This window comes from Lepisma saccharinum, chromosome 6 (genome assembly GCF_977018435.1).
Source record: "Lepisma saccharinum chromosome 6, izLepSacc3.1, whole genome shotgun sequence".
Classification (NCBI taxonomy): domain Eukaryota; kingdom Metazoa; phylum Arthropoda; class Insecta; order Zygentoma; family Lepismatidae; genus Lepisma; species Lepisma saccharinum.
The window spans coordinates 47,281,951-47,426,129 of record NC_139234.1 but is presented as its reverse complement, the minus strand read 5'-3'; the positions used below and the strand labels follow the sequence as shown (position 1 = coordinate 47,426,129).

The window sequence follows — 144,179 nt, the reverse complement described above, 5'->3', positions numbered from 1 at the left end:
AAGGAGACGCCAAGTGTGAAGATCGGCAACAACCACTGCAGTCTTCGGGGCCATGCGGTTCGGAGACCAACATCCGTGCACCTGGTACGTCGTTACGGCACATGATGGCATTTTCAAAACCCTTGTCATCATCTCCGACACCACCGAAAGATTATCGTTGACCAACGGATGTTCGGCGAACATCACGAGACAAGAAGCGTCGTCTTTGATCTAGAAGCCCGCGCTCAGCTTGTCACATGCCGAAAGACAAAACACGCAAGATCCTGCGCAGATACCCTCACACAAGCCTTCAACGTCGTCTACAATTACCTGACCTGTGCATCGCGCCAGCTTTTGCAAGCGAGTCGGCTCCGTTATCGGCGCATTCAGCGCTCAATAAATCTTCGGTGTCTTTTGCGTTCTTTCCCTGAAGATCGACCCTCCATTGCCCAATGGGTCTCGTGTGGTGGGTTTCACGTGCAAGGTCGCAAAGCCTTGAACTTTTATTTCAACAACGCCGCTTCAGTGAGTGCATATCCTGTTTACTGTCTGTATCCACTCCACTGTGGTATTGGATTTCAACACTGCGCACTGCTACCATGGAGAATTTCCGAGAATCGCAGGGAATGCAATCCCGGAAACCTCACCCTAGTTCAGTCACAATTAAAGATTCAGTTTTATGTGACGTCCAGAAGCGTATAGAGCGACCACAAGGAAAATAACTTTCGGGGAAAAGTCTCGGCGCACCTTTCACTTCCTCCGTTCAGCTCGGGCCATAAGAAAGCATGCTCCACTCTGCCCCTCCCGTCCACGCGGGAGTGCGGTGCACAGGAGTCGCGGGTCTGCGCAGGTTATTTTGCTTGTGGTTCCACTATAGGACCACCATGTGACTGGATCCAGTGTATTCGTTGTAGTATGTGGATGCATGAAATATGTATCAAATTCACGTCCATGTGTCCAAAGTCCAATGCAATTTCTCACAAATGTAAACAGTAAAAGAGGCTTTGGTAAATTCAAAATAAATGTTGTTAGAAACGCTATGCTTGTCTGTACAAATGATGTTCTGTTTACGAAATAAACGTTAATAATCTTCCAGTTAATGATGTGCATTATTTTCTTTTATTACAGCAATGTTCTTGTATTGGGCATTTTACCCTGAACACGGGGTGATTTGCCCAAATTGACGTTCATCTGTTTATTTCTCTCTGGTTCTTTTGCTATAAGACTTACAGTAATAAAACTTATAGGTAACAATAACAAAACATGTAGCTCTCATTTGACATCCTTTTCATTACGACACTCCTTCATTTAGCGAAGCTATAAACCGCCAAAAAAAGTGAGCGTATTCCCCCGAGTGACTCTAAATGTGTCGGCCTACATGGAGGTTCAACTTTGTACCCCCTTCCCCCCAAAAATCAAGAGCATTCCTGCGCCACTGATGATGTATTATAGGTTCAGTACAACAATGCTAATAACAACTCCTATTGTAATGCAGTGCAAACTTTCTAACAATATTCTCTCCTTCTTTTCACTTGAAACGGACAATTTTGATGAAAATTTCATTTCCCCGAGGGAGAGCTCCTCAAAGACATCCATGGATGTCTATAATTTAATATTCGGTCGACAATGCTTAGAATACACAAAGTTCCGTCCTCGGTATTGTTGGTATTTCCACTCTTTATATTTTTTCCCTTTCAAATTCCTAAAGGAAGAAGAAAGGGTGTATTAGCGTAAGGAAAGTTTCTATCTTTTTCTTTGTGCGTTTTTTTTTTTTGGATCATAGATGGCACTCGTACAAAGCTTCGTTCTGGGTAACTTTTCTGCCGCGTTCAAATAGAGATAAAGTTTCAAAAGACTCTCTGATGAAGCAATATGAGTCCTTATACTTCTTGCTTGAGTGTTGTGAAAGGAAATTGGAAGGAACAGTCATAATTGAAAAGTTTTGCGGGAACTTGCGTGATAGATAATATTTCTTGTGGGAAGATGAATATTTCGATGAAGATGGTTTAATATGTATATGCTAATGTTGGCAAGTTAACTAATGTACAGTATCAATAAATGATTGTTTACTAGTACAAAATTCTTCTCGTAATTGTTCACCTTCTTTTTATTATTGTTCACCGAAAACCAATTTCTTTTTTACCAATGTTTACCAGTACGAAATTCTTTTTAGTAACTTTTCACCGTACCAGATCCTCTTCAGAAATTGTTCACCAGGACCAAATCCTCTTTACAGTAATGTTCTTACCCTCAGCATCAAATTCCTTTGCACTATTTGTTCGCCAGAACCAAATCATTTTTAGTCATACTAGATTATTTTCAGAAATTGTTCACCAAAACCAAATCCGCTTTATTGTTTACCAGAACCAAATTCTTAATTTACTAAATGTTCACCAGAACCAAATTCTTTGAATAATTGTTCACCAGTACCAAATACCCTTTTAGCATTTGCTACCAAATTCGTTTAGTAATTGTTCGCCAGTACCAAATTATTTTAGTAATGAATAATTGTTGTTTAGAGTCAGCAAAGAATGTCACAATTACCAAATTTAGTAAATGTTACTGATTTTTTACACTAACGGTGTAGAATTTTGTGGTTCACGTTGGAAACAGATGGGAGACTAACAGTCTATTTTTTTCTATTTTCTCTCTTTTTTTTCTTCCAGTGATATGTCTTGCTTAAAAGACAGAGGAGGGTATGAATTTGAAGGTATTGAAAGGAAAATCAATATAGCAGCTCTTTAAAAAGAAAGTAGAAGGAAAAGGAGGGGAAAAAAGTTCTGTTTCCTGCAGAACTTGCTTGATGGTTTGACAAAGAACACTGTCAAGAACCCTACGGACACGCAGAAGAGCACGCGAATTGGAAACAGGAAGGAGAGTCCAACATGAGCAGTGTTGCCATGTAGGTAAAAATATCACCGAAGGAGGGAAAAATCCCTCGACAAATTCCCTGAAAGGGAAATATGGGAAACTACAATAACAGGAAAATTTGAAAATATTTGCTTCAAATATGCAATTGACGGCGTCTTACTAAATATATTATTGCCTGATTGATTTGGTTTATTTTACTTTGCTTTTCTGCCACTTTTGGTTAATCGTGAAGATAAAGATGAGTGATGATATGATGGAATTGATGAAGGGACCCTCACAAGGAACACCAACGCCCAGGCAGGGATTCGAACCGGGACCTCTGGCGTCGTAGCCGGTTATTACAGACAGTTATTATTTTATGCTCATTGCGTGCATAAATTGGCAGTAAAAATGTTAAAACTAGGGAAAACCGATGTAAAGCATCACGATATGAACCCGGTACCAGTTGATTACCACCCGGTAAAAAAATATTTGCAGTTGCATGTTTCAGTGGCGCCAAGATTTGAAGTTTTCGTGGTGAATGGGTAAAAAGGGATTTTTTTTTAGATTCCGAAGGGAAATTTTGCACACCGAGGATGGTTACACTGGGATAGAAAAAGGGAGAAATCTGGGTTCGCAAAGTCGCCCCACAGCCTTCACTACGGATTGCCGTTGCAGCAAATCATCCTTCCCTTCCCCCATCCCTCTTTTCGTCCAAGTTGAAGTCTATTTGAGGTTGACCAGAGAAAATAATGGGGACCGCAGATTTGAGTGTCAGGCGACTCTCTACCGTGCAAAAGCTTCCCCGCACATTTCCAACTGAACTTCCGTTTCGAACTTTCAAACTCCGTTTGGACATGACAGACCATCGTCAACTCAACGCTCTTTCCCTCTCTCTCTCTCTCTCCCACCCTCTCTCTCTCTCTCTCTCTCTCTCTCTCTCTCTCTCTCTCTTGCTCACTCTTTCCTCTTTGCCCATGTTTCTTGTCGATCCGAGTTCAGGAAGCGCAAGAGTCCCTGCTTGGTAATTAATATGCTCAGTTGGCAACGTTTTGTAAATAGGCTTTCTTCCTTTTACCGTTATTTGGAGTCACTCTTAGCTTTCGCTTATTATTTACCTTCTTTATTTCCCCCCGAGTGTCTTTCTTCTTTTCGCCGTTGTTGTTTCGTTCGTTCTTAATCATCTCATTTTCTTCCGTACCTAATAATTTGTTATTCGTCTCGCGCAGTTGTTAATATCACTTTCAGATCTTTTTTTGCTAATTCTTTCCCGCGTTTATTTCTTTGGCGTTTAATATTTCATGTGTTCTTTTCTTTGGCGTTTTAAACATTTGGGTGTTTTTCGATAGATGTTTACAATTTCTCATTGTTATTTCTTTCGCCTTTAAGATTTCTCGCGGTTATCATTTAGCATATAATAATCTTCGCGTCTATTTAATTCGCGGTTTTCCTTTGGGGTTTCGAATTTAATACTATTGAAAGTTCTTTCTCTATTTGAAGTGAAACCTTTTCCTTAGTGCCGGCCTCTGTGATGGAGTGGTTAGCACATCGCCCGCTACGACGCCAGGGGTCCCGGGTTCGAATCCTGGCCTGGGCATGGATGTTTGTGAGTGTCCATCCATCAATTTCATCATATCATCACTCATCCCCATGTTCGCAAATTAGCCAAAAGTGGCAAAAAAGGCGAAGTAAGACAAATCAAATCAATCAATCACAGTAACCAAAAACCTTTACCTTAGTAGTACGTGGATACCCAATGCCAAAAGATGAGAGAGTGTGATAGAAAGAGCAGAAAGATAGATTGAGATAGGGAAATACAAGGGGAGGGAGAATGAGTGAGTGAGAGAACTAGTGTGGGGATAGTGGGAGAGAAAGAATGAGAGAGTGTGAGAAAATAGAGAGTATGAGAATGATAGAGAAAGAATGAAAGAGTGAGAGAGAAAGAAAAGAGAGAGAGAGTGAATTAGGGAGTGTAAGAGAAAGAATAGAGCGAATGAGAATGAGTGAGAAAGAAAAGAAAGATAGAGTGAGAAAGAGAAAGAAAAGAGAGAGAGAAAGATTGAAAGTGTCAGAGAGACAAAAATGGAGAATGAAAGAGCAAGAGAATGAGCAAGTGTAAGAGAAAGAATAGAGAGAATGAGAGTGAGTGAGAAAGAAAAGAAAGATAGAGTGAGAATGAGAAAGAGAGAGAAAGATTGAAAGTGTCAGGGAAACAAAAATGGAGAATGAAAGAGCAAGAGAATGAGCAAGTGTAAGAGAAAGAATAGAGAGAATGAGAGTGAGTGAGAAAGAAAAGAAAGATAGAGTGAGAAGGAGAATGAAAAGAGAGAGAGAGAGAGAAAGATTGAAAGTGTCAGTGAAACAAAAATGGAGAATGAAAGAGCAAGAGAATGAGCAAGTGTAAGAGAAAGAATAGAGAGAATGAGAGTGAGTGAGAAAGAAAAGAAAGATAGAGTGAGAATGAGAAAGAGAGAGAAAGATTGAAAGTGTCAGGGAAACAAAAATGGAGAATGAAAGAGCAAGAGAATGAGCAAGTGTAAGAGAAAGAATAGAGAGAATGAGAGTGAGTGAGAAAGAAAAGAAAGATAGAGTGAGAAGGAGAATGAAAAGAGAGAGAGAGAGAAAGATTGAAAGTGTCAGTGAAACAAAAATGGAGAATGAAGGAGCAAGAGAATGAGCAAGTGTAAGAGAAAGAATAGAGAGAATGAGAGTGAGTGAGAAAGAAAATAAAGATAGAGTGAGAAGGAGAATGAAAAGAGAGAGAGAGAGAAAGATTGAAAGTGTCAGAGAGACAAAAATGAAGAATGAAAGAGCAAGAGAATGAGCAAGTGTAAGAGAAAGAATAGAAAGAATGAGAGTGAGTGAGAAAGAAAATAAAGATAGAGTGAGAAGGAGAATGAAAAGAGAGAGAGAGACAGAAAGATTGAAAGTGTCAGAGATACAAAAATGGAGAATGAAAGAGCAAGAGAATGAGCAAGTGTAAGAGAAAGAATAGAAAGAATGAGAGTGAGTGAGAAAGAAAATAAAGATAGAGTGAGAAGGAGAATGAAAAGAGAGAGAGAGAGAAAGATTGAAAGTGTCAGAGAGACAAAAATGAAGAATGAGAGAGCTAGAGAATGAGCAAGTGAGAGCAAGAAAAAGAGAAAGAATAGGGAGATAAGGAGAGAGAAAGAGAGCAGATAGAGGAAATGTGGGAAAGAGAGAGTGAGCGAAATGGAAATAAAAGTTACCTACGTTTGGGCATCATCATCTTAACCGCTGGAAGATGATAATTAAGGTGACCGCGACTGTAGAGGCACGTCCGGAGACTGTATTCCTAATTAGGCGCACGCTCACCTTTCAACAGGGGGCGCTAACTACCCCTCAAAAAGGAAACATTGTTTTCAGACCTCCACTCGTTAAAAAGCTCATGGGGGCGAAATGGGAAGACTAATTCATCTTTTGTTCTCAGATAAGCGAGAAAAGAAGTTGACTAGGAGGGACGCGAGCTTATTTACATTATCTATAGCTTCGGTAATTGGCTGTCAAATCGTCTTATAAATAGTAGCTTGAATCTTCGCTGGGGTAGCATAAGGAGGACCTTGTCATTAATAAAGGCGTTGGATTATTCAGTCTTGTGGACCAGCAACATTCGTCCGCGGTGGAGAACCTGTTTTGCAGTCGACAATGTCCACACGCATTTATGCTTCATTTGTCCAGTGGCGTGCATTAAACGGTTTGTTTGGGGTAGGGTCGGGTGTAGCCGAACTGGTTGGCTATGTTCAAAACTGTCTCTCTCTCTCTCTCTCTCTCTCTCTCTCTCTCTCTCTCTCTCTCTCTCTCTCTCTCTCTCTCTCTCTCCTTCTCTCTCTATATCTATTTCTTTCCTTCTTCCCTTCTCTCGTTCTTTGTATTTCTATTTATTTATTTCTTTCCTTCCCTCTCTCTTTCTATTTCTATTTATTTATTTATTTCCTTCCCTCTCTCTTTCTATTTCTTTCTTTCTCTCCTTCTCCTTCTCTCTCTCTCTCTCTCGCTCTTTCCCTTTTTCTACCTCTCTTCATCTACATCTTCTATTTCTCTTTTCTTTCTTCCTATTTTTCTTTCTCCCTCTCTTTGCATTTCTTTCTTCCTCTCCTCTGAAGAGACAGAGAGACAGAAAGAAGTGGACGAAGGAGAGAGAAAAATAGAGAGAAAGAGGGAGAAGTGGAAGAAAGAGAGTGAGAGAGAGAAGTGGAATAAAGAGAGTGAAACAATGAGATGTGGAAAATAATGAGAGAGAGAGAGAGAGAGAAAAGTGGAAGAAAAAGAGAGAGACACATCCTTCTCTGTCTCTTTCTCTCTCTTTCTTTTCTCTTCCTTTCTTTTTGCCTCCCTCTCTCTTTTCTCCAATTTTGGTATCGACCCCTTTCTTTTCTGACTGTAGACAGATTTGGTATGATGTAAGGCTGACCTATTTGGCGGAGAGTGGCCAGCATCAGGCTCTACGAAACCAGAGGTTCCATGTTCGAACCGTAGTTAAGGCATGCATATTCTTTCTGCACTTTAATGCATCAATTGATCCACATTCATGAATTTTTCTCAATGATGCACTTAAGCATTTGATACGAGCTGCAGATTTTATGTACTTTTCTATGCATTAACACACGGCTTGTATCATGCATGTTTGTGCGCTGACGCGGCACATGTCACATTATGAGCAAATAATGCAATTGTTAATCAACATCTTCCTGTGAACTGCAAACGTTCCCTCTGCTTGCCTGCTTACACATGTGGCCCAACAGCGAGACTTAATCCTCCACACGTATACAGCAGCAGTCTTCCCCACATGTTCAGCACGGCCATGAATCTAATGAGAAGATCCAACCTGCATTCACGGCAGTGTATCATTTACTCACGATTAACCCTTCGCCAAATAAGCACGAAAGGACACGAAGGGTCTTCCGTTACGGTGACGGGTTGTAAATAACTCAGGGGATGTTTCTAGTGATTTTTTGGTCCATGGATTTTCAGCATGGAAGGGCGGCTTCGGGTTTATCAATGGCACCTCTTCTATTTTGCGAACTATTTGGACTGTAGCAGTCTTCATGGATAAGAGCATTGAGTCGTTCAAGTATCTTCTCGTCAATGAAGATTCTGGGTTCGAGTCTTGGCCTGGCTACAATTGTTCCCTCATGTGTGTGCCTTCATCGATACCATCTGAACTTAATTTATCCTCGTTGTCCTTCTGTCGTGAAACGTAAAAGAACAAATCATTTGGGCCATAGATAATAGGTACAAGAAAAGGAATAAAAAACATTAGCGATAATTGTAGGGAAATAAAATTCAAGTAATTTTTACAAAGTTTTAGTAATTAATTTGGTTAGGGATATTAAAGAGAAAAATTGAAAGAAGTAATATGAAAAATCGATTCCAGGACTCGAGATTCGGGAACTTGGTTCAGTATTCGATATTCAAGGAATCGGTTCGATGGATCGAGATTCAGGAACCTGATCCACAATTCGATATTTGGGAGATTGTTCCAGAGGACACGAGTATCTAATCTAGGATTCGAAATTCTGGAATAGGGTCCAAGATTAGAGATTCGGGAGACGGTTTTAGGATTCGAGATTCGGGAATCAGTTTCAGGATTAGAGACTTTGGAATCGGTTCTATGATTCGATATTCTGGAATCGGTTCTACGATTCGTTATTCGACAACCTGACCCTAGGATTCCAGATTGTGGAATCCGTTCCACGATTCGAGATTCTGGAATCGGTTCCAGGATTAGAGATCCTGGAATCTTTTCCAGTATAGCTACATAATCAAAGATTAAGGAATCGGTTTCAGTATTCGTTTTTCGGCAATCTGATCCAGGATTCGAGATTCTGGAATCGGCTCGAGGATTCGATATTCTGTTCCAGAATTCGAGATTTGGGAAGCGTATTTGAACGTCAATCGTCAATTTTAAAGCCTTTCATACGCGTCGTCACTTTGTAACAAAGGTGTCCCGGGTTCGATACCCAGTGGAGGCACATTGGTTCGTATCCCATTCTTAAACTATAAGTCCAGTCGCGATTATCCTATCTGTGCATAAAGTGGACTTAAAACAACAAGCCTCAAGCTTTGCATCACTATCCAAAAGTGTGGAACGATTCGACACATCCCACTTTTGCCTTATACTGTACATTGACTCTTCTCTTAACCCTTTCGCCGGCTGGCACGTGGGAGCCGCTTTGAACAGCCATCCTCATTTCGCGAGAGATCCTGAGCCATCCGATGAATGACAGGAGTCAATGGGGGTTAATCGGCTGCGAGGGATACGGCGATTCATGTCCCAATAGATAGCAACGGGATTCCGCGAAGGCAACAGAAATGTGTCAACATAATATGGCCAATCCGGGATCTTCTTGTTTACACGGCCCATCCGACGGTTATCATCTGCAGCCCGCTCCCGTTTGACCCTCTAATTGCAGGGTGTCACGTGATCGACGCGTCCCCTATGCCGGAGCATGGGATGTTTAATGGAAGACTTGGTGAAGATAGGGTTAACAGTTTACTGTCGGTTCATTACCATGTATTTGCGAATCTGTTGCCTTCAGCAGCTTTCAGATAGAAGCGACAAGCGACGCTGGCACCTCTAGTCTGTCTCCACTGTGTATGCGCGATAAATAGACCGAGGCGACACTTGTTAACCGGAACTGGTATTATACGGTTTGAAGTGCGATCCGAACCACTGTACACTGTAAAAACCGGGCATCGAACCCGGGACCCCTTGATTGAAACGGGAAGATATTTCTCCTGCACCATTGGGTCGTTGTCAGTAATTTGAAAAAAAAAATCGCATCCAAAGAGGCATTTCTTAGTCATATCAATATTATCACTAGGGTTAGGATTTTTATGACAGCATATTTTTTTTTGGTAAGGGTGATATGTTTTCTAATTATAGAAGCATATAGAAATTCATATTGTGAAGAAACTAATTGAGTTGAGGTGCTTTTTAAGGGCATGTTTTGGCATATTTGGCCATTTCTATGTGATAAAGCATATTTTGATGGATTTTCGGTCATATTCAGCATATTTTCGCTTTTTCAAGAAATATGCAGTCATTTTCCAAGTGGATTCGTTCATAGAGTCCGTGTCGCTTGCGCCGAGTCATTTGGGCCGAGGCTTCTTATCGGTTTATTTCCGCCTCGACATATGTCAAGACCTTCCTTGGTGGGTTTTCCCACAATCCGGAGTGTCATTACCGCCGCGCGCACGTGTGTTTATGACGTTGCACAGCTATATCTGTGTTTATCTTCGATTGAAAAGGAAGGTGATTGGTAAATGAATGTAAGATGACAGTATATATGAGGGATCTACATTGGGAAATTAGTATTTATGTAAAACTGAGACTTGTAAGAGAAGACAAGATGGCTGAGAATATGAAAATATCAATACATCGAAATGGACAAATGTGTTAAGTGTGTTCTTTCGAAGTACAGAAGCTCAGCAGATCTTCGAGGATGCCTTCGAACTTTTGCATACCTACAAGAATTCAAATAACGTTTGTACTGTTATTGTGCAAGTGTATCGAAATATTGTGTCTATATATACGTAGCTATTACTTATATAATGTTTGCCAAAAATAACATATAAAGTGTACATTTACGTAGAACTTGTAGAATGCTTGCAAAATTTTAACAATACTGTATTTACAATGCTTTTTTGACGATTACAGATAAATTATTAATAGTTAATAGGCTGATGCTGATTTATGTATTTTGTGTTGTGGAATAAAATTGATACAAGTAATCCTCTGTAACTTCTTTTGAAATAAGTAAATAGAAGTCATATTTGACTCTGTGGATAGGTTTAACATTTCAGTGTAAACACAGCTGTGCAACGTCATAAACATACGTTTGATTTTATGTTTTAAGTCCACTTTATGCACTATGCACCATGTGGCCATAAACACACGTGTGCGCGGCGGTGATGACACTCTGGATTGTGGGAAAACCAGCCAAGGATGGTTTTGACATATGTCACGCGGAAATGAACCGATAAAAAATCTCGGCGCAAATTACTCGGCGCAAACGACACGACACCTCGTTCATACTCCCATGTTCACTCCAGTTTTTTTTTTTTTTTTGGGACTGCAGCATATTATTTTTCATTTTTAATTGAAAATTTACAGAAACTATTCATTGTGCATTTAAACTCATCAGGGCCCATAAAGTGGACTAAAAATAGTATGTATATGAAAATATTTCAGCATAAGTTAGATATTGGTGTTTGAAACAGTCTAGCTATAAGGGCATATTTTTCAAATTATAGTGCATATTTTGTGAAATTTTAGGTCATAAGAGGATATTTTATTTGGCATATTTTGGTGTTAAAAATCGTAGCCCTAATTATCACATTATATTATTTGTTTTGGGTAATAGCGGATTCATCATATGCTAGTATATATTTTAGCTGTTGAATTGAGAAATAACAATCTTTTATGTAATATTTTTGCATGATAATAGTAAATAATAGCATGATCCCATTGTAATACTGTAGTTGGGCTCATACAGCAAAGCATATCCTACATTTTCTTCCTAATACTTGTAGTTGCCGAACTTCATGCCCGGGATTCGTATCCTAGTCTGGGTGTTCGTTGTGAGTCTTCTTTCATCAATTTGATTCATTCACCACTCCAAAGTGACAGAAGAGCGAATTAAAACAAACGAACTAAATCAATCACAGTTTCACAATGTCGTAGTAGTTTTTAGATAGCAACAGCATTATGAGCGGAAGTTGATGACCTAAAAATATAGGTATGTGACCTATAGAATGTCCTAAAAAATGGGAAAAAATGACGTAAAAAATGACCATTAAATTTGTTAGTTTCAGGTCAATCTTGCCTTCAAAAATAAAAAGGCAAAAAATAATACCACATGCACATTCAATTAAAATATGCGACCAGGATTTCCAATAGAAACGACCGAATAATTTTAAAATAATTTAATGAAAAAGTTGTCTCCCCCGAGACAACAAAGACTGTCACCACTTCAGCATTTCTTTTGCAATCCTACGAGATATATATAGGCCTATGTTTACCTTGGTGAAAAGACTCAAGAATATTACCAAAATGAAAGAAGTGACAACATATGACGAAACAATACACCGAATGTTGCCAAAAATGACCGAAAAATGCCGAAAATAGGCGAAAATGACCTAAAACCTGAAAATTGGCAAAAAATGCACTTTAAAATTACTTTTTTTTGGGTTCTAGACGAAGTGTAATATTGTGTATATATAATGGACATCGTGGCCGAAATGTCAGAATATAGATGACATTTCATCAACTTCCGCTCTCTAATGTAAATATTGGTAGCAAGCAGTAGCAACAGGGACACAATCTAGCAACAGAATAAGTGTATTTGTATTGTTGTTCCTTTAAAACGCTTTTCTGACCCTTTTGGCAAATTGCTACGATAAATGATTGATTGACTCATTGTTATTAAAGAGCGACTTGTACAAGCTTTGGTCTTCTCACATCTTGACTACTGCGATATTGTATGCTGATTGTAATGAAATGCTGGCAATGAGAATTCAAAAAATTCAGAACTCACGCATAAGATATATATTTAACCTTAAGAAGTATGACCACGTAACTGAATATTATAATAAATTAGGCTGGATTAAATTAAAGAAAGACGCAGGTACAGGAAACTAGTTTCGCTATATAAGTTACTTCACACAGGAAGTCCTTTGTATCTCACCGACAGATGGCTTCCTTTGGAAACCCAGAGTTATCATGGACAAAATCCCAAAGTTCTAATCTTTTAAGAATTAAAACTCACAAAACTGAATTTCTTAGTAACTCTTTTACTGTATCAGTGGTAAGGGACTGGAATGCACTCTCACATGAAATGAAAAAGCGAAGATTAAGATAATGTTTTATGGACCTACTCTTATTCCTGGTTCGATATTTTCTGTTTTTGGCAAGTAATTAATGCATGTTTAATAAATATTTGTTGTGGCTTGTTATGTATATAGACCTATGTATGAGTGTGTGTGTACGTGTATATATATGTTTTATGTATTTCTTAGAATTACATATTTTTACTGCGGTTGGTTTGATGTGAAAGGTATGATCGTTATTTTCAATGTTTATATATGAATCAGATTATGAATATGTATTACCGGGTGATCCGTTTGAGATGTCAGAAAAGTAAACCGTTGTGTACAATAGGTTAATGTACGTATCTCTGAGCAGTTTGTTGTAATATATGCAGAAAGGATGTAAGTTTTGTGTGAGTGCAAGTTTACAGACTTCAGCCATGTGGCTGGCTGTACTAGTGTTGCATATAACACTCGAAAATTTCACGTACCATACGATACATTGTGCGCTGTTGTCGCGTGACCACTATCTTTATCTACGTAGCATGAACGCTAGCGCCACGCGGATGAAGTCTGTAAACCTGCACTCACTCAAAACTTACATCCTTTCTGCATATATTACAACAAACTGCTCAGAGATACGTACATTAACCTATTGTACATAATGGTTTACTTTTCTGATATCTCAAACGGATCACCCGATATACAGTATTATGAACTTTTGTATGTGGTTGAGTGTAAGAAAAGGCATGAGCTTTAATCTCCGCCACAAAAATAAGAGATAAATAAAGTTACTTCGCTTTCATGTAACTTTTGGCTAATCGCGAAGATGGGGATGAATGATGATATGATGAAGTTTATGAAGGGACACTCACAAAGAGTACCTATGCCCAGGCAGGTATTCAAAAGCGGGATCCCTGACGTCGTAGCGTAATGCGCTAACCACTCCGACTCGGAGGCCGGCTACGATAAGTGATGAAATTGATGGACACTCACAAACAGAGTTCGACCTCCTAGCGGGCGTGATAATTGATTTGGTTAACAGCATCCTTACGTGCTATGCAATGCGCTAGCTCGTTGTGCGATGCGTGTTGCCTGGCAATAAGGAAAAGCCATAACTAAAGCCTCAACTCAATTCTGCTCCTTACTGTACACAAAAAAACGACTCACTTCCTTGCATTTGGCTATCTGGTGGTACATTGAACCCCATGGACTTATACATCATCAGTTCTTCACGCCCAGTAAATTTGCAAACAATCTATCAAGGGGATTAGCTTTGATATAGGGCCAGATAATACGGATATAAATAGACACTGAGAACACTGGTAAAGTGACTGTCGTGCAGGGTCGCCACATTCTAGTAGCCATTGATCGTTGCTAACTAAGCGTGACTTTTCATGTCGTGATCTTATTGGTGTTTCCCCGAGGCTCGAATGTGAAATTGGGCAACAATCCCAGACTGGTTCCACCTTCATTGGCTCCCTGTTGGCTTTGTTGGAAGCACGGAATGGTGGGGGGAGAGGGTTTGTTATATAAATAGACTCGGGAGGCGAATGCTCGCACAAAATGGCGGTGGTGAGTAATTTTGTCATAATTGCTGTTCGCTTTCCACCAGCGCTCTCTAGAACGCGTCGTTTCGTGCTTTTGGGTTGTCTGTTACAGATGCTTGTCGAGATTGTATCGTATTGCCAACGCAATTAACTGTTGAACAGTGAACTAATTTTTTTCCTTTTTTTTACCCCTTTGCAGAGGATGGGAGAGGATGCCTACCAACACTTCGTCATGTTGTAAGCAGTAGCGTTCCAGGATATTTGCAAGAGGGTGACATTATCTTTTAGTAGCCGCTTCTGTACTTTACCACCTTAGGCCACCTGTGCCAAAATTTACCTTTGAAATGGGCAAAATTTTAAAATGTTATTTGCAAGTGACGAAATTTACCTTTGCGAGGAACAAATTATCCCATTGAAAAGGGTGGACAGAATTTCATGTTGCAGGAAGGGGCAAAATTTCGCTTTGCACGGAACAAAATTTCACCTTGGAACGGACAAAATTCCCCTTCGATAGGAACATAATTTCGCTTTGGAAAGGACAAAAATTTCCCTTTGCAAGGGACAAAATATCCCTTTGAAAGTGACAAAATTTTCCTTTAGAGGGACAAAATATATTCTTGGAAGGAACAAAATTTCCCTTTCCAAGAGACAAAATCTCCCTTTGAAAGGGACAAAACTTTCCTTTACAAAGGACAATATTTCGCTTTGCAAGGAACAAAATTTCCCTTTTCGCCAATTTGTGCCATCACTCATGTAGTAATAAAAATAATAAATAGTTGTATTTTCGTTGGCCCATGTTCGTATACATGAAAAATGCTATATTAATCACGTACGTACATGCTTGTAACCATCCTTGTCGCTACCGGGTCAGATGTCCCAGGTTCGAATCCTCGGCAGGCATGACTGTACATTTGTATTTGTTTCATCAAATATTTCATAAGATCATCATAATTCTTCCTCATCGTCGCTATTAACAAAAGGTGTAGAAAAGCGACGTAAAACAAAATGTGAATATGAATAAAATATATAGGTTTCTTCTTATAAGAATGGAAATTTGAAGTAGCAGCAAAAAATTATGACCATGAAACTGGGATCTAATACAATTGCTAACACAGTTTGTACTGATAGTGTAGTGATATTTAATCTGGTATCGTCAAATTTCGTTTCTATAATCTGCTTTCTGTAAAATTGAAGTCAGTGTAAACAAAAGCACATCCGATCGTAGATGTGTAATTTATTAAATAAGTCACCCCAAGTAGACAATAGCAGCTTAGATTAGTGATGTGTGTGTGCGCGCACTATCCCAAACGCCAGAGTCCTGCACAACACATGCTCTGGCAATTAGCCAATGGGATGTCTCACATGTCATATGTTTTTTTTTTTATTTCTAACAATGGACAGATAATATTTTATGGGCGCTGTCGGGGCTTCAACCAGGTACCTATTGATTAGAGGTTGGGTGAACTCCAGCGCCGCTTTATTCATGGACATTGTCCGTAACTTTTCATCTGAGATCATCCATTCGGGAATCGAAACTAGGTCTCTCGGTTGTTGTTGTTTTTTTTTTGTGCAGAAAGTTTGTTTGACACTTCCACTTTATTATGGCATGGTTATTCGTCGCAACTGTGACTCAGTTGTTAGCATATACAGATGATGTAGACTTATTAGGGGATGATATAAATACAATTAAGAATAATGCTAAAATATTTTTCAAAACTGCTAAAGAGATAGGTTTGGAAGTTAGCAAAGAGAAAACTAAATATATGCTTACAGGCCGAAGCCAAGTGTTAGGTAATAATCAAAATCTAATTATTGATAACAACTCGTTTGAACCAGTTTCCAAATTTAAATAATTCGGAGTAATATTAACAAATGAAAATTATATTAAAGAGGAAATAAAAAGTAGGCTTAATTCAGGGAATGCACGTTACTTCTCTCTTCATAAACTTTTGTCTTCTCGTTTAATATCTAAGAAACTAAAAGTTAAAATATACAAAACAGTAATTTTGCCTGTAGTATTATATGGGTGTGAAACATGGTCCCTTACATTGAAAGAAGAACATAAATTGAGAGTATTTGAAAATATTTGGACGTAAAAGGGATGAGGAGACAGGTGAGTGGAGAAGGTTACATAATTTAGAACTACATAATTTGTATTCATGTCAAGATATTATTGGAATAATTAAATCAAGAAGACTTAGGTGGGCAGACCATGTGGCACGAATGGGAGAGGAAAGAGGAGTTTACAGGATTCTTGTTGGGAAACCTGATGGTAAGATACCTGTAGGAAGGCCAAGACGAAGATGGAGGGACAAAGTTGAGATGGACCTAAAGGAAATCGGTAGGGATGGAAAAGAGTATATAGATCTTGCTCAGGATAGGGACAGATGGAAGGCCTGTGTTGTTGCAGCCATGAACCTTCGGGTTTAAGAAGGCTAGAGAGTTAGTTATTCGTTGGGCATTTAAGCTTTAATTTCTGCAACTATGGTGCTGCAACCGTTACGTTTATCCCATTAGAGCTAGGAAACTACTGTTCGACCGCGGAAAACGCGCCCAGCTCGAGTGGACGAGTCCAAATTTGAAGCGGGCGAAGCTGGTAGAAATACACACGAAATTACTCTGTATGTCTCACATCAGGATTCCGGTTGTGCTGTATGCGTTCAGGTTTTTGTTGTAGGTGGGAGTCGCTGCTATTACCGTTAACTTTAAACCGATGACAATTTATTCTTAGTTTTCACTGTCTAGATCTGGCGCCATCAGGGTCGCTGCTATTATCCTTAACTTTAAAGCGATGACAATTTATTCTTAGTTTTCACTGTCTAGATCTGGCGGCATCAGGGTCGCTGCTATTATCCTTAACTTTAAAGCGATGACAATTTATTCTTAGTTTTCACTGTCTAGATCTGGCGGCATCAGGGTCGCTGCTATTATCCTTAACTTTAAAGCGATGACAATTTATTCTTAGTTTTCACTGTCTAGATCTGGCGGCATCAGGGTCGCTGCTATTATCCTTAACTTTAAAGCGATGACAATTTATTCTTAGTTTTCACTGTCTAGATCTGGCGGCATCAGGGTCGCTGCTATTATCCTTAACTTTAAAGCGATGACAATTTATTTTTATTTTTCACTGTCTAGATCTGGCGGCATCAGGGTCGCTGCTATTATCCTTAACTTTAAAGCGATGACAATTTATTCTTAGTTTTCACCGTCTAGATCTGGCGGCACCAGGGCAGGCCCGTAGCCAGGCAGGGGCCAGGGGGGGGCTCAGCCCCCCTGACAGGGTCGCCAGCCCCCCCTGGCACTGCCGCTAGCCCCCTTGACATTAGGTAAAACTATTTTGTATTCTAATTTATTTGAGGTGAAGAGTGAAAATGTAGACAGCATATATTATTTTGTTCCCAACTTCGTTCGTTCATCCTGTTTATGAGCAGAAGTCTAAGCAGCGGCAAGTGTTTAGAAGATTCTCTAGACTTTAGAAAGTTCTTTCATAGGTAGCCTTCTTTATCTGTACCTTTCCTTCCCTGCCCCTGTTGCAGGCTCTCGTTTGACAGAAATCTGTGACTTTGATGTCATTATCCACATTTCTTCCGCATCTGTCAATTGTCAACAGATCCCAAGTTTTATTGCTTTGGCCGGGGGTGGAATGTACGGTAGGCACTATGATTGAAGTTAATATTGTAACAGGTGGCGCAAAAGTCATCATCCTATTTGAACTTACCTTTATCTTGATGGATTGATTGAATTGCTTTATTTTACTTCGCTTCTTGTGCCACTTTTGGCTAATTTGCGAAGATGGGGATGAGTGATGATATGATGAATGGACAATTCGAACCCGGGACCCCTGGAGTCGTAGCGCGATGTGATAACCACTCTGCCACGGGGGTCAGCACCTTTATTTTGATATCTTGTTGTTTATATCAGTAGTGTATTGTCAGTTAAATAGAAGATACTCACGAAATTTATTGTGTGCGAAAATGAATAAGTATACCTCACAAGAACGTGGAAAAATTGTGACAATTTTGAGTGACACTTTTCTGGGCAGAGTAATATCACGTTTTGGTGATTTGCCATGGCCGGCCAGGTCCCCCGATTAGACCGCTCCAGATTTTTCCTTTGGGGATATTTGAAGTCTTTGGTTTATGTGAATAAGCCAGAGACGTTACAGCAACTAAAGGACAATATTCAGCATGAAATTGAAAACATTTCCCCTCAGATTCTTTCCAACACCATGGAAACGCAATAAAAAGAGCCGAAATTTGCATCAATTCGAATGGTGGTCATTTATTGGATGTTATCTTTAAAAATTGCGGACATGAAACTTACAAGTATCAATAAAAGTTTAACACAAAAAAAACTACTTTGTTTAATTTAAAACCCAAGCTATAGCATGAGAAAATCAGGTGATGACTTTTGCGTCACCTTGTACATTTTAACATGTATGATATAAATATCTGTATCATAAAGAATAGTATGGAGTGTGTATTAAGGGATGCATTAGCACTTCAAGAGATGTTTTAGAAGATGTAGAAAAAAAACTGTAGTATGTATGATATTCCTAAATTTTATATTTTAAATTAACTTAATGACCCCCAACCCACATAATTTACCTTCATTTAATACTTATAACTTTTCAAAAATGGACTTGGTTTACAAAGCCCCCCCCCCCTGATAACCCGTGAGCCTCCCCTGGAGGTCAGTTCTAGCTACGGGCCTGCATCAGGGTCGCTGCTATTATCCTTAACTTTAAACCGATGACAATTTATTCTTAGTTTTCACTGTCTAGATCTGGCGGTATCACCCATCTCGATAATCCACCAATGGTCGATGAAATCGAAAATAAAGGATTCCCGGATAACGTCAGCCACGGAGCTAGAAGAAAGTATCTGGGGAAGTAAGAGGGGTTGGAGCGACACAGCCAATAGAACAACATCACATGCAAAATGTATATTCCTGGCAAAAGTTGGCATATGTGAGCCGATGCCAGTAATGGCAGGGCAGGGAAACGGGCGCCCCAGTTCGCAGACAAACGAGCGCACGAAAGAGCCATATGGCTCCAAAAGAGTTAAGTTGGCAACAGTGTTCCGCAGTTTCCGCTGTGGGGATAACCTCGCAAGAACCCTCCCTCATGCCGTGTGGTATTGAGAATGCTCCACGTTTTCACCTAGCGCGAGATCATTTGTAAACAAGATCTGGGCATCAACTCAGCAATGCGTCTCCAGGGATCGAAGTGGGACCTCCCTCAAAGCACTCGTAGGCTTTGAACCTCTCCGGTCACCCAGAATCTTTTAACATATTAAGCCCAGTAGAACGACCTGGCCTCACCAGGGCCCGTGAATACGTTAATGTTTAAACACCTAATCACATGCGTAAGTAAATTAAAGCGTGCGCCACATCCAGGTCATCGTGGGCGCACGTGGTATTCAAATGAAAATTCACGAAACAAACAGAACCCGTTTTAAAAGTGCACCGATGGGGGGGAAGGGGACGAATCCGAAAGATACATGTCCCCTCTTCGAAGCTATCGCCATCTTCTCTTGCTGTTGCATCCACATGTAGAGCAATTACGTAAAAATCACCGTATGCAAATAGCCAATAGGCCTACATATTGAGTTTTTGGAACTCCATCGACGAAATGGGAAATGGTGAAAACTCAAGTGGAGATTCATGTTTTCTTGGGAAATTGATATCGCCTCGGTTGGCTATTTACAGGACTGAGACGAGACGATAGTCGTGTCTCGTGCCTATATAGTTCTCGATATCGTCTCATATTTGAACTCGTCTTGTCTCATATTTATAGTCCTGTCTTATTGTCAGATGCGTCCATGTCGTCAAAAACTCTTGTAGGGGGAGTCATGTGATTGATAAAATTTGATATTAAACATAATAACAATACTAATTATTATTATGCTTATGATTATAATTATAAAATATAAACAACTATTAAGTCATTAAAATAAACTAATTCAATTAAAAATTATTATTATTATATCCTTAAGGGAACTTTTCTACTCGATCCACCTGACTGAATATCCAGCACAAGTATTGTTATTATTTTTTTAATATTTCATAAGTTTAGTGTACTGAAATGTATAGTTATTCTCAGTGACGGCGATTGGGTTCAAAAAACGGGAGGGCAATGTGCCAAAACTGGTGGGGGGGGCAAAGACAGTATATTTCCATTTATAGATAAGATTTATCATAGTGCGGGGGCAAAAATGGCCAACAGTTGGGGGGCAACTGCCTCCCCCTCGCCCCCCGCATAATCGCCGCCACTCTCTATTTTGTTATTAACTTTTACACACCTCGTTCAAGAAAAATCTTTATAAGTTAGGGAGAAATTTCAGTTTTATATATTTTTCATTCATTTTTTTTTTCGATTTATCGTATTTTTTGCTTCGTCATTCTGTTCGAATAATAACCAACTGAATTTTATTTACATTATTAATAAAAAGAATGAGCATTCTGATATTCTTTTAAACTTGCATTCACGATGACCATTTCCACACGGAAATGTCTCTGCCGTGGCAGAGTTGTTAGCACATAGCACTACGACGCCAGGGGTCCCGTGTTCGAATCTCGGTCCTAGGCATGGATGTTTGTGAGTGTCCGTTCATCAATTTCATCATTCATCCTCATATTCGCGATTAGCCAAAAGTGGCAGAAAAGCGACGTAAAATAAAGCAAATCAGTCAATTAATTATAAACTTATATTGTTGTTAAATGTTTTAGTGCATATAGGTCATACAAACCGTAGTCTTATAATAATTACCGAACGTTGATTCTAATGACCCACTATACTCTTCCATTTACTAGTAACTTTTCCTCAAAATTCCTTCAGGGCCCTTTGGGACAGACTGGCTCCCACGTCGACCTCGTTTTCCTGTTAGAATAACACGCCAATTGCAATATGGCGCCTACGATTGTCGAAGCAAGCATTTGCTCAGCATGGCATCGACACCGAGCATTGTCTGTATTCAAATGCGGGTAGAGGAGAGGAGGCGGCTTAGTACATACCTCCAGGGGTACATACCAGCGTGTGGTTATCTGTAGCTTTCCATCAAAAAGGGGAATGCACTTTGGGGTTTCTATTCTTTGTAAACGAAAGCCGTTCATTTCCGAGAAGAAGTCTCCTGTCAGGAGATTGAAGGAGCGTCAACGCCAGTGTTGTTAAATGGTCCAAGAACCAGTGGCGTACGCAAGGGGGGGGTTACGGGGTTTAACCCCCCCTTGAGCTTGTGAAATATTATGAAAAATGCTGTGGAAAAAATTTAAATGGCCAATTTTTCACAGTCAAAGATCTGGGACAATAATATTACTATTACTACTTCTACTACTACTACTAATAATAATAATAATAATATAATAATAATAATAATTTGAATTATTATTTCCATGCAGCATGGAGGAAACCACAGCATTCCAAACACACGCGTCTTTCAGTGATGCCTTGAAAATAACCACGAGTTTATGAGGTTAGGTTAGGGTAACTATGATTTAAAAGAGAAAACAGTTGTTTTGTACCTCAGTTGCAACAATGTTCAATACACTGGCGTACGCATGATTTTTTTTTTCGGGAGGGGCTGGAATAGTAAATGTGGATAGCAAATGGCTTCGATTTGGAGGGCAGGATGCATAATAAAATATTTGGTATTTTTGGAGCTTTTCAGTCTATTAAAATTGTATTCAAAGACAAAAATGGTAATCGGGATTCACTTTAAAAGAGGTTTCGCATTTACATATTTTGATTTTTTAAAGTTCTTAACGGATTTTTGTTTGAAAATTCTGATTTTATCAAAATTTCGGTAGGGGCTGGAACACCATCGGCCATCCCTCTACGTTCGCCAGTGTTCAACGAACATGTATTTTTTTTTGTGTGTGTGAACAATGAGAATTAACTAAATAAAGTTATTGGTACGTTGTAAGAGGCTAATGTATAGACAAAGGCTAGGCGGACAAGAATACAGTCACCAGTCCGCCTTCCCATTGTATTGTTTACCGCAGCACGTTTGAATGTCTCTCTTTAATGTCTCACCTTGTTGACTAGACAATTATTCAAACGACAATAAGCTTAACTATTGGAAAATGTTTTGTTGGTAAGAACAGCGAGATAATCCAGATGTGAATTATCGGGGACATTTATGCGGGGAAAAAGCCGGAAAAATTCCAACCAATTTCGGGAATCGAATCCGAATCTCCCGCGTGAGTGTCACTTGTCAGACGCTCTATCGACCAGATCACCGCAGCTCCTTGGATGAGTTTCATACTTTGATTATTTCAATTTATTTTAATATATTTTCTTGTATTTATGGATCTTCTTCACCCTTGAAATGTCTCACTAGACAATTATTTCGTAACAAAGAAACAAAACAATGCTCCCAGGATTCGATAAAAATCGAATGACTAGAAAGTAATGTCGTTCTATTGTTTTCATAAATACTATATTTATGTAGATCTCTACTACTTAATAGTAGTAGTAGTAGTATTTGTAGTATTATTAGTATTAATTCGGCTAATTAATTAATTATAAGTATTATTAATTAATTGTGATTATTATTATTTAATTAAAGTATAATAAAACAATGATAATGTGAATTTGGAAAAAAGTTTTAGAAATAACACCCCCCTTGATGAAATCCTGCGTACGCTACTGCCAAGAACCCATAAATTGTAAGGGATTCAATTGGGTTCCGCTGCAGGACCGGAAACCGTACTTTCAAATGAGCTAAAAATAAAATTGGTTTTTCATAAAAAAACTAAGTTTGTGTTGAAAATCGTACTTCCTTAAGTAGTTTAACGTGTTGTGTCCACTAATTTCATGATCCCCTCTCATACAAATATATCCGCGAAAGCAGTTTTTCAATATTCATTGTTGTTCATGAAATATTTCCGGTGATACTTTTAGGTGCCCCACGCGGCATGCATGAGTGTACTATACGGTACAAATTTTCAACGTGCATCATCAAATAAAAAGTTCTTTTCTGGTATAATATTTCCCCTTAAAATACAACTACAGTGCTCTTAGGTATGTACTATGCAAGCAGGTTTTCTTTAAAACACTTATCTAATAAAACGAACCCGAATTGAAATGATATTTTACAGTAAAAAAAGGCGTTTAATTTCAGAATTTTCACAGCGTAATTTGTTGGTAATATTGTAATTATCGATAGCAACAAACTTGTTAGCAGCCTGATAGATTTTCGAGGATGTATTCCTTGTAACATTCAAATCTTCCAGCTTGAACGAAATGCAAGTTCCTCGTTTGTAGATAATCTGAGAAGGAAGTTGTAATTTTAAAACCTGTAGAGACATCATCGCATCAATGATCGTCTCGAAAGTGGTGAACTTATTCAAAAGAGCTGTGGCATCATTTCGCACTTTTGTGAATTAATAAGAATGGGTTGTAACAAGCTGACAGTTCGTGTATCCTTCCTTGATTTCCGTGATCTTCAGTTCAGTAATGCAGACGACCAAATATCTTTACCGTGGCATCACTTCTGCTTTTCCATCATGTGATTCCTATTGCTGCGAAACTAACGCCGAGATTCTGTCGCAAATAAACTTCCAGGCGTTTGTGAGAATTTTAGAAATATTTGAGTTTCTTGCAACAAGCTAAAAATTGAAATGCAAATATTCAGACACCGTGCTGTCTGTAAACACGAAATTGAGATAGGAGCATGTGTGGATGTGTTCTGGAATAACTTCAGTAAGTTTTCTGATTCATGAAATAGAAAAAAAAATATGATTTTCCGTGACTTATAAGCAGGATGGGGTTTGTATCTCTAGACCTTGGGAATGTTATAGATCTATTATATATTGAATAACATTTATGTAACACGTCAATGCTTCAAAAGAAGTAATTGGAAATTTTCCTACACTGCATTTTTTTTCAAATACTGCTTCTAAGAAGTTCTTGTGCCGTTGTTGACATTAAAACAAGTAGTGAAATATAGTAAAATAAAAAATAACCCACACCAAAACAATTCCACATATAAAACGGATTTTACGTTCCGTGTACAGCACTATTCGTGATTAAAATTACCACCTGAGCGCTAGTGTCGCTTCCAATATGGCCGCTCTATGTATGATAAATATTTGTTTACATTCAGTAGCAGTACACAATAGCAGCGTGTTGTCATGGCTGGTATGGAAGAAACGTTTAAATTACGCGATATTTTTAAATATTGCGAATGCGATGTGAATTCCAGGAGCAATAACGAAGGTGAAGCTGTGCTGAGAGCGAAGCATTTAATTATGATAGGCAAAAATAACACGGAAAAGCAGACGAAACTAATGTATACACACTGGTTTTTCAAAGCAGTGCTCTTTCATACGTACCTCAGGCCTCGAGTTGTAACTGGGGCTCTCGGATTGATTTGAAAATAAAACAATTCACCTGTATTTACAAAGCTTGGGCAGGAGAGAAATGTAAACATACTATTGCAGTTCATTCCGCAAAGAGACAGGCTGGTTTAGTAACAACACATGATAATAATAATATAATTGATAATTTCATCTTCACTGTAAAACGACTTACTGAATGAAAACAGCAATATTAGCAAGTCGATTTTCTTCTTCTGGTTACTTTTATGATTACAGACTAATTAATTCTCAAATTATTTTCATCTGCGCACTTAATCGACTTGCACCTGTTTCAAATTTCATACATAATACCACAGACAATGTCTGTGATAATACATTGTTTTCGAAAAAAATGTTTTATTCATAAAGAACAATTTAAAACTTTACTTTCATGGTAACAGAATCCTCTTTCGGAAAATAAGGTGAACAGATTCGTGCATTCCTTGTAATTTCCGTGCTGCATTTCAATGCTGTCCCTCATGCCAATCTTCTGTCAATCAATTCTGTTTTTCTTGAGTTATTTACAAATTTCATATTGTTGATTCCACGGGATGGAACACATGTAAACCTTTCACTTGTCCTGACCCTCAAAACTATTTAGAGAAAAAAAACTGAACAGAAGACGTTACTCTTTCGAACATTTCCCATGCTTTGAACGACTTCAGTATCCTACATAGAGTAGTTCCGGAAAATCCAACCAGATGTCATATCGGATAATTTTAATAGCGAATACTCGACCTTCGCTTATTTCGGCCTGCGAGGGCCATAAACCAATGCCGGTGCCAGAAGCCGAGGATGAGCAAGGGGGGGGGGGGGGGGAGCGGACGTCCCTGGCTGAATATCGGAAATTTTCTCGCTCTACAATCGGCACGAGCTACTTTTGTGTTTTTTTCCCCGATTATTACTAATCTTTTGAAGTAATTGCTTCTACTTAGTATGCGCCAGGCCGCTCAGGGCGAAATGGATTTTTGGACTTAAAAATAAACGCAAACAAACACACTTATGTAATCAGAATTAAGATTTCGGCGCTAATCAGAGGGGGACGTCCGCTATGGCAGTCCACCGCCGAGGGCGCCGCCCCGGTCAGTTGCTGGGGTCGTTCGGCCCGTAAGCCATCCCAGTTAGTGTTGCCCACGAGACGAGACTTTGGCCTGTCTCGTCTCGTGGAAATGCTGTGAAATGCTGTCTCGTCTCGAAAATATTCCTTTGTCAAAGGGACACATAATCAATCTCGTCTCGTCTCGAATTTTTAAAAGCCTGTCCCGTCTCGTCCCGTGGGCAACACTAATCCCTGTGTAAGTCCACGAGGGAACAGAAAAGATTTATTCACCCCTCCGAAGTCTGTTACCGATTGTGAGCAGTAGAAAAAGAGGCACCGAATTTGTGTTCTCGGAAGGGTGCCGAGACGAGAGGGCGCACCGCACCGGCCCTGTTTACACACTATTCTCTATATCCAACGTGAAGAAATAATATTTACCAATAAGAAACAATAATACATTATACCGCGTTTGTTACAACCTGTCCCGGTTCCCGCGTTAGGTGATCGCCGGCTTTTCTCAGTGCTGGAGAAAGTCAAAGCCAGGCAGCCAATTAAAATACGCAACGTCGCAACAGCGTCTACGTAAGCGCCTCTCTTCCGGCTTCCATTCGCTCCTCGCTGTCCAGCAGACGATTTTTTCCTCGTTTCTCATTGGCACAGAAACTGTCGAGCGATCCCTTGCGCGGGAAACGGGACAGGTTCTAACAAACGCGGTATAGTTACCGTTTTTATATGATTTGGAGATTTTTTTTTATTTATATACCTATAGTGTGTTATGTGCAAACTATGTTTTAACTCTATTTATATAATTATTATTATTATTATGAAGTTTCTAACTTTTGTACACATGTTCATCTTAAGTTGGAATTTGGCCAAGTGCTTCATTAATAAATGAAATTAATTCTACATATTACAACTGAGCTTTGGCTGATGGTTTAGTTGCGTGCGAGTGCAGTATATAGTACTGGCGTATCAAACTATTGCAACAATGATGTTAAAGGTACAGGAACCCATACATTCTTATGGCTTCCGCAACAGGATAGAAACCTTTTTTCTCGCACAATTTAAACTAGGTCCAAGTTGCGTATTATTTAATTGAGAAAAAAAAAAATTCCTGGACCGTATTTAAATTCATTCGGAAAAAAAGCTTCCTGAATTCATCCGGAAAAATGGTTCCTGGACCGAATTGAAATAACGACCCAAAACTCATTTACGCTTGCTGATTTTCTCTCCTGGACCGGAATTGAATTTACTTTAAGTAACGCTGTGTCTAGGCGTCCGAAATTGGGGCTCCAAATTTCATTCTAATATTTATGTTCAGGTTAATATAGCAAAAGAAAACTGTTCAGATTTCGGAAAATTCTCGTCTGTTTTCATCTGGGCCTAATGCTGCAGCATCAATAGCACCCACCTTAATCCGGCCCCGACTACGGTTACGGGAATGTATAATCTGTTTCTTCAAAAGGAGCCAAAGAAGAGGAATGATGGCTTCGGGAGAACTGAAACCCGACTCTTTTTCACGTGTTACCTGATACGCGAGCATTTATTTCTCTTCGCTGAATGGCTTGAAACACCTAATATTTGCTGTTCCAAAACTGCTCGGAGTGATCGACTCACGTTTCTTTTGGAATACTCAAGATCGTGAATTTTCTTTCTATTGTGCGGAAATTGGAGTCGATTTACCTTCGATTGCACTGACGAATTCTTCGATTCAAGATTACATTATCGATTCCTATTTAAATGTGAACTTTGCACTGAAAAATAAAAGTGTGGTGAAAAATAACTCGAAGTTACAGACTTGATGTAACGGAACACATCGAGTTGTTCAGCTCCAGCTTTTGTGTTTTATTACAAAAGTTTGTTGCGGTAACGTCGTTGACTTGTAATCAAGGGTTCCCGGGTTCGATACCCTGTGGAGGCACATATACTGTATGTGCTGCAGATGCTGCTTTAAACTGTAGGTGCACTCCCGATTAGAATATCTATGAATAAAGTGGACTTAAAAGAAAAACTCAATCAGACAAGCAATGCAAAGGTTTCATTTCAGTCCACTTTAGGGTCAAGTAGGCTAATCGGAACTGGGCCTACAGTTTAAAGTGGAACCTCAGCCACTATGCAACGTGCCTCAAGAGGGGTCGAATCCGGGATCCCTTGATTACAAGGCGATAACGTTGACACTATGTCATCGTGCAGGCCCTACCGTTGGAAAACAACACCAAGTACTATAGAGGTTTTAGGTTAGGTAACACCTGGACTAACTAACTACGCCACCTCGTCCTAGACTATGGAGGAAGGGAGAAGACTAATAGGCTGGTTCTTGACGTCCTCAAGGAAGCCACGTTGCCATCCCAACGGTAGTCAGGTTGCAAGCTTATAAAAATTCAGGTTGCCAACTTCTAAGAATTCAGATTGCCAACTTCAAAGAATTCAGGTTGCCAACTCCAAAGAATTCAGGTTGCCAACTCCAATGAATTCAGATTGTCAACTTCAGAATCGCCATTATCTTCAGTATTATACTTTCTAGGCTTCAGCCTAGCTAGCCTGGAATACACGCTCCTGGGGCTCGTCTGCAATAACGGCGGCAATGTACACTATTTCCTAGATTGTGAGCACAGCATTGTAAATAGTGAGATTTTGATCTGAAATATTTATAAAAGTATAGATTTCAACATAAATTTGAGCAAAATAGATGCATATATACATGGCGCACTCTACAACTTACCATAAGCAAACTTTGGAATATACATAACGTGGTTGATGCGCGGAAGAGTTATTTAAACATGAAAAAGTGTCCTTGTTTTAATGAGACAAAATTAGGGCAGAACAGGATGTGAGTTACAGCTCCCAGACACAAGTCTGAAAGCAATTCCTTGTTGTTCCAAAGAGTTTTCGAATATTTCAATTACGACATATTCAAGGTCACAGCAAAAATACTTCCCATCACGGAGAATATTACAACGCAAAATGCTTTATTAGTATTAGTTCTATGTAATTAAAGATTAGAGCTGACATTTCCTGTCTGACAAGAATGCGATAAAATCTGTTGGGTTATTTATTTACAGCCCTTTTTTCCAACTATAATTCTACTGTTTCCTTGGGGAATTTTTTAAAAAATGTCCCTCGTTTCCAAAAAAAAAAAAAAGATGAAAAAATCATACATTCTTAGATCAGTTCGGAATTCTTCCTATGGCATCCAAGACAATCTTACAGTTGGAGGAGGCATTTAGTATTGTCCAGATCAGGATCGTACGAACTATTGCCCATCAGGAATTTATTTCTATGTGAGCCACCTTAGTAAAATCTTAAATTGATTTTGAAGTATCATCTTTAGTAAAGAAAAATGTCCGCGATTAATTAATTATTCTGTATCATGAAAAGACTAAAACTATCTAGACAGTAGTCCACGTGAAGATTCTGCTCAGTGCTATAGGGAGAAATCCAAAAGATCTAATTTTTAAGAATTTGAAATAACACTGCCATTTTTGGAAACGAAGGACATTTTTGAAAAAGTAATCTCTGAGACCGAATAATATTTTTATTGTCAATACTCTTTCAATATGTAGAATGTAATCATAATAAGCAAGGTCTTATTCCAAGGTGCAATATAAAGGAGAGCCCTACAGTGTATGTAGGGAATGTTTGTGTGACGTATGTTAGAGGCTGTAACAAATTTGCACAAAACGGCAGCTTGGTTCGCCCCTTCTTTATTCACTAAGTGTTTCAAGGATACTTGAATGTAAAGGCGTATTTGTATAGTGATAATAGCAAATAATAGCAACAAACTATTAAAAATATAATACTGTTATTCTACCCAATTGCGCATCTTGTTTGCGCATATCACGGGAGTGAAGCGGTGTTGGCGATATGCGCATACAGCCTCAACAGAAAGCTGGTGGCTCGGTGGCCTGAGCATTAAGTGCTCGACTTTCCCGTGTTCGAGTCCCAGGAACTGTGTCCCTTCATCAATTTAATCTAATCAACACATATCTTTAATCTCGAGATTAGCCGAAAGTGGTAGAAAAGCAACAAAAAAATTGGGAAAAAGCCTTTTCTGGCAGTGATTACAAGCACACTCGGTGACCAATGGCCATACTACGTATCTGTGTTCGAATATTATGTTTATGGTGTTTACAATTTGTGGTTTGGAAGACTGTTACCAAATAGGATTTATTTTATATATTATATGAATCCAAGATAGGTATAAACATTGTATTTGATCAAATAACCTATACCTTGAGTTTGCTTACAAAACTAACAATTGTAAAAGGTTGAATTTATTATGAACTCTATAATTAAGAAAATGTGTTTAAATCGAATATATTCTATTTGTGTTAAATGTGTCAAAAGCGTGTGATTAAAGAAATTGATTTGCTGAATTTCCAATAAAAAAACTTTCAAGTGTGAAATAATTTATAAGTGTAATTTTTAGAAATCCTGTTTTGTGTTAGAGTTACGGGAATTTAGGCAAGAAAATAGGTGTACGCTTGCTTTTTGCTTTTTGGTAGTGATGGGAAATGAATATATTTCACGCAATTGAAAATATCAAATTTAGCACGTAAAAATAATTTTGATTTTTAATCTGCCTTAAACTGTAAATCCTTATTTAGAATTTAAACATTTTTGATAATGTAAGTAAACATTCTACGATTCACACAAATTAAAATGATGATTAGTTTAGAAGAGGGACGATCATTAAAACATTTATTTTCCAAATATTGAAAAAAATACCTAAAACTCCCTCTTGCAACTTTAAAATGTAAAACTATTTATGCTATCGTATACCTGTGTAAGTAATCATAGATTTTTTAATTATATATCGTCGATATATAAGCCAAAGGTGTAAATTTAATATTAAATATACGGCATACATTAGCCCTTTGTCCCTATATTTCGCAAAAAATTATTTCAAAATTAATTTGAGGAGATCCATGAATTCTATGAATCACTGCTTACATTAATTTATTTTAAATATTCTAAACATCGGCTTCTTGAGAAAGGGGAGACAAATAAAGAGAAAAAAACTGTATAAGTTATTTACAGTCTTATTTTTCAATAAATTATCGCGACAAAGGTACAAAATACAAGCAGTCAATAAGAGCAAATTAAATTGATGACTAGTTTACAAGAGAGAAGATCATTAAAACATTTGTTTTTTCCAAATATTGAAAAAATGACCTAAACTTCCTACATATTAATTCACAAGAGAAATTTCAATATACCATTTTGAAATACAAGGAGAGAGAGAGAGAGATATTCCAATTTGATATAACATATCACATATCAGTAATGAACGTAATTGAGAAACAGCATGTAATTTGAAGTACGATAAATAATAGTGTACTTACTATATCTTAATAGCAGTATTAAAAATACAAACTGAGGTAACTTGTAGTTACCACATCGAAACACAACACTGCGTGCAATATTTTTGAAAGTGCTTCTTCAATGTAAAAAAAATCTTCATAAGCAAAGACTGTAGCTTTGTGTCAATGTGACTATTTCAACTATTTTGTTGTGAACGTGTTACAGTTTTCAACAACTTGATAAAAATGATAGTTGCCATTATTATGCGTAATTGCTTTTTTTTTGGGTTTATACGTCGCACTCACAACTTCAATACACTCGCTCACATGTACACATACTGCTGCACAAAACGTAATGCTCATGTTTTAAGTATTTCCTCTTCTCTCTTCGTGAAAAAAACACACTTCGGTGTTAAAATTCCGTTTATTTTGGTACTCGTGTTCAAGTACGTTCCTCTTCTTTTAAGTGTAAGTACCCAGCTTCTTTGCAGACCTTCCATCAACCTCATTCTTGTTTGGAGAACTGGATCGCATCATCTGGAAAAAACAGAAATATGAAATTAAATATTTGTTATCAACAAATTTTAATACATTATTAATGCTAAATAATTTGTATAACATTGAAAAATGAACACAATTCACGTATAAAATATGAAACACAATTAATGTATTAAAAAATATGATCAGTTACATATTTCGAGTACTGTTTCAGTCTCTGTACAAATCTTAATGGTGGTATATTCAGTACAGATATACTTGTGATATGACTCTTAACAATATTTTGTCATATTTAAAGGCCTTATGTTGTATTACAATCATATGTACAAGGCACTGTAAACAAAAAGAGTAGGAAAATATATAAGTATTATCGCAATGAACAATTAAAAATTCGAAAAACTTGTAGGCCTAAACCAATTTATACTACAGATTTCAAAACCTGCATTTGAAATGAATATAACTAGGTCAGGTCTCATACATAGCTTCAGATCATATCGATACATTCGTGAGTTCCATGGAATTTAAATACAAATCAGTCATAAAATATTTACTCTAATCCTACTTTAATAAGTGGCATGTTATTGACACTTCATTTTTCTTAAGTGATTGATTGATTTGGTTTATTTTACTTCGCTTTTCTGCCACTTTCGGCTTATCGCGAAGATGCGGATGAGTGATGGTATGAAATTGATGAAGGGGCACTTGGAAAGAACACCCAGCCCAGGCCAGAATTCGAACCCGGGACCCTTGGTTTCCTAGCGGGCTGTGCTAACTTTCACGGAGGTCGGCGGTTCCGAGTTCGGAACTCGGTCTGGGCATGGGTTTTCTGTGAGTGTCCCTTCATCAATTTCATATCATCACTCATCCTCATCTTCGCGATAAGCCAAAAGCGAAGTAAAATAAAACAAATCAATCAAACGAACTCGGGGCCTTTTTTAAAAGTGAGAATTACATATCAACCGACGAGCAGATAAAAAGTTCGACATAAATAGGAAAAAAATAACCACTGCTTCTAAAGATTTGTACCTAATTTTGTCATGTTCTAATAGAAGGAAAATGTTGTTGGTAAAGTAAAGTTAGTAGTGAATGTTACTTTACTAACACGTTGGTAGATAAAAGTAAAGTATTAATCCAGAATAAACATTCTGACGTTTTCTTGATGACGAAACATGTGCCGTTCAATACTGAATTAAGTTTGTATACACGACCTTGGTGAACATTTAGGACGCAACGCACTAACGCATTGTTCTTTTTCTCCTCGCTTCGCGATATCGATTCTAAGGACAACATACACTGAATGCAGCTATCACTTGTTGAGTGAGATTTCACGAAAGCATTTGAAGGCAAAAGATAATCCGTTGCCCATTTGGACGTATGTGCCTGACAATGAACCATAAAGTAAAACAGCATTCAACTTCCAGACACTACAGAGCCATAATTTCATTAGGTAGCCAAGGATCACGCACATTTACCTCCCTTTCCAACTCTGTATGACGTTACGCACACTTCACCACATACGCTAATGTCTGGAATGCACGCAACACTCAAATAACAAATTAATGTTTGAGCTTATCTGAAGTACGATAACAAATCCGTACTGGAATTGGCGAAACCTTTATGTTGTTTCTAGATGATTAACGAGAGTTTCTACTGCAGTATGAAAGGTAGGGAAAATAAATATTAAAGACAGAGGAAACATACGAAAAATTGGACAAATATGCACTATTACATAGTGTAGAACTATCTCTAAATATACTGTGCCAGCTCTATACTTGCTGTCTTACACTGTAGTTTAAATTTTACTGAAAATATATTAAAAAATTATGATTAAAAAATCTGAATCCCATCGTTTGAAAATTATAACGTTTACATATTTAACCTTGAATATAAACAACTTCATTTGTTAAGCCTACTATTTACAATTATGGACAGTTTACAATTACTCTGTTTTTTCACACATATTATAGATAATATTTTTGATTTCTAAATTATTCGTCTTGTTTTTTCAATTTGTATCATATAAAACTACAGTTATTGGTGCTCTAGGATTTCTAAATATGTTTTGAATGTGAAAAGCATAATTAGTTTAAAATATGTCCTAACAAGCATATTTTTTCTTCGATAAAAGATATTTTTCAAACATAGATTTATTCTAATTAAATCTCACTTTGTTAATGTGAGAACGGTTTACGAAAGCAGGCATGCAATGTTTTGAAGGGTAACATGCATTTCCCATTAACACTATCTCATACCGAAATTTAAAGTTCCGTTTAAATATATTCAATGAGTTTCAATTATATACTTAAGACTCGCGTATTTTCGACATGCGTGACCTTCGGCTACAATATAATAATTTTAAAATGCGTAATACTTTGTGGAAAATACGAAATAAAACTTCGGATATATGAAGTATATGAAATATCGTATTACTGTAAAACATTAAATAAGGTAATGTATAAAGCGTGTTATATTATTACATTATTTTTAAATAAATTATACATATATAATATCAAAATTTGGTTATGTGCTATAATTAGATACATATTTGATTAATGTTGTTTATTTATGCATTACTTCTAAAATTAAATAACATTTGTAGAAATATTTAAGATAGAAAATGGATATTATTTTAAAATTAATAGAGGTGTGGATTTTAAAGAATCTTGAAAATTTTCGGATTATACAATAAAATGTTTCTTTGTTTTTACACGTAAATTATTATTTAGGACCTCCCCGATGGCGCAGTGCTAGCGACGTTGCCTCGTAATCAAGGGGTCCCGGGTTCGATACCCGGTGGAGGCACATAATGGTTCGGATCCCACTTTAAGTTGTAGGTCCAGTCCCGATTAGCCTCACTGTGCATAAAGTGGACTTAAAACACCAAATCAACCAACCAACAAATCAACATAATTATTGTTATTATTAAAATTAAATAAGACTAAATTTGGTGGATCACAATTTGCGAGTATGCGAAAAAAACTTGGAAGTTTTGCGAGCCTGAAAAATATTCGAGGCATTCCTTCCCCAGAACAAAACTGCTCCAAAGAGCCGAGGGCACACGGCACAGACCCACCGAGCCCGCAAGGTATGCTGACCGCTGGGAACAATTTACTCGAGTTATCAGCCCGTCTTGCGTCGTCGTCCCCAATTCGGATTGCTCTTTGTGTTCGTGTGAGTGTGTGTGTGTGTGTGTGTGTGTGTGTTGGAAGGGGAAATCCTGAGGGAAGCTCCATAACAGACGTCCTAATCCTATTCTTGGAAGCTTCAGGAACAGGAGGCATCAGGAAGGGGGAGGATAGGCCCAAATAGCAGGACACGGCGGTACATCCAGAAGTCTAAAACCCCATAAGCTCAACTGCCGTTCGCATGTAAACTGGAAAAGACATGAACAACAGCTGTAGGGAGGGGAAATGGCCCCCCACCTTCTTTGTCCCCACGGAGGCAATCCTTCCTCAGAACAAACAGGGACGGACAAAAGGATCAGGGTATTATTCAGCTGCCGATGCTTCCATGTCCCACAGTTTCAACTTATTCCTTAGCATTCATCTGTAACTTTCTGTTGAGTAAAACCTTCTAACAACAACGTTCAATTCTGTATCGGTAAACTCGCTTTTGTCCGCATTATAATCGAAATAAAGTTTTCTAGCGTGCGACAGCTCTGTTAATTTAATCGCGCCCATGTCAGCGAGGCTAGGTGTTAAGCTGATGTGCAGGAACGTGCGCAATAGCCATCAACGCCTGCGCATAACGAAAAAATAGTGCTTGTGGGAGGAGCCGTCTGTGTAACGTCACATGCTACTCTCGCATCATTGCCTCTAACGCGATATTACGAAGGAAACTAGAAAAGCCGTGAAAATGCCTTTGCGTGCATTTTGGTGGTATTACGGGTTCGAAACAGACGCGAAAAATAATTCTACGTCATTGGGGAACAGGCAAAATGGGGAATAAAGCACAGCACCTTTGATTGAGAGCACATGCCGCAAATTAAGTAGTCTATTGCAATATTTCCTCCAAAGAACAATGCATATGTCAAATGCAAACAGCAAAGGGCTATATTGACAAAACGATTTGTTGCTGTGAGGAGGACAAATGCATTAATCACTCTCAAATATTGTGATGTCATTTGTGTGCAGTAAAACGTAAGTTGTCCACGCACGCATTAATGTTGTTTTTATTTGTAATATCGCAATCGTAATCTAAATTGACCACGATTTCACGTCATACTTATTTGCGCTTGTTTACTGTCACGTAAGGCCATTAATTACAAAACTAATTCCTTAATTAGTACATATTTTTTGTACTATACTATTTCATATTTGTGCTAAGTACCCAGTGTTTTCTCCCCAGGTTTTTTAGTGTTTTCAGTAGGACAAACTCTTTTATTATGACACTACAACAAAGTCGCCGACCTTTTCTGGTTTTAGATGTATTTTAAGAAATAAAGAGACTATTAATGTTGGTATTTGCTAACAAATTCAGGTGTATAGGGGGGTGCGGGTATACTTTGTGAGCGTCACTTTATCAGTTTCATCTAATCGTCATGATTAGTCGAAAGTGACAGAAAATGACGTAAAATAACGGAAATACAATACCTGCTCAGCCTTTTCAGGTCATTACGACACCGTGATGACTCCAGCACCCAAGAAGTCACACTTCTACGTTCGATTTTGGTGTTGATGCATCATCGCGAGGACAACTGAGAAGCTACTTGGGACGAAGCATTACTACGAGCAAAGAATGCCAGATCACAACGATGCAGCGACCATGGGCCAAGCCTCTTTGCAGGCCTTGGACCTCAAAGGGATATCCCGCTATGGAGTTTTGTTGAGGGCTATGAGATTGCCGCAATGCACTAAAGCAAACAATGAACTGAACAGTATTTTGTAGAATAATAGTGTGAAATCACTAGGCTCGGTGGAGGAGCCATGTGAGCTCTCTGGCTTTTTAAGAAGCTTCAAATATGCCATAAATGACATTCGAACCCATAGTTTGTCCTTTGGCAACCAGCTAAGCTAACCTCGATATCCAAGAGACCGGCTTATCTCTAGTGCCTTTATTTTCAACGGCACATCACCCATCAAAGGGGGGTGCCAACCAGGGTAGGAAAATCATTATATATTCACAAATCTGGCAAGCGGCAACTGAAAGATAACACAGGGAAATTAGCACGCAAATTCAACGTTGCTACAGGAGACGCTATCTGAAAGCCATGATGTTCGTCGGAAGCTGTTTTTTTGGGGGGGAGGTCAGAATGAATCCTTTGCATAATGAATACAAGGATTCCAGGCGGGATATGGCGACGCATCGTCGCGGGAGCAAAGTCCTCTTTGTTCTGGGACCATGATACGAGATATCGAAAACAGAAAAAAATCCAAAAGGGAGGCAGATGAAAGAAGTGCGATCGGAGGAGGGTTGGGGGGGGGTAAAAAGAACGGCGATAGAAGAGGAGTTGTTGCGAAGAGATTTTCTAATTACCAAACTTTCAATGCACGTACCGGGGTGGATATCTTGTGAGTTAGGGTGGTGATAATGGGGTTGTAACGGAAGTAATACGATATTATCTTCAAGACTTGGGGGGGGGATCCTTTTAGCTCAAGATAGCTTCTCCATACCTCCTCCTTTTACGCAAGAACCAAGACGAGAGGCTATTGAGTATCATAATTACAACCAAGATCCGGATTTTCATGAAATTACATACTTTCTTGCTTTGTATGTAGCCAAGCAAATATGACAACTGTAGTTGAACGTTATACATACATTTGATGTCACACACTTTGAAGGAGATTACACTGAAGTTTTCTTTTAAGTCCATTTTAAGCACAGGTAGGCTAATCGGGACTGGGCCTACAGTTTAAAGTGAAATCCGAACTACCTCGCGCCTCCATCGGAGATCGAACGTGGGACCAGTTAATGACAAGGCGAAGACCACTACGCCATCGGGGGAGGCCCGAAATATATTACATATTTTCCGTTTCGAGTATTTTCTAACTGAATACACACTTCAGTTCTGAAGAAAGCATTACTGTGTAGATTTTCAAGAAAGAGACGTAAGTGCAACTGGTGTATTGACTGCGAAGTTAGAATAATCCATGAATTCTTATCCTGTTTATAATATCAATTTATTATCGAACATCATCGTTACAATTAAATTGGAGTGACAAATAGGATGCATTTTTTTAGTAGTTTAAACAAAATATAGAATACATTAAGTACGGAATAATTTGTGACTTTCACTTTCAACAGAGCATTGGATTTTTGCGGTGCTCAAAAATGAACTGATTTGTTCCAATAAACCAAACACGTTTGGTTAAGATTTTTGTTAATTCTATACAAAAAAAATGGGTAACACTTACCAAATTTGATAATTTTGACGAACTTATTTGGTAACTAAAAGAATTTGAAAAAATATTCGGTTACCGTAGAAACAATATTTTGGTTATTTCAAACAAACGTTTTCTCTTGAAATAAAAACGTAACAGCTTGTATAATAAAAAACGTTTCTCGTGCATGTGATGAAAAAGAGAGAAAAAATCGGACAATCGACTGAATTAAAAAAAGAAACAGGAATAAAAAGATAAGGAATGGGAAAATCTGTTGAAGGAAGGAAGCAGCTACTTAGCAACAACGAAAAAAATACACAAAAAAGTAAAAAATCAGAAAAGAGATAACTAATTTTATGGAAACGAGGTGCAGAAAGATGTAATCACACAGGAGCCAACAAGGAAAGTCAATTAAATTAAGAGAAAAGTAAAAAGAAAAGGCAAGAGTCACGCAACTAGCAGGAATTCACGATCATCTTTGAGAGAAGAAAGTGACTCACTGAATCATGTGTAGAATGCTGGTGTATAAAGTGTCTGAAGTCATCAGAAATTTGAAAAGTTTGCAACTACTTTTAGAACATCAATAGACACTTTACACACTTCTTGAAAAAAATACATTTTTTGAGAGCGAGTTTGCAATAGTAACCACAAGCAAAGGATGGGTTTCTCTTTATACTAAAGACTCTTTGAATATTTTATCGTACAAAAGATAGATAATGATTATGAATCCCACATGTGTGACCCACAAATATATTTTTAAAAACCGAATGATTACAACTACAGTAATTATGGTTAACTCTGTATTAAAACTTAGTAATTATGGTTAACTCTGTATTAAAACTACAGCAAGTATGGTTAACTCTGTATTAAAACTACAGTAATTATGGTTAACTCTGTAACAGCCGTTAATACTTTAAAAACTGTCACGATTATTGTTGTAGAGTAGTTGGATGACAGCGAAAATTGACGGTTTCAGACCGTTATTTCTCTAGTAAACGTTTTACAGTGTGGGATGGCTGAGAAAAATGAGTGAATAGAACTTGTGATTTATCAGGAATAAGAAAAGATAAAAACTATATCCTGGTGCAGACATTCCTTGAAGCAAAGGAGAAACAAATTATTATTGTTCATCTCAGCATTTTTCTTTAATAATTTTGACCACATATGACTAATTTATTGAGAATTACTAAATAATTAGTCAAAATTATTAATTTAGTAAATGTACCATGAGTTTTTGTTGGTGGTTACCAAACACATCGGCTAAAACAATTTTTCGTGCATGCATACCACATAATTGTACATTATAAAAGCTCCCATCGAGTTATGGAAATTTAACGTACACTTAAAAATCACAATAATGCAGATAATTTGATTACTCAAGGACATCAATGGTTCTTATGCAAGACATCAGGGCAAAATGCCAAATAAGAAACATGTGTTCTTCGTCATAAAAACCCATAGCTACTGCCATTCAAGAATATTCAGTTCTGTAGATACATTTGGAAATAACATAAGAGTTGTCATCTGTGCTGCGACATCTTGTCATGAAACTGCTGCTGATTCGAAAATATACAGGGTGTCATTTTAATGGCGCCCACGGACCACGGAAACGTATAGAGGACATCAAAACAAACAACTTTTCTCAGTAACATTTTTCTCGTTGGTGCGTCGTTTCGGCGCTACAGTCGTTCAAAAAAGCCCGTTTTGCCGCCTGAATGCTGGCAAACACACACAACATTTTATTGCATTTGTGACGTCATATCCCGTCGTGAAGCGATGCGTTCCAGGGTTGCCAGGAACACACATAATCTGTGAAAAATGACATAGCTACAATCAGCCACATTATGTACCGTAACACAAAACGAGAAAACACGTTCTGTAACCTAACAGGAAGTAAACAAACGATACGAAAAATAGTAGAAAGAAAATAGAATTCAAGTGGAAGTGGTCATATCGAATTTTGTCTCAGCTTACATGTCAAATATTTGCAAATCTAGTTACCAAGTTGGCATCTACAATTTAGTGTATCCACTTCGTTCATCTGATACTAGTTGTCTGTGACACACTAAACAGATGACAAAATAGAAATGAAAGAACTCAAAATTCCAAAGGTAAGCAACAGATAATATAATGTATATAAAAAAAGTGTTCCCCTGTGCATAGCACCACGCCATGAAGGCGTATAGGGGGTGTGGGGGTAACGCCCCACACTTTCTTGATCCGGTCGTGAGTGGGGGTGATGTGATCAGCATCACGCCCCTGACCGCCTTTACCCCCCAGGGTTTCCCCCAGGTACCCATGTTATTCGACGCTGGGTGGGCGCCGGGGCCGCTTTCACCGTTAGAAAAGTTCCCGGATTTGAACCGGCCGGGGATCGAACCCGGGACCTTGAGCATGGTAGTCAGACGCGTTACCGACTGAGCCACAGCAACGATGATACTCTCATATATATATAATGTATATTCAGAGCATTATGAGGTAAGTGTCAAAAATGATTGAAAATACAGGGATATAAGTAGTAGTAATACAAGCTCTAAGACGACTATGTGTTTATCTATACACCGAATACACATGTAATAGTTTGCAAATGTGAACAGGGCAGTATATACGGTACTGATTCATCATTAGATTGTTACTGTGGTTGTACTTGTTTTAGCCGTAATGTAACAACGTGAACCTCGGATACTTTCGTTATCAGCACAAAAGTACCGCATGGCATCTGGACACAAACCTGTAGATATCAACCTTGCAACGAGATTTGCAAATATTTGACATGTAGTTGGGCGTAAACAGACACGTGTAAGCTGTAAGTCCAATAAAATGTATTGTTGTTGATGTAGGCTGAGACAAAATCCGACATTGACATTTCATTTTGAATACGTTTTTAGCATTTCTCATATCGTTGGTTCACTTCCCCCTTCCCCTGAGATGACTGCTGATCTTTTGGCTGGTAGGCTATGGTGTTCGGTCTGCTGGATGCGTTTCTCGCTTCGTTTTACAGCTAATAATGTGGCTGGTAGTTAGTCATTTTTCACAAAATTTTTGTGTTCCTTGCAACCCTGCCGTGCGCTGTTTCGCCGCAGGATATGAGGTCACAGGTACGATCAAATGTTGTGTTGGGTTGCCAGCATCCAGGCGGCAAAACGGTCTTTTTTGAACGACTGTAGCGTCGAATCGACGCAACAACGAGAAAAATGTTACTGGGAAATGTTGTTTGTTTTGATGTCCTCTATACGAATCTGTGGCCCGTGGGCGCCATTAAAATGACACCCTGTATATTCTTGACATGGCAATATAGCCATAGCGGACATATTGTTGTTCCGCTTGGAGCAAAGAATTATGGGAAATGGCTCTAAATCTACGAGATGACAGTGTTGCAGGTCAGGTACAGTAATTCTGACTGAAAAGTAGAGCTACATTAACAGATTAAGCTCGAATTTGATCTGGATGAGACGGATAGAAACAAAATCCGTAACTTTACCATGGTATTACTGTAATTTGATATCGAGTAGTTTTACCGACTGCAGTTCCGTTGAATCTTGGGTCTGTCTCAACATAGACTTTCCTGAAAATATCTTCATGCTCAGCAACGATGATACTCTCATCTATTAACTAGGAAGATTTCCTTCTAGAGCATTCTGAAGAATAGAAACTTCATATACTTAGATTTCTTGTGGTCTAGATATTAAATTCCAATAGCATTATGGTACCGGAAACCCCTTTCTCTAAACAGAAAAATCTTGTGAATGACCTAGGAGAAATTCAAAATATCACCGTGGGCCGGCATTGACAGAGCTGTAGAATACGTAGATATTACGTATCAGTAAAATTCCTATTTTCGGGGTATTTTTAGCTACGTATGTGTTAAAAGTCGCAAAATTCGCGAAAAATCTAAATATCGCCTAATTCGCATTATTGTCCCACTACTATGCACAAAAAATAGGTTTAACTTTTTTTTTTCACTTATAACCACTTTCCGCCAACAATCAACATTTCCCGGTGTTACCTCTTGTTTCTCAAATTGTGAACATTTTTATTCAAAAATTGAAAGATCAATTACCTTGTTCCCTGGGGTGTTCTCAATTTTTCTGTATTCCTTTAATTAAAACAATCATAAAAGCAACGTACGTAGGAGGCAAAATTCACGTGGTGGGCCTATCAACCCCTCCCCCTTTGTCTTCTGATATGACACTCATGGCAGTGACAGTGTACAGTTGGTTGGTAATGATAGTACTTTTTGTAATTATTGTAGTTACTATGCACCTATATAAACAAAAGAAGGAAGCATTGATGTTTCTTGGGGGACTTAGTGAACGATAAAATATGTGGGCGACACTCGTGCAATAATTGGTTCCTGTTACTAATGGTGGTAATTTTTGTAATTATTATATAACTGCACCTACATAAACATCAAACAACAAAGGAACCAGTGCCAATGAACGCAAAATTTTCACACATTTTTCACTTTCAAAACCACATAAAACTTATCGAGAATTTTGGTGTTTTCACACAGAACTAAGCCATTAAAACTCATATGACCTGTGATTCACTAACAAAATTGTTTCTTGAATTTTATTAGTACTCATGCAAGTACGTTTCTCGTCGGCAGGAGCAAGCAGGCTTAATAACGCAATATATTGCTTTGAACTACGTATATTTCTTCCCCCAATTTATCACAAACACGTAGGACAGTGCTGCTAAAATCACAAACACGCGGTCGGTTGAATTGTGTGCATTGCCAGGGGGAATATCACTTCGTTTACAGTTTACGATAAAGCAAACTTCACCATTATTATTCTTTGGAAGAGAAACAGGTAAACAGAAAAATGTTTTTGTTTTTTCTTGCAAAGGCATGTCTGCTGAAAATTTTGCCAGGAAATGTTTGCTCCATGTGGTCAAAGAATCTCTACTCAAACATGAACTGAGAGCACACGACAATGCCTGCAAGAACGACAATAATGGTCACAATTAATTGTTGAAAGATAGTTAATCACTGGTGAGTGAATACCAGTTGTGTACATCGTGCATTATCAGACGCTGTGTACTTTGCCAACAAGCAATGGCTTTGCATTGGCACTTCAGTGATCGATATGCACAACACAATATACAGTTCCAGTAATTTACTACGTATTCCGAAAAGAAGTAATGCTAAACAAGAAACATCACTACATTTATTCCTCCAAAATTAATTACCACTGAACGAGATTTTCTTGCCGAAAAGTACCGATATAAATTTCATTCACATATCCACAACCGATCCAACACAAAACCGTCAATATTTCATGAAGCCCGTCCGTACTTCATACACGTCATAGTTTATGAGTGTAACAGACTGTTGTTGTTGTTGTTATGTTATTATTATTAGATCATTACGGAGACATTTCTGCTAGATCCATCAGATCAATGTATATCCACCGCAACTGTTGTCCATTTTCTTTAACGTTTCATACAGTTAGTGTTCTAAAATGCATACTTGTTATTAACTTTTCCACACCGTTAAAAAAAAAGAAAACTTTAAAAGTTAGAGAAAATGTTAGTCATAATTCTATGTTGCGCGTTGCGCATGATAAAAATCTCATTTCTTTGAAACTTTGAAAATTGTGAAACAATTTATTCTTTGGATTAAACAGTAGAATATTCAAAACCATAGCCTGGTACCTGTATTTTTTATGCTCAATTTTTTCGATATAACGCACTTCTTATTTTGTTTCTGTGCAAGCCTTACAATCTTTCTGTTTATTATTTTGTAACTTGAAATGAACGATACAAATTTCACCGGACCTGTCCCCCCCCCCCCCCGTGTGGTAACAAATTATAGCAATAATTTTGGGAATAGAAAAATGATAGATTGATTGAATTGGTGTTTTAAATCCACTTTATGCACAGTAAGGCTAATTGGGACTGGACCTACAGTATTAAAGTGGGATCTATGTACCTCCACTGGGTATCGAACCCGGGATCCCTTGATTACAAGGCGACGGCGCTACCACTGCGCCATCGGGAAAGCCCAGGCCCTAGAAACAAAAAAAAACTACCATGCATTTAGACATCTACTGCAGAAAACCAGCATAGCCACATACGTATATGAATTATAGGGTTACTGTTATATTCCTTAACAATGTGTAACAAAACGGCAGAATTGTGCACAAAATTACAGGTTATTATCAAATTTTAGTTGTTTATTTTAGTTTGAATATTGTGGAGATTAGAAATATAGAATTGTAAAACTATACGAAATTTACCCATATGCCTATGTTGGAATTCAGTTAGGAACATGACATCCGCTGAGAGAAAGCGATTATCGTGTGTCTTGAGGTTGGATACCCTGGGTATGGCATGGAAGAAAGTGTCATTTTGTTTGTCCCTTCATCTATTCATAACTTCATCATTCATTGCAGCGAATTATCTAATGAGGTATAGTCGAAAAATGATATGAAATAACCAAAAAAAAAAAAGAGTACTAATTGTTAATATGCCAAAATGAATTGATAGTTCATCATGGTCAGCTAATACATTTAAATAGATGGCATTGTTCTTTTACATTCCAGGTAAATTCTAATGATGTTATTTAAATGCAAGTAATATTGGGGAAAGGTAGATAGGGGCCACATGGATAGCTTCGTAAGTTCTACCACGACGCACCTGGCTGGCACTTTGCTCAGACATAATTAGCTAAACATGTTACGGCGATTTGTGGATACTTTAAAAACGGAAACGTGGCAGTCAGTCTAGTAAATGTACAAAGGACACCCCCCTCCCACCTCCGCAGGCCCTAAAAAAAAATTGCACTTCCTTCCAGAAAATCAATTCGCTAAACTTAGACTTGTGAAGACTGTACGAGTTTGCATTTGCAAAGAAACAACGGAAAAACAAACATACACACTCTGAAAGAACAAAAGACTTCAAACTCACAAGAACTGGAGGGGATGGAGGAGGAGGGGGCATGTGTTGTACCTAAACCTCTTCATTTGACCTTTGAGAAGCGAAGTTAGCCAACCACCATCTTCCATTTGTTCCAACCGGAAGTACGATGAACACACCTATTACACATACACGTCACTTCCTCCCGTGTGTCCTTCCCACGTCCTACCCCCTCTCCTCTATTGCCCTTACTTATATGGACCGACATTCATATGCATGCGTCATGCATAAGTCACTTGCTTAGCGGACATGTGAGACATATGTTCTTCGGATTCACGGGAGGGAATGTGGTGTATAATGGTGTATTTTAAAGTTGAAAATGACAACAAAATAAAAATTTACACTAATTTTCATTCAAATACTCTAATGGCATGTTAATACCACTCATTTTTAGCATGCAAAAATAAGGAACATAAGCACAAATAGGTGAAATTGAATTAATTTGTATTAAACAGCAATGGAATAAGAGTTTGCACTTTTTAAAAAAAACTATTTTAACTGTCAAATGACAGTAAGGTTATTGTTTGTGCAGAAACCATAATTATTTGGTCATGTACTGACGACAGATCATCGGCCAAGTATGGTTAAAATAAACATATCATTAAATATAATATGTTCGTTTCTAAATGTTTTAAAAGTACATTGTACTATTGTGAATACCTACTAAAGAGCTACCTTTTCTTTTAAAATAAGCATGAGATAAACATTGAAGTCCAATCTAACAAAAAAAAATATTTGAACAAAGAGAAATGCTACATTGGATATTTGCTTTTAAATCTTTTGCTCGCTATAATTTCACCAAACAAAGTTTCATTTTCATACTGCCATACAATTGTGCAGTCAAAAAAGTAATGAAGTGGTCATGAAACATTTGAATATAGTGTCGTATTTGAATGTGTTTGCTAGATTCATCATACCAAAGACGTGCATTTATACCACAGTGATTGATCCTGTGCTCCAGTTAATATAATTCGCCCATTACCATATCAGATCCACCTAAAAACATTCAACATAAATAAAAACGCCACGAGCAAAAAAGGTTGTTCGCAGAAATTCCCATTAGAATTGCACTTTGCATCAGCGACGATTGAGGCACTTAGTTACAGCTCACTTTTTTTTTTTCGTTGTGTGCGATTTCAGGGGGGGTGAGTTTGAGGGAGGGAGACAAAATCGATCTTCGGTTATTTTCAAGGATTAGGACCGAGGAAAAGGAAAACGATTTGGAAGAAAAACTACCCATGCGTGACCTTGAAGATTGTCCGAAATAATCTCCTCCTCCTCCCTCCACTTCACATCCTCCTTCGTGCGGAGGGCTCGACCATGGAAATGCCCTCCAGTCTTCTGGCTGAATTCCTGATCAACATTTTTGCCTGACTTCTGAATCACATAAAAAGCGACGTTATGGATTTGTGTGTGGCTTGTGTTTCGTTCCATGATCATATTGTATGCGATTGACCAGCTACATTTGAAATGAAAATTATACATAGCAAAATTCGAAACTCGGTCTTTGTGTCGCTGGTCATACGCATATCAACACAATTCAAAGCAATTTAATGATGATCATGATGATGACAATAATAATAATATTAATGTAATGCCGGCCTCCCCGATGGCTCAGTGGTAGCGTCGTCATCTTGTAATCAAGGGGTCCTGGGTTCGATACCCGATGAAGGCACATAGTGGTTCCGATCCCACTTTAAACTGTAGGTCCAGTCCCGGTTAGCCTTACTGTGCATAAAGTGGAATTGAAACACCAAATCAATCAATAATAATGTAAAAGTATTTCTGCTGCTTTATTTTAAAAATATATAGCTTCTTCCTATCCCTCTTTTTTGGGGGCTAGAACAAGCCCTAAACATGAATCACTTACTCAGTATCAAATCTTGACAAAGAGAAAGTTGACTTGAAGCCATTTTTTTGCTGATAGGCTAGTCGGGACTGGGCCTACAGTTTGAACTGGGATCCGAACCACCTGTAATGTGGCTGCGTCGATAAATCGAACGTCGAACACTTTAATTACAAGGCGTCAATATTAAACCAATTTTATATTTGTGGAACTTTGCTTTATCAACTCTTAGTTGCATTATTAAACGTATTTCAACGTCTCGTGGCCGACCTCCAAGGCGGAATGGTTAGCATAGGGCGCTACGACACCTGGGTTCCCGGTTCAAATCCCGGTATGGGTGTCCTTTGTAAGTATTCCTTTATTAATATCATCACATAATCGATCATCCTCATCTTCGTTATTAGCCAAAAGTGGCAGAAAAGCGTAAAATAAGCCAAATCAAAATCAGGCACGCCTCGTATCAAGTTTTCAATCATATAAGTCGAATTAACGATTTGATTCTACACGTACTTTTAGATTTTTGAAATCGATATCTTTCTTTCTATACAACTAAACTTTCATATTTGTCATTAAAGTTAATGAAATTTAAATCCTCCCTCTCTCTCCCTCCGTGATAATCTGCGTATCCAAACGAAAGCTGTTACACAGAAATCTAATAAAAACTTTTTAAATTTCGAATTTGAAATTAGGCAACTATTAAATTTAATAATGCACTTATTTAATAAATACATGTAATGCATATCAATTGAGAAGTCCCATGTGATTAACTTGTATAGATTTTACCAAAAATGCATATTCACTTGTAAGATAGGACAAAATTAGCAAATATGTCCTCGTTATCGAAATGTACACCTTTCGAGAGATTGACTAGCAAATTTGGAAGAGGGAATAAAACAATACTAAGTACTTTGTTCAGATATGCACAAAAGTTGTAATCAAAATTCCGTGAGAATTGACCCATCTCATTTACGATGTTCACTATAATAGCAATTTGAAAAGACAAAAAGGGTTCCGAGCAATTACAAGAAAGAATGCAATACAAATTGAAACAATTCTGACGTCACGTCAGATGGGAATCTCTCTCAAATGTACCTAAAGTTAAAAGACTCTTACATGAATAAACAATGAGTAATAAGTTAGAAATCATACACAATGGAATGCTTTCGTGTAATGGGTCAGTGTTTCTCAAAGAGGCAACAATTAAAGACAATGGTCTGTGGTTGCAATATGTAAATTTCACTTCAATTAAAAGTCGTAACGCATATGGCACCCGGAGAATATTGTAAGTGATTCTTCTGTAATTTAACCCTATACTGTAAAACTTGCACATATTATTATTACATGCAGATATTGTTGCAGATGAAGGAACCTCCTGAGGGGTTTATAAGCATCTCTTTGGACGACACAGAAAAAAAATATCCTAATGAGCCAATTTTTCGAAAGCATAAGTCTTTGAACAAAAATCCCTTCCATGTATATTATGATATTAATGCACAACAACAATGCATTCTTACTTATTTTTTTCAATCTGTCATTTACTGATTTCAATAAGCAATCCACCACGAATAACGATAATCACGATAACAAATATAATAATAATAACAAGACGATGAATTTCTTGGTGGACTCGGGCGCCACTGTGTATTTCAATTAACCAAACACGTTTGTTTAAGGTTCTTGTTAATCATACACAAAAATTATGATCACCTTTACTAAATTTGATAATTTTGACTAAACCATTTGGTAACTCTAAACAAATTATTTAGTAACCATAATGGAAAAATGGTAGCTTTTACTAAATTTGAAAATTTTGACTAAATTATTTGGTAACTCTAAACAAATTATTTAGTAGCCATAAAAAATGGTAGCCTTTACTAAATTTGTTAATTTTGATTCAATTATTTGGTAACTCTAAACAAATCATTTAGTAACCATACACAAAAATGGTAGCATTTACAAAATTTTGTAATTTTAGCTAAAACATTTAGTATCTAAACAAATGAGAGCATTACTAAAAAAAATGGTGATGGTGACCACTGATTCTTGCCTGTTGCCTGTTTAAACAAAGATTTGGATACCAGAAACTATTTTTTGGTTATTCCAATCAAACATTTTATTGTGTGTTTCTCTAGAACAAAATAGTGTCAGCAGGTGCTGCAATGAGCGTTTTTCGGTCGGGCCGCAAATAGTGCGCACGCGCAACGCTAGATGGCACGCAGAATTGATAGTTCTTTCGCTCGAGCGAAAAACGACCGAACGAGCGAAATACACTCGAACTCTCGAACCCTAACGTATTTCCGTAATTTGTCTATGGTAGTTGGCCCTCAAATATGGATGGTGAAGTAAAAGACGAAGCGAAGTTGAAAAATAAGTGAACATAGTCATCATCTCCATGTTAGAATGCAGTTTTGTATATCTTACAGAGATATGTGAAAATGAAATAGATGATTATGGGCTGAAACTACGTACCTAGACTGATATTTTATGTTTCTACGATTATTTTCACATTGAAATTATGTTCGATTGAATGTTATAACTGCATTTTCTTATATCGCAGAATCAGTGGCGTAGCGTGATTCTATGAAAGGTGTAAGGCTTCCTTAGATAAACCTGATCTGAATATTGGATAAAGAAAACCCAAAGATATCTTAACTAAATAGAAACTATTTGAATGTAAGTGATGCATGGGCATACTCAATTTCAAACATAAAATGTTAACAATAATAGCATATGTATGTATTATTTAATGAAAATTCTCATTTATACTGTAACTCGATCCGACGATCCTTTAGTCTGACCACCTCCATCACGTCGTCGTAGAATCGGGAGTTTCTGGTCAATGTCTTTAGCAGCTCCTTTTCAATGGATATCAGTCCCAAGTCAGATTTCCTTGCCTGAGTCTGTGTGCTGCGTTGAAATGTGTGAATCCTCTTCAGTGCAGAAAACTACTTTTCCACCGACGAGCTTGAGGCAGGAACAGGGAGGAAGAATTCTGTTAGTTTGTACACTTGTTCAACAGCTTCATTCAAATGGGTAGTACGCAAGTACTCATGAAGTTCAAACACACTCTTTACTCGATATTCGGCTTCAGAATAAATTACCTATAGCTCAACTTTCAACTGGTAGCAATTGACAAATTTCGCATACAGCTTAGTTAAGCACACAAACTCTTCTTCTGGAAAGGCCATGTCATATTTTTATTCTTATTATTCTTTTTCTTTCACTAAAAAGCCATTTGTGGGAAATGCGTAAGATACAATTTGCAAATGCAAATGCATTCGAAAATATTACTCATTATCATGGTTACGATATTTGCGCACATTTTGAAAAGCATATCAAGCAACTTAGACAAAGGAAAAGGTAAAAAAAAAAAAATCTGTAAATCATAACGCTAAGTATTACGCGCATGCTTTTAACATTACGGGCAACTGGGATGCACGCGCCTAACTTTGCGGGCGCTGCCGGATCTAGAATTGCCAGACATTCCTCTTTTATCTTTAACTTCGCTGCTTCTAATGAAGGTAATATCCAACATTAAACCATCCCTTTGTGAACTTAATAGTTAGTTTACACATTTAAAATGACACCCGTTTTGTTAGCTACACCTCCCGTCAAGCATTGTTGAAACAACAAGGGAGTCGATTTTCTTGGTTCTCTTCCGACCGTGCAAACAGACGTAGCGGGGACAGAAATCTCGCCAGATAGCACCCACTCGTAATGCGCATTACAGTGCGTGAGAATCGGGGCGCCCTGTCATTGGTTGATAAGATACTACGTAAGCAAACACACCCGCCATGGGCGAGTCCAAATCATTTCTTCCATTCACCCGCACGTAAGTCCTCTCAAGAGGCCTTACAGAGAAACATCTCGAATCAAAACAAGTCCTCAATTGTTTCGTTAAAAGTTCTACTTGAAGTCTGATATTGCTATGTGTGTTCAAGCGATAAATACAGGAATGAAATACGTTTTCTTCAATAATTTCAGCTTGTAAGGTGGACTTACAAGCCTTACGTGGACACTACGGCGCTGCGCAGAATATGATTATCCTTTTCGGTAGGTGAACAATGATGTACACGTACTTGTGGCACTGTGATACGATATTTGTAATTGCTTAGGCAGGTCTGTCAGCATGTGCATCCATTTTACGTTTCGGTCTGTAGATACGTATTGCAGTTTCATATGTGCTGTATTTGAGTCTTACATAATATACGAAATTATTATTTAGAATTGTAATTGCATAGAGTGGCTTTCTTCCATGTATAGGTTTTAGGTTGACAGTGTTGCTTATTAGGTTCTGAAATACTGGACGATGCCAATAATTCCACTACGAGTACGGTACAGTGGGATCCATGAGTAATACCGCGAAAATTGTCCATCACCATGTTCGTGCACCATATTTGACCCAATAAGAGCTTCAAGAATTAAAAGAACACTCGAAACAAGCTGTTGACAACTTCTGCACTAGCATACATAAAAATCCATCGCTTAAAAACACATAGAATGCAAGAGAAAAAATGATTGAAAATAGTCATGGACAATTTGCACGGTAATACTCATGGATCCCACTGTACGTTCGAGCGAAAGTGGTCCGATGCAGTACTCTAGTCAGCATTGTGAAAAGGTGTAAAACATAGCTGCAGAAAAAGCCCCTTATGAAATTTCTGGGCCCGCAATTGAGACAAGTTTGAAGTTCTATGTGCGTTGAAACTCTGCACTGTAGAAGTTGTGTGGACAGCCTTTGATCGTCATAATTAATCTATGCTCAAAATAGACATAAAAAGTCACTTTCTGAACCCTGAATATGATTGTTCCATTCTTTGTTTGCTATTGTTTGCTAATAATAAAGAACGGAGGAACGACATGATAACATGGAACTTAGGGACATTGTTACTCGTATGAAAACAAACTAAAAGAAATCTTTTTAAAGCAAAGTATGTTGAACCTTTCCAAATGTCATTGCCTAAGAGCACAGATGCATACTTGAGTATCAGGTAAACCGATACCCTCAGAGTCAACCTTCGATCGCATTTCCCAACACTCAAAAGCGGTTAGATACGGCAAATTGACCCGCACTAGCGTGCACTCCTTGGTGTCGAGTTTCCCCCCCCCGAAATGCTTTTAAGGGTAATGCAAAGCCAAGCGCCGAGTGTCACAAGGAGAAGACACAGTTGGTACATTCTCTTCAACAGTTCTTCTGAGTCTAATGGTGTATGGACTTGGAAACACTCATTCACAAGACGGAAAAGTGATTTCTCAATGACTCTTGGTTGAAGACTAACCAGGTGGAGGCGGTTGGGTAAGCAGCGAGCATAAAAACAGTGTTTCACAAAAGTTCTTCAGGCCAAAATGGCGTCACGTGTACAAGTGGAGGCAAAACCACAAAAATTGTTTCTTTTTCGGACCAGAAGTGGAGCGAGCGCCTGGCAGGAAAGAAGAAGTTCTGAGTAATTTCGGAAAAAATATTGAAATGCACAGGGAAAGGTTCCTTGCTATACTAAAGTGCAAGCTATCTTGACAGTGACGTCAGCTGGGACCGCACTACAGGTTGATGCGAAACCATTGTATCACTCCGCGCAAAGCATGAAAGATTCTCTCGGTCACAGTTGTGTCTCAGAGTCCGCAGAGAAAGCACCCAGGAGGAAGGGAACGTTTTTGTGTACAGCTGATCGAGGGTTGGGTCGGGTGGGAGGTGGGGGGGTAGCAAGGACTGCTCGACTTCTGACACCCTTTCAATGTTGCCAAACTTACATGGACGAAAGGTCAATTGAGTTCGAGTGCGTCTGTTGTGTATGTTGTTTATACCGAAATGAAGGGCAAAACCGTACATAGTGAGAGCCGTGAGGTGATTTCGAATGTTGTTACATTTTTTGACAACGAAGCGAGAGAAGGATGTTACACGTTTCCGGTAAATGAAACTACAAAGCGTGCGGCGGCTGCAGTTCAAATGTCGGACACTTTCATTAAGAAAATTAGGAAAGGAAGGAAATTCAGGGGGGAAATTTACGACACCAGGTAAGCACAGGTCTGCCGAAAAGCGTAGAATTGTTGTAGACGACTTTGACAAGTGTTTGATTAGAAGAACTATTGGTAATTTTTATACGGTTGAACATGAAGTGCCAACAGTAAAAAAAGTGCTTTCGAAATTAAAGAAAGAAATTAATTTTCGGGTTAGTCGTGAAACTCTTCGCAACATTATTTGCAATGACTTAGGATTATATAGTACTATATAGTACTAATACTATATACTAATATATAGTATTATATATTAGTTATATCAGCTAATCAAAACCAACAAAAAGCCCCCGCAATATTATAATATAATTATAATTAATAATTAAATTGAAGATAAAATCCGTTTCTTAGATGGTAATATTTACTATCGCATAGTAAGAATAACAACCATGACAATAGATTTTATTGTCATTAATTATTTAAATCGAGAATCGTCACGAACGTTATCCATTCTTCTTCAACCACTGACCGCGCCACACGCATTTTGCGGCAGGTGCGCCAGAATTTCATCTGTCAGAGAACAGCTGTGAGGCATCGTGGCAACAGCGTGCCATTTGAGAGCAGAGGAAGAGAAGGACTTCCCCCAGATTCTGGCCTGCTGCCGTTTACCGCGACAGAAACAAGTGGGGGTGGATTTTAGTTCGCATATTTTCAGGGTTTTTTTTCTTCTTTGCTGAGCAGTATATATAATTTTAACTTTGACTTGTAACAAAATAATCGTGCCGAATACTCTACATTTCAACAAGATTTTAAGTATCTAATATTTTTAACACATTTATATGCTCTGTTTACGCTGTAACGTGTTTTCATTAAGGAACTATATTTTTGTGCTCAAGCCTCGCGAACTTTCCGTTCAAAGGCGCGTTGCCATCTCGTATTCTTTATCCGATTCCGTTCATTTTCTTGTATTTATACATCGTGCTCGTTTTAATTGCTCTTTATTTTACATGATTCCATTCTAAAAGAAACCTCGCATTGCGACATGTTGGACTTCCTTCCCTTGCATTTCAAACTATTGAAATCCTTTCCCTTGTTTGTCTTTTTTCTTAGTGCAGACAGTGAAAGTATCAACGATGGAAGTTTGCAATGCTGGTACTACGTCACTGTCAAGATAGGTTGCACCAGAGTTTAGAGCTGTTGCAGTTCTGTCTAGATTCCCGAGAACAGAACTCTTACGTCACTTTTTATTTTTCAGTGTTGCCAAATGCTGCGTAGGAAATAATTAGAGAGTCCAAATTCCCCGTTACACCGGCAGTCGGTAGGTAGGCCCTGCCCTCAAGGGCTATTTCCCCACTGGGTACATAGTAACAATTTAGTTCTATCTACATAACAGTGTTATTGCAAACAATTATCTAACGAATTGGTTATAAATACAGGAAATCGTTTTATTTTTGTTGTTTAGCGTCTGTTATCGGCAACTTTTGACTAATCGCGTGGATGAGGACGAGTTACGATATTATGAAATTGATGAAGAGACACTCTCACTCACAGAATATATCCACGCCCAGGTCGAGATTCGATCTTGAGACCCTTAGCGTAGTAGCGCGCTTATACATGAAAAAGAAAATTACCAGCACAATGAATTTTAAATAAACAATTTCTCAACTATGTGTATATTAGAGAAGGAGACATAGTATTAGCTCAGTGTTCATATATTACCACACAAACTTGTTTAAATTTGGCCAAATTTCTCTCCTTTCAGACTTTACTTACCTGTGAGAACAGAGATTTTGACCCGCATCTTGCCTTTTTGCATTTGAGTATGCGGATACCGTTTAATCAGGAATTCCCCAACTTCAGGAACATTTTCCAACATGTGACAACACTGCCTCGTCCACCGAAAAAATTATAATCCATCCTCACCCCCGAGGGCATGGAACGCTTCAAGCATACAGGCCCCTGTTAATGATAATAATTTGGACCTTGGACGGGCTTGTTAGTTCAACAAGTTGACTGCGTTGTTTTCTCTTCTGGAGCTGACGACCTTGATGGCCGAGAAGTTGCAGGCGAGAGCCTTTGGTCAGTTTTGCGGTTGCCTTTATCGTCGGCTGACGACGAAGCTTCGACGATCAACCCGCTTCGTGTGGTTTTCCGATCGGAACCCGCCCACTTGGGGGGAAAAGGAGCCACGGGCGTAAAAACAAAAAGCGATCAATGGTGGAATCCTCTAGGTGGCGCCACGGTGTATTCTCAAGCTCCACATGAGGATGGCCACTGAGAACTTCGCTGTCACTGTATACCCACGGACGTTCCTCAAGTTTTATTGCCGACGTAATCGCTGTCTGAAACAGTTTACCACTGTTAATAAGGACTGTGTTCAGGTATATTATTATCCCATATACCCTATCCTTTTTGTCTTTGATGAAGTTTCTCTCAACCAGACATATTACAAAACATCTATTATTTGGATATAATTTACAGCTATGAAGGTAAATCCTTACAATTTTTATGAACAACAAAAAAGGAAGGACATCTCAGCAGAAAAAGTAGTCTCTGGGAATAATATGCACGTAATTTGCACAAAAATCACTAAAGCTATGATTTACAGATGACACAACTGACTGGCTGTGCACTGGGTTCGAAATCAGCGTAAAATACGGATGTTTGCAGGTAAAACGTTTGCTATAAGTCTCTTTTATGTTAATTGGGATGGATTAGACCTACAGTTTAAGGCACTGCTGGGTATATGGTAAGCGTCAGTAAACTTTTAAATTTTACTTCGCTTTTCTGCAACTTTTGGCTAATAGGGAAGATAAGGTTGAGGCCTCCAAGGCAGAAGTCTCAGTTTCGAACCCTGGTCAGGCATGAATGTATCATCGTGTTTTCCCCATCACCATTTCATCCTCATCGTCACGATTTACCTCAATTGTAGAGAAGTGACGTGAAACGACCAAAACAGAAAAAGCAAAAGTAAGTCACACGAAAATTTACTTCCATGCTCTAGAAGAAATTCCAAATAACGGATATCATTACAAGAATCTGAAATATCATAAACGGTTATCGAAACAAGATATTTTTTGAAAACTTTTTTTGCGAAAACCAACGGTCCAAAACAATCTTAAAATGGGATCCAAAGCGCTGAAGAATGTGATTACAGGAGGAATCGAACCTGGGACACCTTATTAACCACTGCTCCATAGTGTTGCCCACGAGACGAGACTTTGGCCTGTCTCGTCTCGTGGAAATGCTGTGAAATGCTGTCTCGTCTCGAAAATATTCGTTTGTCTCAGGACACATGATCAATCTCGTCTCGTCTCGAATTTTTAAAAGCCTGTCCCGTCTCGTCCCGTGGGCAACACTACTGCTCCACTATCTAGGAGGCATTCATTTCCATCTGTTTTTTGTAAGCTCAACACACCACGTGGCGTGTGGAATTGTACAATCACTTTACTAAATATGCACTGTCTATCAAAAGAGCCACGCCTAAACGATACTAGCGACTCGCCGGTAAAGAAAGTACAGCAACATTTTTCACAACTGTAAAAAAATAATACATCGGCATTTCTACATAGTTCTCAGAAAGGCTAATAAATAACTCGAGCGTAGCAATGTTTTTTTTCCGACTCAAGTGCTTTCACAGGTACGTCTCTTATCTTAACGAATATAAAACCAACTTCATGAATTGATCAAACTCAAAGATGTAATGAAACGCATGAATTGTACAGTGCACAAATTAAAGTATGATGATTTTGTTTTTAAAATAAAGAAATATTTCATGTAATTTACTAATTTTTGTAGTTTTGTTGCTTTACTACAGTAAAAATCTAGTTATATAAACTATTCTATAATGAACATTTAGGGCTAAGAATAACGTTTATATTAACACGAAGTACATCCAATATGATGCATATTTATTTATTTTTGCGATAGTTAGTACAGTTATATATTTACCACAAAATCCTATTTTTAGATATGAGTTAGTGATATTTTGGCTGTGTTATAGTGAAAATCATATAATTGTAATGATCATGAGACTTACAGTATACCTATATGGCAATTGTAATAACACATATTATGATTCTCTTAGCTATGTGGCAGTTGTAATAACTTATAATCAGGTTTTACCAACAATACAGTCGTTTCGCCATCTTTTGTTAAATCCTGAACTATATTATTTGTTCTATTCAGTGAGTGTTATATTTCATGACAACATGTATCCACGTTCATTACAAGGTAGGAAAGCGTATATATAAAAAAAAAGTAAAAATTTACATAACTAGCGATAATACTGCATTCTCTTATTATAAGTTTCATATATAGTCTTTAAAATATAGTTACCGGCGTTTCAGAACTGTTTTTTTTTTTTTTTTTATCTCGCGTAATGCTTCGTTGACTCAAAATCGATCCAAGGAAACCTGCATGATGAAATCCAAAGCAAATACTTTGGACTTCTTGTTCTCTTACAAAACGGCATTTTTCATCCCCCCCCCCCTCATTTGATTTCAGACCATATGTTAGCACCAATTGAAATGGTCCTCCAAAGAAATTGAAATGATCCAAAGAATATATTTTCTATTCTAAGAGCGTGTTACATTTGAAATATGGCCAAAATATAACTTCAAGGCCTAAACATTGAAAAAAGAATGCAAAAACTGGAAGATTCAATACTACGATAATGTGTTCACAGATGTCACTTCAGGTAGTAATAATGTATGTATTTCAAATGATTGTCATTTTACGTTAAATAACTGTTATTCCTTTCCCCTTAAGAGTGTTAATTTGAATGTTTATAGCTAGTTTGACTTACAAATGTTTACGAGCAAATGGAAGGTGCGGTGATAGATAAAATATACTTATACTGGAGATAGTGACTATAACTATCACAATAATACGTGGCTCTGCAATATATACATATGTTTCAGATTTTCATCGCTTTGCTTAAATTATTTCAGTGTACTTTCGATGCTGTGATATTTATAGATACAAAATTACAACACGAAGTATCAAACTTAGTTGCCCTTGGTTTGACTCAGCGAGAGAAAAATTGACTTCAGGATTGAAGAACCACTCTGTACCGAATGACAGCGGCGATGGGTTTCGATGCGCAGACCACGCGTTAACCAATAGAAAACCTTTTGGCAAGCCTTAGCCCTCACGGGATTGGTATACCTGAGATGTTTAGTTTTAGAATTTTTGCAGGGTTTAGAAGGCGCCATTTGGATTTGAGCCCCCCGAAGTTTCCTTAAAGCACAAGAACAATGGTATTATCATTTTTTGGACTTTCGTGCAGTTTGTGGATTAGACAGATATACAAGTAGGAACCGAAAAAAAAACTTTTAATGCAAGGAAATCGCAAACGCGCCACTGGTTAAAGAGAAAAATTGGTTTAGGCCTACCTAAAAAGTGTCAATATAACAGCGGAGATACCCTACGAATAATGTAGAAGAAATTCTCAACAAATTTACTTTTCTTTTAAATTTAGAAAATCAACTTGATTTTTGAAACCGAGAGACCAACTTCAAAAAAATTGTTTCAGTAAAACACCCAAAGTTCATCAGGCCCTTAAAAGTTCCACTTCGCAGGTTCAGACAACAACAAAAATAGTAAAAAGAGCAATGGCTTTCAGTTATGAATGGCAACATTGTGCGCCTGCGCAGAACCCATCAAATTGATGGCAAATATGATTCATCACCAATAAGTGCTCTCCCAACAGGCTTCATCTTTGTCCAGCCCAACGACCGAGCACTTAAAACCCATCGACGGCAAGAAAAATACCAACACACCCTTTCAGCTTTTTTCTACCTGGCATCGCCACCTTAATTTCTACCTGAGGGTTCTCCCTTCTTCCAATTACTGGGCAGTGTTGCAAATCGTTAGGCATTCCTGCATGTTTCGTAATCTGAATCCTTGCTTCCTTTATTAATGCATCCCATTGTGTTTCGTTTATTTTGATGCATCTTCCATTCATTACATTTTAATCATCGTTGCTTCCTTTACTGACGCATTTTCTTTCGTTGTTTCCCTTATCGATGCATTTTCCTTCATTACATACGTTTCCTTCATTACATACGTTTCCTTTCTCCCTTTATTGAAGATTTTTCTTCGTTGTTTGTCTTATTCACGCAGTTTCCTTCGTTGCTTCTATTATTGACGCATTTTCCTTCGTCGTTTCCCTTATTGACGAATATTCCTTCGTTGTTTCCCTTATTGATGCATTTTCCTTCATTACATATGTTTCCTTTCTCCCTTTATTGAAGATTTTTCTTCGTTGTTTGTCTTATTCACGCAGTTTCCCTTATTGACACATATTCCTTCGTTGTTTCTATTATTGACGCATTTTCCTTCGTCGTTTCCCTTATTGACGAATATTCCTTCGTTGTTTCCCTTATCGATGCATTTTCCTTCATTACATACGTTTCCTTTCTCCATTTATTGAAGATTTTTCTTCGTTGTTTGTCTTATTCACGCAGTTTCCCTTATTGACACATATTCCTTCGTTATTTCTATTATTGACTAATTTTCCTTTATTACATACGTTTCCTTTCTCCCTTTATTGAAGATTTTTCTTCGTTGTTTCCCTTATTGACACATATTTCTTCGTTGTTTCTGACGCATTTTACTTCGTTGCTTCCTTTATTGACCGGTATTTCCTTCGTTGCTTCATTTATTGACTCATATTTCCTTCGCCCACAAAGTGACCTCCCCCTTCACTTCCACACCACTCCAACACCGACAATAAGTCTATAGAATATCGAGCCTAGCTTGTAGTTGTCTAGGTAGAATTCCAGAGGGCTGATGCAAATATGTATGTATGCCAATCTCCGTGGCGGAGTGGTTAGCACAGCGTGCTACGACGTAAGAGGTCCCGGGTTCGAATCCCGGCTTGGGCATGAGTGTTCTTTGTGGGTATCCCTTCATTAATTTTATCATCATCTTCGCGATTAGCCAAAAGTGGTAGAAAAGCGAAGTAAAATAAAACAAATGAATGAAGCAAGTGAGGTTGTTAATCATATGAATTTGCTTATTCAATGTGCGACGGGAGATGGCGCTGTTTTCCTTTTCTGGGGGGAAGAAAACATTCTAAGGACGGTATTGCACACTATACCATAATTGTTTACAAAAAGGCATGGACAACTTTAAAAGTAAAGCATGTATTTTGCAAACTGTTCTAAATATTGACACAGTTCGCAGTACCCATGTTGTTTGCTCAAATTGCTTCAAACACATGTCCTTTGAATTCCCTCTAGAGTGCATTCGGAGACAAAGAAAAAAATACATTTGGAAGGAGTTTTATGTGAAAGATGCAAAATGTTAAATAAATGTCAACACAGGAAAAGTATTGCACAGGTAAATAAATAGCTAAAGTACACGATAATTAAATTGCATGACTCAAAAACAGTATGTAAAAAAGTAAAGAAGTGCTCCCATGTGCATAGCACCACGCCATGAAGGCGTATAGGGGGTGTGGGGGTAACGCCCCACACTTTCTTGATCCGGTCGTGAGTGGGGGTGATGTGATCAGCATCACGCCCCTGACCGCCTTTACCCCCCCAGGGTTTCCCCCAGGTACCCATGTTATTCGACGCTGGGTGGGCGCCGGGGCCGCTTCCATCGTTAGAAAAGTTCCCGGATTTGAACCGGCCGGGGATCGAACCCGGGACCCCTATGCAAATGACAGAAACTTCGTGTGGGCTTGGATTTAAAATTAAATATGTTGCATGAAATAGAGAAATAAGAAATGGTGTTGCCACTCGAAGGAAATAAGAAATTTGCAATTTACAGGGAATAAAACATATTTAAAAAACGTACATGGTTGCGTGTGTTTTTGAAGTGGATAAAAATGGCGAAACATGAATGATGGGTACTCTTTTTGTAGCATTTGTACAATGATTAAACAAAAACAACGGACTTCATTGAATTTAATTGATAACTTGCGTGTAAACAATTTACACAAATCAACTTGCAGAATGGTAACTTTTTCGTTTTAAATTTTTTTCAGTAGCGAGCAATGCACTCTGGGTAAACACAGCTTCAATTCGACCAATATACTTTTTTTTCCCTTACTGCCGTACTTGCTTGCGGCCGTAGGGAACAAAACCCAACAATATCTTGTTTCGGGCACGAACACGTAACGAAATTCAATAACAATGCTGCAGAGACAACGTTGTCAATTCTGCTGCAGTGGAATTTTCAGGAGAATACATTTTTTCCCCTACGTTTCTTTCCGCTCATCAGGCCTCATATGACATCAATCTCGTGATGGAAAGTGACGAGCAGTGTTGAAACAAATAGTTTCGAAAAACATTGAAGAGCTTGTCAGTGTTTGAACCAGTGTGTGAATTTTCAGGGAAGGGGAGCTGGCAGTGGCAGGGAATGTAAATCATTGTACTTGGGAATAATAATAATAATAATAATAATAATAATAATAATAATAATTGTTATTTACAATTGGAAAAACTTAAAACAATATGTGACATTCTAAAAGGTGGAAATTATTTTCTTGACGAAATGAATCCGGTTACAATAGTCTGTTTCACGTATGGTTGTTACGTTCCCAAGTTTATTCTCAATGGATCTACTTACTTTTATTCCTCGACGGCGAGCATGAGACAGACTTATCAGCCTACTATGAAGCCCTCAGGTTGTGGGAAAACAGATAAGGGTATGTTTACGAAAACCTTACTAACTTTCGCACACAAAAAATATATTTAGATGTCAGTTAATGTTAATATATTACACTTGCACTTGCAATTAAACTCCTTATTACAAACAAAATTGTATTAAGATCATAATAGTTCTTGACTACACAAATTAACACATTCACATTTCCAAAATCACTTCCATTATCCATCAACATTCATAATATCTCTCTTCTAACAACCCACAGTCAAATGTTTTAAGGTTAGTCCATAACCATAACAGACTACCCAATTGAACAAAACAAATTACGTCATCATAGACAATTAACATATTAAACACTTAAAATGATACAATAAGTGGGTGCGTATCATGGTCCACTTACTTTGTCGAAGTACAGATAATTATCTGTTATGAAAAAGCATTCTCTCTGAGAGACGGCCAGTTATGAATATCGTAAACTTAAAAAAAGAAATAGAAAACGCACCTAGTTGTTTGTGCAATAACAAAGGAAAGTAAAAAAAAGTTATTTCCATGCAGATTTTAACATTTTCAATGAAATTCTTGATATAAGTAACTTGGAATTTGCCACTTATTTTCTATTTATTATGCCTTTTTTGTTAGTTTTGGTGCCTATTTTCCACGTAATAAATGCCTTTTTTTGTCTGTCTATTTGAACAAAAAAAAATACCTGGACTTCAGGGTTCTTAATCATATGAGAGATATTGTGTATGTAACTTATAAAATGGGGAAAAAAAATAAAAAGAGGGGTCTTTATCCAGGAATGCTTGTTCACTTGTCAATAATAAATTATTGAGAATCTCCGAATCATTCAAAAAGTCTAGATTTCCGCGTGAAACAAACACAAGTACTCTCAATTATAGTCCATCACACAAATACAAAAAAAAAACAAAAAAAAACGCACTACAGTGCGAGCTGCATTGGTGATTGCATTGCAATGCATTCAAAAGAAGTGACGAGGAATCGAATGCAAATGCTCATTCACCAACCAGTCGACCAAACTCATTAACAAAACAGCAACGGGAAAAAGAGCCTATGAAAGAATAAATGAAAATAAGAAAAGCACAGCAACAACTGCTCTCTTACATAACTTTGCTTGAGATGAATAGCTAATTAAGCACTGGACTTGAATTGAAATCTCTTCACATCAGTATTCTTGTCATATTCTTCAATAACAAACAACTATTGTCATCGCACTTTTCGGCACTACTACCGCATACAAAGTGGATGTACATTATTCGCCTTGTCCGAAGCACACGATACCCTCATCAAGATAATACTAATCGCTTTTTTCTCCGTAATATGCATGTGGATATTAGCCCACGATGTAGCTTGAACCGGTGTTTATAGATTCCTCGTGCATGTTCTAACCGGAAACAGGTCGTAGAGGAGAGCCCCCTCCTCCCCCCCCCTTCTACAAGTTAAATTATACGTTGATTTCCCGTAAATTTAAAACTCATTAAATTTAATATCGGACTGACATTGAGCTATGCCCAACGGTTGGGAGACGGCGAAATTATATTTTTGAGAAGAATATTTTGACTTGAGGCCATATTTCCGGTCATCGGAGTTTTGTATGCTATACCCCTACTAGGGATGTGACAGGGTTGTGAAGGAAGGAGGGTGGATACAAGCTTGATATTAACAAATTTACAAAAGTTTTGTTCCAGAGTTCGTCAGTGGGGAAAGGTGAAGATAATCATGAAAAGGGACATCGGGACCAGAATCCAGAGCTCATTGTTCACAACACTCAAGAAGAACTCTCTGCAAATCTATTTCTTAAAAATGAACGAATTATTTCAAAATACGTCATTAAATCTTTTATTTTTGTTCCTGAGAAGCTTTCACACCGAAGCGACAAGCGACACAGGCAGCTCTAGTCTTAAAAAAAAAAACTTCGCATGCTCGACCAACAGATTGAGGCGACACGATGCACGATATTGAAAAAAAAAAAAGATCCAGTCCATTTACTTTTAAAGGTGACTGGTGTAGCTTGTCGCTTCTGTCTGAAAGCTCCCTCAGGATAATTTACGAAGCACGTTTCACATTTTCTTCAGTGCTTGAAAGACAATAACTTGAAAATATTGTCCTGTTGAAGATCAGGAAATCTTGAAGTAGCCTATTTGATGTGACATACTTTGAGATTGAGACATTACGGACTAACAGAAACAATAAATAAAGCATAACTTATGCACGAGATTCAACAAGATCTTAAAGTAAGAGGTGTGTTGTCCTAGTGTGTTTCTTCGTAGTTTTCTTTCTTTTAAGAAGACGGAATGATGAAATAAGAAAGAAACAAAAGTAAACGCACGCTTCTTCCTTCATTTTCTCAAACTATATTGCCAAGTATTACATCACAGAGGCCATCTATTGCCATAAAATTAAACTAAATTAAAGAATACAAGTTATAATAAATGAATAACATTATTAAATCTTAATATTACTTTTATCTATTTTCTGCCTACAAATATATACTTTGTCCTACTGACTAAGATTCAAAACAAAATTCGCGCTGTAATATAAAACTAAAGAATATAGCAAAGATAATAAATAATAAGCAAATTGTGCATCACCATGTTTCATCCAGTTTATTTTAAACAAGGGGAAATTCAAGAATTGCGTGTGTGTGTGACAAATAAAATAACAACGAATTAGATAGCAATCATCAGTACAATTGCATTCTTTAAAACTTACTAAAAAAGGGGAGGGATGGAAAGTTAAAATGATGTGATGCCTAGTATTATCTTTGAACACGACTTTACAAGCTATCATTAACCTAATCACATATTGGGTCACAAGAATACATATTAAGCTATAATTTATTCCTCATGACAGATCAAAATAAAAACTAAATTCAGTTTTAAGTTTTAAAATTTTGCTAGGGAAAAGACAGGTAACATTTTCCTCAAGAAAAAACTTAAATTTAATCATTAGGATGTTATGCTTCTTCATGCTGTCAAATTTGTTAACAAAATTACCGTTGTATGGCGCCCTTGTCGTGGTATACGTTCACCCTTCCTTTTGAGTTTTCGAAATTAAAATGTGAACCCTCCTGGACAGCATGTATATCAATGAAACAAAACACGAAAAACGGTTAGATGGGGGAATTGTGTATTCTGATGCTAAGGTTCGTATAATTAACTTGTTTTTTCATGACGTGAGGTAAAAAGAGGAGGCACGGAAGACAACTTGTTCGCCCTGAGGTACAGAAAACACCCAGTGTGGAGTGCCACCTGCCATCGTGAAATCCCAAGTTGAAATAATAAGCTACGTAGCATGCTTCTTCCAAGGGAAGGCTTTGTAGAAGACGGACCAGTAGGCGGACAAAGTGTCAAGTGTTTTTTAACGGCTATTATACAAAGCAGAGCTGGGCGCATGTCGGTAACAGGCCATCATTAAGTTACCATGGTAATCAGAGGTCTTTCTTAGCTCTTCTAAGTGCACATGAACATTGATTTTTGATTTAAAAAAAACAAAGAAATGAACCCTACGGGTGAGCTTGGTGATGAAGCTGTAGACGGACATTTTGCCAACCTTATCGCATTTGGTGATCAACACACATGTTTCCGCTTTGTCTACGATTGTCAAAACTTTTACTTGCGTGTTTCAAGAAAACTGCACATGGCTAACATACTCAAACTGTTCGACAAGCATGCACACGCATGCTTTTCTACCGGGGTGGTCTGGAAGGATTGGGAACTCATTCTTCGATAGGAACAATGGAATAACTTTGGTAGCCGTATCATTTCGCTAATGGTGCAGCAGTTCCTAATGAGGAAGGTCCAGTACTCCTGAGGGTGTAAGATGCATATCACCACATGAACAATTTGACGGTTATATAAATTGAGGGGGGGGAGGAGGGTTGAGGTATAGAGGGAGGCCAGTTCCCACGGAAGAAGCATGGCTTTATGATTTCGTGACCCTCCTCTCGCATGGCCATAATTGAATGGTCTACGTGTATTCGGAATGCCGGAATAAGGTACCCACCTTCGAGACATTGTTAAGGAGGATGAGTTATTGCCCCGCTAGCCTCAGAACATGAGCCTGTTTGTGGGTGGGTTTTCACGACGGCCCGTAAGCCAATCTTTGCGCTGCTGTGGAACCACTCCCTATCTGTCTGTCTGACATCATCAGCACTGTGTAATTAAGGTTGACTGACATCACTTAAGTATTGTCTAGTCTGGTTATGTTCCCTGGCAGGCGAGACCATTTGTTTTTTTTTCTTCCGGCCGGCAAGAAAGAAGAAGAAGACCTCGTCATCCGTTTGCAGAAGAATGGACACCTCTTCATTATGGTGGATTATGCAGTGAATCGTTTGAAAGTATCATTACACCCGACATTGTCCTTGATAATGCAACTCAATCACGAACACGATACGTCACTTTCAACCGCCGATTTCCAAAATTGACTGCAAACTACGCTACGGAAACGTACAACTACAAAATAATCTCTTGTCAAATGCAGTTGATTTGGGATATCCGGTCTCTGCGAATTGTCCACGAGTAAAATTGAACTTTATAATGGCAGAACTGTCATCAGCGATAGATGACATCGTTAAGATGACAAACACTGCAATCACTTCTGTCCAGCTAGTTGATGGTCACAAAAAATGGACATAAAAAATCATGCTCGAAACTTCGTAAGTAGCTAACGACTGCAATTGCATGGTTGTTATGTTATTTTACCAGCATTATACATGTTAAAGCACTTGCAGGGTGGAACACGTAAAAAAAATCGAAAAAAAGAGAGTTGAAAACACGGACATCAACATAATATATAAATACTGTTGGGAAATTTGCAAGCTTTAGTTGGTATAGCCTAACGAATGAGCAAGCAGACACAATGTATAATACTAATAACAACAATAATAATGGTCTATTGTTACTTAATGCTGATGACAGTAATGGCAGTTACAGCACCAACACCATAACTAGGACAAGGCAGTTCATGATTTTTTTACGTGTACTTTTTTTAGAAAGGTTGAACGATTGCTCGAATATGTAACAAAGTGCATGAAGTAATTGGTTAGTTAAAAGTCGATTAAAAGTAATATGTTTGAGCATTTTTTCCGATTTATCTTCATTTTCTAGAATAGGCAATTTTTAGCATTTTTAACAGTTTTTGGAAGGCAATGGTGAAACTCTTCCAAGCTGCTTTGGTTTGGATAATGCAAGGATTATTGTCTTTAACATTTTGAACATGTTTTAAAATACATTATTCTAAAACAGTAAATTATACGAAATCAATGTATCTAAAGTTTCAGGAATCGAACATGGTGCATGATAATTTGGGGGGTAAAAAATTATTTAGATCAAGTCCTACAGTGGGAAAGGACAGTCAGCGCTAGGGTCCCCCTTTCGCACCATTCAATTTTCTCAGAGAGTAATGAAAATAAGATACATAGCACATATTGTGATAATTTGACGTGCTTCGGTTTTGGTGGGGATTAACATACCCAGACAGTAGGTCCAGTCTAAATTCGTTTCTATAAAACTAATGGCATTTAACCGCCATTCAAAAACTGTTTATTTCAAAGCAGTTACAAATAATTTCTTTCTTTCTGTTTTATATGGCGTCTGGTATGAATGATAGCTACATGTATTATCATTTTTTTCTTGTGGTACTGTCTGAATTCTATTTTTTAGTCGTCTTATATATTTTGGTTAAATTAGCATATAAAATATTATACGAGTGTAAATCTCAGCATCGCAATATTATTATGTACATACCACAAAAGCTGCTATATACTCGTTATATCAGACGCTAAAAAAACATGCTCTTTACTGTACTTCATCTGCAAACCATGGTAATATTAATAGATTTAATTATGATTTTACTGTGCTAAAAGCTCTAAATAATAATTATAATAATTCATAACCTGACCCTGAGCTTCTGCGTTTGAGATTAAATAAAAATATATATTAGCTTGTAAATTAAATAGGCATAGCACCCGAAGATTCCCGATCCTAGGATAGCACATGACAAACGGCAAAGGGAGTTAAGAAAAGAAAATAATATTTAAAAAATAGAAATATTCTGGCACCGAAGTCACATATACAAGAAATATGACAGTTTTCCCTTTCTTTTCTCATTTTTATTTTGGCGTCAATGTTGCTTATTACGCGCCAAAACAATATGGAACCGAGACTTCGATTCGGGCGCCATATGCATGTGGAGAGTACTGATAAAAAGGCATAACAACTGGACATGGAAGCGAACAAGAATGCTGCGCAATACATTGTTCGTGGATGATGAATCATCCACGATAGCATGTGGCTTTAATTGGCTTTCATCCTTTTTATTATTATTATTGTGTTAATTTTTTGGATTGTGTTTTGTTACTTTTTTCCAAGGTAGGAGAGACATGTGCTGGGAATGATGCCTTCCAAAATGGCCACAAAAGAATATGGTTCGTGAAGGAAAAACAGCGCAGTCCGCCCAATGTATTCTTATTCAACAACTACCATACCAACCCCCCAAGAGGGGGTGCGTAACCCTCAATTGTTAGCATGGTTGCCAACCAAAGTAACAACATTTTCGAAAGATGGCCAGGTTACATTAAAAATCACAGGCAAACAGAATGCGTACCGAATGTTACTGAGCTAATGCATCTCTTTCTCTTCTTTTTCTTTTATATGACCCTATCAACATTTATATCCCGTAACTTTGGTCAGCGTTTCTGTTATTGTAGTTCTTACGGGTTCGGTAGATTACATTGTCACACATTGAAATCAATTATATAAGTAAATCACTTTTATCTTTGCACTGTTCCATTGTGATCACGTTTTACATTTCAAGTCTACATTTTTGTGCATATCCGTATAGAAGCCAGACAAGTGGAGTAGATAATTCTGATAAAAGGAAAGAGAGCGACACTGTGAATGGGAATTTTCAATCGTTGTAAACCTTTGTAAAGTATGTTTCGTTGTTGCAAGAAAATTTGACATTCTAAGAATAAATGTTGTGTTGTGTACCACATTTGCAATTACAAACAATAGCTCAATATATTTCGGAACATTATTGTTCTTAAGGTATTTTAAGAAAAACGTCTCAAAATTAACTGTTCAAATATTCTGCATTCCTTCGAAACTGCGCTGTGGTTATATCTAAACTTTTAGATGCATTCAATGAAATCTTATGATCCCCTTTTACATTTTTATCGCATAGAAATTAGTTGCATGGTTTTCTTAACTAGTGTTTTGTTATCTTGGTAAAATACTTCAAAGAAACGAGTTTTTGAGTGGAAACTAACTTATTTTGTTTATATCACTTGATTTCCAAAAGACGTCATACATTTCATAGTCGTTTGTAACACTATGAAGTAGCTACTGGAACTGGGAAACGTGATATTTGTATAATTTTTATTAATTATTTAAAATGTATGCTGGGCATAAACAGTCAAATATTGTTGATGATGATGATTTGTGTCTTAACATCGCTTCTCTGTATCTTTAGGCTCATCGAGACGATGAGAATGAATGATGAGTGATGAAAACAAAGAAAACAATGACCGGGCCACAACTTGAACCTCGACCCTTTGAGTCTACCACTAAGGCGACACGCCATTCAACTATCGTAAAATAAATGACAATTACCCTTTTTAAGTATTAACGGCCATTACAAAGTTACTCTAATTAATATAATTTTAATGGTTCAGCTTTTAAAAAATATATTATGTTGCTCGCAAACTGTAATTTATAGAGGAAAGTCACCAAAACCGACATACCATTTTGTTTTTTACTTTTAACTCGGAATAGGGAAGGAAATTTCCGATGTGGAATACATCAATGTGTACATCAATTCCATGCCCAAGTATGAGCTGTGTAACAATGTCTATTACAACAACATTTTGTTCCACAAAATAGTTTTTTCACTTCAGGTACAATTATGCCATCTGAGGAAATAGGTTCTTGACATACCTGTTTAAATAAGGAATTAAATTACAAAGCAATATAAACAAATATATGTAAATGTTTTATATTATAGAGAATAAAGCAATTTTTTTAATCATCGTGAAACAAATGCAATTTCCTTTGACTATTTAGGCCTCAATAGCATGTCATTTACAGAAAACACAGACGTATAGGTCATGTTCTGCACCTGCACATTGAACATGAGCCCAAGATTGCATATGATGCACATTATCCATTCTTCACCACTGGCATCTTCAGCATAAAGTCCTTCACCAAAATACATTCAGCATCTTGAATATCTTCATCTCGCGCAACGGTTTAAGGAACCCAATTATTGACTTATGTCGGTTTAGGGAAGGACGCCATCAATAAGAATAACCTCTAAAATATACAAACCCCACATCTTCACAACTGGAAGAAATACATGTTCGGAATCGTTATTCTATCTACAATGGCCTGATAAAACTGTAAAACTTTACTCATCCTTCCAGTATGAATAATATAGTGTTATGCACAGACAAACAAAAGTATTGAAATCACCCCAAAACAAAAATCTCTCCCTACAAATAGAAAACAGTTAGCAGCGCTCGTTTCACTGGTCGCACATTATCTTGGAAGCCTAAAGATTAGATTACCCTGTTACCGCAAAGGGAAAGGACTTCTCGGCTGTGAAATAGTGGCGTGTCGGTTTAGGAGCCCTATGTCAGTTTTGGTGACTTTCATCTAATCATTATCTATCTTTATGCATGATAAAATATACAATATTTAATAAAAGGTAATACGGTTGCGACCCTTTTTTGTCAATTACAAGCAGACTGTCAACTTTAACGGTAAAAATTGTATATTTAACGCAAATTCTAAATGTGCACCTAAAATCATGTCTGAGCAAAGTTGATTCCCTTGCAGTTTACAATAAAATAAAAACCATACATTTAGAATTTTTCAGTTTTTTTGTACCTACACCTACAAAATACAATATTACAACAGAGGAAAGTGGAAAACTAATGCATGGTACATTTAACCTTCGTAAGTATTCTGTGTGTGTGTGTGATAGTGTAAATGTGACCCTGTTTAGTTCAATTTCTGTCAAGAAAGAACGTACGTAGATGAAAAAAGATTGCTAAATAATGGACTGGTTTATAGCATCTTAGAACACTAACCTTTTACTGGGAGGAACGTGTTCACCAACCCCTCGTAAATTTTACGACGGTACTGTATTTTTCTTGTATGTACAAAGTCGTGATTTTCACAATTGAATATTTTTTTCTAATTCGTACATAGTATTGCGAGTCTAAACATATAATTTCGTTTCTCATTTACCTTTATATTTTTATTTCCAATTGTTCTCACTTAACACAATCTCGGATATCAAAATTTATGGTCCGAAATATAGCATAAAAAAATAATCTAAAGAAATTATTTTGCAAATTAAGCTTTTTCTTTGCAATAATAAAAGTGCAAAAATATACGAATTGTATAATTTTTTTTATAATTAGATTTTAAAAAAATATGTCCTACTGTAATTTGTTTAATATTTTCCTTTTGTCGGCACTCGGAGCTCCACAATCATGATTGATTGATTGGCTGAGTTTGTTGATTTAGTCTGGCGCCTGGACTCTGCACTAACAAAATCCCATAGATCGCACGATTAGAATCGCTAACGCTCTTGAAATTTACGACGCCAACCCCCACAGCGTAGGACAAGTTCCACCCATCGAGATGGGAGCTTTGCATACACTCTTTCTAAGAACGTTAGGAAGGTACGCGGAAAGGGAGTGCAGGAAAACATGCTTTGTTCAATACAAGTTCTGACAATTGAGCTCGTAAAAATTACCACGGGTTAGTGGATCAACCCTTTTATACAGTTACATATCCACTGCTTTCTAAATTTCTGTCCACACCAGCGAGTGTGTGAAAAGTGTTCGGAAAAGTTTACTTTCAAAGAAAAATGGAAAACTGTTCTTGCAAAGGAAATTCACGGTCAATGTGTTTCCTTGCTGGTGTCCCTTTTTGCGTGACAATGTATACCTACTGGCTACTGTCTCTCGCACATTTCATTGTCTCTACTTCTAACAGCGATTGAGCTGTAGGATCTGTGTGACAATAGCCTTCTGAATGAATGTTTACCAATGTCTCTTTCTTGTTTAGATTTATGCAGGCCACATTGTTTAGAGTGCTTTTTGATGGGAACTTAGCTGCCGCTGCAATTGTTGTAACCTAACCGACAGACAGTTTCATTCTTCTCTTCTGGGTGGACGAAAACTTTTTCAAGTGGGCTCATGTTGGCTCTTTGTTTTACTTGCTATCTGTCTCTCTCTCTCTCTCTCTCTCTCTCTCTCTCTCTCTCTCTCTCTCTCTCTCTCTCTCTCTGTTTCCTTTTTTCTTTCTGTCTTTTTCTCTTACTTCCTGTTTCTTACTCTTTTTCTATCTTCCTTTCTTTGCATTTTTCTTTCCTGCATCTTCTTTCTCGCTCTCTCCTTTCTGCACTTTCTCTCCATAAAAAAAAACTTTGTATTTACGTTCTCTCTCTTTATTCCCATCTCTCACTCGGGGGCGTATTTAGGGAGGATCCAGGGGATCCTCCCGAAAGATTTACCAAGTACTAAAATTAAATAATGAAAATTTAATTGTTCTAGCATTTGTTACATAAAATCGATGGTTATTCATTTCCGCCAAACTTATTGGAAGGCAAGGAATTGGGAAACATACGGCTTCCATGGATCTGTAGTTTATCTGTTACGTTTAAATTTTTCACATCAGACAGACACTTGAAAAAAAGTGGGAATATAATCAAAATGTCCATCAGCTATTCATTGATTTCAAAAAAGCATATGATTCGGTCAAAAGAGATAAATTATATAATATATTAGTAGAGTTTGGAATACCTAAGAAGCTTGTTAGTATGATAAAAATATGCACCAGTGAAACAGAAAGTAAAATTTGTGTGGGTATTAATATGTCTGACAAATTTACAATTCATGATGGGTTAAAACAAGGAGATGCATTATCTCCATTGCTCTTTAATTTTGCCTTGGAATATGCTGTTCGGAAGGTAAAAGAAACTAAAGAAGGACTAAAATTAAATGGTGTGACTCAGTTGTTAGCATATGCAGATGATGTAGACTTACTGGGGGATGATGTGAATACAATTAAAAATAATGCTAAAATATTTTTCAAAACTGCTAAAGAGATAGGTTTGGAAGTTAACAAAGAAAAAACTAAATATATGCTTACAGGCCGAAACCAAGTGTTAGGTAATAATCAAAATCTAATTATTGACAACAACTCGTTTGAACCAGTTCCCAAATTCAAATACTTAGGAGTAATATTAACAAATGAAAATTATATTAAAGAGGAAATAAAAAGTAGACTTCATTCAGGAAATGCATGTTACTTCTCTCTTCATAAACTTTTGTCTTCTCGTTTAATATCTAAGAAACTAAAAGTTAAAATATACAAAACAGTAATTTTGCCTGTAGTATTATATGGATGTGAAACTTGGTCCCTTACATTGAAAGAGGAACATAAATTGAGAGTATTTGAAAATAAGATCCTTAGGAAAATCTTTGGACCTAAAAGGGATGAGGAGACAGGTGAGTGGAGAAGGTTACATAATTTAGAACTACATAATTTGTATTCATGTCCAGATATTATTAGAATAATTAAATCAAGAAGACTTAGGTGGGCAGGCCATGTGGCACGAATGGGAGAGGAAAGAGGAGTTTACAGGATTCTTGTTGGGAAACCTGATGGTAAGAGACCTGTAGAAAGGCCAAGACGAAGATGGAGGGACAACGTCGAGATGGACCTAAGGGAAATCGGTAGGGATGGAAAAGAGTATATAGAACTTGCTCAAGATAGGGAAAGATGGAAGGCCTGTGTTGCTGCAGCCATGAACCTTCGGGTTTAAGAAGGCTAGAGAGTTAGTTAGTTAGTTACGGCTTCCATGGACATTACCAAAAGCTTATGCACACTAATACTTATGATAATATCCATAAAATATTAATCAGGAACTTTACTTTCCGTCAATTGGATCTAACTTCTTTTTTTGTTATTCAATAAATATTCAATTCTTTATCTGTTTGACATTCATTTCCTTGGCAGGCAGTTGTTTTCATACAAATTTTGCCGATCTTAACTACACATAAGGTCGATAATGAATACGTGCGGCTATAACTCTATTATTATACCATCTTTTTACCTATTCATATAATAATAATAATGCAACATTAATTAATGTACATATTTACTTAATATGATCCATGTGATTGTCGCTCTACTCTTGATGATTCTGAAGATTTATCATGCTATTTGGATGACAAGGACTATTTCACGATGTGCTACCCTAGCCCGCCCGGTAGCAAGTGTTAAAGGTATCTAAACTTGGTTAGCTTTCCAGCCAATGTGTAACAAGACAGTGCACAGATGGCGCTGTCTTCTGTTACACTAAGTTTGAGCATTTGTGAGACCAAGCTTGAAGTGTTCCAGTGCAGATTACCAAAGCAAATCGAAATATTATTAACATCTTGAAATATAACTTCTAATGCATAGGCTTACCATATTTTCGTTTGTGCAACCCAGGACATATTCGCGATCAACTCATTACTGCTGAATTTCAGTTTTTTTTTACAAAAATAAATTGAAATTACTTAAAAGCCTTAACATTTTATTGGAACATTATTAATGTTATTAATTATTATTATTGTTTCTCCACAACTCTAAGTATTAGATAATAGAATTATGAAAATTGTCTACGCTTAAAAATAATTTTTGTTCCTGAACATCATTATTTTCTTTTAGAGTGCATAGCAATTCTTTGGCAGAAGATGGTATAAATTTATGGGTTTTTCTTTCCTGAAGTTGACAAATTAATTGAGAATATGTCTGAAATGCTTCTGTTGTTGTGATAGAATTAGCTTCCAATTTCAAAACTACATTATTAAATCACTGTAGACAACCAGGCAAAAATTTCAAATACAATTCACTTTCTGGATTTTCAAAAGAATCAAATAATAATTTTGGGCGTTTGTCACAAGAGAGGAAGTATGAGTTTAGCCCATGAAAAATGGCAAGAATTCGTTCTATTGCAGGCAACAAACTAAGGAACCTTGTGCTGCTATGGGATAATACTTTTTTGTTAACGTTAAATAGACACTTTCTTTTGCCCATTGCCAAATGCAAAGCCCTTGTAAATACTTATAATTATCATAAACGTGTAGACGAGTTACTTCACATGCTTGCAAGACCACCAAGACGCTCACGGAAGTACGCAAACGGAATCGCTCCGAATTAGATATCTCGATGAAACGAAATCGCTCCGAATTAGATATCTCGAAGAAACAAAAAGTATAATCGATCCTTGCCGGTCATAAATTCTGGTCGTGAATTTTCAATACCGGTAGCTATTTTCATGTTCAGATTCTGAAAACCCCGGACATTTTGCAATCCCGGACATCACCCCGGACAGCACTAAAAAACCAGGACTGTCCGGGCTAATCCCGGACGTATGGTAAGCCTACTAATGCATGTTTTGGCATTTTAACTGCACACAAATCTGTCTCTGAATTATGAGCTGTAACAAAAGATGAAATTAATTTTTCTAAAGTAATAGCTGGGTGTATTACAGTCAACATGGTTGCATGTCATGGAACAGTCGCCATAAATGACGACCTTGAACTTTCTCAGAATTCTTCGTGCTCGACCATTAACCAGTTCTCATCTATCTCTCGGCTTCTTTTCAGTTGACATACGTCACAGGGACAGAAGTAACTGACAAATCCCTCTCGCAAAATTAATGTTTACCATTATAACAGCCTCGCTGCTTTAACCATATCAGAAGCGAAACAAAATGCTGGTACTGAAGCTGCTGGTTGTGGTGACCTTCGGTGTTGTTTCATATCCCCGTTCCGCTGTTCATTTCTATTCCTTACTTCACTCGCAGGGAGAAGGCACTGGGGTAAATACACTTTAAAAAATATGGAACTGAGTTGGCACCAAAAGTGGTGGTACCAGGACACTCTTTTTTGGTGTTACTGCGAAATTGCCGTTGTTTAGCACCAACTTTGGTGTCTTGTTACACTATTTGTCAAAACACACCAAGTATGGAGACCCACTCGATTAGGTATTTTGTTACACCTACGAGTATTAGGGTGTTACACCACTCTTGGTGGTCAGCTGCGTATTTTTTAGAGTGTAAGGCCTAAAAAAACAGCCCTTGCATCCAAGGTGAGAAATTGGAAACCTCATTTTCACCGAGTTTTGCACGTTAACTTAATCCTTCACCATGCATAATTTCATAATTTTGATATTTGTTAGTTAGCATCGCTTTTCGGACGAATCTGGCTAATTGGAACGGTGAGGATAATCTGAAATTGATGAAGATTTGATTTGATTTTTTTTCACTTCGCTTTCTGCCACTTTTGGCTAATCGCGAAGATGAGTATGAGTGATTATATGATGAAATGGATGAACATCCATGCCCAGGCCGGGACTCGAGCTCGGGACTCCTCGCAAAGGAGGTCGGCTCTACAAGATTTCAAAGAGTAAGACTGGTACGGTCCAAACCCAGGATAGCCATACATCTATACCAGTAGTAAAAAAGGTCAGATATGTATTTTTTTTTACTGCAATTAAGAGAAGTATTTATGGTAAAACCAATTACTCAAATACAAAGCATAATATTTTCTTTTCTTGTCTTTCAATAAAGCTTTTAACCATCCAATAACATTACTAGAAATATGTTTTCCTGAGAACGTATATCCATTTCTCACTAGTATTTCTACTAGGTACTGAATACAAGAGATTTTGTGCATAAGCATTTAAAACTAAAATTCGTGTAAAGAGTATTTGAAGAAAACCTGTATTTTAGGTTTCCCGGTGGGGATTTGCTCATGATATGAGACGTGCAGCCCAGATAAAACCGGGAAAACACACCTTAGAGGCTCGAAATAGATACTTTTTCAGCGCTTCAATTTGGATTTATTAAATAAACACGGCCCAATAAAATTTGAGACAAACGTCTAGCTTACTAACTATGGTGCCAAGTAAATTCTGTGTAATGAAAATCAGAATTCCTGTGCTATGCGACTCGTCTCCATATCATTCCGATACCTTGCTTTTATACATACACAAAAACATACGTATACTTATATACATTCAGGTATAGAAAAAATACAGAGCGCCCAGCGCTTGAATCTTCAAATTTAGTTCTAGTATTAATATTTCGAGTTTAATTATAGAAATTTTCATTAGATATTTTTTTAAAAAATAACGAGCACACACTATTGATTTGATTTATTTTTCTCCCCTTTATTGCCACTTTCATTAATTGCAAAGATGATCAGTAATGATATGATGAAATTGATGAAGATACACTCACAAAGAACACCCATGTCCAGGTTGGGATTCGAACCCGGGATCGCTGACAGTATATTTGTTGTTGTGTGATTTTGAATTTTGCTGTAAATTCAAGTAGAGACACAGAACGGAATTTCGTAAGCATGACTGGGAACTGACTGATGGCTATTTCGTTGAATGTCTCTGAGAAAATGAATTACTTTTAATCCAATCTTTTATTAATTAATAAAATAAGTGTTTTAAGGTCCCATTTCGAATGTGTAGGTTTATCTTAGTTTGATTCATGGTTTATCTTCATCTATATTTGCAAAAAAAAAAAAAAAAAAAAAAAAAAAAAAAAAAAGGGGGAGGGTTGGTGTCTGAATTAATTTTAGTTATGCCTACCCCTGTATATATTTCATAGCATAGCAATAACATAATGTTTATATTCCTTACAAATATATTAACATTAGTTCTTGTATATGGACATCCTTTACAATTCACACCTTATGTTCTCATATAATTTTTGTGGACAAAAATATAATAAAACTAGGTCTTGCTAGTAGTACAAACACTACATGTAAAAAAAATGATTTTTTAACAGTTGAACATGCAACATTATGTACAACAAGGCGTCTCAAAGAAAGTTTCCCATTCAGTATCGTTTTCAACGTCGAAACGAAATTTTTCTGACATTTCCGAACTTATTCAAGCAGTTGGAAACACTGATCATAGGGGACGTTACGCTTTCTATATAGTAAAACCTCTGACAACACGAATGGACGAAAAAGCTATGATCGGTCACGCCACGGTTTCACCACAAGCTACCATCTACAAAAAATATTACGCCCCCCCTACACTGAACAATGCCAAGAGAGGGAGGGGAGGGGGAGCAACCCCCTGAGTAAAAACCACAAGGAAACCACATCGCCACCGGCACCGATTTCTTTCCAATTCTTGCCCCTCAAAAAACTTAAAAACCATCAAAAATGGTTCCTGTGCACACGCACCAATTAAAGAACACTGAAAATATTTTTTTTTTAAATCCAGCTGTTGAAATATTCAAGCTACATGTCACGCGAAGATTGTTTAGATTACAGTTATCTGCTAAACTTTGTTAAACATTAGTTTTTTTCAGACTACCAGTTAACAAGCTGTAGAAAATTACTGGTTTCTTTCAATACTGTGCTCACAATGTTAAGCCTCATCCGTTTCCCTTCAATTTTTTACCCATAATTCCTTGGAACACGCAAAACTAAAAGCAGATCACACACTTAGCATGGAATTCTTATTTCTGCGATAAAGCTTGGTCATTTTCCGTAATTAACTGCTACTGTAAAATGCATGTAATTTAGCATTTATTTAATTGAAAAGTGTTTCTTGTACAATGTAATTACTTAAACATGTTGGGGCTGTATTTTCTGTATAACCGCGATATGTTCCATGAGTACTCTCCATTATGTGTTTCTTAAATATGCGTAAACGTACGTTGAATTATCATAGAAATGCCTTGATTGAAAAAAAAGAACACTAGAATTGTCACCTGGTGCAAAATCTTACGAAAATTTCCGAACCCTGTAAATTTGGAACATAATGCTTTAATGCTCCAATTAGACATTCTCATCAGCTTAACGACATACCTTTATTTTAACATCTTGTGAATGTTGTTCATATTTATCACGATTAACAAGCAATGTAGAAACATATTTAAGAATTTAGAAGCTTGAAAATACGATTTTTTAATTGAATAATGAAAGTGTTACGTTTATTTTAAGATCCATAAGTCATTTTGATACATGTAGAGAATGTCACTCGAAATTTGAAATAGCGTAATAATATAGCATGCCCGAACACAATTTTTATTATGCAAAATTTTATATTTGTAGTTAGTGCAGTCTCATATATAGTCAAGTGGAAATAACTAATGCCTTGTCAAATTATAATTATATCATTTCACTTAACAAAATGTATAATACTATAGTACTATTCATTATTTTTTAAAGCCAACCATACTATTGACGCAGATTTCACTGAGCAAAATTTTGTATTTGTAGTTATGGCACATTCATGTAGTCAAGTCGACTACCGTTGACAGACAGATCAATAGATTATATATTGCATTGTACAGAAACTTGGTAATTTCGTCAATCCATGAAATTTCGTATTTTCCGGATATAATCGAATGTTCCGATTGTTGATTCTGAGCGCGAACAATTGAAACGGGAATATTTTAACGAATAAATTTGTTACTTGATACGTTTATCGATGCATTTCGAATTCTGTGTGCCTGTGCTGTTGTTTACGTTCATCCTCCATATGAATATCTCCCTATATTTCTTCAATCAAATGAGCAACGTTCATATTCGAGAGAGAGAGAGAAGTTTGAGATGGCCATTTCGAAACGTTGACGCAAACTTTTCAAACGCTTCTCGATTTTTTTTTACAATGATAATAATATATATTATTTCACTCGCTACTTTCACCAACATAAAATAAACAATATTTTTATTTTAAATATTTTCTTAATAACGAAGTTATTTTGCTGTAAAAGAGATGAAGTTTTATGAATATTAATTTCGGCTTCTGATGCATAAATAACCTTAAACCATATTTTGCCAGAAGTACAGAATTTTAACAACGCCACAACCTTAATAGCCTATTACAAATGTTATTTTCAACTCTGAAACATAAATATTGCAAATACACAGAGCATCAAATTCGCTTTTTGATAAAATTATATTGGCTCTAGTGTAATTATAAATTTAAACAAAGAAATGCGATCCGCGGGTCAAATTGAAGAGAAAGTTTGCAATGGAGATAATAAAAGCAATTATGAAATAGAACACCTATTAAGAAAAATTCTCAGAAATTTTTTAATTGGCTTTGCAGGAGGTTCTGGAAGAGAGGAATATTTTTAACTGATAATTTATTTGTAACGATTGTACGATGTATGTGAACTGACTGGATAAAGATTGTGAAAGCTGGGTTTAAGACCAATGCATATAGATGGATTAATTGGGACTGGAACTACAGTTTAAAGTGTGATTAGTATGTGGAAGTAAAGTTCCCACATAATGGTTACTTTTCAATATTTTCTGCTCGCCAGTTTCTGTATCTTTTCCCTTCTCCTCTGTTCTCCTTTATCTTCCTAATTATGTTCAATTTCTCCACTTTCCCTTTTCCATTCTCACCGTCCCTCTCAACCGTTTTTCTTCATCTCTCCATATCTCCTATTTTCACTCTTTATTCTTGTTCTCCTTCCCTTCATTTCTTTACTTTCTTTTCACATTCTCCCTATCTGCTACTTTCTGTCCTTTTTGGCGCCTCCTTCGTTCTTTATTTATATCTGCATCTCGGTCTATTTATTCTTTCCTTATCATCTCTCTTTTCATTTTCCCTCATTCCTCTTTCTATTTCATCTTTCTTTCCCTTTTACTCTCTACTCTCTATCTTTCTTCTTCTTCTTCCCTATTTCATCTTCTTTCCATTTTACTCTCTTCTATATTTATTTAACACCATTCCTTTCTCTATGTCATCTTTTTGTCGTTTTTAATCACCTTCTCTACATTGTCGCTCGTTCCTACTTCATCATCTTGCCTTTTTACTTTGTTTTCATTTTCCCTCATTCCTCTACATCTTTCTCTATCATCCTTTTTCCATCTTACCATCCTCTCTCTCTCTCTCTATTTCATCTTTTTTCGTTTTTACTCACTCCACCTTCTTTCATTGTCCCTCATTCCTATTTCATCTTTTTTCTCTTTTACTCTCTTATCATTTTGCTCTAATTCCTCTCTCTCTACTTCATCTTTCATTTTTTACTTTTCTCTCTCTCTTTCCATTTTTCCATCATTCATATTTCATCTGTTCTTTTTTATATTCTGTTCGTTTTCCAATCTTCTCTATCTTTTCATTTCCCCATTTCTCTCTCTCTCGCTCTCTTTCATCTTTTTCATTTTTAGTCTCCTCTCTTACCTTATCCTTTTCTCTCACGCTGTGTTTCCATCCTTCTTCTCTGTACGTCCCTCCTTTTCCTTCTGGCCACGTGCTGTGAACCACGCCAGGATACGACACGTAGATCGGGGAGAAAACTGCCTTTTTTTGCCTTTAATGTTACAGCGGGAGAGGCAATCTGAGGAACGTGATTTCTATTCTGATACAGCAATTTGCCATCGCGTTAACAAAACCGCAAGGCGAAAAGTTAAGGTTTACGACGGGACCAATAACAACTTATACAAAACACACACGCACACCCAGGCTCCAAGACTTCCCTTACACTTGTGCGGAAGGGGCCAAAAAATAAGGAAAAATGTGGAGTAGATCGTTGAGCTCAACATTGGTTTTGTGAGGGATTGTTGCACGAAATTCCTTCACATAATATTTTTTTATTATAATACTTTCCCTACCTTTATGAAAATATAGCAGTACAGCATCCATAGAACCTTATCCTACAAAATTTTCTCTCTGTCTTTCCTAATAAATATTTGTATATGTAGGCAGCCTTTTTTCTGTAAACAGTGGCGTCAACTTTTGTGGGCCTGTGGGGCTCCAGCCCAGCGAATAGTTTGCCATATTGTTATTTTATTTTATAAATAAAGTCCCCGCGTTAACACACGGTCTTATAATTACACAGCTAAAGAATTCTCTAAACTTAATTACTATACTGTACTTATAATAATTTGATATATCTCAATTTTGATATTTTCCAGTGTTGCATATTACCTGTTTACACTATCTGTGGTCATGTCGTTATTACGAAATGGAGGATAAGGGTTTATGACATGCGTTATGTGCTGTATAAATTTATACAACAAATCTCTTGAGTTCAGTCCAGCCAGAGTTGGTGCCACTGTCTGTAAAATAGTTCTGAGAGGGTACTTTTGTGATAGAAATATTTCTCTTAACAGAAAAATGTTGACCATCTTTATGGATATCCTTTTACAAGAATCAAAAAATTCTCTACCTGTTTATTATTTTCTGTAGAGTACAGAATTTTAAATATCTCTCTTCCACCCCCCTTTATTCTCTCTCCCCATCTATCTATCTTATATGTTACTACCTTCCCCTATTCTTTCTTACTCATTGTTTTTCTTTCTCCCTCGCTCTCTCTCTTTCTCTGCAACTTTTTCTCTTTCTATCTTTCTTCCGTAGCTCCCTCATTATTTCTGCTTTCTTTCCTCTGTATTATGTTTCTCCCTGTAAAAACCCCTCTCTTTCCTTCTCTCTATTTTCATTGTCTTTCCTTTTCTTCTCGATTATAAAGATTATTATGTGACAAAATCTTATCCCAAGTTCTATAACATTTTTCCAACTTTTTTTGTACAAAAATTGTTTAATGAAAAAAATTCACAGCAGATATTTTACCCCCTTTTTTGTACACAATTATTTTGCTGCAGAAAATAATGCAATTTCCTTTGTCTCATATTCTTCATTTGCCTCTATTGAGGGGGAAAGCTTCCTCAGCCTATCGCCACTGCTGGACATTCATTTTCCGAAGAAAAATGAAGAAAACGACCTCACAGTCATCGGATCCAAGATTCTGATGAAGAGGGAGGAAAGAAACTTCGTTGGAGGAAATCTCAAAGCTATCATCATCTTGGAATTCGGTTCCCCGCCTCCACTGAACAATTTCCTAATTTGTCAGGTCATCGTTTTGAGGTTGGCCGAGCGGTAACCTGTATCCCCCCCGCAACACGTGTTTATTTTCCAATTACCGGGGCCAGCGGGGAGGGGGGAGGGGATTCGTGGGTGAGATACTTCGAGGTTAATGGCGACGGTTAGGGGAGCGAGAGGAGAATCTCAAGGCCCGGAAACGCTTACCATTTTATGTCTCTTTACGTTTTGCCCGAGGTTGTTGCCGAAGTGTCGCCCACATACACAAAGCAAGCAAGCATTTCATGGTTATAAAATGAGACTGTATGAGAGAAGCTGCTTGGTCGAGGGAAGAAAAGAAAGACAGAAGTGGGGTAAATGAAACAGAATGAGAGAGAAATTAAACGGGATAAAGCAAGGAGAAGCACAGAGAAAAAGAGAGAAAGATAATACAAAACTGAAAGAAAAATACAGAGAGAGAAATTAAACGAAATAGAACAAGGACAAGCAGAGAAAAGGAGAGAAAGAAAATACGAAACTGAAAGAGAAAAACAGAGAGAGAGAGAGAAAAAGAATACGAAACCGAAATATAAAGACAGAGAGAGAGAGAGAGAGAGAGAGAGAGAGAGAGAGATAGAGAGAGAGAGAGAGAGAGAGAGAGAGAGAAATTAAACGGGATAAAGCAAGGAGAAACCCAGAAAAAGAAAGATAAAACAAAACTGAAGGAGAAAATCAGAGAGAAATTAAACGAAATACAACAGGACAAGCAGAGAAAAAGAGAGAAAGAAAATACGAAACTGAAAGAGAAAAACAGAGAGAGAGAGAGAGAGAGAGAGAGAGAGAGAGAGAGAGAGAGAGAAACCAATTAAACGAGATAAAACAAGGAGAAACACAAGAGAAAAGAGAGAGAAAGAAAATAAGTAACTGACAGAAAGAGATAAGAGAGAGAAATTAAACGGAATACAACAAGGAGAAACACACAGAAAAAGGGAGAGAGGTACAAATTAAGAGGATAAAACAAGAAGAAAGAGACAAACAAAAGGGAAAATAAAGAGGACACAGCTAATAAGACAGAACAAGAAGAAAAGTAGAGAGAGAGAGGGAGAGAAAGAGAATACATGAAGAAAGAAAAGAGGAAAGAATACAATGACAACAGAAAGGAAGGAAAGAGAGGAAAGTTAAAACAGGAATAAACAGATACAGAGAAAGGAATAAAGAAAAATGAAGCAGCGACAGAGAGGGCAAGAGAAACAAAGGGAGAAAGGAAAGTGGCAGATTTGGAGAAAGAATGAAGAAAATAGAGAGTGAAATTGGAAAGGAGTGAAGAATGAAAGAAACATAGAGCGTTGGGAAAAAAGAGGTGAGGAATACGGAGTTTTACTTAGTAATTATATACTTAGTACTTACCACATCACATCAAGTTCAAGAGAGATAGAAACATTCGCAATGTAAGAATAAAACAAAACAACAAATTGGCAAATATCAATGGTTTTGCACCATTTTAACATTTCCTATGAAAAAACAGAGCCACATAAAGTAAAATAACTTACTCATTTCTATAATATTTCCAAATCAGTTTTCACTTGAACAAAATATAAAGGTTTAAAATCCCTGAACACTGACGGAAGATGAAACATGCCACCTCTAAATTACAGAATTGAAATCGATTTGCAAGCAAGCTACATCGAAACTTGATTCGTTTGGTAAAAACTTAGAACCAACAGTTAAGACGGCTTTTATATAACCGTTCCTTACAGACACCCAAGGAATTCTCGTTCAGAAACTTGTTAACTCAGTTTCTGAACTATCTCTCATCTTCGTGGAACTTCGCTTTGCAAATTTGAGCACAGAAAGGGGTCTGAACGTCGAGATTGAATGCTGCGAGTTCGTATCTGATCCTGGTGAAGGATCCTCAGTGAATGTGCCATTGAGACGTGCTCTCCGCGTTTCCTGAGGCTGTCTAAAAAGGACTACATCAAGCCTACTCTCAAACTTCTCATATTTCCTTTGCAACGCATTGGATAAATAAGCCAGTTATAGTTCTTGTTTATTGTTGTTCTTCAACAATGAGAAACATCGCCTCAAAAGTGTCGACAATAGTGCGACACTAAAATATTGACATTATTGTCGGTAGAGGGAGCTTTCTTTACATTGTGAACGTTACTGCAATCGAAACAATTTACCTTTAATGTTTTTGCAATGTTTTCCTGAGTTTATGCAGGTAATTTTGTTCACTTTCCTATTGAGCAAAAGGGCCTCCCCGATGGTGTAGTGTTAACGTCGTCGACTTGTAAACAAGGGGTCCCGGGTTCCATACTCTGTGGAGGCGCATATTAGTTCCAGCCCCGATTAGCCTATCTAAAAATTGGACTTTGGAATCAAAATTTTATTTCAAACTACGTCATCGCAATAATTCGAAAGTATTGACACGTATGCCACAGATTACTAAAATTCAAAGATGATGTCACTAAGCAGCTGATTTTCTTCCAAGTATTATAAAATAATCTATCGCTACGCCCAGAGTTTTGTAAAGGAAAACTAACTAACTGCTTTGATTTTTAGTTTCGCATGTTGGCTTTTCTTGTGGAAATAAATGAGAGGTTACAAACATTTATTGCAAGTAAACTGTTGAACTTACGTTACCAGGCCACAACGATCGTGTATGTTTTGTTAAGCTGAGAGTTCATATCTCTGCCACTAGGCGACACTCAAATCACCCCCATCACTCACCGTGTTCTGTACAATGTTTTGGTCCCTAAGATCACCGGACCTTACACCGTGCGACTTCTTTTTGTGGGGTCGTTGCACCAAAGACAGGGTATTCGTCCCACCGATGCCGCGTGATATCGCAGTCCTAAGGGAGCGTATCATCTCAGCGGTAGACACTATCGACATCCCCGTGCTCATGCGATGTGTGCCGTGTCATGCGTGGTGCACACATTGTACATTTGTAGGTGTACAAAGAAACTGTTTTGAGTTCTGGACTGGTTTCATTAACGTAAGTTCAATACTTAACTTGCAAAAATTTTTGTAATCCCTCAATTATTTATGAAACACCCGATATTACTAAATAAACAGGCTATACATAGAACCCGAAATGAGTCAACTGACTCCAGTAAAACATTAAGGTACACAAACTTCTAATGATGTATCAAAATACACACAGAAATACATCAAGGGGTATTTTTATCAGCTGTTGATCCGTGTGATGGACTAATCATTTCAAACAAACGAAAATTACACGTTTAACTGTCAACTGATGAACCAAAAATGCACCAACCGTGATTTGATGTTTTTTGATGATGTATGTACTAAAATCCTACATGCCAACTTGAACCTGTAAAGTATTAATTCTTTGTTTACACAATTCTATTTGCATTAAATACAGAACATTATACCGCCTGGTTGGTTGAAAGCTTTGAGTGTTCTCTTCATATCTCGAAACCGAAGGCTCCTGATTCGAATCCAGGTCTGCGCATGGGTAATGTGATTATTTATGTTAGTTTTCCATCAATATCATATAATTATCATCGTTCATCATCTACGTCGCGATTAAAGTAAAGAGGCAAGGAAAACGAAATGAAATAGAGTTTAAAAAATAATTAATATTGTACACCCTATCAGAATTTTAATCAAAACAAACAAAAATTGTGCATAACGTAGTGGGAGAAAACATTATTTCTTTCTCTTTCGCTCGTCTCTCCTCTTTCTAAAGGGAAAAAAAGGCAACGGAAGAGACGGGGAGAGACATAAACGATCAAAGAAGAGAAAGAAGGAAAAAATGTCTCTTTTATTCCTATTCCTTCCTATTACTTTTTCCCTTATTCTTCTCGATTAAGTAGCAGAAGAAAAGGGAGAGAAATGTTTGCACTTTCTCTTTTATCTCTCTGTCTCGCTGTTTCTCTATATCTCTCTCCAGAGAGAAATAGAAGAAACTGAGGAAGACAAAATTGCTCTCAGAAAAAAATAAATAAACGACATTAAGTGGTATTGAAAATTTTAGTGCACACATAAAAATACGCACAGCATTTATTTTGGTGTTACTATTATTATGTGGAAGGACAACCGTATAGACCTTATCACCAATATACTCTTGTACCTGTCCTTCCAAATAGTAAAAATAACACATGTATAACTGCTATGGACCCTACTTACATTTGCACCAAAAATATCCTGCACCACTCAATGGCGATCTTTATTACATTTGTAATATTTTTTTTCACAATTTTATATATTTGTCAACGATAGAGGCATTCAAATCTGTATGCTGCCAATTTCTATTTGGGCATTTTCGTTCATAAAGGAAGTTTTGTGTGAAGAATCTATTTCTGGTATCGCTGGGTTTGCCACAACAGTACCATACTGACAATCAGTGGCGCAACCACGAATTTTTGTCTGGGGGGCAAGTACCAGGATAAACGTACCAATAATAATAATAACAACAACAATAATTGCATTATTATTATTATTATTATTATTATTATTATTAGTGGTAGTAGTAATAGTACTAGTATCAAAAACGTTACTACCCACATAAATTACGCAAAGACGAGGTAGAAGTCGGTGCTAAAGCATTTGTTTGGAACAAACGATTTCAAATATATTTTCAACACCGTCAATTTCCCATTATCTAATAATGGAAAACAAGCAAACACACTGTATTTTTGAATGGCAGAAAATGAATGGTAAATGCATTCCGTAGACAATTTTTGTACATACAACATGTATAACTTTTATGTCCTACACATGCAACATCCGCCAGAGGTCCAGGGTTCGAATTCCGGCCTGGGCGTGGATGCTTGTTAATGTCAATTCATAAATTTCATCATATAATTACTCATACCCATCTTCGCAATTAGCCAAAAGTAGCACAAAACGCGAAGTAAAATAAAGCAAATCACTAAATATGCAGCATGCTAACATTAATCGTGTACGTATTGAAAGTTTATTCAGTACATATATAAAACACATATTATTGAAATACATTACATTACAGAAAACAACCACATTGCGAGCGAAGCGACCAAGAAAATTTTTAGACTTAATTTTTGCAATTTGAAACAATATTGATTTAATAGGGCGCAAATAATTTCACTGGACGCAATGGCATTCTATCTTATACAACTTTTTTTCATTTAGATCGCTCGGCATCCATGGCCGACTCCCGCTGTCCCCTAGCTACGGCTCTGAACTTGACGAAACCGAGAAAAGTGGGCTTTGCGAGGGAAGCGAGCAAGAAAATTTTACGAAATGTATTTTAATTTGCAAAAATTTGAAATCGAAGGGGGCAATTTCTCATCTAGGCCCCCCTTCAGGTGCCTTTGGCCTTCAATGTTTGCACTCCCCTTGCCCCACACCCCATTTGCCAGTAATAGGGCGCAAATAACATCACGGTGTGCCAAGTCATTCTCCCTTTCACAATGTTTTTTTTTTCATTTAGATCATTCATTAGGCCATGGCTGACTCGAGCCGCCACCTAGATACGGCTCTGAACTTGACGGAACTGAGAAAAAGGAGGCCTTGCGAGAGAAGCGAGGAAAAAAATTTTACGAAATGTTCATTTATTTTCATAACATTTGAAATCGAAGGGGGCAATTCTCCTCTCTGCCCCCCTGCAGGTGTCCTTAGCCATCAATGTTTGCCCCCCTAGATTTGACTTCCGTCGAAGGTTGGTGCGGGGCAATGCCCCACCCCCTGCTTCCCTGTGGTTGCGCCACTGCTGACAATACTGCGACAATATATCAATCATATTTGTCATGACCTGCATCACTTTTTAATTGCATTTTTACTCAATCGGTTAAATGCTTTGTAATAAAAGAAACAAAACGAAACACATCATTTTCGTAAGAAACAACCAATCATATAAGGAAATTAAAACGAGAAGGTGGAAATATTCCTCAAGAGCATATTCTTCAAGACTCCCCTCCCCATAAACTGATATTAACTAATTTTACTCAATTATTCCTTGAGACTGAAATTTATTAAATCTTATTTGTCACCCACCATCGAAACGCATTATTATTCCGTATGCGACGGTATAAAAATATTTTATGTTTGCAAATGGTCCGTAAAAATCTGCTGGAGAAATTACGGTGTAAAACCGTCAATTTCCGGTACCGTCCAACTACCGTAAAAAATGACCATAACCGTTTTTAAAGTATTAAAAGTTCATTACATAATTAATCTAATTAGCGTAATTTTAATAACTCCGTTTTTATAAATACATTTATGATGCACAAAACTACAATTTATAATCGCTATCTAAAAATATTAAAATTTAAATATTAAAAATAACGGTTGCATTCTCCTCCTTTTTAGAAAATTGACAAACTCTCACATTTTTTTACGATGTCCCCTTCGAGTACTCAGTAGCACATAACTCCAAACTAGCATATGTGTAAGCTTCATAATTAATAGCAATACTATTACGTTTTGTAGGCCATAAAATATGTTTAGAAAAATATATTTCTTGAAAATTCAGGATGCCTATATACTTACATTAGGCTATATAGTTTTTTCATTAAAAAATATAGCTCAACAGATGGCCCCAGAGTGATCCATTTTTTTACGTAACTAAGAGAAAATGATGCATGAGAAATTTTTAATAAAAGTTGAAGACAAGTTAATAATTTTTGTTAATAATGATCACATACATCTTCTGCAAAAGCATTGTTTGATTCAACTTTCGTGTCGTTCGCTGTTGCTTGAGACTTTTGATCCGATTCATTTTTAATGCATGAAGATAATGAAAAAAAAGGTTGCACTTAAATCAATATTTAATATACTTTCTTGCATGAATGCGTTTCGTTACATCAATAGTTCATACGAGTATTAATTTCCGATGTATTTTTGTCAATCTTATTGACAGCTACAGTAAACCCTCGTTAACACGAATCCCAAGGGACCGAAAATTCAAGAGTTCGTGTTAAAAAAATTCGTGCTAGCCGTGGACTCAAATTTTATTGTTGCAATACAGTTCATTCTACACATTAACCAGTTACAATACGTATCATGTATGTCGTCATAAGAAACACTAGTACAGTACTACAGCAATTAACATTTAAAAAAAGTACTCACAGGTCATTTTCTGGTGAAAAATTCCTTTATATTGCGCTTTCGCAAGATACGATAAGACCTCTTCATAAAAGCAATAATGCCTTGGTCCAAAGGCACTTGATGTTACTCGTAGTGGCTATGTTTTAAAGAATAGAAAAACATTTTGAGCACATTGTTGATCTGAATCTGTTGGTTACAATACTGTATAAGTTGATTGTTGGCAAGATGATAGAGATTGTTGAGCGATTTCTTACATACCTAGCAGTGGAACGACAGAGGAACAACAGAAAAAAGAAATGAAAAACTTTGAAAGTTCGTGTTAAATGAGATCTAATGACGCAACGGACTAAAAAGCAGTTCGTAATTCGTGGTAACCGAAATTCGCGTTAACCGATAAAACTTATAATACAGTCCCTGCCGGGACAACATTTTGTTCATGTTAACCGAGTGTTCGTCTTAAGCGAGTTTGGGTTAACGAGGGTTTACTGTAATTTGTTATGAAAAGATGTGAACAAACACTAAAATGAAAATGAATATTTAATACGTTGTGCAATGTAGCCAGTGGATGCAATAAAAAAAGCATTTTAAATTAACTTCTGCGGAAGTACAGTTGTAAAATATCTGATACATTTTAGCGAGTCGAGTAATGTGATAATATTATTTGTAAAAGTATGCATTTTAAAATAATATTCAATATGTGGTGCATTTAGATACTTGCTTGAGGCCACAGAATTTGTGACCTTTTTGCGTTGATTAATTCGTTTACTTTTTATGTACGTTCTAGTAGTGGTTTCACTATTCTGTTAGAAAAGTTATTTTAGTTTAGTATTCTTACTTGCATCGTGCCATCCTTACTAACAAAAACTACTAAATTCGGTGGACCATTTCTAAACTGAGAGTTTCCACGACAGAATAACAAATGTTCAATAAGTTAAATAATCAATCGCTTAAAGAGAAAAGCATACATTTTCAACCATGCATTCACTTATCATACATCATTTTGCTTAGGATAACTTCATTCCTCAATTTGTTTTTTTTTAAAAAAATACATGTTATTTTATTGAAAATAAAGTCGGCCAAAATTGTAAAAACAAAACAAAAAATGACTCTAAATGAAATTGTGATATTAATGGTTTGTGTTACTGGAAGGGGTGGGAGAACAGAAAGGAAATAACTCAATTGCTAAGTAATTTCAAGACTGAAAATTAAAGTAGCAAGAAATATCAGTCCTCAGCAATTTTCAATTTCACTTAAATATATCTTACGTCTTCCATTAAATACACAATTTAGTTTTAAATATATTCTATTGGTTTCCAGATCATAGATCTAATGAAGACAATTGCATTATTCAATTCCCAACTTTGATATGAATTGAACATTAACTATTGTTTACATAAATCGTTTCATATTAAGTTATTATATGGATTATGAATATATAAACGGGGGAAAATATGGCCCAGGTTTATTTAATAGCGTGAGCATGGATGTTCTTCGTCGAATGTCTTTATCAATTTCATCATATATTCATCTTCATCGTCACGATTAGCCAAAAGTGGCAGAAAAGCGACGCTAAATAACAAGAAAACGAACAAAAAGGAAACTTTATAAAATATTGTTCACAATTATTGTTTACTATACTTATAATATTAATTATTTTATGAATTTATAATATTAATTATTTTATGAAAGCACATATATCGTGGAGCAATGTATTTGTAGAAGACTTCTACAGGTTGGGGAAGGGGGACATTTCTGTTATATTTAGTTCGGAACAATTGGGGAAAATCCATGTAAAACTATTTCTGTTATATTTAATACAGGGCAATTAGGAAAAAATATGTAAAACTATCAAGATTTGGTTATGTGCTTAAAATTGTAAAGATTGTCATCTGGTCTTACAAAAAAAAAAAAGATAAGTAAATACACTTGAAAAACAAATAACGTAATGCTTACCTCATTTTACGAAGCCAGAAGTGAAGATTTGTCTGTCGCGTTGCAGCTTCCTTTTTCCATCGAGAGGTTCCGGGTTCGAGAAAATGATTTCAACGACAAAGTTACTTTTTATTATTATTGGTGGTTGACGTCCTTCAGCAATGTAATCTGGGTACACTTCACACGCACACGAACGCATTCGACACACTCAACTACGCACTTGGAAAAATCATGTCTTTTTGGTGACGACGCTATACGAAGTAAGTTCTTCCAACTGAAGGGGTAGGGGTGCAGAACTCGGTGGTTGTAACATTCCCGTTCCCTATCACAGGTTTACCGCAGAAGCTCTCTCTGCTGTGTCCGCTACTGTCCGTGGGTTCGCTACTTGTTGACGACCTACTGTGCGTTAGGGGGACCGAGTCTATTGTGCTGTACACGTGACTTCCCAATAGGTCTCTGTGAGGAGCACCACTGTAATTGTGGTGGTGGTGGTTCTGGTGCAGTCCGTCGATGGACATGTAGTTGTGGTCTGCGTTATTGTAGTCGTAGTGCTGGCTACCGTTGGAACCATCTTCGGGGTCTGTCCGCCTTGAGCCCTCCGAGATGTATGTTGATTGGGTGGGGGTGGGGGTAGGGGTTGTTGACTGTGCTCCAGGGGAGATGACGGAGTACTGCCAAAAGTTTGGGGCTATGGAGTACCTCAACTTATCGCTCTTCACCCCGTTGAGATGTACTTGGGCGAATGAAGGTGCGCTGGGTTCGTAATTACTCTTTTTAATGTCCGGCATTGAGTACCTCAATTTCTCCCAAAACCTCTTCTCGCCCCAGGCTATTGAGCTTGACGTCTTGAGCAATGTCTGAAGCTCTGGGTCGAGATTAACAGAGGCTAGGTCCGTCGTGAGGAGCATGATAACTTTCCTCTGCTTGTTTCTGAGAGACGAGTGTAGGGACGCTCTGAAGTCTGGATTCCCCCACTCGGACTGTAGAAAACTGAGAGACAGAACAAGTACGATTCTTCTACTCGCATCCACTGCGCCTAAAATACTGTCAACTAGGTAAGAACTTGTTGGTAAGTCTCTGTAATGAAGGCAAAGGGTGTACGTAGGACTTCCGTGCTCAAGCTCCGAAGCTATCACTTGCGTCACGAACTCTTCATCCTTCATACTGTAGACCAGGTACGCGTCGAACATCTTCTCACGGTCGCTGTCATCCTCGTTCTTGGAAAAGATGCGCACTCCATAGTGCGAGTGTGCCCACAGCCTCATGTCTCTACGGAAGATGAACAGGAGGACACTCAGCAAGAATATCACCACACAAGCAACCACGGTCGCTACTAAAACAGGCATGTAATCGTGGTTGATGAGAGCGTTCTGTATCACCGAGGTCGCAATGACATTGTCACAAGCAAGGCTAATATTAGCAATCGTTTCGTACTGCTGCGAGCGTGACCAGGAGGAGAAATTGTTGAAACAGCGTACCTCTTCTGGATCCGAGATCTTGTTCTTGTTTTCTTGCAGCCAGGTCTTGAAGTTGATAATGAAGCTGCAGTTGCAGGTCCACGTGTTGCCTTTCAGAGACACCTGAGCGAGGTATGGATTATATGTCAGATGCCACGGCGCGAAGTCCACGATTTTGTTCCCGTCCAAGTGCAGAACTTCCAAGGCCTTCAGAGGGACGAAGGTGGTGTTGTTTATGTGTTTCAGGGTGTTATTGTCCAGGTACAGCTCGTGGAGACGTTCCAGCTGATCGAACTCGTAACCTCTAAGCTCGTTCAGGTGATTATTTTCCAAGTGCAGCACTTTCAACGAATTAACGCCGTTAAAAGTTCTATTGTGGATTGTTACTATTTTGCTATTGTTCAAGTACAACACCTCCAGCTTCTTTTTACCGATAAAAACATGGCTTCCAAGGTCCTTGAGCTGATTTCCATCCAAATAAATTTCCGTTGCGTCCATTGGGATTTTTGGCGGTATGGTCTGGTAGCCTTTGTTGGAGCAGTCAACAATGTTCGACGTCCACGTGTGGTCATGATAACAATTACACCTATCCGGACACGTCATCTCGCAGTCACACGCGTCGAAATCACAACAATGACACAGAGCGAAACAATGCGTTTCATACGGGCAAAGAAACTGGGATGGTTGCAGATCCAACAATGGAACATGGGTATTTCCTCTCGAGTACGAAAGCCTACATATTATTGTCCCAAGGTCCATAACCTGCGGATGTTGACGCAGATGACTTAGCTGGTTTATCCTCTGAAGCCATTCCATGTTGCAGTCACAATAGTACGGGTTTCCTCCTATGTAGAACTGGGGGAGTTCTTTACCATCGGGCGGGGGTTCGATTCTCAGCGCCCCCAAGTCTAATGTTTCCAATTCGTTCGCATACAGCACCACACGACTAATATTCGTCTTCCTGACAAACGTATTCGGATGGACTTTGCGGATGAAATTGTCGTTCAGAAATAAGTTCTCCACGCTGTCCGGGATGGCACGGTCGCTGATCTCGGTGAGTCTGTTAAAACTAACGTCCAGCATCTTCACACTCAGCTCCCCCCTCCTCTCGAAATAATCTCCGAGCTCGGCCACCTGATTCTTATGAATGTCCAACCACTCGAGATTCTTCGGCAAGAGGGCGTAGTCGAACCACTGCAGCTTGTTGTCGGAAATATTGAGCCAGACCAAACTCGGAAGATTGCTGAACACGCCGTTTACGTCCGTCAGGAGATTTGCATCCAAACGAATCGCCTGGAGGTCCTTGTTGGTCCCAAACGACCCCTGCTCGACGTGATGGATCTTGTTGTTGGCCAAGTTCAGAACTTTTAACGATGGTAACCCGACGAAGGCATTTTTTGTGACGTTCTGAACACGGTTCTCTATGAGGCGCAGTCCGTATAACTGATCCAGCCCGCGAAAAGAATTTTCCCCCAGTTCCGTAATGCGATTCTCGCCCAAATCGAGCGTCTTCAAGAAGTGCAACTCGCTAACGGCCTTCGGAACTTCCGACAGGTCATTGGCGCTCAAACCCAGATCTTGCAAGTTTGAACAATTGCGAAAGCACTCAGAGTGAATTGTATGAACAAGGTTATGGTCCAAGAAGAGCTGATTGAGAACGAACAGACCGTTGAAGTGATAAGGTTCTATAGAGACCAGATTATTATGCGATAGAGTAAGTCCATGAAGGTTACTGAGGTACGAGAATGTATCGTCAGCAATGAATTCAATGCTGTTGTGCTCCAGATTTAAGATTTGTAAGCTGTACAGATCGTGAAAGATATGAGAATCGAGCTTAGTGAGAGAGTTGTACGCCAGATTAAGAACAACAAGGCGAACCAGACCAGAAAACGTGTCCCTATTTACCCAGTTGCTTGTCAGTTCATTGTTGGAGAGTTCCAGCACCAGCAACTTATCCAAACCTTCAAGAAGTCCAGGGGCGAGAACACTAATGGAATTATTATGAAGATAAATCTCCCGGAGTTCCCTCGAACTCTGGAACAGTTCCGGTGGGAGAGCGACCAAACGGTTACTGGACATGTTAAGAACTTGCAAGGAGATCAACCCGGACAGAGCACGATCGGCGACTACAGAAATATCGTTCCCTTGAAGGTGAAGCTTCTGTAAAGATCGGAGACGGACGAAACCGTCATCCGGTAGCACAACGATGTCATTCTCCGACAAGTCCAGCTCTTCTAATACTGTAGGACACGTAATGACGTCAACCTTATCTTTGGCAAGTGCGAAACCCAACTCCAGAACATCCTGCAGGCGATTTCGCGTTAAGTTTAGAAGCGCGAGGTTCTTGAGCGAGCAGAACAGATCGTCGGGCACGGTCCAGATGTTGTTCTCCCCGAGATCCAGAGCCCGTAACTCGGCAAGGCCTTGAAAGCTGTCGGCATCGAATTCCATCGCCATGGCGGACCAATCGGTGTTGTGCGTCCGCAGGGAGAAGCGCCGTAGATTAACCAAACCGTTCAAAACCCTGGAAGGTACATTACGAATCTTGCAAAACTCTATTTCCAGCTCTTTAAGATGACGTAACTTGGTAAAACTTTGGTTGCTGAGCGTACTCTCAAAGAACAACACGTCACTACACTCCAGACGTAGCTTAACGGTCCTTTCGATTTGCAAGAGCGAAAAGTTAGTCGTGTAAAAATCGCTACTTATCGTTCTCAGGTTGCACGTCAAGAACACTTCCTTCTGCTCCGATTCGCCACTGTCCATCAACTTCCACTCGCAATCTTTCGGCGCCTCGTACCGAAAATTACGACAATCGGCGATCGACGACAACAGCACCACCACTAAAACATGCCCCCACCACCACCATTTCCAGGAACCAACATCAGCACCACACAACCAGCACCAGCGTCGCACTTGTATATTCCGAGAAGCACCAAGAACGCCTCGTCGTTTCGCAAAGGTAAATGTAGGGAGGGACATTATCACACGCAATTAGATGTTTGTTTGGTACAAACACAACCTCACTGTTTACAGTTGCCAAAGCGTAGAAACTTCTTGCAGACTCCCGCAGTGTGTATCCTCACCGCCGCATCTCTGCAAACATTTCCCTCCCGGGACGCAAAAACTAGAGCGAAAAGTTTCGCGAACTTTTCCGAAGCGACACCGCTGCACGCCTCATCTCTACCGAAGCTCCACAGCACCACGCGACTCGCGTTACGAACTCGGGCCAGCGACCGACTAACTCGAAAGCGGCTCCCAGTCCGGGCCTTATACTGAAAACTTCTCTCGCTCTCTCCCGTATTTTCGTTAACTCCATCAGCCGCCGACAGATGTCAGTTGGAGTTGAGTCGGTATGCGCGCGGTCGCTGGCTTCTTCTTGAGATGGGGAGACCCGCGTGGAGCACGCGAGTTCTGAGAGCAGTGTTGCCAACTGCAACTGGTTAACTCTAACTTCAGTGAGAAACTGCGGAAAGTTTGATTTCACTGAAAATAGTTTACTATCGCGGTAAGCCGGTAACCAACCTCTGTGATGCACTGGCTATCATATATCCATGCGAATTTAGTGGCAGTGTATTCGGAAACCGCTGAAGATGATGCGTCAAATTGTTAGTTATATTTTTATTACATTTCAGACACATTAAAGCCCGCATCTCACGGAACTGGATTTCCAGTAGGTATGCCTTAGTTGGCGCTGGACTGACTACCAATTTGCTAGTTTTCGCCTCACACGATACTTATCAGTGTACTTGTCGATAGACTTTTGTTCCCATACGAGGGAAGTTGTAATGGCGGCCGCGTGAGATGTAAACAATGCATCACTTCACATTTTTAAAAGCCGATAACTATTCAACCGAGAGGAATAACGTTTCGTATAAAACTTTATTAGGTACAAAACAATGGCGCTGCTTAAATACATACTTTACAACGTTTACTGTACACGTATGGAAGAATATTTTAGTTGTTTCAAATGTAAAAACCGTGCACTCAACATAGATGGTGTAACTCAACGCGGCTTTCATGCTGTATACGTTATACATTGCTGGAGTAACACTCGGAAACACCAGACAAATGCGCTCCTTTGCACACACACAGATTATCTTCACATGGCGAAACTTTGCTCTGAATTGGCTGTTTCACAGAATCCAGTCGAGGAAAGCAAGTAGCAATTAAAACATGTCCTATTCCTCCAAACCAGTCAAGCAGTCAGTCAGGCGGCCATGATTGCTACCTAGAAAGTTAGTTCAGCGCCAACTAGGGCATTCCTACTAGAAATCCAGTTCCGTGTGATAGGGGCTTTATTCCCATTTTGCCGCCATTTTCAACTATTTTCCGTGCTTCTACTTCCGGGCTTGTCCATTTGGCCGTACACATTGGCATCAAATACCCAGGATTTAGTCCCTGCCTGGGCGTGGATATTCGTTTCCCATGAATTAATTTCATCATCATTCATCATCATCGTCGCGATTAACCCCAAGAGGAAGATGAGCAACGTAAAAAATTGAATTTATCAATTTCATTATTTTTAATAACCTTAGGGGAGCTTTCACACCAAAATGACAAGCGACACGGACTCTCTCCGTTCTGCAGAAAATCATTCACCGCGCATGCGCTACCAACCGACCGAGGCGACATGATGCACGATATTGACAAGACGACCGGTCCAAGCGACACGTGCAATCGGTACGAAAGGTTGCATTTATTTCTGAACGTTAGTTCCAAGTGACACTTTTACTGTGTCGCATCGGTCTGAAGGCTCCTAAAATATATAGAAACCTGACAGTCTAGAGAAACGGTACGAAAGAAGAAGAGTGCAAGTATTAAATTATAATATTTCCTTTGTCATGTGCCAAGGAGGGGTAAGATCTTCTGGGTTGTCCATGAATACATAAAAATTGTAATATTTTACTTGTAAGTTGAGACAAATCCAATAATTCAACTGGTGATTTTTCCCTTTTCTCATCTCTTCGGGACTCCATTTTCATTTATTTCTATAAAAATGTCTCTGGTTCGAGTTGCGGTCAAGACATAGGCTTTCTGTTATTGGTTCTATTACCTAATCATCATACATCATCATCGAACCTCACTGTGATGCAAATAATTATTAATACCATGGGAACCTCTCATGTTTAGATACGTATTAACGATATTATCAAAACCAATTTTCATTTGAAGATGTTCAAACACAGCAGAAATGCTGAGTCCGCCACTATTCTTAAATTAAAATGGCTCAGTATTAGACATTAAACATTTTTTTCTAATTGTGACGTTTGAAAATGTGTTTCTCAGTTCTTGGACTTTTCAAAGCAAATCTTACAGCTAGACCAAGATAAGAAAACCTCCCAGAAAACGTGCTAACTAAATTGGATAGTAATTTGTTTTCTTCTCTCGCTGCCCTTTCGCTAGGCCACCATGTTGCCATTTTAATAACTCCCCTACCCTGCTTCGTTGTCAGAAAAATCAACAACATTAAATCTTACGTCTCTGCTTTCTCTGTGTACCGATTTTAGTTTCATGTCGTCTCTGAATAAAGATGGCATCGCGTACTTTGGCAACGCAGGGGTAGGATTGCATGGCAAGTAGCTGATTGCATCCCCCACGCTTCATTCGCGCGCTTAGGTTGAAAATTCGTGCGATAAGTTGATTGATTGATTGATTAGGCTTATTTTACTTCACTTTTCTACCACTTTCGACTAATCGCGAAGATGAGGTTGAGTAATGGTGTGATGGACACTAACAAGGAACACAACCATGGTCGGGATTCGAACTCCGGAACCCCTTGCGTCATAGCGTGCTGTGGTAACCACTCCGCCACGCGTGACCTCGTATTGTCATATTTTTAACTCGAACAAACCCTTTCTTCCTTGCATCTTTTCCAGTGATGTGCCGTACACTATAAGTTTACGTCTACATGCGTTGTCTACACGTAATCTACATGGACTACGTAGACAATCTAAAGTGCATTAAAATTAATTTTCAAGGCTTTCATGAAAGGACATTTTTAACTATATTTGTTCCTAACGAACTGACAAGAATCCTATTTACAACAAAATTTCTCTTCTCTTCTCTCATCAACTATGGAAGAAGATAAATCGTATGCAAGGAAAACAACAGATGGCAGTCTTGAGGCAAAAGAAGTCTCTTTCTCATAAAACAGTAGATTATTTCCTACGTTAAGTTTTTTTCCTAGGTGAGAAATTGTTTAAAATTGCAAGGAAGGGTATGAATTGCATTTTGTGATATTGCCACTAGTAGCCCATATTTAGACCACAATTTTCAAATACATTATTTTACCATTTTTTGGAAATTACTTTTTTTATTGAAAAAATGGAGACTACCTATAAGGGGGGCCCATATTTAGACCTCTACTTTTAAGCCGGACACACTGTATAGCCTTGAGATGTAATATTAATAAATAAATTATGACATAATCATAGATATCATTAGTTCGATTATGTATAGGCTTGTTGTCAAATATAAAATTTGGTTCAAATTCGATGACGACTCAATCCAATGTATTTTAGTTTCATCTGGCCAATATCATTAAATTTATTTGGCAATGCTGATTTCGAACACAGAAAATTCCAATTAATCAGAATATTTCCATTTCAATAAATTTGTTAATGAAAATTTATGCGCTAACTAAACTGACCTTGGTGTCCGCCCGTCAACTTCCAAATTTCAATGCGGGAAGCAACGGGCCCCCCATGTTAGATCGTTTGATCCCTCAACGCCATTGCCTCGAAAGCATTTCCTGATATCGCAGTCGAACTCAAACCTGAGCGGTTGTCATCTATCTGGGTTGCCAGCTTGGTCTGCAAGTCGCTTCACCCTTCAGGTTCCTTTTCAAGAAAGACTCATCCGTTAACATTCAAATTTTGGAGTCTGCACGGGTGACAGCTCCCTCACAGCGGCTTTGATTCCTCATGAGAAAGAATTTCCTTTAATCGCTGGTGAACCCCGAACGAAAGGTCACCTTTCCAGGTGGTTGCCAGCTCTGGCTGCAAGAGGAAAACTTCAGAATCTCTCGCGGCCCTGCAAAATTGACCGCGGCCTGGCGGTTGAATAACACTGGCATTGAAGTAGAGTATCGATCTGGTCATTTTACCACCTTTCTATCACCCCCTATATCTTCACCCCCTCCTCCAACTCGTCATTATAGGTTGTTCTTTTTTAGAAAAACTCGATTTGCATTAAAAAAAAATACGATAGCCCTGGGAGTAAATACTACAATCCGTTATCAGATAGAAATATATTTTTAAAAAAATGATTCTTTCACTTCTGCCTGCTGGATCCAATAGTTGTGTCTTGAACACAGAGGGCGGTGCTGTTGAAACAATTGCCCAAACAATGGACGTTCAGTGAGTATTATCTCTCCCAACTCCATTGTTAATTCGAGTTGAAGGCATTCTTGCGGGAACAAAGGATTCTGAGTTTCGAAACCTCCTGTGCTTGTTTGAAATGGGAGACAGACAACTGTGGACATTGTTATGTTTTATTGTTGTGAAAAGGCAAGTTAACGTATTTTCACGATTGAACAGTTTGAAAACCTCGCTATTTATTTCGCATTGGCTGATAGCAAAGTTCTGTCTGTCATTCTCTGCTGAGTTTTACCTGAAGTTCTGTACCACCGACACACGGGTATGACTCAACCGAACTCAAACACCTTCTTGGTCAGACGCTGTATTTCATCTTGTGGCGTATAAGCGCGGAATTCTTTCGTGGTTATGTTAGGCTTGTTAAGTTGATTGATTGATTGATTTGCTTTATTTTACTTCACGTCTTGTGCCACCTTTGGCTAATTTGCGAAGATGGGATTGAGTGATGATATGATGAAATTGATGAATGGACACTGACAAACATACATTCCCGAGCCGGGATTCGAACCCGGGACCCGTGGAAGAGTGGTTAGCACATAGTCTTGCTAGGTTTAAACCTTTTAGCATAAATACACTACAGCTTGTCTAACAAGGAAACTATTTACCCTGAAGTCAAAAGACGAAATACGGCGCTTGCCGAAGAAGGTGCTTGAGTTTGGTGCGATAAGTGATATCCGCCAGCCTGGCCGCCCCACTGTTTGTACAGTCACGGACAATTCTGGATTTGTAACGATTCAATTGAAGGGATCATTATAACCCAAAAGTGACTGCACATGTCTGATACCCCTAAAATCTGCAAATGGACCGGTTCATCCCTTTACACCCCCACCCCGTCTCTCCTCGTTTGGGGATCTCGTAAGCTGACTACTGTACTACTCTACCAATTGAAGAAAATTCTCTGTCGCTCTCGTCGAATTTCCACCGTACGCAGTTGAATTCTCCTGACAGCGAGGCGAGGGATAGTATGTTCAAAGTATGACAATACGGGGACACAAGAGAAGGGGGACATTCTCGTCTGCGATAGTAAACAAATGACTGTCAAGTTTACTTGGCTAAGGTCTTTCTCTTCTTGGTACGACCATACGGTACAGACCTTGTGAAAAGTAAGATTCTGGTGAGAATTACACACAAACAAAAAAGTGCAACAGAAAGAAAACAAACCAAGCCAAAACGTTATATAATAGAACCATCTAATGAAGGATATATTAAGTTTGAATAGAATCATGCATAAGGCAAAGCTGATTTCAATTCTATTATTTCATTTCTAATTTGTTGGTACTTAACGTGAATTGTGGTCTCAGGCAGAAATTACGAAGCTTGCGAATCGTAGAACTGCGCATGCTCAGCTCGCAGTCTTCTGTAGGTAATACTGTTGAATCATACACGACATGGGCTATCCTGTCTGTGACCGAATTCTAAAGTACCTCCTTTTCAATATTTAGAGTTGACAAGAAAATATGATATTTCGTAGTTTCGAAAAACACCAATTTAATTGTAATATTCTGTTTGGTTACTTTCTATGAATATAAGATAAGATAGTGTAATATGGTTTCAACACATGGATAGGAGCATGTCAGCAATAGATTAAGAAGAATGGTGTGGTCCAGTCACTATGATACTTGCTCACCACACGAAGTGTCTGTGTTTCGATTCTTCTCTACAGCTTTTTTTTTTAAACGCTAGAATGCCAACTAATGTAAGTCTGTGAAATATTTATTGCGTATTTGCTGACAAATGTTTTAATTTCTTAATACAAATTGCAAATAGTTTTGAATGCCCAATACAAAATTACTTAATTGATACCATAAAATGAAACATGAATATAATAAATGTAATTATAAAAGCCATAAACAGTGTATTATTTAAAACTAGTGTTTGCATGGAATTGATGGAACTATATTATTGGCTTAGTGCGTCATTGGTTTACTGATGTAGCTATGCTATTAAATCTTGCCTCTAAATCCATACACAGACGCAAAGTTTAATGCTGGAAATTTTAGTAACCCAGTGCCAAGCTGTCAATTCATAAAGTGGTGTTTTTTGCAGTTTTTCATTTATATTTCTTCAGTTTCTATTACAATAATAAATAATTTATGTTGCTTTACACCTTGAAAAATGGTGTAGTTTTAGGCGTTGTATATATACATGCAGTGAGCGAAGAAGATATCGACTTTGTATCACTGCACTCATCAGTCCCTAACTTCATAGAAACCTTAAAAAAACTGGAAGAACTTCACCTCCCCACTCCCGCTCCTCTTGAAACTTCTGACTCATCCGTATTCTTGGATTCTAGAACAGTATCTCTTTTTATGTTTCAGAATAAATTAAACATATTTGTAGCTGACAATGCAAACTTGTGTTAACAAACAGGAAATCATCTTTTGTATAAAATATAGAGACATGCAGTTTGTAGTCACAGTGAAAGTAGGTATGATCTGACAGCTCTATGTTTGGTCCACAAGTGTAAAAAGACTTTGATAAGAAGATAAAGTCTAAGATGTTTTTCAAAATTAGCAGGTGAAATCAGGAATTAAAAATTCATGTGGTATGCACTTCCTGAATCTTATGTATTCCAGGATCTGCTATTACAAAATTTTTAAAAAAATCACTGTTTAATTGCGGATTCCAACACACACACACACACACAAGCAAACTTATCATTTCAGTTTTGGGGGTTGAACCAGACCTCTAGATTGTCGATGGTGACTTAGCATCACAAGGTCAATTGCAATCTGCTACGAAGAAATAGCAACGGACTCCAGACTTGAGAGATTGATAATAAAGCGGTAATGGGACTTTATTCACTGAAAATTTGTCACTCAATGAAATATCGATTGGAAGGACTGGACTCCCTCAACCCCCCCCCCCCCCCCAAAGTGAGCAGAAGGGAAATGAGAGAGAAAATAGAGATAGGGAGAAAAAAGAGAATGAGAGAAAAGTAAAAGAATAGCAGAGAAAAGAGAGCAAAAGAGGAATAAATTACTTTCTTGGTCCCCAACAGTAATCGAAAGTTACTTTTTAAAAGTAACAGTCAGGGTGCGAAATCCTGGGACGCGCGGGGGTGGATTTCCCCCCACTAACAATCTTGGCCTCAGAAATCCCCCCACCAAAACTTTTCGGGGGGAGAGTTTCTGTTACAACAAACAAAAGATAAACAATTACTTTTAAATTCAAATGTACTGTTCTAAGAATAATATCGAGTACATATACAAATTAGTGTAGTTGTGATTGTTGAATGCTTTTTCGCTCTCAAGAGATCATTAATAAATCTACATCAATACGCACAATAAAAGTAAATAAGGAATACAAAACAATAATAACTATGAAGTCTAATTGATTTATATTAACATAAAGCACAAACTTAATAAAAACTAGCACATAATAAAACCACTTCAACTATTTCATAATTTATTAACATCTTTAACCAGTCAGTAAAGGATGTAGTTTGCTACTTTATAATATCTGATATACTTAAAAGTAACAATTTTTTTTAGTATTTAATAATAATAATAATAATAATATAATTTTAATTTAGAAATTTTATCTAGTTTTTTTATTTTTTACTGTAAATAACATTATAAATATGTATATCGTATAATATATATGTATGTTTGTGGGGAGGGAGGTTTAAATCATTTCGCACCCTGACAGACAGGCTAATCGGGACTGGGCCTACAGTTTTAAAGTGGGATCCGAGCAACTGTATGCATACAAAGGGTATCGGCCCTGGACACAAGGGTACAAGTTTGAAACACGAAGTAGCAGTTGACAAAATTTCAGTGTGAACGTTTCTGCAAGAATTGCATTCATATTATGTTTATTACTTAAAACAATATCTTAATGGAAATATGCAAGATGTGCAGGAACGTGCAGAAAACCATACACTAGCAACATCGGCTCATCAACATATTACCACCCTTAAAAGTATATTCTCGGTATTAAATAATAATGACAATTGTAAAAAAAAATCGTTGTTCGGTGTTTTTATATTTTATGGGCATGAATCATTATTTAAAATAGTGTTATCTGATATCAATATTTTATGCGATATTTCGGACACTAAGTGTTGATATCCGAGATTGTGTTAAGTAAGAACAATACTATGTATGAATTAGAAAAGAAATATTCAATTGTGAAAATCACGAACGGTTTTGTAGATACAAGAAAAATAAAGTACTGTCGTAATATTTACGAGGGGTTAGTGAAGACGTTCCTTCCATCTGAAATGTCTGCTCCTTGTTTGACTGTTGTGCATATGGCAACCAACTGAGGAAGGGACAGCAACCAACCTACCGGCCTCCATGGTCAGCGTAATGCAGCCAGAGGTCCCAGGTTCGACTCATGGTTAAGGTATGAGCCCATCATTTCAGCTATTTCTCATCCTCCTCATCGCGATTAACACACGAGTTGGAGAAGCGACGTGAAATAACCGAAGTAGAAAGACAGAAAGAAAAATCAAACATTCACGATTGTGAGTCGAACACTCGACGCATTCTGCCATCCTGACAACTGCAGCAGTGGGACTCAATGCGCTAGCCACTCGTAAACCAACGAAAAATCCTCTCAGCAGTCTCTGGTCCTCATAGGGCTCTTGCACGCCGAGTATTATTCAACCCTTTAATAAGTGGCTAAGCAAATTCACGATATCAATCTTGAAATTTCAGCTTCGTAAACACGAAACGTGCATGGCTTATCGGTCTATTAGTCGTGAGAGTAGTGTTAAAGAAAAAAAGTTGCTATCTTGGATCTTTTTAAACTTTAAAGTAAGCAACACTGACAGCGTGCGACTGATAGAATGAGAGGGCAAAGCATGAGCGACAACTGTAAGGGAGGGGGGAGCGAAGTTGTGAACGCTAGGCGGGGAGAAATCCCGTTTAACTGCTTCCCCCTCCACCAGCCTGCCCTCTGGTGGGTGGAGCTCCAAACTCGATAACGAGTATGCCGTAGCAAGCATTACACACAAACAATCTTCTTGACCACCACTATAAAGAAACCCGAGAAGCCTTGACACGGGGGGAGGGGGAGTGAGAGAAAGAGCATAATCTGAGATATAATAGCTGCTCGAATTAGCTCTCACAGTGGGGTTAGTTTCGTAAAGTGTCCTCGGATATCTTCTTCTCGATCGATCAAAACGATCCGTTGTTCAAAGTTACACCGGTGCTTCGTATCCTTATGTCTGAAGCCGGGGGCACCTGACAGTCTGTTGGTCTTTTCGAGCGTGATGGATATGTCCAAATAACGCCGTTTTTAACAAGCTCACGCAATACCCCGAGTGAAGTCTGTCAACGTTGGTAACGAAGATAAAGAAATGGCTCACTTTCAACACGCTAGCCGCAACGCGGGTCATGCTACTCGCTGAATTCAGGTCTGAGAAGAATGAGTGATAAGAATTACGCTGTCTTTGGAAGTAATGAGCAACGTTCTGAAAGTAAGAGCTACTTTGCTCAAGTAACTCGCTTACTTGACACACACCCTTTTGCGATCTGTAAAGGGGTCAGTTGCATCACAGATAAACGTGGTTGTATATACGTTTATCTGTTGTTGTATGTACGTTACCTTCTTTCAATCGGATTTCTCACCAGGGTACAATGGGATCCATAAGTATTAACAAGCAAATTGTCCATCACCACATTTACTCGGTAGCCGGACAATTGCGATGAACACAGAAGTGAAAGGACGGTTGGACTATTGCGATGACATTTTAAATCTTCTATCAAATTGAAGAGTGACTTAACACCCCGTACAATACCTCTTACAAGAGAATTATGTGAAATATTGATATTTTCGACTAGGAATTTGGTTGAATCAAGTTTTTGAACATGGGCTAGAGCCAACAGACACCTTTTGAAGTGACCCATTTCCTCATATGTGCGAATACACTTACCAACTCTCTCGTCGATTTTAATGTCACGCTTCTTCCTTTTCTGACCTAGATTAAGTTCCATTGCAATCGCCCTACCATTAATTTGTAAAATGACCTCACCGTCAATATCATCGCAATTGTCCGTGATTTTGGCTTCATCGCAATTGTCCTACATTCGTTTACTCCCTTTGTTTTTTGCAATGAGAGCTTCAAGAACTGACACAAAACACCAAACAATCTGCTTACAACCTCTGAACCAGTATATGCAAAAATACAGTCCTTAAAATTACGCAGGATGAAGATAAAAACCAACGAAAATAGTCATGGACAATTTGCTGAGAAATACATATAGATCCCACTGTACAAGTTTGAAACACCAAAAGGATTTAAAAGTTCACAGACAACTAGTTTAAGAGTGGAAATTGTTTAACGTGCATTTAGATTTCACAGACTGTATACATACGTATATTAGCTTCAAACGCACTTTATAATCTTCTATTCCTTGTAAAACGTCTTTTCATATAGCCGGTCCCCGTGGCGGAGTGGTTAGCACATCGTGCTACGACGCCAGGAGTCCCGGTTTCGAATCCCGGCTTGGGCATGGGTTTGTGAGTGTCCATCCATCAATTTCATCACGTCCACTCATCCGCATCTTCTCAAATTAGCCAAATCAATCAATCAGTTTTCATACGTCTTCATATATTTACACCCATCGTTTCGTTCTTTCTGTACTGATTTTCAGTTGAAAATGTTGATTTTCTCAATATTTTGGGAGGTGATGTAACTCTATCAGTTCTCCCTGCTCTTAATAATCATGTACAATCGTCGTCGCATTGTAATCAAGGGGTCCCGGGTTCGATACTCGGTGGAGGCACATAGTGGTTCGGATCCCAGTTTAAACTGCAGGTCCAGTCCCGATTAGCCTTACTGTGCATAAAGTGGACTTAAAACACCAAATCAATCAATCAATCATGTATACTCGCCTCAATTAGTACTCCGGCGGTTTGTTTCTTTATACAGCGTATTTGCAGAAGATACAATTCAACATACAAGTGTATCTATCTATATACGCTGTATAAAACACAACGTATTACTAACTTCGTTGACTCTATACAAATTCACAAATCATACCCTTCAGCACTGGCCTATGATGAAAAGAAGAAAAAGTACAAAAATATTCCGGCGTTTGTTTTTCAGCTGTATTTCAAATTAATTCGAATATTATTTGCTTTGGATTAACCGCTCGAGGTTGCATATTGCAATATTCATCCAATTTTGCTTCCTTCCATTGCTTGTGCTGCTATCTTTCTTGCTTTTTTAGTAAAAGAAAATTATTTGATTGGGAACTTTGTATCGTGGAACTGGTGTTTTGAAAAGTTTGAATACCTGGCACCACTGTGGCTTCTTGACTTTGCACCAGCTAGGAGCTTGCTCTCTCGTATTTTTATGTAATTTATTTGTGTATTACAGTGGATTTAAGTGTTGTATTTGAGATTTTATAGTCTAGATGTTGTGCAGATAAGAAAGTATTCCTTGGTGCTAAGCAAAAGGTAAGTGCAAAGCCTGTGCTGTGAGCACGATTCTCTTATCACTTCTGAGCTGCTGCCTGTCTGCTGCGAACAATGTGAGTTCTGTTGTGTTGTAATACAAGGTCGTGAAAATTTGTGTACTGAAATCTGTGCGTTTCGTTGATTCGTGCAATTCGCTCTACTCCTGTTAACAGAAGGCAAATGAACGTTGCAGTTTTATGCACTGAGCGGAATTTCCCATCTTCGTTGCTTCGTTTTCATTCCTGTGACCTAGTTTTACGTGCTAATATGCAGCGTTTGGAAGTAACTTTTTAAATTGAGAAACTGTAACTCACTTCAGGTGAAGAGTAACGAAAAAAACAGTTGCTTTTGTATACGTTTCAACAAGAATAAAGAAAAATTACAACCACGATTTTAATCTCCATAGCTAATATTTTGCTTGTCGTAAGTTCAGTTTGAATTTTCTTGCCTCTACATGTTCACATTAAACATATGAAACATTATTATATTTAATGAAAATTAGCGTAAATGTTACACTTGACAATCCGTTTGCGGTTCATACGTGCAACATGTGCTAAGGATTGAAACTTGTCTGGGATACAGTAACTGTAAAAGTAACTTATTTTCTTAACTGTAACTGATTTGCATTTCAAAAAGAGGAACTGTAACCGAGTTACTTTTTGATCAAAGTAAATGTAGGCCTAATTCAGTTACTGTTATAAAGTACCTTTCCGAATACTGCTAAAGGTTAAGATGAACAGCTACTTGTGGCAGACTTTACCCACGACCATGTTTTATTTTCATCTTTTCATTTTACAGAAAATTGATTGTTGCTTCTACTCGCAACATTCATTCAGTTGAAATACAGCGATGTTCTTACATTACGATAATTTAAAAGAGCATGGTTTAAGTTAAATTGTAATAAAGGGGCGTGGATTTAAGTGTGACTTTATTACGTTACTTGAGCATAGTTCTGGGCGGTGGTCGAAGTATCAGTGGCATCATTAGAGATATATGGAAGGTGATTTTCTGGCCCAAGTTCCAATTGTTTAATTCCGAATTTATCATGGCGCACAGAGATTTTTTACATGGTTAGATTTCAAATTATATCTGTTAACAAATACTTCAGAATCTTGGTGATTACCAGAGGAAACGGATTTATGAGTAAAAATGTGCTAAATATGAGAATACATAGTTATTTTCACCAAAATATGGACTTAAAATTGTAAAAAAAAAAAAAAATACCTCTTTAATAATGCAAGACACTACACGAACTACATAAGATACAATCTCGGACATTGTAACCACGGACAAAGATAATTACCTTTGTCTGTGTTGTAACTATTGCCGTGACTGTCTTGAAGAGAAACGAGAAGCGAGCGAATCCCGTACGTGTGCCACAAAATCGTTGCTTCTGGCGCTGCTGTCGTGACTGTCTTGAAGAGAAACCAGAAGAGAATCCCGTACGTGTGCCACAAAATCGTTGCTTCTGGCGCTGCTGTCGTGACTGTCTTGAAGAGAAACCAGAAGTGAATACCGTACGTGTGCCACAAAATCGTTGCTTCTGGCGCTGCTGTGCGGTTGGCAATGGGTTGCTTGACTTAAAACTCTCTTTCAACGTAAAGGTGTAAAATTGAGGGAGGGGGAGGAATATTTATTTCGGATGACAGACAACTTGTAATTAACGCAATTGGAGGGTACAAAAAAGGTCATAAACTTTCGTTGTTTAACGTCGCTTCGAACTTCGTCAGTTATTCGCAAGAAATTCACCCAACTCTTTCGGTCACACGGGGATATGTAGTTAGTGCCCGAATATGTAGTATATGTTGAGAAATGTTCTGAAATATGAAAATAATATGTAGAAATAACTAAAATATGTAAAATATGGGCCAAAAGGTAAAACATGTACAACCTATGGAAAATAAAAACGGAATATTTCGAGTCTACATTCATGATGCGCAAAGATAATGCAAAATATAACTGATTTCAGCTTCATACATAAATCCGTTTCCTGCTGATTATTTACAATATTTTTAAGAACGATCTTTCTCTTTCGTGTACTTCCATATGATTCATTGTTTGGAAGCAGCCATTCGTTTACTGTCGTCTTAGATACGGACTGCTGCTACCATTTGCTTCACTTTCATGGGTGAAAAGGGGTATTTCATTACTATGTGCTTTTGTTGTCAGGTTAAGCTGATCATGTTTAGGGCTCTTAGAAGGGTGTGAAATCCCGGGGGGAACGGAGGGGAATTCCCCCCCACCAACGATCTTGTCCTGAAATTTCCCCCTCACCAAACTCTTCCGGGGAGAGATTTTTTGTTTTAACAACGAACATAAACAATTAGTTTTGGATTCGAATATACTTGACTGGAATAATATCGATAACACAAAAAGAACGGACAACAAAGAGCCTCATATCTTAGGACACTGAATCCAGCAATCCCCAGAACATAGAAATTAGACCAACTTATTTCTTCTCCATTTCTCATCGCCTTTCGTTAGCAACCACGAAGTATATGAATATATTAATAAAACACGTAATAGCACTTAGGCCTATATGCGAATTTTATACAGGAAACTATTATCTTCTTAATGTCTCTTAATTTTTATCCCTCCTCTCTTACGCAAATCATTGTTCATAGCATCAGTAGTACATCAAAATCTTCAATTTGCAATTACATTTTGAATGAAAGACAGTCGATACACTTAATATATTGTATATTTTATAATATAATTTGATTATTTAATAATTGACACATATTTAATGACATTATATATACGTATGTATGTATATGTATATATATAGCGTGTATGTGTGTCTGTCTGTCTGCTCCTCCCCCCCCCCCAATCTGCAGTGATTTCGCACCCTGGCTCTTAGCATTAAAATAACGCCCCTAAATGAATTATATACCTGATCTCGTCTCGAGCATGAAACACCCTTCGAGCCTCGCATGAAAATCCGCAAATGAATATAGCACCCACAACGACAATCCAAAATAACACCAGACGGAACATTGCCTGCCGCTTCATAAACACAAAATATTAATGACAATAGTCAATATATTTAAAGTAAATACTAATTATTTTACACTGGAATGTATTATAAAATAAAGTAAATCAAATAAAAAGGACTAAAAGCAGAAAAAACTAAATTATAGAAGTGAAACTATTGTTAGGAGTATTAGATGTATTGATGTTTATAATTTTACATTGTTAGGTTAGAAATGTTTCTTTTATTTATGCGGGCGTTCTTTGGCATCAAATTTTTCTGTTACATACCACACCCTGAAACACCTTTTATATTACATAAATCATAGAAATCTATCGATTAAGAAAGAATTCGACATAATTCTCGAAGAGATGCAGGGTCTGGTGCGGGGCACATCCAGCTGCTAACAGTTATAGTTACTAACATATGCATTATTAGAACTAGGTGGAATTGTTATGTTAGGAGGGCCAGGTTTAGAGCTCTTAGCTATTAGTTTTAGTAAATGTGAGCAGTTGGATGTGCCGTGCACAAGTCTAGTTAAGAGGGAGGTGGAGTTTGGCGAAGGTCGCCGTGGAAAGCGCTTAAATTTAACATGGGCTTTTTGGCATTTTGTTGAATATAACGTTTTAGGACAAAAATTTGCCGGAAAACAGGCAGTAGATGTGAACTTACTTTATGAAACTTTGAGTACATAACACATTTATGCAATTTCAGTTCGATAAATGTGCACAAATTCCATTATTTTTTTTTAATTTCCCATAAGGAAATACGTAAATAAGCACAGAATGGTTATATGATTTGTGGGTAGCACCAACGAAAATGGCCATTATGATGCATACTAACGTAATGCTCAATCCTTTTATGACTAAGCTAGGGAGGGCTTTTCTTTCAAAAGTCACTTGCACAGCCCAAAATGATTGTTTAAAAATGTCATGTATTATCAATGGCGAAAGATACGGCCGCGGCAGCGAGCATAGTTCACCACTTGGCCACTAGATGTCTCTGTTCGAATTGCCTCAGGCTGACGGTGAGGGCTACTTCGCGCGGGTGTTTGAATCCTCTGCACAGCTGGGTTCCGTCCCCTCGTCAGAAGGTCCCGTAGCTGTCACAGCTTGATTTATTGCCTCTTTTCCAGGCAAGAAAGCAGGAAGGCCATGAGTTTGTGTATGTTTGAGTGTAGAGAAGCAGAGCATATATTTACCGTGAATTGGAACCAGTGACACAGTAACTTTATCTCGACCCCTACCGCGAAGGACTTATTTAGGGGGTCCAGGTGTCCCAACCTCCCCCCGAAAGACTTACCAAGTACAAAAATTAAATAATGAAAATAATGAGATCATAAAATAACTTCAATTAAGTAATGAAAATAAGGTTATTGTTTAATCGCAATTTATTTATTTCCGCAAAAATATTGGAAAGCAATACGACTTTGAATGACAGTACCAAAGAAGATTTATGCAAGAATTATTACTACTTATAATAACATGCAAAATATTACCAGGAATTTTACTTTCGTCAACTGGATCTAACATCATTTTTTCATACTCAATAAATATTATATTCTTTATCTATTTGACATTAATTTCCTTGCCAGGCCAGTTTCTATTTATTTACAAATTTTGCCGACCTTAAATACACGTAAGCTAGATAATGAATACGTGATGTTATACTGTATCACTGTTGTTATACCGCCTTTACCTATTCATGTATTAAAAATATATTAATTAATTTAATATAATTATACTTATTTTAATTTAACATTATTAATATTATTATTTTGAGACATTACGTTAGGACGCCCCTCCGAAATATATATCTAGATACGTGCCTCGTGTTTGATTTGAATAAAATGTAGAAAAGGCGGGGAGGGTGGTAGCGCTTCCTCTTTTTACATTTCGATAGTTTTACCTCACATGTAGTACTTTGTGAGTCAACGGTGCAGATAGGAAATATGTGTACACACACACACATAATTGATGATTCGCAAAGGAACTTCGTTAAATTCCCATGCTTGTTCCGCTCACAAATCACATCCTCTCCAAATTACAATAGCCTACTATTGTTGTTGCTTACATATATGTGTGTGTGTGTGTGTGTGTGTGGTTCCTAGAACTTCACTACTTCCAATCATAAACTTGATGTGACTCTTACAAAACATTTGTTTTTGGAGTGGAAAGATCATGAAAAGGTCTACTGTTTCTTTGCAAATCTTCAATTAATGTAAAATTTAGTATAAAAACATAATTTTGGCTGACTTGCTAACTTGAGATTTAAAGAAATTATTAGTTTGAATTCTTCATTAACAATAACAAAAGCGACATAAAATGTAGAAGGACAAGATTCTTGGCTTTTTTGAGAATTACATTAGAGATGTACAGGTTAGGAAAGGGGAGGGAGAATTCCCTGTCTTCTTCCTCTTCAGCGCCAACCCTGCCTCCTACATTCTACATGTCCATTCAAAATGTCTTCTTAGTTTCGGATATATTTGCCTCCCCTATAGCGTAATGGTAAAGATGACCCTCATAATGTCAAAAGGTCCCGAGTTTGGTACCTGGTGGACGCCCAATAGTTCAATCCCACTATAAATGTAGGTCCAGTCCCGATTAGCTTATCTATACATAAAGTATACTTACAGAAACTCAAACTCAAGATACTCAAACGACCGGCATAGGGTTGACGGCGCTTGGTGCTGTGAGAGAGCCCCCTTTGCCAAATCAAAATTAGGAAACAAAAACTCATCTTCAGGTGTTCCCCACTTTTTCGCCATTAGATGCTGTTCTGCATCGTGACCGTCCGGTCTAAGGCTTCATACTTTGGGCTCCAGCTACGGGACGCGCACAGGTTCGAGTCTCCTGGATGAAGCGTAACAACTTTTCTCCTGATATTTCGGCCAGTCAAACTCGCGGCCCGCGGGCCGCATGTGGGCCCCAGCATCCCTTTAATGCGGCCCGCCTTGGCCCCACTTAACACCTCATGCTTGAAATTATCTATACATTTGTAGTTATCCCGTTTTCTCTTTTCTCGTGATACAAGAACAATCTCATCCAAGCTTCAACACATGGACCAATTTTCCCTACACAGGTATACATTCCATTATAGACTAGGTGTTGTGTCAACTAAGCAAGCTGATTGACAGGTTACTTCTGAAGTACGAAAATATCTTGCCAGGTGGGGGAGGGCAGCGTGCATACTTTCTGTCGCCTATGAGTCTGTTTCTTGATTTTCAAGGATTTACCTGGAAGAAAGGTCAGTTTCTGTAAAAGTTTCAGAGAACCATATCGCTGCCCAAACTTCGTTGGAGTAAGAAAAGGACTATAGAAGAGGAATGTAGATTTTTCAAGTGAAATGCTTACTTTTGTTGTGAAGTGAATACTGAAAAGCGTAGAAATTGTGTACCCTGATAAAGTAAATTCATTCAGAAGTATTTCTTTATCACGAAATAAATTTGCCATAATCTGTGGCGGAGTGGTTAGCACAACCCGTTGCGACACCAGAGGTTGCGGGTTCGAATACTGGCCTGAGCATGGGTTTTCTTTGTATGTGTCCCTTCATCAATTTCATCATATCATTACTCATCCTCATCGTCGCCATTAGGCAAACGTGGCAGAAAAGCAACGCTAATAAAAAAATCAGAAATACAGTTGAGGAGAGGATTTATGACTTAGCCAATGAACAATTGAAAGCGAAAATTGTTCGTGTTGTTGCCTTTTCGCTCACAATATGCGAAATTACGGACGTCTGTTAGCTAGCTCGGTTAGCTCCCTTCATTCGTGGATGCGATTCTTATCTCGATATGACAGAAACTACTTGAATGATTCCTCCCCTTGACACAAGAGTTGATATTTTGAAGGAAGTGGAGGCCATTTTGCAAAGTTACATTCTTCCGTTATATTAAAACTTTTTAATAAAGTTATAATTTGTCCTTCCCAACTTCTCAGGAATACCAGGAATATTTGTCCACAGTAAAAATACTACGTGATGAAGTTGAAAACAGGTTTCAAGACTTCAGAGGGTGCGAAGGGCAATGTTCTTGTTCTGCTCTGCTCCCTTTTCTTTTGATGATGCGTGTGCAAGTCCTGCCTTCGAATGGAACTTATTGAATTGCAGTGCAACTCGTATAGGTGGGCTATCCTTGATTTTTCTTATATCTCCCATAGCAGTATCCTCGAATAAGCTATTTTGCTGTAGACATTTTATTAATTTTGGTTGCACTTGCCTTGGTGAAAAGTTGTTTTCCATAATGAAGATTAATGAAACAGCCGAATGATCAAGAATGACTGACAAAACATTTGTTGTCTGCATTAAGAGTTTCATGCTAACAAAAAACTTATTGCAGACTTTTGAGAAGCTTGTTAAAAAAAACAATGAAATCTGTGCGAAACGAAACTATAATTGCAAACAAACAGTTACAATTGTAACCAATTTATACTCGAAAGTAACATGTAAAATACTATAACCATGAAAAAATATGGGGGGAGGTCTATATAATTTACATATCGATGCTGCAATAATAATCACTGGAATCCCCCCCCCTTCGGCCCCATTGGGTCGAACCACTTAGTTCTGGATTTTAAGGTGTTAGGGTTCTAAATGTGTGGCCCGGATAGTTTTGACATTATCGTTATGCGGCCCTACTCACGAATTGAGTTTGACATTCCTGGTCTATAGGACCTGTTGAGGATATATATGTATATATATATATATATATATATATATATGTGTGTGTGTGTGTGTGTGTGTGTGTGTGTGTGTGTGTGTGTGTGTGTGTGTGTGTGTGTGTGTGTGTGTGTGTGTGTGTGTCATAGAACATCACTACTTCCAAACAAACTTGATGTGGCTCTTACAGGACCATCTGTTTTTGGAGTGGAACGATTACGAAAAGGTTTACACTGGTCTCCCCAATGGTGCAGTGGTAGCGTCATCGCCTTGTAATCAAGGGGTTCAAGGTTCGATACCCGGTGGAGGCACATAGTGGTTCGGATTCAACTTTAAACTGTAGGTCCACTCCCGCTTAGTCTTACTGTGCATAAAGTGGACTTAAAACACTAAATCAATCAACCAACAAAAAGGTTTACTGTTTCTTTGCAAATCTTCAATTAATGTAAAATTTAGTATATAAAAACATAATTTTGCTGACTTTCTAACTTGAGATTTAAAGACAAATTATTACTTCGAATTCTTCATTAACAATAACAAAAGTGATATAAAATATTGGATAAAATTCTTGCCTTCGCTGAGAATCAAATTAGAGATGTATAGGTTAGGAAAGGGGAGGGAGAATTTCCTGGCATCTTCCCCTTCAATGTGAACGGTGCCTCTTACGTTCTACATTCCATTCAAAATTTCTTCTTAGTTTCAGATATATTTTGCATCCCCTATAGCATAATGGTAAAGGTGACCCTTGTAATTTAAAATGTCCCGAGTTTGGTATCCAGTGGACGCCTAATAGTTAGTTCAATCCCACTATAAATATAGATCCAGTCCCAATTAGTCTATCTGTATATAAAGTAGACTTAAAACAGAAACTCAAGATACTCAAACAATTATCATAGGGTTGGCGGCGGTTGGTGCAGTGAGAGAGGCCCCTCTGCTCAATCAAAATTGTGAAACATCAACTTTTCAGTCAGTAAAACCATCGTGGTACGAACATTAAAATTTTTGTTTCAATTACATATTCGACGTCGATCTTGTTCACCAGATTACCAATTGTGATAACTTTTCTCTGCTTTAAAAACTACACAAGGAAACAAGTTGAAAACGTGAATTGGACAAGGTTTCTTCTCTAGAACTGATTTTTAAAAGACCATGTCTTAGAGATGCTCAGAAGGATATTCTATTCTTAAAACGCCAATCAGAATAAGGGATCAGCACTTATGTATATTTTCTCCCGCAGGCACGTAACCGGGGGGGGGGGGGGGTGAGGGTGAGGCTGAAGACCGTTCCGAAATCCTACAAATATGTAATTAAAATAGGGTATAGCGGTGATTAATTTTACTTACATTAAACATCTTGTACAATAACTTGTAATATACTGAGAAATTCATCTTCAGGGGTTCTATTCCCCACTTTTTCGCCCTTAGATGGCAGCTGCTGATAAGAGATGAGCCTTCCCCCCGAAAAAAAAATTCTGGCTACGGGCCTGCTGTTCTGCATCGTGACTGTATGGTCCGATGCATCATGCTTTGAGCTCCGTCTACCGGACGCGCGCAGGTTCGAGTCTCTTAGGGGAAACGTATCAAGTTTTCTCCTGAGATTTCGGCCTGTGTATAGGACCGGTTGCCACCCACCATCGTGAGGAGATTGGGAAGCTATGAATGAGTCACGGAAACCTACAACAAAGATTAGGGTTTCGTCGTGCTGACCGCACATAACTGGTTGGACTGGAAGTGAGGCCGGCAGTCGGTAGGTGGGCTCTGGCCCTCAGGGGCTGTAACACCACGGGTTTACTTACGTATATTGGCGTAGCCATGTGTGGGTCCACAGAGGCTCGGCCTCTCCTCGAAATTCTGTCACTTTATTTTGACCAATTCACTGGGATTTTTTTAAGAGTACTTTGTAACACGTATAGTGCTGATCTTGAAGATCATACTTTAATTAGTTGGACTGAAATTTCACTTGGGAAGCAATCAATTAACATTGGGAAAAATCACAATAGGAGAGAGCAACTAATGTGATGCAGGAACTTGTTAAATGCAACTGGTCATATGTTTCTACAGGGGATTCCCATCACCACTGAGAGTTTGTCCCCACCCTTGGCCGATTAGTCGGCCCCGTGGCGGAGTATTTATCTCATTTCGCTACGACGCCAGTGGTCCCGGGTTCGAATCCGGTCTGGGCATACGTGTCCTTCGTGAGCGTCTCTTCATCGATTACATCATATCATCATTAGCCAAGAGTGGCAGAAAGGCGAAGTAAAATAAACAAAATCAATCAATCTTGGCCGATTAAAGCTGCTGTGAACTCCAACGATGAGAACTGTGCAAAGGGACTTAATTCAGATCATAACAAAGAAAACTACTTCATCAAAGTGTAAGTTCAATATTATACTATTGTTTCCTGACATCTTTGTTACTACTATACATTTTGTTACATTGTTTTGTCCGTCTTCTCCTTTTCAGTTTTCCATATGTCATTACGCATGTCCTCGTTTCCCCTTTTTAAATTCCAGGTAGTTTCGCTCCTGTCCATCTCTAATAGGGACTCGATTCGTTAATAGTTGAAATAATAATTGTTACTAATTCTTGCCTTATTATCATCATTATTATTATATATCGATTTTGTATAAAAAACACCCCCTTCAAAAAAAAAAATACTTTCTTTCAACTGATATTCTCTACCTCCTTCTTTACTCTCAATTGATAATTCTAACCTCAACAAGAAAATTCAACATGATTATAGTAGCCACTGTAATCAACCAAATTTATTCAATCAAAACTGCAGCGATGAAGATTCCGTTTCGAGAGCCTGCCACTCGTCTCGCTCCATGCAAGAGTCAGCCAGCAAGCAGTGAAATGAGAATTGCTTTGCCAGTGGAGAAATTTTAGCCTCCGAAACCAGAATTAAAAGAAACAGGTGGGTGTCCTTTTCCTGGAAACCTCACTGCGGGAGTCACGCGGAGGGGAGGGGGTGGTGAAGGGAGGAAGGTTCTCTTCCTAGTCCTCTGATATGTCGCTAGGTGTCTCTGTATCGCATCGGGCCAGGAAACTACTTTCATGCCAACCTCCAGGCCACTCTTAAAGATTCCTCTCCCCTTTCCTCTATTTTCTCTGCTCCTCAAATGTTCTCTTAACTTTTGCCCACTGTAACTTACTTTTCACATCTCCTTTCCTTTATTTTTACCCGTTTCTGATCTTTCTTCCCATCTCTCCTTTACTCTTCCTTTCTTCCTCCGTTTCTATATCACTTTCTCCTTTAATTTTTGTCTCTCTCGTACTTCATGTTTCTTTCATTCTCACGTTAACCTATGGATAATGTCTGTAAGTCACTTCCATGTCATTTCACTTGAAATGTTTTGATTATGCGTGGTGAAAGTAAATGTGTACTTGGGTGGTCGACGTAATTAATTACATAGGGGCTGATTCATTAATAGGACCCGAATTTATATGTAATTAAATATTTTCATTCTTTTGTATGTAGGGAATAATAAAGACTTCAGCGAATTATGATGTTAGAAACGCCATATGCCATTTCACAGATTTTTAGGTGTATTAAATATTTTGGTCCCATTGACCCTTTGTTAAGTTAGGAGTGTTGGGTTTGGCGGCGTTGGCATTTGCACGTGTATCCCCCCTTTTTTTGAGTGTGCCTGCAACCATAGATGTGCGCAGGATTTTTTCGGGGGAGCTGGAATTGTAAAGGTGGATAATACATAGCTGCCTTCTAAGGAGTGGCATACACAATAATATATTTCGTATTTTTAGAACTTTTCACTCTCTAAGTTGGCAATTGGGGGTCATTTTAAGGGGGAGTTACCAACCTGGTTTTTCCCCGAGTTCTTCGCTGTTTTCACTTGAAAATATTGGTTTTTCTCAATCAAGGAGGCTGCAGTCCCATCTCTGCGTACGCCAGTGGGCGTAGTATGTATATATTTTAAGCCGTTCCATAAAAAAAAATGCTTGCATAGTGCATGGTGACAGTTGTATTTTGTTATCAAGGTTTACACACGTCGTTCAAGAAAATACTTTCAAAGAAAGGAGTAAATTTAGTCATACATTTTATGTTGTGTGAGCTCTCGTATACAGTGGCGTACCCGGATTTTCAAAATGGGAGGTTACGTGTTCTTTTTTAAAGAAGTTAGCTCTAATTTTGCCATCTTTTCCTGCTTTTGACGTTCTTTTCTATTTAGGAATACTGGGTCAAGGGGGGCTTATGCCTCCCAACCAACATCCCTTTGGGCCTCGCATACACCTCAATTTTTTTGGAATTTTTGAAAAATGCAACCATTTATTCTTTGTGTTAAATGGTAGACTTTGAAAACAAACTGGAATCCTCTATTTTACACTTAATTTTTTCACTCTAGCGCAGTTTTTAGTTCGATGATTCTGTTCGAACTGTAAACTAACTGGACTATATTTCTTATTAATAATAAAAGTAACAAGCTTTCTGCTCTTCCGTAACTTGAAATGAACGATACCAATTTCCAATTAGTTGTGATGGTCGCCGAAGGAGTGGGGTCGAACGGGACTGTTGTCCCTCGCGTACCAACGCGTCCAACTACATGATCACAGCTCGACTGAAGCAGAGTTGCCACAATATGAGGCACAATTTCCCTTTCCAAGGGGCAAAATTTCCCTTTTTGAATCATTTTTTCCCTTCACCTAAGCAAATCATACATACTTGTTTCCTGTTCCCCCATGCCTCCCTACAGCATAACTCACTTATGTGAAATTGGACACCTGAATTCCGAAGAAATGCTGCTGTTTCGTCCAATCACTTGTTAATCAAGAGGTTTAGTGCACGCGTTAAGAGGGAAAAGAGGGGCGGTGGTGTATTGAAAGTTACGCGTAACGGCATCCGGCTTGAAAGAACTTGGATAATTGAAATGACGGCATTCGCGCGAGAAACATGTCAGAACATGCTGTAGAAGTGGCTATTACGAGGATGCATAATGGGCAAGGGTGTTAAGGGAAACGACATTAGAGAGAAGGATTCTGGCGTTCGCTAGCCATTCAAGCTGGCAGCAGAGAGGCAAGGTTGGGAGATAATGCGATATGTGATGTGACGTGTGCACTGTTATGCATTCAGTAATGCAATTTTTTTTCGTTTCGTTACACATTTCTTGCGTCATTCTTTCTCCTGTTTGGTCAGTTGATCTCCTCTGCTACATTTATCCTGCTTCTTCTATCTTCATTATTTTTGCTTGTCAGCTATCATTCCATACTTTTAGCTGAACCAAAGTTCGGTTCAGAGCAAGAGTTTCATCAGATTTTCTAGCAAACGTACACAGGACAGGATGTTAAATTTTTGCTTTGATAGTGAAATTATATTGTATACAAAGAAATATAAGTATACATTACTTTCATTTTGATACAACGCCGGGAAATCCCGTCTTCGAATTCCCGCCTGAGCATGGATATTCTTTGTTAGTGTGTCTTCATCGGTTTCATTGTACCATCACCACTCACTTCATCTCCGGGATTAGTAAAAAGTGGCAGAAAAGTGAAGTAAAACATATCAATCAATCGTTTTGACACAATACTGACTAAAGTAATCACCAATCAACAACCCTCCGTGCCACCAAGCCTGGGTAAGACAAGAATGTTTCTCTTTGGGTCTGTAACCGTTACGATATTCACTTATCTTGTAAATTCGAACGTACATGACGGAAAGGTGTGTCAGTCCATGGTTACAGGCGAAATTTGTCAGAAACTGTCTTCTTGGTACGATATTCGGCAGTATTTGGGCGAATTTCTGCTGTCAAATGTGCGATAATGCTTCAACTTCTAGATTAATCTATACAGAACTCTTGCTCCAAAGGCTTAAGTTTTGAAGATAGATCCACGTCCTGCATAATATATTCTTCAGATATGGATAACCACGGCCGGTGGTGTTCTGAAAGTCGGGCACGATGACAAATACCAACCTCCTCTCCCCCGCCCCCCTTACTTTTTACTCACTGCTTGTGGAGAGAAGCAGCCTGACGTCAGATTCTACCATCGCACTGCACCCTGAGTCCTTTCCATTTCAGCCCCCTCTGCAAGAAAAAAAGATAATGAAACCAGACACCCCACAGTAATGAACGTAGGGAGAATTGACATTGAAATACTCTTGACAAATACTCACGAAACACACCACTTCCAGGATGGTAGCCGAACGAAAACGACAATGATTTGTTACCAGCGTGAATCTTACTACTTACAACTAAGTATACCTCCATTGTGCGCTTTAATACCGACCATATTCAGATCCGAGGAGTACCTTAAAAACAGAGATAAAAGAAGCGACGGTGACGCACTCTAGCGACAGCTTCGCGAAACCAGTCTGACTCACCCGGTGCCGATATATCAAGCAGGAAACAAGTTTGCTCCGGGCAAGGTAATCGTGTCTCGCAGATCTACCATATGATTACAGTTTCCGTAAATGAAACAGAGCATGATGGTACTGCGCCTACCGCCTTCTGTACTAATCACGTGTCACGTTAACAACGATATATTGGCAGTAGTCATCCAGGAACGACTGCAATTTGAACACGAGTGGGAGGAGTTGCCGAAATGCAGGAATGCGGGTTCTTTTTTGGAATGGCCCTTGGGGGGTGGAAAAAAAGAGAGAGAAATTCCGGCATTCAGTATTTATGCGTGTTGGGTGAATGCTTTCTATTTTTCGTCCTCCTAGGCATTGTTCGTTTTTCTGGAATTCATTTTTTCTGAAAAAAAGGTTGCATTTTTGAAAGGATCTACCAATTGTGTGGGCTGCAGATGGCAGCACTTTATACGCACAATAGAAGAACACTTTTTTTTCATCCATGGCAATATGACACTGCAATAGCCAATGGACAAAATGTAACAAACGTGAAAGTAGTAATAGCGATTAGCTGGAGAGGGACTAATATTAAGATTTTACCTAGCGCTTAAAAAAGAGGATAGATATCCATAGTTAGCACCAGTGGCGTAACATGAGCATTTTGGGTGGGAACGCCAAGTCCAAAGGAAGGCTACGCCCTTTTTTGCCTAATAGTTTGCTTATGGGTAGACCTCGGATTTTTAGTTTCTAAAATGTGTGCTTTTAGGTTCCTAAAATAGGTTCGAAAATACCTAAAATAGGTTCTAAAAATCCTAAAATAGGTTCTAAAAAATCTTAAGTTAGGCTCGAAAAATCCTGAAGTAGGTTCAAAGAAACTTAAAATAGTTCAAAATTCCTGAAAATGCTGATTAGGTCTGTAGTCACCGGCAGTGAAAATAGGACACATACGAGGGCCACTATTTATATTTTGAGCCTAACAATGAAAAAACAGGAATTTGGCATTGAAAACTGCTTTATTGTTTTTCGAAGTATTCTCCTTTATGGTCAATACACTTTTGCATTCGTTCGAACCATTTGTCAAAGCAGTTTTTCCAATCTTCTTGAGACACCTCCATAATATGGTTTTTGAACGCATCAACGGCGTCTTCCGCCGACGAAAGTCGTTGTCCACGCAATTTATTCTTGACATTCGGGAACAAGAAGAAGTCATTGGGTGCCAAATCAGGACTGTACGGCGGATGACCCATCAATTCGATTTTTTGACTGTTCATAAAGTCGGTTATTAGACGAGATGTGTGACAGCTGGCATTGTCTTGATGAAGAATGATCCGACGGCGTTTGTTTGTTTTCCGTATTTGACCGAAGACCTCTGGCAAACAAATTGTTGTGTACCATTCAGAGTTGACCGTTCAACGTTCCTCTAAAGGCACAGTTGCTACATGACCAGTTTTCCCGAAAAAAACAGGCGACCATTTGTTTCGATGTGCTTCGAGCGCGAACAACTTTTGTTGGATTGGGTTCATCTTGAAACACCCATACAGTCGACTGCTGTTTACGTTCCGGCTCATATGCATATATCCATGATTCGTCACCTGGTACAATCGTATATACGTCTTTTGAAGCACCACGATTGTATTTATTGAGCATTTGTTTGCACCAATTGACGCGAGCGTCTTTTTGAGTTTTTGTCAAATTGTGTGGGATCCAACGAGAACATACCTTTCTCACAGCTAAATGATCATGTAATATTTTATATATGCTGGTGGAACTAATGCCTATGGTTGCCTCAATCTCACAGTATGTCACATGACGATCTTGCAGTATTAGGTTTTACACAGCATCAATGTTTTCTTGAACAACAACTGATTTTGGACGACCTTCGCGAATCTCGTCGGTGAGCGAATGGCGGCCACGATTAAATTCGTTATGCCAGCGTTTCACAGTGGCAAAGGATGGGGCTTCATCGCCAAATGTGGAAGTAAGTTGATCGATGCACTCTTGTCTTGATAATCCACGTCGAAAATCGTAAAAAATCATCGCACGAAAATGTTCACGAGTTAATTCCATTTTATTGTTGTCGCGCAATCTCCAAGGCAACATAAACAACACAAATGAAGCTATTGACAAAACATTTGAAGTACGTTATGGTCAATAATGCCAGACGATTCCGTGCAAACGTCAAATCGCGCCTAACTTCAATCAGTGTTGCCAAGGCTCAAAATATAAATAGTGGCCCTCGTATATCCTGAAATACGCACTGCACTATCTTGCATAACGTTATGTGTGTTGCCTAACCCTACGGCGATGGCAGAACTTACCATTGGAAATTTGCTATTAAAATCCACTCTTCGCCGTATAGTTAGGCAACAATCTTTTATCATGTTTTCCACAGTCAAACTCCGCAATTTTGTCTGTGAGGATCATCTTATGTTTTGAAAATAATCTTTCAACAAAACATAGTCAGTGGTGCAAACTTCAATCTGAAATGTTGGTTTGCAAGGCGTGAATGACACAAAGCACTGAAGTGACGCGAAAGTGATCAAGACCACACAGATCAGACCACTTACGATTGTACAGGTAACAGTGGCACCAGACATTTTGCTTTGTTTAGAGTTTTGAAAAATCACCATGGACTTGGAGGATGGGAAATCGACAGAGAATACGTTTCAAACACGTTCGTCATTGAATAATTTCGTGACCAAACAAAGTAAATGTTTGTGTGTGACATAAAAATCCTGTAAAACCGTCAAAAATATATAAAAACCTAACAAAAAAGGCTTGATTTAGGCGCATAAACCTAAAATAGGTTCTAACAAAGAAAATAGTTTTTCTTAGGCCCTATAAAACTTCATCAATTGTTGCATTTTTTTTTACGAAACTCTGACATAACTTATAATTTCTTACATACCTGTAAAGGAAAAAATAGGTTAAAAACCTGAAATCCGAGGTCTACTTATGGGATTATTCGATATAAGTATTGTCTACTTGAAACTAAAATTTCATTGTGTTTTGTTGCCTGAAGTCGGAGCAAATGAGATACCTCACTATGCAACAAAGGTTTGGAAGAATGGTGTGTTATAGCTTTTTTTAATTAGGTTTTTTCAACTCAGAACACCTTACGCCATTCGGAGTCTTTTGCCCAAAACATAGTGCAGGTGTAGCAAAACTATATTTTGTTTCTCTTAGCACACCCAGCTACCCAAGGAAACCTTTCGGCATGACGCAAGTCATTAAAAAACCTACCAGAACCATAAGCGCTTCTATAGGAGTACACGCATTATTATTGTGGATGATCTAACTAACTATTGATTGATTTGGTTTATTTTACTTCGCTTTTCTGCTACTTTTGGCTAATCGCGAAGATGAATATTATAAGTAATGATATTGATGAAGTTGAAGTGATACTCACAAAGAATACCCATGTTACAGAGGTTGGCGGATGATACAAGTATGGTACACTCTACTGACGTAACAGTGCCGATTAGTAATTCATACTAACGCATCACGTAGCGTCATAAAAAAAATGATAGCGTTTCAACATAATTATGTCCAGAGATCATTCGATGTTAAGAGTTTTTGAAACGAATGCTCAACAATTCCATTGACAAAATATACAGGATTTAGATATTAACGAACAAATAAACTTTCTTAATGATACATTAGTTTTGCGGGTTAAGTGGTAGAGCAGCCACAGGTTGAACTTCGCCCATGAATAAATAATTGTGTTTCTAACCTTTCGTACCGCGAGGACTGAAAACTCTGACGAAAACTGTGTTGTTGTTGTTTTTTAAGTTTTTAATACACATCGCTGTTCGTGCGATAAATTACACAAAGAAGTTATATAATGGAGTTTGGTAAAGTTACGTTGAGTCATATTGCGTATTGTAGCATCACACAGAACGAGCGCTAAGAACCGGGTAGGTTTGTCGTCTGCATCGGAAAGCAGGAAGGGTCACATGAGTCCTAGAACCAATCAGGTGCTCCGTACGCCGGCGTCAAAGAGTGCCTTTCGCACGTACTGTAGAGATACCAAGCTTTCCCTCCAGGCAGGCAGAGTCCTGTACACTAGGCGTCCAGCCAGCAAAGGCTATAACGAGAGCTGTTTAGTGGAGCGTTGTAGGCGTACCGAGATAAATAGCTATTATAATACCATATAGCTCAAACACATATATAATTAGTAATGTTTTACTTTATATTTACAACATTAACGCATATTTTAGCCATTTTAAATCAGGGAACGCCGGACGCATTGGCGTTCAATAACGCTACACCAGTGGTTAGCACTTGGTCAAAAAACAAGTAAAAAACATATGTATTTTGTTACATTCCAGGAGAGTGTGGTATGCAACGCCACGCACTACGGTAGAGAGAGGAAGAAAGAGAGTGGGCGGAGCGAGGTCATAAGTACGTGCTGCTGCAAACTGCTGGTAGTTGCAGTTGGTTTTCCCGCTCCACGCATTTCCATTCCCTCTTTCGTGTTCATTGGTCGAGTCACTACTTGCGCAGAGACTTTGTTTTCCGCTTTCTCCAGACATTTCAGGGACAGAATATGTATAAGATTCGGATCCAGCGTAGCCAAATGGTTCCCGGTGAAATGGCGAGAGCCAGGCACGTATTTAGAAATATGTTTCGGGGGGGTCCGAACCAAGTGTCTCAGGCATAATAATAATAATTATTATAATGATAATAATAATAATAATAATAATAATGTTTAAATTAAATAATGATATTAAATCAAATTATTAGTAATTACAATACATAAATTAATATTATATTACTATTACACTTAGGTAAAAATACCGTAGCTATAAAAATAGAGAAAAAACAGCTCATATTCATTACGTAGCTTACCTTTAGTTAAGATCGGAATAATTTACATAAAACAAGTGCTCTGGCAATAAAATTAATGTCAAATAGATGAATAAATGAATATTTATCGAGTAACAAAAATGATATCACATCTAGTTGGAGAAAAGTAAGTTTCTGATTAAAAAAAAGTTCAGAGGAAATGAATAACCATTGATTATGCAACAAATGCTAATATTTTCATTATTTAATTTTAGTACTTGGTAAGTCCTTCGGGGGGTCCGGACTTATACAACAAATGCTAAACGAGTATATTGTCATTATTCAATTTTTGTACTTAATAGGTATTTTGAGTGTGTGTGTGTGTGGGGGGGGGGGGGGTCCAGACCCCGTAAATAAGTCCTTCCTGTCCTTCAAAGCCGTATGATCCCAATATAATCCTTGTCTTCCAGTAAGTTCAGAGGAAATTATACAACAACGGCTAAACGAATATATTTTTCATTATTTAATTTTAGTACTTGATAAATCTTTCGGGGAGGGGTCCGGACCCCCTGGACCCCCCTAAATACGTCCTTGGTGAGAGCTCCTACAATTTTGGTGTTGGCCCAGCATCGTGGGGACAATTGGGAAGCTGCTCGAAAAAAGAAACATGGTCCCGTCTCGAAAGTCAGAAAACAGCGGGTATGGGACTCGTTGCGATCACCACGCGTCACCCAATGAAAAAGCCACTCTTCAGGCTTAGAGGGTTGTTGGGCCATGGTGTTGTTTAGTAATTAGATATAGTAAGGTTAAGACGGCACATATTCTTGACCTCTGCATGAAAATGACCCTCACGCTTAGTTTCGGGACTCGAACCAGAACCTTCGGTGATGAGATTATGAGTTGGCCATTAAACGTGCTCTGTCACCGCAGTGGCTGATACCAAATAAAAGAAATAAAGTTTCTGCATATACATACAGGGTGGCTCAAAAAGTCACTTAACACCCCCGATACAAGGCCACTGCAGCGCGCAACATGGAAATGGTGATGACCAATCGTTGCCAGGCCAAGGGGGAACCACATTGACGCCACCCGCGCGGTCGGCGGCCATCTTGATGTCCGCCATCTTGAATTCAACTTCAGAATTTTAAATGGGAAGGGGGTGATATGATATATCAAATCAGGCTAGAATTTCACGAGAAATGCAATGGTGAAGGTTTTTTCGACGTATCTTTAACCAGTAAAAAGTAATGACTGAATTCTTGTACCAATTTGCTCCTTTTTGAGGTGTTAGAAAAATGCCTTAAAATTTGTTTAGCGCATCGGTAATGCATCGAGATCAAAATGATGTCTAGGGAGAGAAGTTCGCATGCCATTGCACACGATTTTAATCGGATACATCCATGAAGAGCTGCGCATTATGAATGGTTGTCGCGAACAATTTACAGTGTGACGCTTCCATTGAATTAAAAATCCTTCACAGTGACAAGGCTAATGTTTATGTTCATAAGGAAGTTCATAAACAGAATATGCGACCCTTGTCATCTCATAACTAACTTTGGACAGAAACTGCTTCACAACGTTCCCATAGTGTTCTCGTGTTCCTCCCTATTGAAAAAAACTCTGTAAAATGTACCTTCTTCCGTAAGCAAGGATGAAAAAACCTGTTTATTTAACCAATCCAAGTAGCCCTAAGCATTTAAGGTTCCGTTGATGAAAAATTGACTAACCAATCGTGTTCCACACAGCACGCCACACCATTAACTTACCAGCACTAAACCATTCAGCTTTGATCTGTCGAAAATGGGTTATCAGATAAAAAGCATAGAATATTCTGTTTATGAACTTCCTTATGAACGTCAACATTAGCCTTGTCACTGTAGTGAAGGACTTTTCATTGAATGGAAGCGTCACACTGTAATTGTTCGCGACAACCATTCATAATGCGCAGCTCTTCATGGATGTATCCGATTAAAATCTTGTGCAATGGCATGCGAACTTCACTCTCTAGACATCACTTTGATCTCGATGCATTACCGATGCTCTAAACAAATTTTAAGGCATTTTTGTAACACCTCGAAAAGGCGCAAATTGGTACAAGAATTCAGTCATAACTTTTTACTGGTTAAAAATACACCGAAAAGACCTTCACCATTGCATTTCTCGTGAAATTCTAGCCTGATTTGATATATCATATCACCCCCTTCCCATTTAAAATTCTGAAGTTGTATTCAAGATGGCGGACATCAAGATGGCCGCCGACCGCGTGGGTGGCGTCAATGTGTTTCCCCTTGGCCTGATAACGATTGTTCATCACCATTTCCACGTTGCACGCTGCAGTGGCCTTGTACCGAGGGTGTTAAGTGACTTTTTGAATCACCCTGTAGAATAGTACCTATAATGACTGATTATTAACTTTTCCAGAACTTCGAACACCCGAATGGGGGAAAATCAGGTTCCTCGTTTACTTGGAGAACACGTACGATATGTCCGAGAAACTATATGCACCTTGACTGCTACCAATTTCGGAACTAACGCCAAGGAATGCGAACACTGACACTTCGCATTTGCAACACATGAGATGCGCAACATTAGAGTAGATGGATGAGAATAACTTACAACAGAAGTCAAGTTTTGTGCTGCAGTTCTCAAAGCCCATTACGGCTTGTAAAATAACCTAGTGAGAAGCAGCAGGTAGATTAATAAAGTTTGAAATATTACTAACGACTCTTATGACTAAATTTAAACTCAGTTGGTCCAGTTATTTAAAGATCGCAGGTTCGAATCTCTTGTAGAATCGACTATTTCTTTTCCTTTATTTTTTGGGATGTATTGTCGGCATTTATGGAAACAAAGTATGATAAAATAACTGTTCTTGACGTCAGTCGGAATTCGTTTTTCCATATAGCCCTTCTAACAGACCTACTAGTGTAACATCTCTTATACTAAATTAGTTCCTACAGATGGCAATAGGGTGTGCAGAGAAATGGTGGAAATCGTAGCTCTCTGTAGCCCATGTTTTTTAAATAAAAATAACCCCAGCGGAGGGTAAAATATGAGTTTGTTTAACTTCTTTTTAAAAAAAGAGATGGCGTAATACCACTTCATGTTTATATCCCTCCTTTACACAATTCCTGGGCAAGCTGCTGCAAACGAACTAAGAATGACGTCATATTGCGGAGAGAACCTTTGCATTGACTGTGTGGCTGTTACTCAAACAGATAACGGATAACACATTGCGTGAAATGTTGAGTATTCTGTCGCTCGAGAAAAGAAGACAAATACATCAATTAACTTTCCTATCCAAATTTGTCGACGGAAAAATAGATTCTTCAGCTCTACTCTCACAACTGAACTTTTATGTTCCAAACGCTATGTTAAGACCCAGAAATAATCCCAAAAATGTCTCATGGAAAAAGACGAACCCAGCAGAAATGAAACCCCTAGGCTGAGGAGGATGTGCAAGATGTTTACCTCAGTCTCTAATAATAATCCTAGTATTGATCTATTTAGATTGTCATTGTATTTTCTGAACACTGTATATAACCAGAAGACAATGAAGGTTGTTAGTTGAAAGTTAATCCTACGCTGAATTACACAGTGTCTATATTTTTACCTTATTTGTTATGAAATATTGTTTCAATTTCTCTCTCCTCTGTATCTTTCATGTGAAATTTTAGGAGAGAAGGAGACGAGAAGAGAAGAGTAAAGAGGAGAGGAGGTGAGGAGAAGAGGGAAGTGGAGGATAGGGTAAAAGAGAGTTCTCTCTCTCTCTCTCTTCCATCTCACTCACACTCTTGTTCTCTATTTCTCTTTTCTCTCTATTCGTCACCTCTCTTCTTGTATCTTGTCCTCTTCTCACTCTATTCTTGCTTCTTCGCTTCTTCTTTCTCCTCGTCCCTTTCTTCTTCTCCTCCTCTACTCTTCTCATCTCTGTCTTTTCTTCTCTCTCTCTCTCTCTAAAAATAGAAAAGAAAGCAAGAGATTCTCCTCCTCTTTCCCACCCCCCCTCTCTCTCTCTCAATGTATGAAATCAGTCACGTTTATAAGTACGTTGTAGTTTGAAATGTACTATTTTCACATAATTCTTTATTGTTTATTGTTTAATTTAGGAACGAGGCTAAGAAAGTCTTGCCAAGGGGGTCTGAGTACCCAGAGAGATGTAAACTCAAGTAGGGTGGTGCTACTCGAGATTTGTTGTCACCAACAAGCTCAGAAGCGCCTGCGAACAAGTCCTTGCTTTGACTCCTAGTGGAAACACTTGCAATTAGCATCCTAAGAAAACACAAGTACCTTCAGCTCCAGCCAACGTGTCCAAGCGCAAACAACCAGCCAACATCTGGCAAAAGTGCAAATTGATTGTGTGAGTAAGCAACATTCAAACACGTCCATCTTTGTTGCAGACCTCAAAGGTGGGTAAAAAAAGGTGAACCGTTCATAGCCAAAGACATCAAAAACAGCGTCCAAGAAGGGCTCTTATCGCCAGCTGCCATTAGTGGCGAGTGACTTGCAGCGAATAAAATGAGACGAAAGACGCTTCTGGAGTTTCCGGTTGCATATCGTATGTCAGTTTGTCTTTTGGGTCTCCCTTTCCCCTTCCTCCTGCCCTGAGTGTGTCTGCTAGCACTTCTGTTGGGAACCTCAATTAGTTTGACCGCCTCTTCACTTCGACTCCCTTTATTTGTTTAGTCCTCGTTGTCCGTCACTAGATGTCACCACGTGAGTTCAACACACTGTGGAACCCCTCTACACATCAGTGTTCTCAGGTTTTTTCAAAGTTATTTCCCTTTTTGAGCATTAAAAATTCCCATTTTGGTATAAAACCTTCAGAAACCAATATGTAATCATGGTATGGTGCATAAGTAAAAGAATGCATATGCTCCATATCAACATTGGTATCATAGCACTACATCTTTAGCATATCTTGCTTAGTCAATAAGAAAACATTCTTTATGACAGTCAATGCTTGATGCATTTTTGACACAAATTTGTAATATAGTAGTTTGAAATTATTGTTTTTCACCTGTTCAATTCATGCATTTTTACTGCACTGCATCACACGAAACCGTAGGTGAAAAAGTGCTATTTGATGTATTTCTCTGTTCTATTTTGATGCACCAAACGTGGTCAGGGGCGTGATGCTGATCACATCACCCTCACTCACGACCGGATCAAGAAAGTGTGGGGCGTTACCCCCACACCCCCTATACGCCTTCATGGCGTGGTGCTATGCACAGGGGAACACTTTACCTTTTTTTTTTTATGATATTGGTGTCATAAAAATTGCGCATATTTGTGTCAATTGGTAAATTTTGTGAGTTGTTTACGTAGCCATATTGCAAATTATAAATAGACTAAGTAATTTAATTTATCGTGATGTTACAGTCATAAAAACAGACATACACACACACATCTACTTCCCCCACCACACATATGTATGTGTGTGTTTGTGTATAATAGTACAGGTGTGGGCTACTGTGTATGTCTACGGCGACAATATTTTCAGAAGCGAAAAGTAGGACACTGTAAGCAAAAGCCATAGTTTCCTATTTTTGAATTTTTTTCCTAGTCTAACTCCCATTCCAACACACAAATACGTAAATAAAATCAATATTGGGAAAATACCATTTGCTATAGACAAAGTACCTGGGGGAAACCCTGGGGGGTAAAGGCGGTCAGGGGAGTGATGCTGATCACATCACCCCCACTCAAGACTGGATCAAGAAAGTGTGGGGCGTTACCCCCACACCCCTATACGCCTTCATGGCGTGGTGCTAAGCACAGGGGAGCACTTTACCTTTTTTTTATAGACAAAGTTACGCACATTATGCAATGTTTAAAACCAACTTGGTTTAAATTATCCAACAACGCATGACATAAATATGAAATAATGTTAATTTGCCAAAATCAATGAAATAGTATTTACAGTTGAATCTGAGTTCTACGTATGTCAAGGTGAAGAGAAAATATAATACGTATAACAGAATTACGCACAAATCAGATTTAGATACCATGCCATATCATTAGTAAAATACTGTAATTGTATCTATTTTGAGGAACAAGATATACGTAATGCATGCTATTTCTGTCATAAAGTGGTAAATTTACGAATCTAAAAGATTGATTGTTAAATACACTGCATTTGCCACTTTATTATTGAACACTTTTATACTGAAATACTACAGTCGACACTAGTTTAATAGTTTTACTACCAAATTTTAAAGAATCGTCTGAAATAGCATTTCTTTTACTAATGACTGTGAAAAGTGTGGTATAAGCGATGCCTAAATCTGCAGACAATTCAATTTATGTGGATTAGCGTCCACTTCCCGTATAAATTTTAATTTCTGGTCAAGCGTGTATCTTTGGCTCTTTCTCTTCTTCGTGGTCGACCAGTAGCAACTGAAAATTGTCACTGTTGGAGCTTAGTTACGTACAAATCAACTATATTTTATGAAAATATACGTATAACACTGAATTACGTATATATGCACTACGTACATATAATGTTTAATTAACACGTTTTAAATTATATTTTGCCTGGTCTTACAGTAATTTACGTATAAAACAGAATTACAAACCTCCCTTTTAGTAAATCAAGTGAGTCAGATTCATTTGCCCAAGAAAACAAACAATGAACGCATAATTCAATAACCAAGTCTTATTTCATTTCACTTTCACACTCTTTGAAACATAATTTTTCATGAGAATGAATTGCTTGCAACAAAGTAAGGTTTTTCAGAACAAACTAATGAAATCTGGAACACGTACAGTCACGGACACTTCCGGGTTGTAGTCAATGGGGCTGTTACAACCCAGACGTGTCCGTGACTGTACAAGTTTCGGTATATTTTGTGTTTAACAAATGTAGAGTAGAAGAGGGAATTTGCGAAGGAAATGTCAAGGACATAGGAAGGACAGCCTACAATGCACTTCCTACTGAACTGAAGGTATTTTAAAACTCTGCAAACCCATGAGTGCAGGACATTCTTCAAAGAATGGAACGCTTCTTGGGGGTTGGTCGGTGATGGCAGGACAGGAGATTGCAAAAAGAGGACTGTCCTGTAAAAACCAGGACGTGTGGTCACCCTAGTATAGGTATAAAGTCTTATAGTTTTTTCGATGCTATGAATATCGTACCCCTCATAAGCTTCGAGCGTCATACCCCCTTTTACCCTCCAGATTCCAAACGCAAAGGGTCGTGTCTGTCTGATTGAATTATTAAGTTTGTTATTGATTGTCGCTTACTGCCACTTTTGGCTAATCACGACGATGAGTAGCCTATGAGTGATGATATGATGAAACTAGTGAAGGAAGACTCACAAAGAACATCATGCCCAAGTCCGGAATCGAACCCGGGATCTCTGTCGTCGTAGTGGTCTGTGCTAACCACTACGCCACGGATGTCAGCGCGTGTCCGCCTCTTGTTGTCAACTGTGGATATATCGGAAATGTTAAATTTAGTGAAATGATATATAGACCTGTGAAACATTAGGCCAGTACGAAATACATCACATGGAACAGTCAGTCAGTTTCTTTCTATGGGACAAAAAACTCGACGTCACGTAACCTCTTACATTTCTCTGCAACTACTAAGGACGTAAAGGTGAAATTTGTTACCTGTAAGGCGATCATACACACATTAACTGGATTTTCATTTCCGTCTTTCTGACAATGAATAGGATTCCGGAAAGGAAAGTCATATCAAGTATTAAATCTGACTTAATCAATCGTTTCAATATGTTATTTCTTCCCACAAGGAATCAGTTCATATTTATGATTCGTTGATAACACAGAAAGAATAAAGAGAACACATATCACTATTCGGACGTAGTTAATGTATTTGTATTTACGATCATGTAATGCCTACTTCTACCATCTTAGATTAATCGTGGAGATGAGATGAATGATGACTAAATGAATTGAACACAACGAATCATCATTTGGGTGTCGAACCAATGGAGGACCGTGAACGTACCCATCCACTGGGGAGCATGTAAATAATGTTCCTTTGTTCCTTAATATTAACCCTATAGCATCAGAGATATAGAGGTATAATAAGAGAATGACAGTAAATATATTATTTGGGATCAACTAATTAATAATTTGAAATATTAATTCACAAAATAAAATCTTCCAAAGCTTAGATTAAGTTAATTTGATACCTTTCCATCTCCGCAACGATTCATTTTAGAACACCAGTAATTTCCCTCTTTGACTTGCAAATTTCCCTCCGAGGGAAATTTCCCACCATATGGCAACACTGCTTCAAAAACAAAAGAAGAAATAAAAGGGTCCCTATGATTGGAAATGACGGATCTATTCATATTCCTAATGCGTCTTCGGTTCCCAAAGGGTTTTTGACCACCGCTCTCTCCTCTAGAGAATAAAAACACGTGGTTCAAGCACATCTGCCAATAGGCTAGCTATGTTTACCTCCACGTGGATGCCAATTCAAAGTGCAAATAATTTTGCAGTAGCTATTTGCCCAAAGGAGTACCACGGAGGCAATAATGTCAAACAGACGATTGTTGACTTTTGAGTGTCGCATTCTCAGATTGTTGTAAATCGGCCCTTGTGAGAGAAAGGGGGCCATTTAACGTTGATGACGAACAATGTCGGAAAAGAGTGGAAAATATTTGCTTTCCCCGATGCGTAAATGTTTGTCCAAGCGTTCATTGAAACTTTAACCCTTTGCCCTCTTGCTTTGCGTATATGCTGGGTCAGTGGCGGTTCGAAACTTGAGTCATTCAACACGGGGTCTAAGCTTAATGTGAAGATTGTTCCAGTCCAGTGACAACAGTCACAGTGCCTTGGGAACAAACATAATTTCACATATTCATAGCTTTGAGGTCAAGGGCGTCTGGAGAGGAGTGCCTGTTACCCAGTGATGTGCCGTATACTATAAGTTTACGTCTACATGCGTTGTCTACACGTAATCTACACTAGATTACATTGGGCTGTAGTTTACATAAAGTACGTAGACAATCTAAAGTGCATTTTCATGGGTTCCATGAAAGGAAAGTGACATTTTCAACTATCTTGATTCCTAACGAAATGAAAATAATCCTATTTACAACAAAATTTCTCTTCTCTTCCATCATCAACTATGGAAGAAGATAAATAGTATGCAAGAAACAACAACAGGTGGCAGTCGTGAGGCAAGAGTGGTCTTTTCCCCATAAAACACTAGAATATTTCCTATATTAGGTTTCTTCCTAGGTGAGAAATTGTTCGAATTTCGAAGAAAGAGTATGAAAAGTTCTCTTCACACATCAGCAACTGATACGCAGTATAATTTTCTTGTAATTCCACGGCGCCCTTTGCTAAGTTATTACCTTTCGCCATGTTGTTTACATAGATTACGTCATCTACGTGTATAAAATAGTCTACGTGTAGAATGTAGACTATCGTTGTTTACGCGTAGACGCACATCACTGCTGTTACCCCACCCTGGAAATTATCATCATTAATTTCTATTTATAGAAAAGGACAAATCTTATTTTCTTTGTTAATAACATCAATAAAAGTTAAGTTAGTATTTGAACAGTTTCCGAGATCTAAGTTTGATTTCAGCGAAGGTCCTAGACAGTAACGTACCCAAGGGAGGAGGGTTGGTCGTGGTCATACCCTCCCCTTTTGGTTCATATTCCTATAAAGAAACATGAAAGGCAGGAAAATGGGGCTGACTACAAACTACGTAACCGCCCCCTTTCGAAAATCCTGGGCACGCCACTGGTCCTAGGTTTGGTATATCAAGACAAGTCTGGATTTCTTCTTTAAATTCGACATAGACGAGATTCTTCGAGCTTTGGTCGAGACAAACCTCTGTAAAATCGAGACGAGACTGAGACGTGGATAGGATTTTTGAAAATTTAATCTCTCACCTCTGAAGAGGCATGTGGGGGTGAGGCCGGCAGTAAGTATGCAAGCCCTGGTCCTCACGGTATGGTACGCCACGGGTTATTATTATTAATTATTATAATCAGTTTATATCTTTCCAACTCAGACTCGCGTTGAAAATATTGTTGAAAATATCGTTCTCGAAATATTTGGTACATATGAGGAAGCTCATATTAAAATAGCCACATTTTAATTTTGTGTGTGTGTGTGTGTGGGAGGGGGACTGCCCCCCCACCAACGTTCCCCCTAATATACACGTAACGAGTCATGTGCAGGTCTGTTCATCCTTCAACAGAATAGTACATTGGTGTTCAACTGTTAATGGGGACTAGATCAAGATTCTTTCCCTCCCAAAATAGCATTAACTCCCATGAAGTGGTGTAAATTACTCCAGCAAGGAAGGTTTTGTATTTTCATTTTTAAAAATTCTAGTTCCAAATTTAAAGTTACGTCTTAACTGCCATAATATCAGTTTAAGATTTCTAAAATTCCTTAATACTTAATGCCAGACACAATAGGAAAGTTTCAGAATGGATATTTTAAAATCAGAACTGAGAACCAGTTAAAATTAGTAAAGAAGCAATACTATACAAATATAAATGCAAGTTTCATATATTTTTAAGAAATTTCATGCACTACAGATCAAACAAGTTCATGCATGTTACTTTTCAGTTAGAATTATTTTGGAATAAGTATCTGTATTTTAATATTGCTGAGATCTGATTCACATTGGCACAGAGTAGAAACGTCAGTAGAATCGGATACGAAAACACTGAATAAATATTGGCTGAAGTCTGAAATAAACCTTCCAATCCATGTGTGTGCCACATTATAAGCAAAGATGCACATTACCATGTACTTGTAGTTTAATCTTTCCATGTTTCTGAGACTCCAGATTGAACCGTAGTTAGGCTGCAATATTTTTATTCATTTTTAAGGAAAACTTACATGTGCTTTGTATTCTGCAATTTCATTTTTGTTACTAGAATCTTCGGTTTAAGTGTTTTCGAAGTAAGATCGTGGAGTAGTATTAATGGTACAAAATTGAAATTTCTTCATAGTTATGATATGCGTATTTGTGTGAATGTAAGAGTATTTCTTGCATGGAAAGAAAAACTTGAAATTATATTTTTTTCCTATTGATCCTGTACTTACATTTGTTTCCTGGTATTAAAACTTCAATTATGGCAAGAAATACTGTACACATTTTTAAAAACAAATATAAATACACATACTTCACGACAAGTGATGAAACTTTATAAAGATTTATAACTAATATATATCACAAAATATCTTTTTAGCAACAATATGAATGACAACAATGGTTTGGAGTACATGATTAACATTTTGAATACACTTTTTTAAAAATAAATTATACATTAATATCTGTTCTTAATCCACATTCAGCAGACATCTAGTGTTAACAGTAGCATTGTAATGTTTTTGAAAATGGGCATTGCAATTATTCCACAAATTATCACGTAAACTGTTGTCTGCGTAAGGGTTCATTTGCTAAAAACAATGAATGGCATTGTGTTTCAAGCTGCTTAAAAGAGAGAACTAAAATTAATTTCTTCATTGTTAGAAGTAACGGCGCTTATTGAAAAGCTGTTGTTGACTATCTCTATTGTTAGGTTGAAAAACGTTAAAAAAATTTAGTTCTTTCCCGTGGGCCTTAATTTTAGAGATATCGCCGCATTTGCCTTAAGGCATTTAAAATCAAGGTTGTTAAAGCATTTTAAATAAATTCAATTCCGGTCCAGGAGAGAAAATCAGCAAGCGTAAATGTGTTCTGTACCGTAAAGAACCTTTTTATCTGTAAAGTATTTGAATTCGGTCCAGGTACCTTTTTTCCGTATCAATTTAAATAAAGTCCAGAAACCTTTTCACTGCATCAATTTAAATACGATCCAGGAAGATTTTTTTCCAGATCAATTTAAATCTGGTCCAAGTTCCGTATTGAAATGAAACAATACCCTACTTGGACCGAATTTCAGTTGTGCGAGAAAAAGATTCCGGTCCTGTTACGGAACCCAATAGAACCCATTTGAATGTATGGGTTCATGGACTTTTAACAACCCTGTGTGAAATGTCCAGAGATCAATGCAAAAACAGATGAATGCATAGTATATAAAGTGTCACCCCTTAACCATGCAACACAGGTTTAGAATTGACTTGACCTTTTACTTACTACAAACAAAATATATTCTTTATCTATAAAACATGCAGGTAGATGCTCGCTTGTTACATCTAGAAAGCACCAAGTGAAGTAACTTTGGTTTAGGTCAAAGTTTCAGAATCATATCTAAGTCTCGATTTCGTCTCGATTTCAAAAAGATCATCTCGTTCTCGGTTTCCAATGGTCTGGTCTCGTTCTTGTCTATTTTTACGAGGCTCTCTTTGTCTCGGTACAACTCCTGCACTCCGTAATTGGTACTTTGTATTTGGTACTTGGCATTTCGTACTTGGTACTTGGCCAGCACACCAACTCAATTATATTAAGAGTTCCACCCCTGTTGACATCGAAGACCAAAGCTGCTGGTAAGTGTCCAACAATGCCCTTCCTCCCTCTTCGGCCACCCTTCAGAAGCTCACAAGAACAATAGTGCGTGTGCGAATTTGATGTTCATTTTTTTCATCATGAAACACCACCCCTCCGTCCCTTTGTTTTAGTTGTATGAAAGTTGTCTATCATGGGAAATTAAGCCGTGGGCTCATTCATGTGCATCCCGGTGACAGGGTTGAAGGAACTCGAAAGTTACCAAACTTCACTCGCGTACAAAGAGACTGTTCAGTATCACATCAGGGGTTTCATTAAAGGAAAAAAATAGGGATAATTCTATTACTGGGGTGGGCGGGGGCAGTTACGGTCACAGAGAAGCGTGTGCTTGTATTTGGCATCTCTGAGTCATCTTGTCTTCCCGAAATCATTTACTGTTTCTGTATCATTGGTAACTCATTTCTGTCTGTGTAGATGGCACTGTTGACAATCATGTTTAATATTCGTATTATAAAGGTCCTGTTTAGAAGTCCAGTGCAGCGTCTATGAAAACTAATTATGAATAAAACATTGTTCAAAACATTTCATGTTACGTACCATACCCTGCTGCAATAAACTCTAAAATTAAAAAGCAGAAGACTGGCAAATGCAATAATAATGTTATATGCACATCTATGAAAGGATCCTTCGAACTATACCAAAATCCAGTCTGTATGTGTGTGTGTCCTGACTTTATCTTTGGCTTGTCCGCTGGTATTCTTCTTTCAGTATGGATTCTACGACCCCTTGGAGCCCATATTTGCAGAGTTTGTAGTCCTTACAAGGACCGAATGGCTAACTGACTTCTGTTTATTTGGCTATTGTTGTGAAGTTTTGTTTCCTTGACTTCAATTGGTGTAGGCTGGTTCACTGGCATTCTTCTTGCAGTATGGACTCTGCGTCTGTCTCTTGGAGTCCCTATTGTGCTGAGTCTCTGGTCCTTACAAGGGTCGAAGGGCTCCTTGCAAGGAAGATGTAACCAGGAACGTGGAGTTCTGGCGGTGGTCCATCAGAGCATCTGTGCATCAATAATACTGCACCCAAACTGCATATTGTCCAGAATCAGGCTTCAAGGGCTGTAAGTGGACACTAACACGCATCATATAATTACACGAAGACTTGAAGGACTACCACGTAACCAAATGGTTAACGCTCTCGCCTTTGGTACGATCGGTCCCGGGTTCGAAAGCCGGAAAACATCGACGATGGGACTTGATGCGCTGACGAGGTGCACCCAACGAACAGGTCGCTTGGCAGATCGCTTATCCACAAGATTGGCCAGTAAGGGCAGCATCAAAGTGTTCATCGCGTACCTCGAATAGCAGCTTAACTTCACATCAACCGATTTCGTCGTGTTTTCACCCACGTGTACACCATGACTTGCTCCATTCATTACACTAAGATGTCACGATTCACCACTTCTTCTGTTCTATATGTCAGCCATAGTTGCCACTTTTCGTGACAGTAGCATCGCCACTCCTCACCAGCGAGGTCACAGCATTAGGGAAAGAGAACATCTGACCAGTTTTGTGGTTACGTATTTTTTTTTTCACCAAGCAAAGAAAAGGGAACGTTCCCCACCGAACTCACCGAAATAGCAAGATGCATTTTCTACTATTCATTTTAAAGTACTCAAAAACATATTAAAGCATTCACACTGAAGTCTGTGTACGAGCTAGCTAAACTATAAAAATTGTGATTGTGACATGCTTTTACAATAATACATTTCCGCATGTTGTATAGTAGAGTTTGAGCTTGTTTTAAGTCCACTTTATGCACAGGTAGGCCAATCGCGACTAGACCTACAATTTAAAGTGGAATCCAAATCACTGTGTGCCTCCATAGGGTATCGAACTTAATAAGTAAAGTCGAGACATATTTTCATACAATAGATTTTGAAATATACCTCAAAATACCAAAACTTCAAAAACACAACTAGTGCATATAATTGCTTCATACGTTATCCCAAACTATTATTTGCATTTTGGAGCGTCGATTTTCTGTCACGTTTGACTTATCGTGACGATGTGGATGAAATTGATTAAGGACACTCACAAAGGACACTTATGCCCATGCTGGGATATGAACATTCATCCATTACATGTAATCATTATTCATCTTCATCGTTGCGGTTGGCCTAAAGTGCATAAAAGAGAGGTAAAATAAGACAAATATAAAGTAGCAAGCAGTGTCAGGCCGACTCGAACTTGAAGCTATTGGTGGCGAAATTGTGACCTTAAGCCTGGTTCACACGTGATGATATGTCGTAAGTCTTGCATGATACGGTAAGTTTGACAGATAAGACTGACTCACTGTGGTCTCGAGAGTGGTTACTTAAGATGGATAAATTCTCACATTTTAATTTGCTGCGTGAATTACGGCAGGAACATGATAATAGACATAATTAATTACGTATGGATGTGGACACCTACTGCAAATTATTAACGCTAGTAAACACAAAAATGGAGAAAACAAGTCATTACTTATCCATCAATAAGACCAGGCGCAAAATTATGCGAAGTTTGACCGTTTTGCTTGAAAACAAAGCCCCAGTCCCTTCCGTTATTCGAGCGGTCGTCAAACCTCTTTCAGTTCATGCAACACGTCAAACTTGCCGTCCACACGGAGTGTTTTGTTTGATCCGTCTGTTTTTTTTTTTTTTTTTTTTTGTTTTTTTTTGACCTTTTAATTAGGTCTGAACGTCAGCAGTATGTGAACCTGCTTCTTGACTAAAGGTTGCATTTACAGGTATCGAGAGTGATCTTTATTTACAAAAAATTGGGGGGTTGCATCATCTTTTTGCTTTCTCCCCGCAACTGTCGCAGGGGAGTACATGGATCATGTTCCCAGTACCCAAAAACACATGAAAAACAGGAAAGAGACAAAACGGGACATCACATTGGGCCTCACGGCACCATTTCGTCGGCGAGTTTGGCAATAACTCGTCGGCGAGTCGAAGTGTCCGGTGCAGCCCGGATTTGTTGTAATCCCTGCAATAACTGCAACAGTCCAGGAATCACGTCAGGTTTCGCCAACTCCTGGAGAAGTTCCAGTAGTGACGCATGCTGAGGTGTCGAAAGTACAGCTGGGCGTGGTGCCGGTCGAGTCGCTGGAGGACGACGGTCTCTCTGGCTGGCTGCGGGCTTCTGATTGGTCGAACTTGAAGGAATTCTTGGACGATGCTCCCGGGCGGGCGTCTTGACGGGAACATCTCGTCGAATGGGCCGTGGTTCTACTCGGCGTGGCTGGTTAGATCGGGTCTTGCGATCTTCTTTTACTTTCTTGAATAGGGCACATCCCCTATAACTTGCATAATGTTGAAGTCCACAATTGGCACATTTCGGTTTGGTGTCCAGTTCCTTCTCTGGACAGTCGGAAAACAGATGCGGCCCCGCACACTTGACGCAGCGGGGGGTCGTAAAACAATGCCGCTGCCCGTGCCCAACCCGCTGGCAGACATGGCATTGAAGAATTAGCTTAGATCGGTATTTTTCAACACTGATCTTATAAGGTCCTACATAGTCCAACTTGTAGATTTGTTGGGACTGCTGCGTTCTTGGCAAAACGACCATTACTAAGGATAACGGTCGCCGGGTCGAAACGGGTCCTTGTGAACCTTGTTCTGCGGGTAGAGTTGTCTTCTGGCGTCGTACAGAGGTAGTTAGACGGCTGACACTGTGAACGGTAAATCCACAGTGATCGGTCAAATGTTGGCGAAGGTGCTCAGGATTGGCATCTTCTGGGAGGTGTCGAAAGATGACTTTCAGTTTGTCGGCAGCGGACGAACCGTATGCGTGTCCAACTTTCTGTTTGGTGAGGAATTCACGGATAACCATGAAATCCTTGTCATTGCATGCTTGCACTCTACAGCATCCTCTGCTATAGAAAAATCGAGCTCTGTTGCCTACCAGGGCTTTGATTTGAAGCGAGATCGTTGCACCTGTCTCATTGAAGATAGTAATGCTAGGAGGCTTACGTATCTTCTTGGGCGGAGAGGTAACTGTTACGTTACCACTAGTCTTACTGCTATGCTGGCTTTGGTGGGACGACGCGGTCTGGCGCTCGCTGTCTGACTCGCTGGTGGCAGAGGTCTCATCATCTACTTCTTCCTTTTTAGGTCGTCTTTTCCGGGGTCTCTTCTGTGGTTTCCCCTCGTCCATCACCGGGGATATCCAGAATCGAACGTGTCACCTCTAACTCTGCTGGGCGTGATCGGACGAGGTACTAATACCTCGTGCCTGTCATTTCTGCAGTGCACGTACGTGGATTCGAAAGATGAGAATGGAAGGGGATCCGTCTGTCATGATCATGCAGGCTTTATAGTCACCTAAGCGGTTATTCACTTGTTCTAAATTACATTTTACCCCCCCCCCCCCTCCTCATGTTCTTTGTGTAAACGAAAAGATAGTAAGATCGAAAATCGAAAGCTCATGGAAAGTTCTAATTTGATTCTTCACCTTGTTTATGTCATTGATGTAGTAGAAATATATCATACGATCTAGTTGGCAAGCAGGTAGAAAAGCAAATATTTTGACCTGTGTACCTAAATTAAATTTCATGAAAGACAGCGAAAAAAATTGTGGGATTTAGTTATGGAGCGAGCACCTTGCGCAAACTCTTCTGCCATCTGTGATCAAGTTCTTGTAACATGCCGCGGCCAGAGCCATCTGTCGCAGTTTCACTGAACTAATTCGTATCGTTTTCCTTAAATTTGTGATTTATCGTTACTTTGCTGCGATGCGTGCGTGACCAAATGAAAATGAAATGTTATTTTTTTTTTTATTAATGTCTAATCATTAAATGTATAAACTCCGTACATTTTGAAATGATTTTCTCTGCATTATAATTATTAAACATATTCACAATGTAGTTGAATGATAACTTTATCTTTGTCGTTGACCGAGGATGTTGAGTGATCGATTCACGATCTCGCCACCAGAGGGTTCCGGGTTTGAACCTTTGCCCGGGCATGTGAATTTCCCTTGATGCAATTTATCTCATCATCGCTCATCGTTGCGATTAACCAAAAGTAGAGGAAAAGCAACACTAAATATAAAAAAATGGAAATCTGGAGAATAATGTACTTTTGTAATAATAACATATATATATATATCCTTATCATCGAAAAGAAGTCGTCACTGCATTACCACTAGGTTATGGAAATTTTCATCATGACAAGTTTCCTATGTGTGTTTTGACGAGAGTTACCGAAGTAGAAATGTTTAAAAGCGAAGCTGATAGAACAGAAAACAGTATGCGTGAAATATGTATTTAAATTGTTCATTGATTTACTTTATTTTACTTTATTTTGTGCAACTTTTGGCTAATTTGCGAAGATGGGGATGAGTGATGAAACGCTGAAATTGATGAATTGACACTCACAAACATCCATGCCCAGGCCGGGATTCGAACCCGGGACCCCTGTTGTTTTTGATTGATTGATTTGCTGTTTTAAGTTCACTTTATGCACAGTAAGGCTAATCGGGACTGGACCTACAGTTTAAAGTGAAATCCGAACCACTATGTGTCTCCATTGTGTATCGAACCCGATACCGGAACCCCTGGCGTCGTAGCGCAATGTGCTAACCACTCCGCCACGACGGCCAGCAATATGTATTTAAAAATGAACGTGAAAAGTTATTATAGAAATTGAATAATTGCCTGAAACTGATACACAACAATATATGTCAGAAATGAATAAGCGGTAGAATCAAATCCAATTGCGCTGTAAAAATTTGACTAGAGAAATAACTGTCTAAGACCGTAAATTTTCGCTGCCGTCCAACTGCCGCATAAAATGACCTGACCGCTTTTAGAGTATAACAGCAACCCACCACATAGT

General features: G+C 38.2%; 1 pseudogene across 1 annotated transcript; it reads right to left on the bottom strand.

Moving 5' to 3' along the window:
• Positions 1–30,634: 30,634 nt before the first annotated feature.
• Positions 30,635–95,642, bottom strand: LOC145988731 (toll-like receptor Tollo pseudogene; annotated as a pseudogene). The gene is made up of 2 exons (XR_014441778.1): positions 90,953–95,642; positions 30,635–31,448 (listed from the first exon to the last, which is right to left on the bottom strand). The product of XR_014441778.1 is annotated as a toll-like receptor Tollo pseudogene (transcript).
• Between the last annotated feature and the right edge of the window lie 48,537 nt (positions 95,643–144,179).